General features: G+C 41.7%; 9 protein-coding genes and 1 long non-coding RNA gene across 12 annotated transcripts in view; 6 read left to right on the top strand and 4 right to left on the bottom strand.

The window, feature by feature from the left end:
* Positions 1 to 28,888: 28,888 nt before the first annotated feature.
* zmp:0000001088 (trypsin-3) lies at positions 28,889 to 44,456 on the bottom strand. The gene is made up of 5 exons (XM_063207691.1): positions 44,427 to 44,456; positions 38,770 to 38,929; positions 34,269 to 34,410; positions 31,242 to 31,508; positions 28,889 to 29,841 (listed from the first exon to the last, which is right to left on the bottom strand). The coding sequence occupies exons 2-5, from the start codon at positions 38,862 to 38,864 to the stop codon at positions 29,671 to 29,673; spliced, it is 675 nt and encodes a 224-aa protein (XP_063063761.1). The 5' UTR covers positions 38,865 to 38,929; positions 44,427 to 44,456; the 3' UTR covers positions 28,889 to 29,670.
* Positions 44,457 to 63,704: 19,248 nt separating this feature from the next.
* On the top strand, positions 63,705 to 70,239 carry LOC134457483 (trypsin-3). The gene is made up of 5 exons (XM_063209490.1): positions 63,705 to 63,756; positions 65,160 to 65,310; positions 65,899 to 66,040; positions 66,513 to 66,770; positions 69,143 to 70,239. Exons 1-5 carry the CDS (start codon positions 63,705 to 63,707, stop codon positions 69,293 to 69,295), a joined length of 756 nt encoding a protein of 251 aa, XP_063065560.1. The 3' UTR covers positions 69,296 to 70,239.
* Positions 70,240 to 70,734: 495 nt separating this feature from the next.
* cdaa (cytidine deaminase a) lies at positions 70,735 to 73,808 on the top strand. Its single transcript, XM_063207690.1, has 4 exons — positions 70,735 to 70,910; positions 72,295 to 72,406; positions 72,736 to 72,793; positions 73,544 to 73,808. The coding sequence occupies exons 1-4, from the start codon at positions 70,754 to 70,756 to the stop codon at positions 73,661 to 73,663; spliced, it is 447 nt and encodes a 148-aa protein (XP_063063760.1). The 5' UTR covers positions 70,735 to 70,753; the 3' UTR covers positions 73,664 to 73,808.
* Positions 73,809 to 78,605: 4,797 nt separating this feature from the next.
* Positions 78,606 to 84,805, top strand: pink1 (PTEN induced kinase 1). Its single transcript, XM_063209263.1, has 8 exons — positions 78,606 to 79,076; positions 79,257 to 79,526; positions 79,759 to 79,862; positions 80,136 to 80,318; positions 80,889 to 81,052; positions 81,360 to 81,487; positions 81,750 to 81,980; positions 83,912 to 84,805. Exons 1-8 carry the CDS (start codon positions 78,723 to 78,725, stop codon positions 84,197 to 84,199), a joined length of 1,722 nt encoding a protein of 573 aa, XP_063065333.1. The 5' UTR covers positions 78,606 to 78,722; the 3' UTR covers positions 84,200 to 84,805.
* A 183-nt stretch (positions 84,806 to 84,988) lies between these two features.
* agmat (agmatine ureohydrolase (agmatinase)) lies at positions 84,989 to 90,295 on the top strand. The gene is made up of 7 exons (XM_063209262.1): positions 84,989 to 85,489; positions 86,509 to 86,711; positions 88,222 to 88,270; positions 88,826 to 89,021; positions 89,513 to 89,692; positions 89,961 to 90,045; positions 90,155 to 90,295. Exons 1-7 carry the CDS (start codon positions 85,182 to 85,184, stop codon positions 90,229 to 90,231), a joined length of 1,098 nt encoding a protein of 365 aa, XP_063065332.1. The 5' UTR covers positions 84,989 to 85,181; the 3' UTR covers positions 90,232 to 90,295.
* Positions 90,296 to 91,543: 1,248 nt separating this feature from the next.
* Positions 91,544 to 105,076, bottom strand: dnajc16 (DnaJ (Hsp40) homolog, subfamily C, member 16). The gene is made up of 16 exons (XM_063209260.1): positions 104,887 to 105,076; positions 104,304 to 104,482; positions 104,152 to 104,218; positions 103,677 to 104,001; positions 102,911 to 103,095; positions 102,451 to 102,555; positions 101,879 to 102,037; positions 101,641 to 101,771; positions 101,253 to 101,430; positions 100,181 to 100,363; positions 99,709 to 99,785; positions 99,162 to 99,242; positions 98,227 to 98,316; positions 97,461 to 97,631; positions 94,968 to 95,138; positions 91,544 to 94,316 (listed from the first exon to the last, which is right to left on the bottom strand). Exons 2-16 carry the CDS (start codon positions 104,471 to 104,473, stop codon positions 93,983 to 93,985), a joined length of 2,427 nt encoding a protein of 808 aa, XP_063065330.1. The 5' UTR covers positions 104,474 to 104,482; positions 104,887 to 105,076; the 3' UTR covers positions 91,544 to 93,982.
* Positions 105,074 to 111,007, top strand: casp9 (caspase 9, apoptosis-related cysteine peptidase). The gene is made up of 11 exons (XM_063209261.1): positions 105,074 to 105,163; positions 105,479 to 105,611; positions 105,987 to 106,185; positions 106,277 to 106,399; positions 106,529 to 106,587; positions 106,804 to 106,980; positions 107,478 to 107,567; positions 108,001 to 108,148; positions 108,846 to 109,037; positions 109,496 to 109,605; positions 110,110 to 111,007. The coding sequence occupies exons 2-11, from the start codon at positions 105,480 to 105,482 to the stop codon at positions 110,209 to 110,211; spliced, it is 1,332 nt and encodes a 443-aa protein (XP_063065331.1). The 5' UTR covers positions 105,074 to 105,163; position 105,479; the 3' UTR covers positions 110,212 to 111,007.
* Positions 111,008 to 111,482: 475 nt separating this feature from the next.
* Positions 111,483 to 120,549, top strand: nemp1 (nuclear envelope integral membrane protein 1). Of its 2 annotated transcripts, none has more exons than XM_063209259.1 (9): positions 111,483 to 111,614; positions 111,953 to 112,068; positions 112,764 to 112,983; positions 114,563 to 114,635; positions 115,113 to 115,206; positions 116,983 to 117,097; positions 117,996 to 118,221; positions 118,892 to 119,004; positions 119,323 to 119,425. In XM_063209259.1, exons 1-9 carry the CDS (start codon positions 111,527 to 111,529, stop codon positions 119,328 to 119,330), a joined length of 1,053 nt encoding a protein of 350 aa, XP_063065329.1. In that variant the 5' UTR covers positions 111,483 to 111,526; the 3' UTR covers positions 119,331 to 119,425. The 2 variants fall into 2 exon arrangements, with proteins under 2 accessions (XP_063065329.1, XP_063065327.1); XM_063209257.1 differs by lacking the exon at positions 118,892 to 119,004 and adding an exon at positions 120,081 to 120,549 and having other exon boundaries at positions 111,488 to 111,614; positions 119,323 to 119,499.
* A 5,834-nt stretch (positions 120,550 to 126,383) lies between these two features.
* ormdl2 (ORMDL sphingolipid biosynthesis regulator 2) lies at positions 126,384 to 131,786 on the bottom strand. Of its 2 annotated transcripts, none has more exons than XM_063209256.1 (4): positions 131,732 to 131,786; positions 130,410 to 130,584; positions 128,681 to 128,832; positions 126,384 to 127,492 (listed from the first exon to the last, which is right to left on the bottom strand). In XM_063209256.1, the coding sequence occupies exons 2-4, from the start codon at positions 130,581 to 130,583 to the stop codon at positions 127,357 to 127,359; spliced, it is 462 nt and encodes a 153-aa protein (XP_063065326.1). In that variant the 5' UTR covers position 130,584; positions 131,732 to 131,786; the 3' UTR covers positions 126,384 to 127,356. The 2 variants fall into 2 exon arrangements, with proteins under 2 accessions (XP_063065326.1, XP_063065325.1); XM_063209255.1 differs by lacking the exon at positions 131,732 to 131,786 and adding an exon at positions 131,401 to 131,679.
* A 10,797-nt stretch (positions 131,787 to 142,583) lies between these two features.
* The window catches only part of LOC134456317 (uncharacterized), a 5,391-nt gene continuing 3,795 nt past the window's right edge, over positions 142,584 to 144,179 (bottom strand). The window contains exons 7-8 of the long non-coding RNA XR_010036311.1: positions 143,492 to 143,514; positions 142,584 to 142,982 (exon numbers count right to left, since the gene is read on the bottom strand). This is a non-coding gene — a long non-coding RNA (uncharacterized LOC134456317). The remainder of the gene's footprint in view (positions 142,983 to 143,491; positions 143,515 to 144,179) is intronic.

Below are 144,179 nucleotides of genomic sequence, written 5' to 3'. Positions count from 1 at the left end.
TTCTGCTGAACAACATTTTGGAGGGAAATCAGGTTGCTGGGATATATTCTTCAATCTGTTGTGTTGGCTGTTTGTTTGAGCAGCACAGTGGTGGTGTGGGTGGTGGTGGTGGTGTGTGGATGCAGACGCTGACATGAATACTAAAACAGCGAGATGGAGACTGAGACTGAGACTGGCGTTAATTCCTGAAGCGTACGCCCAGGGCTGCTGTCAGCTTTGGCTGGGCCCGGGACAAAGACATCTGAAAGGGCCCCAAACCCAATACATACAATGTAATGAGGATCCCATTCTGGGCCCCCTCTCTCCCTGGTCCCGGGACAAGTGACCCCTTTGTCCCCCAGGGGTCGGCTTCCCTGTGTACGCGGCTGCTCAGACAAGCAAAGAGAACGGCGGGAGCGGGGAGCCCAGCCGGCCGGCTGCAAGTCTGCAAGTCTGCATGTCCCCCACCCTGTCTGGCATCATCCGTTTGAGTGAGACCTGGGAGAGCAATTTACATTTCAATTTGGCACCCACCGAAGTGATCTAAGTGCACAGCACAGGGAATTTATACCTTTCCAATGCAAGGCCAGAGTTAATTAAAGATTAGAGTGAAACCTTTGTGTAAACTGTCTGAGGCCGAAAAACAGTTATTTCGTGAATACCAAAATTCAGGTCTAGCGCCTGGAAAGGATAGCACAGAATCACTTTCTACTGCCAGCCAACACACTGCAGGAAAGCACACTTTGCATACAGTAAATGACAGCGATATATATATTGTTTAATATGTATTTCTTTTCTACAAGCTCTAATAACAATAAAATAGTAGTATTTGTTAACTAATCCGACTTGCTTAGAAATTTTAGGCCTGACTTTTATTTTCCTACAAAATATCAACATCATCCACATACTGTGTACAGATAGCACATTTATTATTTATGTTTTCTATTTATTTATTTTGGGAGTTTTAAGGACAATTTTAATGTTGTGGATATCCCCCAGATATTCATTCAGTTTAGGCTACATAGATGAAGAGGAGCATTGAGGAGAAAGCCTTATATTGGTGGCTCAGGCGTAATCCATCGTGCTTCAGTGCTTTTCTGAGGGAGCTTTAGAGCGCAAGCAAAAATGAATCCCAGCTCTAGCACCATTCAGGCCTGTACAAAATGCCTATTTCCCCCCATCAAGCACATTTTGCGTAGGCTGGTATAAATGAACAGGTAAAAAGGTTTAAATCGAATTTCGCTGCCAGCATTACGGTACTTGTCTATGCTGCTGTGCTGAAACCTTCCAGCTCTACTCAGACACCACTTAAAATGGCCTAATGGATTCAATGCAATTGTCTGAAAAACAGGTGGATACCCCCAGCACTATAATGGAATGCTCACTCCAAAGAATTGTGGTCTGCGTCCCTTCTGCACTATAAGACAGGCACAGATTGGACGCTCACCGATGAACCGCATTTCTTTAAAAAATAATAAAAAAGCTCTCAAAATAATCTGACCTTTGACCTGACTGAGTGTAAAAGTGGTCCAGGAGGTCATGGGGCCATTGGTCCAAACCTTCACTGCGAGTCAGATCATGGGCCCATGAGAAGGTGCAATTATTGGGTCCCCCCAGGGAGGCAGACCGGTTGAGGGATAAAGGGGTCAGTTGTTACCGGCCCATGGGGTTAGAACCGGGTCTCCATTCAGATGACTTTCTCCTAGGCCCAGCCAAAGCTGTCAGTGGCCCTTGGTCCCCCTATATGGCTTTCAATTGACCTGAGCCGCGCCTGCCGACCGAGCCCCATAAAACCATTCATGTTTATTCCCCCTGGTTGAAACGACATTGGCCATTAAATATATCATCCAAAAAATGTAGGCCCACGTTTATTTTGTATTTTATGTAACTCTGGCTTTGTTTGTTGAGTCCATTGTGGGAGAGTAGCCGAAAAACAATTCCAACAGTGGAAACCAGTGACTCGGTGGCAGTTTGCTGTTCCCACCACAATATTGGATTTGTTGCAGCTGTTAGTTTCAGTAATTTGTTTGTTTAAATCGAAACGGTAATCCTACCTTAAAGTGACACAATATGGTGCCTCACACTCACACCCCACCTCTACTTATCCCAGTAGACATTCTTTCCATTAAGAACCAGCGGGTGGAAAATGAGCAGCCCAAGAGAGGGCTACCCATGAGAGACGCTGCAATCACGGCAAAGAATGGTCTTAGTAAAGCAAGCTCCACGTCTCACACGACACGCCATCACGCGGACCTATGCACTCTCTCACACTGAATGTCACGTTTTCATACATGCCTCGAAATCCAGAGAAATAGGGGACAAACAAATTAAATTAGCTGATAAATAGCCTCCGTAAAAAGTATGTCTTCGATTCATATATCAGTCTATAACAAATGTACCCTTTTCATAAGGTCTTTAGCAGCATGACTTAAACAAGATATCCAGACAATGTGCAAATATCCCTGTTTAGACCAAATACAATCTGTGTTGTTTTGTTTTTGTTTTTTTTTGTTTTTGTTTGTTTGTTTGTTTGTTTGTTTTGTGGGTGGGGGTGGGCGTGCATAGAGTTCCATATCCACAAGGCTTTCATTCTTTATCGTTGCAAGTGACATGAGTCACTCTGAGGTGAAGTTTTTTTTCCTTTATTTTTATCCAGGCCTACTTTTGGCCAAATAGACAGATCCAAGCCCATTAACATGTTGAACACCACGCAAAAAAACCCTCCAAGGGCGGCCGTCCCACTGCCATCCATTTACCATGCAGTAGATACTCTTCAAAGACATGGCATTGTGTTTGAAAGGAGTTAGTTCCTCGTGGAATAGACAGTTATTTTACCATGTGCACTTTAGCATACCACTGAACAGTTTTTGATGCTCTATTTGATATAATACATAAAAATAGTATTGATACAAAACAAGAGTGGAAAATGAAATATGTTTCAGTAAGAGTTTCACAATAATGTTCATGCATTATCATTGCTTTGACAGTACATTAATGTCATATTTGTATAGCGTACAAAACAATGCAATATGGGATTCTATGAAACATGATAGCTAAAAACTTGTCTACTGTGAAGCATGCAGGTCCGTTAAAAAATAAACAAACAGACATTCTATGGTTTTAAAAAAGTACACACTTTTACCAAATTCCACCCAATTACTGCACAATCGAATGAGTAAGACGTTGCCTATCTTTTTTTCTTTTTTTGTGAGGTTTATTGTTTTTGTTTGTTTGTGTGTCTGTTTGTGTATTTTCTTGGTGTTGAGTATCCAATTAACTTTAAGCTCAGGTGATTTATGATTTGAGCCCAGTGCTATAATGGAGAGTAGAGAGGGGATGAAGAGAGCCTATTGTTGCTTTATCTCTCTAAGGGTCATTTTTCTGCTTGTTGTAAAGAAAATGAAAGTCATAAAGCACCTCTGACTGGACTCGAGGTGTGTGTGTGTGTGTGTGTGTGTGTGTGCAATTGTGTGCTGTTCTCTCTCTCTCTCTCTCTCTCTCTCTCTCTCTCTCTCTCTCTCTCTCTCTCTCTCTCTCTCTCTCTCTCTCTGTGTGTGTGTGTGTGTGTGTGTGTGTGTGTTTGTGTGTGTGTGTGTGTGTGTGTGTGTGTGTGTGTGTGTGCAATTGTGTGCTGTTCTCTCTCTCTCTGTGTGTGTGTGTGTGTGTGCGTGCACGCGTGTGCATAAGCTTGTGTGTCTATTTGTGCATGTGCTGTGTGTGTGTGTGTTTGTGAGTGCCTGTTTGATGTGTGGGTGGGTGTGTTGGGAAAAACAAAACCCTACAGTAAGTAAATGAGGCTGGTGGGGGTGAACTTGAGGGAGATGCAATGAACTTGAGTTTACCTGCATGCGGAGGAGCTCTCTGCACACAGAGCCCAGCGGGATACAGAGGAGAAGACACTCTCTCATGGCCAGTCATCTACACTACAGTACAGTAGAATAAGCCTACAGACACTCTCTCATGGCCAGTCATCTACAGTATAGTACAGTAGAATAAGCCTACAGACTCTCTCATGGCCTGCCATGTACAGTACAGTATAGTACAGTAGAATAAGCCTACAGACACTCTCTCATGGCCAGTCATGTACAGTACAGTATAGTACAGTAGAATAAGCCTACAGACACTCTCTCATGGCCAGTCATGTACAGTGCAGTACAGTAGAATAAGCCCACAGACACTCTCTCATGGCCTGCCATCTACAGTACAGTGCAGTGCAGTACAGTAGAATAAGCCTACAGACTCTCTCATGGCCTGCCATGTACAGTACAGTATAGTACAGTAGAATAAGCCTACAGACACTCTCTCATGACCAGTCATCTACAGTACAGTATAGTAGAATAAGCCTACAGACACTCTCTCATGGCCAGCAGTGCATCCCAAACTTTTTCTGCTGGTACTCTCTTTGGAACTAAGTGTTTTCGGATTTTGGATTTGAAATATATTCCAAACTGCAAATATTCCAAACATTTGTTCCTTACTATGGTTTAACTGTTATCTGAAATTAAAAGGACAAGTAAAAACATATTAACTGTAACTATAAGTAAATTCTGTTACTACCCAACTTAAGGAGTGGTTGAAAACATATGGTATATTCAAGGTTTTATGCAAGCAGTCCATTCTCTCTGCGACCCACCAGCAGTACTTTGGTGCCTATCTAGGGAGTCCCAACCCCTGGTTTGGGAACTGTTAATCTACAGAAAGCCCCACACCACATATACATAAAACAAGCCGGAGCCTCATGCTCATGCTCGTTCTCATGAGGCGACAACAGTGGGCGCCTTTTGGAAATGTAGTGCTGTGTACTTCTCCATACACACAGATGTGTGAGTGCAGTGTACATTGTGTACTGTAGACTTAGATGTTTTTTTCTCTTTTTTTTCTCAAGAACACATTGGGCCCTTTGGAGATGCAGTGTAGTATCCACACACAAACAGACGTGTGAGTTCTATGTACATTGGGTACTGTAGGCTTACTTGTTTTCTCCTGTTTTCTCAAGTGCGCGTTGGGGCCTTTGAGTACAGCAGCTTCCAGAGTTGCAATTTATGTCTTCAAACAAACCATATAGCCTACAGCTACACGCTGGAAACATGCACACCACAATACCCCCAGTTGACTACCCAAGACATGGCAGGCGTTATAGAAAGTATTTCCAGCAAAGTTTGTCGCAGCAGTACGATCGCGGAAACCCCGGAGGAACCATGGCGATGATTGCAGGTGAATTACAGCTGTATACCCCTGGAAGCTTACATACTGTATGCCTCTATATTACTGCTCGCTTAGGATAAAAGTGTCTGCTAATGTGATGTAATGCACGGTAATGAATTTGGACCCTGTGGTGGTTCTGTGCAAACATTACGCATGCATGCACGCACACACCCACACGCACACACACACACTTGATGTACAAATGGCATGCAGCAATAAAATCTGTCAGGCAGGTCTCCAGGTGCCAAAAGGATGGCACAAATGTCATCACACACGGCACAAATGTCGTCACACACACACACACACACACACACACACACACACAGACACACACACGCACACACACACACACACACACACACACACACACACACACACACACACACACACACACACACACACACACAGAATCTGCATAGAAAAGTGTAGCAGAACTGAACTGTCTGTCTGTGGATTGGGAGACCTCAAAATGACTTGCCATATTTCATTACAGTGCTACTTCTGAAGAATATGAACCCCCAAACCACCAATTACAAATTATGCAACAAAAGTATTTTCAGAGTTCACATTGATCCCTATTGTGCCCCCTCTAATCGTGACATCGGATCTGATTCTGCACCAGGGCTGGACTGAGACAACAAATCAGCCCAGGCATTTTCAGCCAAGACCAGTCCGCCAGGCAATTGAATGAGACAATGAAACCTGTTGAGAGCATTTTTAGTCATCTATTATGAGCTATTTTGACCACAACAGCTAAACGATATTTAAATCTGACTCTGAGAGGTCAGCTGTAGCGGCATGAGGATTGATGCCACTATACTGACCAGGCCAAAATCATCAACAGTCCACCGGGCAAATGCCCTGTATGCCATATGGCCAATCCAACCATGATCTGCACTCCTTTCCACACTGGTGTCAGAGACGCATACTTATCTGCATTTTAGTAGCCTCGCGCACCATCCGTCGCTACATACTTCCGCCAAGAGACTTGGCTCCGCACTACGTCTGGTACCTGTTTTCTGTGGAGCGATGTTGAGCGGCAGTGTGTGATTTAGAATGGGGGCTCATCATTAGTATGGGGGTGGCGTTCATTTTAGGACCCAGTCAAATCCTTATGAGCTTCTGCTGCTACTGCTGATGAGATGAGATGAGATGAGATGAGGCCAGATGAGATGGGCTGCCAGTTAAAAAAACGACACAAGTCAGGGATCACATCTGGCCCATCCCGCTTCATGGAAGTCTTCAAACACTGACATTTCAAACACTGATCTCTTTTAAAACCATCTGCGTATGCCTGTTAGGTCACCGGCTAATGTGTACACTGTGCACATCAAGTAATACAAATTAATTTCAGAGGCCATATGCAGAAGTGGTAAAGGACATATGCTCCTTTATACATAAAACAGCTCAAATGGGTACTAGATAATAGGGCTGCACGATTATGAAAAAAAAAATCATAATCACGATTATTTTGGTCAAAATCATAATCACGATTATTAATCACGATTATTGATTTTTTTGAAGATTTTTTTGAAAATTATAACAAGATGAAATATAACCAAGAATTAATTATTTATTATACGGGATGAGCAAATTTATATACGGGATGAGCAAAATAAAATGAATTGTAATAATTATGTAAAGGCAATAGCATGAAACTTCCTGAAAATTTCTGGCCAGAAACACCAGCCTGTCAGTATGTTTTGGCTTCAAGGACGCTCTCAAAGGTAGGTCACTATTGCCACGATTAAATCACGATTGAAATCACGACTTCGATTTCACTATTTTATCACAATTTTCGATTATTTTCCATTAATTGTGCAGCCCAACTAGATATACACAAGACTTGGCACACGGTGCCAGCGTTATGTAACAAGACTAGGATCAAGTTTCTGGCAAGGACAGGAGCAGTTTATTTCCCTCTATACTCTGGTGGCATGGGTTGACAGACATCGTCAATGTGTCATGGATAGGCCTTTACAGGCAAAAAAAGCTTTTTGTGTACAGTGTGTGTCCGTGTCCTCACTTACGGTACAGCAGGCTCTGCGAATTTATCTTTTACCTGTTTTGGGGGATTCGATGTGAAAAGCTGCTCTTCCCTGGCTTTTATCCAAAAGAATATCCTTTCAGTGTACTAAAGAGGGAGAACCACCAATAGCCAGAGAGGGGGAGGGGGATGAGGGTTGGGGGTGAGGAACGGGGATGGGGATGGGAAGGACAGAGAAGGCAGAACATGAGCCAAGAGAATGCAAGAGAGTGCAGAGAAAGAGGGCAACAGAGAAACAAAGAAAGAGAGGATGGAGACAAGATTACTAAAGGTAACGAAGGGGTAAAACAGAGGATTAAAGAGAAGAAAGAATGTGGATGGAGGAGGAGGAGAAAAGCAAAAATTGAGACAGTGAGATGGAGAGGAAAAAAGAGAAGGGGAGCAGACAAAAGGTTTTGATTGCTTCAGTCTTTTCTGTGTTGAAATCAGCTCAGTGGGAGCCCCAGGCGTGCTCAAAGAGCCTGTCTCATGCTGAAGCCAACAAGACAAAAAGTGGCACGTTCTTTTTCTTCTTCTTCTTCTTCTTCTTCTTCATCTTCTTCTTCTTCTTCTTCTTCTTCTTCTTCTTCTTCTTCTTCTTCTTCTTCTTCTTCTTCTTCTTCTTCTTCTTCTTCTTCTTCTTCTTCTTCTTCTTCTTCTTCTTCTTCTTCTCCTTCTCCTGAGTGCTGTAATGAAATATGGCAAGTCATTTTGAAGTCTCCCAATCCACAGACAGACAGTTCTGTTCTGTGACTACTGCACTTCTCTATGGGGATTCGATTCCGTGTGTGTGTGTGTGTGTGTGTGTGTGTGTGTGTGTGTGTGTGTGTGTGTGTGTGTGTGTGTGTCTGTGTGTGTCTGTGTGTGTGCGCGCGTTCGTGCGTGGGTGTATGTGTGTGTGCGCGCCCAGTGTGGGTGGGTGTTTTTGTATGTGTGTGCTTGTTTGTGTGTAACACCTGCTCTTTGATAGATTATAGGACAGACATAAAACATACTTTATCTGATGGAGCAGACCAGATTTGGTCGTATCGCTTTATAATTATAGATATGGCCAGTAAAAAAATGATAATTCAACACTTAACATGAGAGTCAATTTAACATCCTTTAGAGTGTATGTGATCCCGGAGTACTCTCTAAGTGCTGAATTAACACAGCATTTTACTGTGTACCACAGCAGTATAGGCTATACCTACTGAGGGAAGCAGTAGTGTATGTTAGAGCAGTGTACTGTACAGTGGCTAGTTTGTTATGAGCGTCATGTGTTTTGTACAGTGCAAGGGAATCTGCAGGGACAACAGCTGGGGAGCCCCACCCAGATCATATGTTCACTGTACTCCACCAAAACAACAACAACATACTGGCATGTGATCAGGCAAGCTTACAGGGGGGGGACAAAGGGGTCAGTTGTAACGGGCCCAGGGAGAGGTGGGGCCCAGAATTGGGTTCTCATTATAGGATGAGGGGCCCATTCAGATGAATTTGTCCTGGGCCTGGCAAAAGCTGTCAGCGGCCCTGCATGTGATGCTCCCATACAAACAAGGGGATATACCAAGAACCTGGCTGGATAGTAACCCAGGTGAAATTGACCTCGAGGTAGTGGTAAATCATCTAATAGAAGAGCCTGGAGTCCTCATTTTCTTAGCTAAATGACACATGTGGTCTTTTAGCAGGTTTACCAGTTCCTATAGGTTAACTTAGCCACTTATCACTTAACCTTCCTCTTGGAATAGCACCAAAGACGTAGCCTATTGCATTCAGATTACAGCTGAATTTCTAATTAGCACTGTATTGCATTGGCACTGTAGGGCAGTCATGGGTAAGCGTTAAGGGCGTCAGACTTGTATCCCAAAGGTTGCCGGTTCGACTCCCGACCTGCCAGGTTGGTGTCGGGAGTAATTGACCAGTGCTCTCCTCCATCCTCCTCCATGACTGAGGTATCCTGAGCATGGTACCGTGCCGCCGCACTGCTCCCTTGGGGTGCCATTGAGGGCTGCCCCCTTGCACGGGTGAGGCATGAATGCAATTTCGCTGTGGAGTGCTGTGTCACAATGACAATGGGAGTTGGAGTTTCCCAGTTGTGCTTCAGCTTTTCACGTCAGTTCAGATGTTTGGGAAACATTGATATGCTGTTAGGCTGTTGACTTGAAATATGACACCCCCCCCCCAAAAAAAATAAATAAATAAAAGTTTAATTCATTAAAAAATATTACGATTTTGTATATAGCAACCTTTCTGCAACCACAACAAACAAAATAATAATAAATGCACAAGACGAGCCATTTTAAAACGCTGCTGCTCATTCATGTGGACACAATAGGCAGCTTTGTTTGGATTTGAAACTTTGCACCCTCCACCTAGTCCATCGTCTAATGGCAGGAGCATCCGTCGCCAGGTAGTCTGGGTGCTATTTGGACACCAACCCCTCGGGTCCTGTCTGCTAGGAAGGCTGTAGACACTGCAACACTGCGCAGCAATGTTTGTCCAACTTTTTCTGGCTGATGACCACATCGTCACGTTTTTTTTTTGTTCAGGGACCACCTTTCAAATGAGTTGACAGGCCTGCTCACACAACACAACATGCCGGCGCTGCAAATTCAAGCACAAATGGCTCATTATTTTTAGATGGAGTGCGGGCCTGTCATATTGTAGTGAAAGAGCAACTTTACAGACAATGTTGAGACGTATAATGTTACAAATACAGCCAAAGACTTTTCTTGGACACGTGCACCACCACTGGTCCCTGGACCACATTTTAAGAACCTACTGAACAGGGCTGGCACCCGGCCCCCCTTCCGCATATAGAAGTGTTTGCCAACCAGGGGTATGTATACCACTTTTTTTAGGAAAAGCACAAAAGCACAACAAATACCTCTTAATGTATGTCCTCTACAAGTCTTCTGTTGTCCAGTCTTGCACTTTAAATGTCTGTATGAGCACTGTCTATGTCCATACTGTCTTAAGTCCATGTATAAGTACTGTCTATGTCTATACTGTCTATGTCCTTACCTTAATTAGTCTATGTCTGTATGGGAAAGCAAGAAATGTAATTTCAAATTCTTTGTATGACCAGTGCATGTAAAGAAATTGACAATAAAACCTACTTGACTTGACTTGACTTGACTTGACTTGACATGAGCACACTGCAGGGGGTACAAAAATCAATGATAACAAATGTAGGGAGCATAGTCATATTGGGATAATGGAGGAATAGAGGGGCTCTCAGGGTATGACAAAAATGCCAAGAGGGTACGAGAAACAAAAAAGGTTGGGAAACACTAGCATAGAGTATATTTCCTCACTCCCTGACTCCCTGACTCACTCACTTGCTCACTCGCTTAAAAGCCAATGTGCTGTGTTTCCCCCAGGGTGCTTGTTAGCAGTAATTAGTGTTGGTCAGTAACAGTGTCGCACTGATTGCGGTTGCGGTGGGAGTTGCTGTGCACAGCTGGAGCTGAGGGCTTTTTTTTTCAGACACCCTCTTTACTGTGTTATGCCTCAGATGGTGTGTCCAGGGAAGCCAACAGGGGGGGGCACTTGTCCCGGGCCCAGGGAGAGAGGGGGCCCAGAATTGGATCCCCATTACATTGTATGTATTGGATTTGGGGCCCTTTCAGATGTCTTTGTCCTGGGCCCAGCCAAAGCTGACAACGGCCTTGGGTGTGTCCATTACATCTCATTAAGAAGTGGTGTATCACCTTAGACATAAAACAAAATGGTACACGCAACATTGCACCGTGGCGGGCTCCCATAGCAATTGTTTTAGTGTGTGTAGCATGTTGCATTATTAATGTTAACACTGTGTACTGTAAAAGAAAAATGGTGGTAGGAGTAACTCAGATCAAAATGGGAGGAGTAACTCAGAACAAAACACAGTTGTATTTGCTTAGCAATTCCTTAAAATGGCAGCTATTTTCCTCATATTGCAGTATGGTTATGTACAGGTATATTTTCCTCATATTTCAATATAAGGTGATGCCACCTTGAGGTGTTACACCATGAGGAAAATCAATTTTACGCTAAAATAAATACCCCGAAAACACCATTGGAACAGATGCCTCCTCTTGTATTAAATCAATACAATATAATAAATCTAATATCAATATAATATTTCATCTGGATGAAAGTAAAGTGATGTGTTCTTGGCCAAACGGGTGTGCAGGATGGTTCTTGGATCCGGTCTGCCCATGTTTGTTTGTTGTGGTGTAGAGTGGGATGTGTGCTCCTGGTGTCCTGTTGATAATGTCTGTACCTGTCAAGATGAGCTACAAAGTCATTACAAAGCACTGCAGCAGCCCCTCTGGGCATTAGGGGTAGGGTTAAGGTCCAGGTATGCTTGCTGCAAGATACGCGAGCGCGTGCACGATTCGTTCATGAACGCGTTAAGGTCAGATTAGACTTCTGCAACTGCGCTCGTCAAAAGTCCTGTGGGAGTGGCCACAAACCAACATTGTATTCATGCATCTGCGAGTTCTGCGAGGTCCGAGGTCTCGTCGCGAGCCACATTTGAAATTGCGCGATTACTTTCACTACATTGTAAGCACTGCGGTCATTATTAAGCAATGTTGCTTTCTAGCCCGGTTAGGCAAAGGCAATGCACTGGTATTATTATTAGACATACCCAGTCTTTTTTCACGAGCAGAAAATGCAAGCATGTAAAGAGAATTGATTCTGCCGTATGTTTACATTCGGTGGAGGAAGCTACAGTAGTAAAACCGCAGGCATTGTGCCACGAGTGTTCAACTGATGCATTGTTTGTTACTTAGCTTGTAGCTTCGTGCATTTACACACATTTACACACAAGGCATTAATATAGTTTTTAACAGAATACAGCTCTGCTCTCGCAAACTACTGGCATTGCGCTGCCACAAGAACAGAACAAGGAAGTAGCGAGACGACCAATCATAGCGCCTTTTTGTCTGCGTCCTCCGCGTCCGTCCGACGGATAGTTAGAATTTTTTCGAGGCACTCGACGACAGGCGCAGAGCCTCTGCATGGGGGGCGTGGACTCGCACAGACACAAGACGGACGGACGCAGAGGCTATTCGTCTGAAGCAGAAATCTAGCTTTAACATGCGTATTTAATGTCGATTTCGCGCGCATTGGACACGGCAGCCAAATGCGTGCGTCAGGTGCAATATCTTCAAACTCGCTGGGGCGATCTAAGATAGACCGCGCAGTTCCACGCGTGTGCTTGATATGAAAACGACAATGGCAGCAACTTTTAAGCGCGTCTAGAGTTTGTCCGAAATTTCAAACATTTGTGATCATACTTGCAAGCAAGCATGTGCTGTCGGTTGCTCGCGGTGACGCGCGTAATTTACAGCTCGCAGCAAGCATACCGGCACCTTTAGGGTTAAAGAGATGGTTTGGTGTAAAACTAAAATTTTACCATCTAATGGTCATAGCACAACATGAATATGGTGAGGAGAGATTTTGGGATAGACCATACTGTCATACTGGCATTTCAAAGCTCACTAAACTAAAATCTAAACTTCAAGGTTTAGATTTGGGCTGTTGAGGAGGCTGCCATATCAATATGAGCTACAAAGCCATTACAAAATGCTACAGCAGCCCCTCTGGTGGTTAGGGTTTTGGGTAATGCAGGACGTTTGGCAAGGCTGAACTGGGAGAAAAATCTGGTGCATTTTTGTTTGACCTCTGAATTGTTGGCCAATCTTTAAGAATATACAAAAAAGATCGCCCCTGAGGACTGGTGGCCCACCAAGAAATACCCTGTCTGCCAGATTACGCGTCTAGCCCCTGCTTTTTTTAAACATATCGGCAGCGGCAAATGAGACCCACGCCAGAATCAAATCCGTGTTGCCAGCGTAGTAACCCAGTGCCCTACCGTTAGGCCATGGCAGGGCCCCAGCCCCTGCTTTCAGTACAGTAGCTCATTTCGACGAAACGCTAGGACCTGCTGCTGCTGGAGAATCGGCCTAGTCAGTTGGGCCGTCTGCTGCGTACTGATTAATCTATAAGGTGCAACACAAACACGGATGGATAAAAGATGCATGCGTATTGGCCGACAACAGATCTGTCCATATATTCCGCAAGTTGGTCTATAAAACAAGCGATTGCGTGATTGATCTTTGCCGCAGGCTGTGAGGCGAAAGTGCAAGTTTATTAACTGTTGTAGTGCCGTTTGCAGTACAGTCATGTACAATATGCTTTTAAAAAAATAAATATTGTATGAATGAACAGGATCAGATATTGCCAAGAAATAAAAGCAGAAATTGTTTTCATTTTCACTCTGAAAGGGCTACAACAATTCCAGTAGCCTACAGTTAACCAAATATTATGAATGTGATTATGGATATGCAGTAAAGAAAGACAGTACATCTGACCAAAATCTTACTAGTGTTGTGGAGTTGTATTTGCTATTATGTTGGTATATGTGGAGTAGTACAGTATATTTGCCATTGTGTTAGTGTGCTGTTTACCGCTCGGTGGACTCAGGTTAATTTGCTGGTGCGGGGCCTGAGTGGTTTTGTGTTAGGAGGTCTCTGGCAGTCAGGATTGGGGGCAGGACCTCAAAGACAATCACGCTGAACACAAGACTCCCGGGGCTACATGCTCAGCCTGCTGTTGCTCATGTTCCACACCCATGACTGTGTGGCACAGCCTGACATCATTGTCTGATGACACAACTAGGAGGGGTTTGATCAGCAAGGGAACGAGACCCTATACTGTATGTACCTGTACAGTGATTTGCTAATCCAATTTATAATGTGCTTCGTATATGGAATAAACGACGATAAAAAACCCACAGTACTTCACTTCAGTTGCCTACTATGACGCAATGCATGCACAGTATCCCCCCCCACACACACACACACACTCACATCTTCATCAATAAATCTATCTCTTGCACATTTGATGGCTAAGGGTGCACGACCTGACTCAAGGGCACAGTCAAGGTTCAGGAGAGGAGCCTTCAGTTATGTAACACGCCCCTCACACTCACAGGCAGGGCCGGCCATAGGCAGAGGCAGACAAGGTGGTTACCTAGGGCACCAAATGTCTTTGAGCGCCATATAACGCCTGAAAATCCCACAGAATTAGAAAGTGAAATGAAATAAAACATTAAACTTACACATTAAATTGACACTGATTATTCATGGGTACTCTGTATGTAGGCATTAGATCAGCTGAGCTCAAGCATCAGCTATGTTTACAGATTTCAATTTCTAAATACACTAAAAGGAAAGGGGGTGCTTGCCTATAGCGCAGTGGTCTTCAAAGTGGGGGCCGGGGACCCCTGCAGGGCTGTGTGGCAGCGTTAGGGGGCAGTGGCAGGTTGGCAGGAATAGATATTTGTACAAAACGTCCATTATTTAATATAAATTCCATTAATATTTCCACAAATTAAGAACTGCATTGTAATCTACTGCATCTCTGTATTGCATCAATTGCATTGCATTGTTATTTGTTTTATACATCCCTGTGGGGCACTGAGTAACAGGCTTAGACTACATATGGTTGTGAGAGGGGGTATACAGAAAAAATAGCATGTCACAACCTATGGAAAGTTGTCCCTGCCTGCAATCTACTGCTTTACTGGGGGCCTTGTCATGGTAAAGTTCCGAAACCCCTGGCCTAGGGCACCAGATTGATTAGCACCAGCCCTGCTCAGCAGTTCTCCAACACACACTCAGCGTCTCTCTCTCTTTACGGACTGCCATTGACATTGACATACTGTACTTACAGTAGGGCTCCCGGGTGTGACATGAGATGATTAGGTACCATAAAGGGTCAAAGGGGAAAGATGAAATTCAGGCCAGGATATTAAGCCAGACGATAGCCCTTGCCTTGGAGCCCTTATATTGGGAGGCATGCAGCATAGGCTGTACACTGTAAACCACAATCCTGCATCAGGAAAACAACAATTGACAGCTAATCAGCATTATTATTGATATTCCACTTGAATGAAGTATAAACGTCACCTGCAATGCATCTGACTAAATGAAACGTTCACCACTCCAGCAACAAGCAGGATGTGAAACAGCCATCGATTCATTCAGAGGAAGGATGATGCAGGCCTCATTCTTTGCTCTTTTCTCTACCCTGGGAAATAACTTTCAATCCTTGAGAAGTACAAACAGATATGATTATAACTTTAGGAGGACTTTCGAGTTCTGTCTATGATGTCTCAAAAAGATGTTTCATAAAGTGTTCTATGGCTATCAGTTTCAGAATGTTTGAGTGCAATTTTAGAAGGACTGGGAAAACATCCTTAGTCCTCAAAGGGGGGTCCCTCTAGCCCGAAATGATGTGCAGTGTAGGGCCGGGACAAAGACATTTTGGCTGGGCCCGGGACAAAGACATATGAAAGGGCCCCAAAACCAATACATACAATGGAATGAGGATCCAATTCTTGGCTCCCTTTCTCCCTGGGCCCGGGACAACTGTCCCCTTTTGTTCCCCCTTGTCTGCTTCCCTGGTGCAGTGTGAGGTTTGTTGGGTGCAGGTTATGTGGCGGTCGGAACTGCTGAAATAAAATGTCAACGCAGTGCGTCTGTCACAGCCTAGGCTGGGCAGAGCATACTGTACTTGACAGGTCTTAGGAGGGCCGCTGGGTGATGGGGAGAGATCCTTCAGTACATATGTCTAAAATGTGTCAACACTGCAAGGAACAGGCATTAGAACATTATTTATAAGGTAGTTTTGCTGTCTTGAGTATTCAGGGATTTTTTTTTACCCTATCAAAATAAAATCTTAAGTAGCCTGCGTCTTAAATAATTTCTTAAATGGAAGATTTGAATAATGTATTTTGCTCTTGCATTTTCTGAAAATAAATCATTTTTTTAAAAAGTTATTTTTCACAACGCCAATAATCAATGCACACTGTTTTTAAAATATATATATATATCTTTTGTATTATATCACATACTATACAATAAAAACATTTCCTCTCGTACTCATTTCCAGAAATGCTCTACACAAGCCGGGGCTGGTGACGTGCCCAACTGGACCAAGGCCCAGGTGCCAGAGGTCAAAGTATGTGAGTGTTGATTTTCAAAGCACAGCCATGTTTATCCTGAGTTATGGTCTCAGTGGATGCCTGTAAGACCAATTACTGAAACACTGAGCTTGGGCACACTGCACAGACATAACTTTTAAGTGTCAAATATATACATACACAACCGCAAGGGCACAGGCACAGGCACAGGCACTGGCACAGACACAAGCACAGACACAGGCACAGGCACGTATATGCACACGCACACACACACACACACACGCACAGGCACAGGCACGCACATGCACACGCACACACGGTCTAATCTACCCAAGAGGTTTTCGAGAGGTGTTTGTTGTCGATGTCAAGCGTTCAGCAGCACAACAGCAACAGAGCCCGTCTGATTCACTGGAATCAATCAAACAACTTGACTGGTTTATGTTCCTGCAGCAGGAATCGAGACCGCAGTCAGAGGCCATTTCCATGCCTGAGTCCCCACACATACACACACACGCAAATGCATACGCACGCACGCACGCACGCGCACACACACACACACACACACACGCACCCATGCACCCATGCACACACACACACACACACACACACACACACACACACACACACACACACACACACACACACACACACACACACACACACACACACACACACACACACACATCACGCACACACACACACAATTGTGAGACAGTGTAAATGGGAGTAGATTCAGTTACGGACTCATAGCATGTCAGCGAAGCCTGCTGCAAAAAGATTGAAAAGAAAACGAGAAAGTGTGGGAGGGAGTTGCGAGAAAAATTGTTTCGGGACAATTGGTGCTCGCTGGGGATGACAAAAAAAGATGAATGCTGTGATCTTCAGATGTTCAAAATGTCTTCAGATGGCGAAGATATCCTATATTGCTGGTGCGTTACACAAGAAACTGGCATCATGGGCTCTACATTTTTTATTTCTCCTGACTGCGCGAAACTAGCTGTGCACAACTCAACCTCTGATTGTTGGAAACCGCTGTCAGTCAAACAATGATCTCACATGGTTGATTGCCAGTGTCTTGCCACTCCTCACAACACTGTGTTGATAAACAAACAAAAAAACATCTATACTGCATGACAAATGGTGCTTTATGTTGCGGGCACTGTGGCGCAGCGTGCTAAGCCCCCCACATTTGGGCTTGGATGCCCATGGGAATGGGTAATTTCCTTGCCCTATCCTCTCTCCCACTCCTTTCCCATCATCTCTTCACTTTCAATATCCAGTAAAAAAGGTGCTTCATGTTATGCAATAAGTAAGCATCCAGACTTTATTTTTGATGTATCTGGTGATATTGTTTTTACAGCATTGGAAGGCATACTTAAGATTTATTTTCCAGTGGAGAAATGTGTTGTTATCACTATGAACGTGGTGTGATGTGTTGCAGAAAAGAAGTCATACCCGGCCTTACACCTGCTGATATCAAGTGTCACATCGGATGAAAGCTGTTGTTTGACTCATGTCAAATATAAATACCTAACAAAAACACTCAATCCCCTGGTAAATAGGTGAAAACAAAAAAAGAAGTTGCAATGTGGTTCTTTACGCCCTTTCAGTCTGTAAGTTGTTACAGTTAGCTGTAAAAGTGTCTGTATGTGTGTGTCTGGGTCCTGTGTTGGCCCCGTGGGAGTTGTGCAGAAAGCCTGACGCGCTTGTCAAAGCGAATGTTGATATTCTGTCTGTAAGTTGAATGAGTGAGTGACTGAGTGAGTCATCCTTCAAAAGAGCCTTTTTTCAAAACTGAGAATCTCTGCACATACAGTGCATTTGCACCCACCCACCCACTAGTGTCAGGGCCCATCAAGACGCCCTTGATGTGACATCTATCGCCATCGTCGCCTCCCTCCCACCTTCCTTTCAGACTGGAGATGGTATCACGGAAAGGCTATTTTGAGGGGCCATGTTACTGCATAGCATCATAAGGGACTATGTTGTTGACGCATAGCCTCGTAATGATCACGGTTCCACCGGTGGAACACCTTACTATTATTCTACTACTATGGTATTAGACAGTTCCTTTAGTAATATATTGCGACTTAGTCATTGCCGTTCTGATAACAACAAACGTGTCACAGGGGCTGTGTCCTAATGCATTAAATGTATCAGCAATGCTTGAAAAAGAGCTGCATGGAAGTAAAAAAATAAATAAGTTGTCACGATTTTGACGTTGATCAAAGTTAACACTTGCATGTCCATTACTTGCATTGCAGGATTATGTGAAACCGACATCAGCGGATCCATCCACCATGACTTAAAATAAATGCTCTTTTTCAAACATTGCTGATAAGATTTAAATTTGTTAAGACACAGCTCCTGTTATAAGAAAGGCATGGATGGAACTTTTGACATTGATGTAACCGAACACTTGCATGTCCCTGACTTGCATTGCAGTGTTAAGTGAAACTGACGTCAAAGGATCCGTGAAACAGCAGGATGTACAGGTAGCAGCAGGATGCTTTTTTGTCATGCGGACAACGTATAGATGTCTGAGTCATCTTGGTCAGAGCAGATAGAGTTTCCTCAGCAGAACAGACCAATCAGGGGTGTTAATGAGTTGAAGGGGAGACGAGTCGAAATAAGGAGCGGTCTCTCTCTCTCTCTCTCTCTCTCTCTCTCTCTCTCTCTCTCTCTCTCTCTCTCTCTCTCTCTCTCTCCTTCACTGTTTGTCTTTCTCTCTGCTCAAATAACTTCTCCTCGTCTTGCTCTTCATTTTCTGTCAGTCCTGATATCACGTGTAACTTCCTGAACATGTGCTCAATAGTTGAAGACTAAAGAATAATGAATTTAAAAGAAAAAGAAGAAAAGTATGAAAATGAAAATGCACAGCATTATATATGCACACAATGGTTGAACAACGCACCAGTAGCATTTCAACTTCTTGTCTGAAGTAAAAAAGGTAAAAAGGGCCGTCAAACAGAGGGGTCTGCTTTCTAGTCCCTTTGTGACAGAATGGTGTCAGAGCCTTAACTTTGGGCAACAATGCAAATGCTTGGACATGCTTTCAACTATTCACTAAGACGGAGTGTGGTCACAATGACGTCTGCTATGTGAACCTGTTTATGTGCTAGCAGAAAGATTTCCCCCATGTTAAAATGGCAGTGTGCAATGTCACATGAAAAGTGTAAATAAAGTAGGAAAAATATTTGAGTTTAATAGTGCTTCACCTCACCACTACAAATAGCAAGAGACAAGTAGAATGTTTCCAATTTTTGTATCTTTTCAACGGAGCCTCCTCTGAGCGGAATGCTGACACTCACACGAAAATTCCCAGATGTCCGACTTAGTGAATGGGGTAGACAAACTATGTCAGTCCACAGACGTCATGACGTGACTTGCTGGGAAATGTACGCCTTTAATTTCATTTCATCACCAAGAAAGGGCGATAGAAAGAAAGCACGGTTGCCAAGGGAGCTACGGTTCTGTGGTCACTCTACGACTGGTGAGGTGAAACTGTGATGCATTTTCTACTTTACTGCCCAAAATATGAGAAAATAAGACAAGGATATTTTGGCACATTCTCAAATAAAACACAGAATTTCAAACCCCATAATGAAAATGAGAAATTGACCTACATGTGTGTGTGACCTACATGCCTTTAATATTGTTATATTAAGTTTCAGTGTAAGGCACAGACAGGCATGCCTATAAAACAAACTTGAATTGAATTGAAAGAGTGAGAGAGAGAGAGAGAGAGAGAGAGAGAGAGAGAGAGAGAGAGAGAGAGAGAGAGAGAGAGAGAGAGAGAGAGAGAGAGAGAGACTAAAAGCATTGGAAGTTAAACATACCACATAAAAAATAGGGTTACAACCGATCATATAGGCCCTACAGTTTCATGCAATGAAAATTCTGGGGAAGCTATATAAGATGTTAGGTAACAATTTACAGTATGTTTCCATGTAAGGGTTAGGGTTTGGTAGGGTTTAGGTAAGGTAAACGGCAAGGCAAACAGTACTTTACATGATCGTTTACTACTTATGTTTGGAGTAATATAGAACATGTACAGTCTGACTGTAACAGTCGTGTTGTATTACCAATTCTGAATCCTTGCTATAGTAGTGTAAGCTTGGGAGTATCCCCCTGCCATCTCATACCTCACGAAAAACAAGTCATGACCTAGACTGTAGCAAAAGGAGACACTACCTATGACTATTTAGAGACACGAGGCAGTTTAAAATTACAGCATTCGAGATTTGATACGGAGATGTCTGTTACAATTTTGAGGGAGACTCAAATATTCACACACTGCTGCACAAGGTGAACACTGTGAGCTGTGTGTGTGTGTGTGTGTGTGTGTGTGTGTGTGTGTGTGTGTGTGTGTGTGTGTGTGTGTGTGTGTGTGTGTGTGTGTGTGTGTGTGTGTGTGTGTGTGTGTGTGAGAGAGAGAGAGCGAGAGAGAGAGAGCGCAAGAGAGAGAGAGAGAGAGCGCAAGAGGGAGAGAGAGAGAGAGAGAGAGAGAGAGAGAGAGAGAGAGAGAGAGAGAGAGAGAGAGAGAGAGAGAGAAAGAGAGAGCGAGAGAGAGCTGTGTTCAGTCTGTCCCACTCTAATGCGATCTTTGCCAAGAGACGGCTGTAATCAGCTGGTTCTGCACCAGTCAGACATGAGTGTCTGTGGTGTCTGCCGTGTCTGTCTTTTGATGGTCTGAAGCCGGAGCTATGGAGCATGATTAAAGTGCCCCACTTTCTGCCCGTCCCTCAGAGAGTACTCAGGCTAATAAGCATCAAAACCACTGAGACAAAGTGGAGTGGCGGAGTGGACCACAGAACCGCTGAAATGAAACAGACCGGTGAACTGCAGGTCTTATACCGGTACATGGATGATGCTTGATTACTGGTATATCGCAAATAGTAATTACTCTGTAACAATGTCCTATAGGGCAACCTAAGGTCGCATAGCCTCGTAATATGCAATAGGAACGCTTGACTATTCATTGGAAATACTTAACCATAGTCCACTGCAACAACATTACAGAGTTTTATTACAGCATTATGACTCTATGGTCATTGCCATTCTGGTAACAACAAATGTTTAACAATGGCCCTGTCTTAACACACCAAGTTATATGACGCTTCTATTTAAGGTTAATCCACGTTGATACCGTTTTACCATCAAACGGAATGCAGAACATTCTAATGTCGTTGCCATGGCGTGATCATCCCATCTGGAATCTCAACCTGTCTAAAGCAAGTGGGGTTCAGTTGGAACCACTGCTGCTGCATAGCACATCAGCACAGATGCAACGCCTTCCAAAAGCCTCATAAAGGGTATGCGAGCATTGCAAGTATTACACAAGTGCTTTCCCCCCTCCTCAGCTCTGACAATGCATGCGTGAACAGCTTGTAAATTGTTCACACCCTGCTTGCTGTACAGTACCCCCTCCACCACCATCAGCAGTACTGCCACCCCACTCACCCCGTCTGTCCTCCTACTGACTGCAGAGCTGTTGGGGGTATTTTTTACTGGGAGTCCATTACATTAGAGGGAGTGCATATGTCTTTTATCATCAGTGCCATTGCTTGTCTCCACGTTCCTGTAAAAAGCTATGCAATCCTCTAATGCTCAATCCACCTCCCCCTCCTTGGAGCCCTGAGATGGAGGAGCACTTTAAAGTTTTTTTGTGTGTGATATAAATGTCTCTTTGGGTTAAATGGACAAGCAGTGCAGCACTCGCAGGTAAAAGACTTTTGACTGCTGGGTCTTTAACCGTGCAGCTATTTGTCTCAATTTGGCATCGTTCGCTGTGCGCTGCCAATGAGGGTTGAAATACGTGTGGCCCATTGCGAGGGGTAATGACTTTGATAGGCTGAGTGACTACTACACGCACATGTTTGAAGTGTCACGGAGATGTCCAATGTTATTTAGGTGAACCGGTTAGCGCATCAGAGGCTATTGCTTTAAACTGGCCGCATAAGACAGAGATCTCTTTTGATTTATTGGTCAGAGAGATGAGGTAAAATAAATGCAAATGGATGGTTGCACTTAATGCCCACCTACAGAAATGGGCATGTGTACTGGGCCCTGTGAACGCGTTAAAACATTAAACGCATCAAGTTAACACGCAACTGTCAAGTATCACGGCAAGCTAATAGGCGCATTATAACTCAATCAGTCCAATTGGACAGAGAGCAGTCCCATAGCGAGGGAACAGGAAGAGAACAGCTGGAAATAAGGGATGAGTCAGAACAGGGGTCCGGGTTCGTTACAGCGAGAGGCTCTGACTCAAGCATCCGTCCTTCTCCCATATGCCATGTCTCCGAATCACCTGGGTCAGAGCGCACAGCACAGGTCAGTGCTTTCTGACTCAGAATAAACCCCAACAAAATAAAATGTTAAAAAAGCAACAACAACAACTAAAAAAAATCCTTCAGGCTGACAGCAGTACAGCAGTGCATCACGCACAAGCTACCATGTGGTGGTAAGGGCCCTTTTGTTGTTATTTCCACTTGAGCCTGGCCCGGCTTGGCGATATAAGGTTTTGTGGGCTCGCCAGGTTGAACATATGTCACGGTGAGGCATCAGATGGCGTGGCAATAGAGCCAGAGAAAACACAGCCAGGTCCCTGGGTCACAACACGACGGGGGCACGAACCCCCCCACGCTGAAACAAGGATGGAGCTGTCAGCACGGAACACTGAGCTGTAATGAGACGGTCCAGTTACTTATTTAGGGAGGGGAAGGGGAAGACATGGTATTAGAAGAAAGGGCCTTCCCATTTCGTTTCCAATCATTAGTTAGCGTTTTTGAAGTATATAGTGTGAAAATGTCTAACAAACTATCTGCATAAACACCAAAGAGAAACAAAATGGAGCTGTTGGGACGTAACAGAGAACTGCAATGAGATGGTTCATTACAAAGGCAGGCCGTCCCATTCACCTCATTATACGGGTGCAGAAAAACCCTTTTTCAAGAAAATGTGTAATATTCATGTGCTAGGAAATTACTTTGGGCTCCTGTTAGATACTGACAGATCCATGCATTATCATTGTAACTTAATGACCTCTTAACAATGTTTTAGAAAAAAATATTTAGGAAAAATGTTACTAAATTAGTGTAATAAATTAGCTGTTACCAGAGTGACAATGTCCAAGTCGTAATATACAGTATGACTGAAGTCCCTGTGTGCTGTCATAGTGGTGTAGTACTAGGGTAGTAAAGTTTTTTCACAGCACTCCACTGGTGGGACTGCACGTAGGGGCAATGAACTGAATAAGACCTGGTCTATTTTTTTGCAATTAAACTCTTAAGAAATTATGAATTAATTCTAGTTTATCTCACAACTAAATTCAATTTATATATCATATAGCAGTCTTATAATCTTCCTTTTGTTCTAGTGGGGTTTTTAAGATAATCAAGCTAAAATGTAATACATTTTCTCTTATATGTGTCTCAGCAATAAAAATAAAGACAATCTTGAAAAATGAATGATCTTCTATGGACATCTTTCGTGTTTATTCATCGTACTTTGTTTCTATGACCAGTCGCAAACACACACACAACGCCGTAAGTAAATAAATACCCATAGTTGCAGACACTTAATTTGCACCGCCTCTTATCTAAAAAAGAATCTCTTGAACGTAACAATCCATTAATTCTGTTCCCATTATAAATATTTTTCTCTTGTTAATGGCCATGATTACGGCTCTGTTGCTACCGAAGCAGAAAATCCATTTCCATCTTAATGATATGTGACATACTTTGTCTGAGCGGCCACAAAAGCCAGTTCCCCAGAGAGATGCAACCCTGGGAATGCTTGTTTTTGTGTGTCAGAATTGATAATGAGGGCTGCTAACACGGGGGAGAAAAACATACAGAGCTCACACAGAGGCACACCCATACAGCTCATGACCTTCTGAGAATATGAGCGATATGATATGCCTCAACGGTACCGCGTGATGAGCTGCGGTGATGATCACTCTCCCAGCACTTTTATAGCCCATCTTGTTTTTAAAGAGAATAATGCACCTAATCCCGCAGAGGAGGAAGAAGGAGCCGAAGAGGAGAAGGAGGAGGAGGAAGAAGAGGAGATCCTCTAAAATAAACACACATTGATCCATTCTGGGCACACACACACACCTGCCCATCCTAAAGTTATTGTCTAGGCTCCGCTGGAACATGATAGTCTTCTAAAGTGGGCCATCAACTATTCATGTGTGCATGCTGATACACCTACAGAAATGCTCTCAGGTGTGCTGCGGGCTGCTGAGATTTCCTCCTCACCTCACCACAGGATGCCGTGCCATGGTGGGAGAGAGGAGTGGGAAACCAAACCAACCACCAACCAGGGCAATGCCAATCAACCAAAGCCTAGGCTGGGCTGGGCTGCAACGGGAACATGGGCAGATGGATTACTGATGGGAACCGTGTTACTGATAGGGTCACTGGGGTGATGCCGTGTTGGTGTTGAGTTTTGTGTAGCAACTGATTTATCCCATGCATGGGCGTAGGTTTGTTTAGGGATGGTAGCGACATGTTATAAAACCTATATTTTTAAGAAGAAATCATCACAATGACAAATATTAAAGGGGCACAATGTAGGATTACGTAGTTTGTGCGGTGCCCGTGGTATGCATGTCTCAAAATCTACATTGTAATGAAAAAATGATTAATTAAACTGAATCCTACTGTACATATTGCCCCTTTAAGCATGTTTAATTATTTTCATCAAATTAGAGCATGTAGTATCTAATTTCAGTTGTTCAAAGGAATATGGACCTCCAGGACAGATTTTTTTTTTAAGCCCAATTGAGAAACTCCAACTCCCATTGTCATTGTGACACAGCACTCCACAACACACAAGTGTTCACTGCATACTGCACACAACGATGAGCTAAAAGGTGTATGTACTTAATTCAATACTACAGTACGTACAGTGGAAGTAAATAATGTTATATGTTGATTCTTGTGGTTACACTAAAAAGACATCATGAAAAATAAAGTGTTGCCAAACCATAGTTTTGCATCGACTACATTGGTGTACGATATCCACTCCTTTGATTGATGGATTCCTAGTTTTGGAACAAATGCACCCGTCAGGTATGGAGTTACTGGCGTGACACCTGCTCTTCATTATACTGATTAAATAAAGGCCACATCACTCAATCCACACCGTGCAACAATACGTATGAACGGCCATCCGTGTACTTTGCTCGTGAATGTGCATTACGCCCCTTTTTGAGGAAAACAAACCGAATGTCTCCGTAACTTACAAGCAACATCAGCTAGCCTAAATGAACACAGTCTATGCTTCAGCCACGGTTGTTTGGCTATATTATTTGAACAGCCGGCAACACAACACATTTTCGGCCTGTGAGCGTGAACATGTCCTTGTCTTTCGTTTATTCTTTCCGAACAGCACCAATTGACTTGCATTGGCTTTCCCCCCAGTGTTTTCCCCCCAAAAAGGGCATAATGCACATGGCACACATCACGCCACATAGCTCTCAGAACGCAGTCTTGACAAGTGGACCTATCTTATGAAATACCGTCATGAACCTATTGATGCTGAGTGTATTCAAAGTAGCAGACAAATATCCCACAGATCATCCATTACACTCACAAAGCGTGAGCAATAAAAATGTGTAGAAGTGTAATGGACAGTGTGACGATATTTGTGACTACTTTGAACTACTGGATACATCCAACACACCGTTCAAATTGAGGTGTGCAAAAGTGTCTTATGGTGAATCGATGCTCAGTGTATTGAAGTCTGAGACCAAGCAAACAAAACGTATAATTACAAGCCCAAATTTTTATCTGTTGTGAAATAGGAACCAAATGAAACGTTAGGGAGGAAGAGGTCCAGGCTATCTGATCAAGGCTTTGGTGCCTCAACTCCTCTGTTGAACAGGTGCAGAGTGCAGAGCAGCCCATGTTAGCTAACCGTAGGCTATGTATTTTAGCAGTAAGTCTTCAGCTGCTTTGGAACAGTCCCATAGCCAGATGGAGGTGCAAGGTAGACCCGCAGAGGGGGGTGGCTGGGCTTGGAGACAAACGGGTATGCTGTCCCGGGCTCAAGGAGATAGGGGGCTACGAATTGGGTCGCCATTGCATTGTAAATATTGGGGTAGCAGCAGCCACCAAAGCATGCTTTCCATGGAATTAATAAGCACGGGTGAAGCTCAACAACTCCCAAATGATGTGAAGTAGAGTTGATTAGTTCTACGCACCTCAAAGGCTGTTATGGTGCCATACAGTCACTCAAAAATGTATGAAAAAATTATCCTTATTAATTTTTGTGGAATTGGGAGGTTGTCTTGTATTGCTTAATGGAAAGTGTGGATGAAAACTAGAGCAGAAAAGCTGCTGTTAACTCAACCTCTGTTTTAGTTTTCATTGGCAATAGACAGGTAACTGTGGATAACCTTTATACCAACATTTTAGAACTGATGTTGGATAATTGGAATTAATCCATATCCCATCAGCCAATCAAAAAATTGTGAGGATAGTATGCAGAGTGCAGGCTACCCAGCAACACATTAGCAACAAACTTTTGTTAATGGATATTTGTATAATTTATAATGTTGAATAATTGTATTGTTAAGCACTTTAACTTCCTCTACAACAAAATCTGACATTACAATTGATACAATTAACTTCTGAAGTGTAAGGTGCGAAGTAGAGTTTGTTTGTATTCATGCCACTTTCACTATTTTCAGGGTGCAAAAGACAGACTGAGGTCTGAGCACTGGGTGCACAGTCTAAAAGTGCTCTGCTGTTATTAGCTGATCTAATCACAAGAGTATTTTTGGACATCATGTGCAAGAAACAAAGCAAAGGGTGCCAGCTCCTGTTCCCTTTATGAGCCAGGTGGCAGATTGCTCGTGCAGTATGAGGCCGGATTTCCCAGGACACGGGACAGGACCAGGGCCGTAACCAGACATTTTCAAATACCGAGGTCAAATACTGCGTGCTGTACTGCATACTGTACATTTAGAATGCTTCAAACACTTCAGTCAAACTCTTACGTTTGTTTTCATTAATCACTGTCTTGAGGAGAAATGGGGGTGGCGTATATAAACTGAATTTATCATTGTTGATCATATATCGTTTTTTATCAATAGGTAAATTACTGATTGCTGAAAAAAAAACTGAGGACATGACCTCTGTGTCCTCAATTGTAGTTACGGCCATGGACAGGACATCAGTTTTTCTCTGCAGAGAGAGAGAGGGCTGATCTGCTTGTGTGCACTACAGAGCCCAAGTTGCAAGTGCAGGTACAATCGGTTATTTTAAGGTCCCTTTTACAAACCTATAGGCGCAGTTTCGCAAAGTATGTAACAGCATGAACCATTATGTACTTGCACTGAATGTTAGTAATGGTTATATAGGACAGCTTTTGCCGGGCCTGGGACAAAGTAATCTGAAAGCCAAGGGCTCCCCACCCAATACTTATAATGTAATGAACACTGCATAGAAATACTGGTGCCGATTTTTATTGTCACGTATTTAATATTAAAATGTAAGTGCGGTACATGATGGCAATGTTTCATTTGCATTGCACACATTTTCAATACTATGGAAGTTTGTGTTTGTGCTGTTTCTACAGAGACCTACCTATGTGTGTGCAGGACCCTGCATTGCACACAGCCAAAGAGCAGCTAGAGACAGACCTAAGATGTCTGTCGTCACTACCTAAGTTGTAAGTGCAGTGCGAACACAGCTTTTTTTTGCATTACTTTTTATGCCCGCGGCATGTATGAAACAAGACCCCATTCATAAAGCCCAGATGGCATGCACATTGTACCTATAGCACACCTGAGAGACACCTGAGACACACCTTAGATAGCAAAGAGCCAGCATGAAGATGCCCAAAATCCATTAAACACTAAATCCCTTTAACACCGTGACCTAATACGCCCAAAAGGCATTAAACGCTAAATCCCTTTAACACCTAACACGCCCAAAATCCATTAAACCGAACATCGAAATGAAACTCAATGAACTCAGAAATGTGACACAGTTGACATGTTTACATTATGGCACGTGTGACACGTGCACTAACTCACCAACTGTAACCAAATGCAAACACTCATAGCCTCGTTACAAGGTCATCCACCCACAAAGCTCAAGTGGTGCACTTTTGCAAGTTTGAGATCTGACAGGGGGGTTAAGCTCTGAATGGGCCCTATCAAACAGTGTGACCTCACTGTTGGATTGGCCATAGAGGGCATACAGGCCAATTGCCCAGTGGACTGTTGATCATTTTGGCCTGGCCATTTGACACTTCGAAATCGTCAGATATACACAGTAAATACATTTTTTTGGGCTGTTGCCCTTTTGTGTTACAAAATCCTGACACCAACAATTCCTGACACGACAAGTAGGTGGATGGGCATATAAAAGGAACTGTAAGACATCCATCCATCACAATGACTGAGATACCCTTAACATGATACATCCACCTGGTTATATGCGATGAGCTTAATAAAAGCTGAGAAGCTTGTTGCGTGTGGTGGTGTGCACTGTAAGCACAGTGATAAATGGGCAATGGGACTTTTACAATGCAGCCTTGGCCTGATTCACAATGCGTGCATTGCATTCAAATAATAGCTAGGCATACAATGCCTCACCTGTGTGATTGAGACATAGCCTTCAGAAAAATGTGAAATGAGCTTCTCTGCATGCTTATTGATTGAATTTGAAATCCCAGTTAGACAAATCCTTTTTTATTATTAAATAAAACATCAATAAACACTCCGTCCACTGCATTGTTGTACAGCAACATTATTTTGTTGTTTTTACACCTGGAATGAATTCAAAAAAACTTTCAGACAGCCAAAGGTTGTGTTTTTTTTCTTTGCTCAGAACATCAATGCCCAAGTGCGTAAATACTTTTAAGACACTAAAATCTCTTTGTTGGCATCATTTCATTATTTTATACATCTCTACTATTGCTTGGTTGAGTTCCCGAATCTCCATCTACATGCCTTATGTGAACCAGATGGAGGTTGTCAAGTCTTAATATGGCACCTTGTTAAAATGAGAATGAGAGGCACTCTCTCATCGATAATGTTGACAGCTGAGAAAGTCAGTAAGGCTTACAAAAAAGAGAAAAGACAGTTGGAGAACACACCCTTCAAAGCCACAAAAAGCACTGAGGGGCAATGTGTTACAGTGGGTTTCTTTAACAGAAGTTGTAGATCACTATGTGGGATATGGCTTTAGAGCAGTGATGATGGGCAACCTGGATTCAAACGCTACATTCCAGGAGCACATATTCCAAATGACCTGTGCAATTACCTGTGCAATTAGGGCAATTGGACAGATAAAACCTATGGCTATGGCACCGTGCCAAAAATCCGGGGAGACGGATTCGATTCTGAAACAAGGTAGATTCCCATTCCTGCCCCTGTTATTCTGGAATATGTGGCACTGGATTTTAGCTCCTGAATCCAAGTAACCCATCGCTGCTGTGGAGGGGGTCGTAGTTGTACGGTACCGCTGGTCCACTAGTAGGTGATACACCTGCTGTAGTAGCTGAAGATGATGCGGTCTATCCACCGGCGGTATCGTGAGACGGCCGTGTAGACTCCCGGGTACCTGGGGTCCGCACAGCCCTCGCCCCAGGACACGATGCCATAGACGCGGCCCTCGCACACCAGCGCACCTCCAGAATCACCCTGTCATGCAAAACAACACCAACAAGTGGCAACACTGCTCATCTGTTTTCATCTCAATTGTGACAAGCACACACTAACGCATATACTGTAGTAGATGCACACGTGCACACGCACGCACACACACGTCTGTTTTGCTACTCTTTAGTTTTTCAACACTGGCGTCAGGACCCTGTGTGGGATTGCCTGGAATTCAAATGGGGTGGCCTGAAATGTCTAGGTGTGAAAAAAAGAATACTGATATTTCATTATATGAATATTCATTATTAATGTAACATAACTATTCAATATTCTGTTTAAATACCATTTACAATCTTAACAATCTTCAGTCATGTTTACATTGTTGTTGTGAAAAAAAAATGTGTATCGGGTCGCCGGAAATTTGGGATATCAAAATGGGTTCTCGTACCAAACAAGGTTGGGAACAACCTCTCATTGACTTCCATTATAATAAAATTATTATATATTATAATAAGGCTAAACTCTGCCCACACCAAACATATCCTTAGATGCAATGTTTTTGTCATAAACAATGACCATGAAAACACTGTTAATCGTTGTGAGGACAAACATAATGTCCTCACAAGAATACAATACCAAAACACACGCATGCACACATCCACACACGCACGCACACAGAACACAGAAGTCCCCTTCTAACTAAAAGGTCAGCACATGCACACGCACCCTGACGCACAAAAAAACATACACAATATCACACTCAACTTTTGACAAACACTAACACATCACTAAACACACATTCACTATCTCTCTCTCTTTCTCTCTCTCTCTCACACACACACACACACACACACACACACACACACACACACACACACACACACACACACACACACACACACACACACACACACATTTGTTGGCTCTTTGCTACGACTTCATTTGATAGTACGTAGGTCCTCCATTAGCCTCCGCCCTCTGGCCTCCCTCACCTTGCAGGCGTCCTTGCCGCACACAGACACAGACACAGACACACGCACACACACACCCACATATACACCCACACCCACACCCACACACACACACACACACACACACACAGACACATATACAAACACAAACACACTCACACACGCACTCACTCACGTACAAACACACTCACGTACAAACACACACAAACACACACACACACACACACACACACACACACACACACACACACACACACACACACACACACACACACACACACACACACACACACACACACACACACACACACACACACCTCTGGCCTCCCTCACCTTGCCGCATGCTCACACACACACACACACTCACACTAACATACACACGCACGCACGCACGCACGCACGCACGCACGCACGCACGCACACAAACACACACAGACACACACACACACACACCCTGCTGGCCTCTCTCACCTTGCATGCGTCTTTGCCCCCTGCGCTGTACCCAGCACAGATCATGTTGGCGGTGATCCTGCCGTTGAAGGAGTCGCTGGCGTTGCAGCGTTCGCTGGAGACGATGGGCAGCTTGACGGTGCGCAGGGTGGAGGGGATGCCGCCCCCGTCGGGGCTCGTCCTGCCCCAGCCCGATACGCGGCACACGCGGCCCTCCGCCACCGACGAGTTGTGACGGGGGAGAGAGGCGATGGACACGTAGCTGTTCAGCGACACAGGACCTCGAAGCTGTATGGTGAGAGGAGAGGAGAGGAGAGGAGAGGAGAGAACATACATAGTGTCAAGTAAAGGAGTGTCAAGCAAAGTAGACTTTATGAACACGCACAGTAGTTGTTCAGTATTACCAGATCACGAATATGAATGGAGAGAGGAGAGGGGAGAACATAGTGTCAACTAAAGTAGAGTCAAGTAAAGTAGGTCTGATATTGTCATTTTAGTGTCGGAGAGAAAGGATGCAAGAGCGTAGAGTTCAAGTTAAGTAGGCATTATGTCATTTCAGCGAGGAGATGGACACATACATGTAGCTGTTGAGCACCACCGGACCTCAAAGCTGCAAGCAGAGAGAGGAGAGAGAAGAGAGGGTGAAAATCAAAATCAAAATCAGAACTGGGGGACTTTCGCCCATTCAACATCCAGATTGTAAATGAGAAATTGCGCTTTTGCGAGATATTGAATTGCGAGATTTTGAAACTGCTGTTGTCAATGACGTCTTGCAACATCATCGAGGCCACAAGCACAAATCAGGACAGGAGTTAGTAAATTGGGAAGACCCCACAGAGTCAAGTAAAGTAAGATTTATGTTGTCATTTATGCCTCAAGTTGCCATAGTACATATTAGTGAAACACACTACAAGACCCAGAAGCTACAGAAGAGAGAGGAGAAAGGGCAAGGGAGCACAGAGTCAAGTCAAGTAGACTTAGTTTTTATGGAGGGGACACTACCCAACCCAGAAGCTGCGATGAGGATTGAGGAGAGCGGAGGAGAGAGCATGCCGCATACAGTAGTGAGAGGCACTACCAAACCCGATGTTGGGACCAGAGAGAGGAGAGAGGGTGAGTAAATATAGTGTCAAGTAAAGTTAGATTTAATGCAGCCATTTTAGTTTCAGGTTATCATAGTAGATTCCTGTAACTGTACAGTAGTGAGAAGCATTACCAGAGACCAAAGCTTTATGGAGAGAGAGGAGAAGGGAAGGAGTAAGAGTAACGATGTGGGTTGTCATTTCAGCTTTATGTTGTCATAGTGAGAAGGTGAGAACCAATGCAGAGATGGGTCAGACAGTGCAAGTCAAGTGAAACACTGTAGGTTTTAAAGGTTTTATATTGGAGAGTACATAGTGAGACAAAACCAACGTTTCATAGAGAGCAATCACTGTGCAATACTTACATACTGTATGATACGCACGCACGCACGCACACAAACACACACACACACACACACACACACACACACACACACACACACACACACACGCACACACACACACAAAGGAGCATGACTAGCAAAAGGGCTCTGACAGCACTAAGAACATTAGAAGCACAGAAAAGTAAAGAAGTAGAACGAAGTTCTCGCCTATTCTGGAATGCAATAGCTGTGCAAAGTTACTGCAGCAGACCCATGTTTACCAATGAGGACTTGTACCAAAGAATACAGATGTCTTTTCAAGGCTACTGGCAGTTTTGTGGGGAAAAAATAAACGTTTCGCTCACATTTTCACACCCAAGCCCTATCAGATTTAAGTGTTCTACGTCAGGACTGCATCTCAGATGACTGCAGGGTGTCTAACTTCAAGAAGGAAATGAGATATGAGATGTTTTCATGATTTATTAGAACCAGTCACATTTTCCTTGAGATGAATACTCCACAGAAAAAAAATGCCTATGTATGAGTCAAAGATGTCTTCAGGCTAGTTTTCCAGAGTCTGAGAAGCCTGACGAGTACCATGTCTTGTGGTTGGTTAAAGTAAAGTAAGCCAGTAATAATCTGTGTCGAATATCAACTTTGCAGTGGTCTGCACACAAAGTCTTGAGGTTGGATGAAACAGACATTTGGAGAAAAAGCACTACTGATGCACAGTATTTGTTATCCTATTAAGCACACTGCAATATCCATATGTCAATCTAACAGTTAAGTATTTTGCGCTAGCCAGCTGTGACACCGGGTCATCAATATGTCATGAACATGCCAACCATGATCGCCCAACACAATTAATGATTGATGATTTATAAAAGGGCAAAACTTAAGGGGACAGCTTTTAACAGCCATTATGCTCTGGACACTGAAGTGATGATTACACAGATGAGTAATCGCAAGACACATTTAGCAGATCAAACAGAGGAATATTTAATGAATGAAATCATCTTGTATTTGCTTTTGATGTTGGCTTGATTATGTCCTCTTTTGAAAGTCACTTTGGTTATAAAGCGTCTGCCAAATGCATTGTAATGTAATGTAATGTAATGAATGACACAATTGCTGCTCCATAACATGCACTCTGTATGCATCACATTTGTAGCCCTATCATGCAGATGGGATTGTGATCGCCAGCGATCTCATTCACTAGACTAATGGTTGAGCTGGCCTATCCCCAGGCCAGACTCTTGACATGATCTGTATGTGTGTGTGTGTGTGTGTGTGTGTGTGCTCTGAAATAAAAAAAAAAAACCTAACTAACCATTCTTTGCATCTGCACTGTATATGTAGTGATATTGGCTATGATTATGTCCTCTTTTGAAAGTCGCTTTGGTTATAAAGCGTCTGCCAAATGCAATGTAATGTAATGTAATGTCATGTAATATTTGCTGGAAAAGCGTAACTATATCATAACAACATTGCTTTGACATTGCCAAGGGTCTTCAGTAAACGATCGAAACATGGTCATTATCATTTTGGTGGCAATAAGTTCAAAACATAGGCTGTGGATTAAAGGGTTAATCCATCGTCTATGTATAAAAAAAAAAAACATATGAAGCAATTGAACATCTTACTTTAATGAGCATGATGTCGTTGTTGTGTGTGCTCTTGTTGTAGTCTGGGTGAGGAATGACGATGTGCGGTCTGTAGAACTGCTCGGTGCCCTCGTACATGCTGAGGGAGTAGTCTCCAGCTATGATGTACATGTACTCCGCCCTGGAAGAGGCAAAACACCAGAAGGAAATGAGACCGCTTTAAAAAAAAAAAATACACGAAAAACACGAATAATAATGTAGATGCACCTTTGAGAACACTGAAGGACATCATTCTAAACAAAGGTAACAAATAAACCAAATGCAATACGTAATAAAACAACAATAAATCAGAAGTCAGGACACAGTGAAATACAGAGAAAAAGTAAACACAAGAAAGGAACAAGAAACACAGTACAGTCATGGTGACTATGCTAACTGGAACAGGTATTGAGTATTGAGCCTGGATTTCAAGAGGGCAAGAGAGTCAATGTCACGGATGTCTGGCGGAGTGACTTCCAGAGTTGTGGAGCAGAGTGAACAGTGAAAGGCTCTATTCTCCACAGTACTAAACAGGGAATCCGACAGACGGGACAAAGGGGCCAGTCATCCCAGGCCCAGGGAGAGGGAGGCCCAGAATTAGGTGCCCATTACATTGTATGTATTGACTGGGGGTGGGGGACTTTCAGATTAACTTTGTCCCGGGCCCGTATAAAGCTGTCAGCAGCCCTGGTACCAAGGCAAGCGGCGGGGATGGTGAGGGAGATCAGAGGGAGTAGGAGTAGGTTGCAATGGGAAGAAGATTGGATATGGATGGGCAAGGTTGCAGATGCCCTTGAAAGTGTGGAGGAGGATTTTAAAGCAGCCGACTGTTTGTCTCCACATACAGTGCATAAATAATTCATGTTGTAGGTAAATAGCATTGATCTGTTTTCTGATCTGTTTCTTTAAACACCTCCTCAGAAACAATGAAAAAAAACCATTATGATGTTTCATCTTAAAAAAAGCAATTTAGTTTTTTTTGCATCTCCATTATTATGGGACCGCAAATATGTGACAGGAAAGTAGCGAGGACAGGGAGATGGACAGGACTGGGAAATGACCCAGGCCAGAACCAAACCCAGGTACATGGCGCAGGTGTACCACATAGTATGGTCATCACCTGTCAACCTGGTTGCTAATGGTCTGTCCCGGAAAAATAAATTCCTTGACGCTGAATGAAGGACACCAGGGGCGTTGTACAGGGGGGTAAAGTGTGACTGAGTTACCAGGGGGCCCATGTACTGTAGGGGGCCCACACAGTGTCTGATTTATGTAGATATATCGCTGGGGGGGTCCATTGGAGCGGACTGTACACAGGGCCCACAATTTGCTGCTACGCCCCTGAAGGACACCATTGCGTACAAAGGTCGATTGAGTTTGAAATGTCCAGGTGTTTTGTCAGACAGAGGTAGCAACCCCATCTCCTCACGGTATGCCACATTGTTGAGTTGGATGCAAATTTGAGTTATATTAGACTACACTTGACTTGGCTTAAAACAATACCAAGTAATATTAATTTTCTGCCTGTAGGTTAGAAACGGACTTGACTCCCATAAAGAATCACAGAGAGATATTCCAGTCCTCTACACTTGTGTGGTTACATACATCTCATGGAAACAGGCAAATCAAATTAAACCAGTTAAACTGGCAATGTGTCCAAATCTATCAAAATTACTTATTGTGGCCCTATATTCAAAGGTGAGGTTGTAAAACCTGCAAGAGGAGAAATATGATACACCTAAACGTTTCAAAGTCTAAATCATACTACATACAACTGTTAACATAGGGCCACTGGAATGGCCGATTGGAATTCGCCCTTTGGAATGGATTTATTTGATTCAAACTTGTCAGTCATTTAGCCATTTGGCCATTTTGATACTTAAACAGTGAATATGAACTTCAAAAACAGTTGTGTAGTCACAGTATCTTGGCTGATAACATCTCCATCCATCTCCACTCCTTCCAACATCTCCATCCATTTTGCTCCAAAGTATATAATGTATCCACAATCAATCCAGAAACCATCCTGCATGGTAGACCCTTACCAGACACCGTCCAACCACTGAGACGTCGTAATAGTCACTGAAAAAAACCTTCACTACCATAGTACTACACCACTGTGACAGTGCACAGGACCTTTAGTAATATGTTACGACTTGGTCATTACCATTTTGGTAACAGTTAATTTATAACAGGGCAAGGTCTAGCTAAAACTAGATCTCACACATTTCAGACTTTCTCCTTTCAGATAAGGTCATAATTGAGGAAGACCAGGTATGCAGGCATTCCACAGTGGAGTCCATGTTGCATTCCTCTGAGATGTGTTTGACTGGCCCTGGAACAGCATTTGGTCCTGAGGCCATTTAGGCCTAGCCTGGCCACGCCATCCTGTGTACTCCACCCAAAGATTTGGTTCCGCACCTTGTCTGGCAAAAGCCTCCCAGCTCGGTTTGCTCACTGTTTAGCCAAGCAGCAAACAGTTGAGAGTGGTGATGCAGAACTCACCTGCAAAGTCCATTACCGATTGGTTAAGGTAACTATATTCAGACTTTTGTTTTGTTATTTGTACGCTTTTGCGACGCTATATCGTAACAGTCACGCTAATAAAGCACAATATGGGTTTTAATTTGAATTCGGAACACCAATGAATTTAAATGGCAGAGTAAGATCAGACCATCTCCCAGCCTCCATAGAGACGGATTCCTCTTGGCTTTTGCCAGACGGTATTTGATTGAGGGTGGTTATTATTGCCTATTTCCTTAATTTCCTCATTGTTTATCCCTGTGTCTAACAGTTTGGTCATTCACTTGCTTTGCTTATTTGAAGATAAGAAAAAACTTTGCTTTCATTTATCTTGAGGGAGGAATGTTGAATTTGAGTGGTATATCCTGCTGCATTTTGCAGCTGACCAACAACTGATTGACCATACTGTTGTTAACTTTTGCCTATTCCTGTGTTCCAATCAATTGGGCCCTGGAATGTGGCATGTTTACGGTTACTTTGCTGATATCTGGAGAGCTCAGAGTGAGAGCCTCTGCTGTTGAAGGCCATTGTGCCAGGGCACAGTGTGCTCGCGCCTAACTTTCCAGATAGCAGACACATCTAGGCTGTGTGTTATCCTTAGTGATAGGTGTTTTTATGATTCGTCACCCCTGGAGACATGGAGACGACATCTTCCCTAACTAAGATCATACTTGCATACGTGTAACCTGCTGACATGAGGAAGACGGTATAAAAACCGTTGCCACCATTTTGTCAGCTGTCGGTCGATTTGCCTGTCATTCGCCAGAGATAAGATGCTGCCTAGATAGTGAGACACAGTGAGACTTTGTCTCATTTTTATTTCTTGTTGTTAACCTTTATTTTTCTTCACTTTAACTTCTTTTCTTTCCTTCTTATTCTTTTTGTAATCTCACTTTTTCTATAATGAATTGTATCCTGATCGATCCTTTTAACTACGAAGTCAGGACTTGTTTTATTTTTGCAAGTGAGTCAACTAAAACACAACGCAGAGCATTCATCCTTCAATTTTTATTGGAGAAGAGAATTTTGGAAACGTCCAAAATCTAACAGACGGAGTCAACAGTGGCTTTCGCCTAGGCTAATTCAGGCCAGACAGTCACATTTAGGTCCATGAATCCAAAAGGCACAAAGGACAGTCTTTTGCTGGGACTGAAAAACAGCCTGGACATTTCTGGAATAGACCAGCCCCTCGCTTTTGTACGATATTATTATTTTTTTAAACTATGATTAGCTTGGTCCACTGTCTATATTAAAGATGGACCAATAGGTTGGTCTCTCAGGAAAAAAACAAAGAGAAGAAAACAAGCTAAAAAAAACAGCCTCAGCCCCTGAGGACTCTTTGCCCACCGGGAAAATGTCCTGTATGCCAGACTACTAGTCCAACCTTGGTCTTTTGTGATATTACAGGAATGAAGTCATCAGTTTCATGCCCTTTCCCAGACGTTGATCATCTGATACCTCCAATCCAAACAGTGGCTCGTCCAAAATCACCATCCAAGTTTCGTACCAAGGTTCCCTCAAAAGGGTGGCCTATTTCAACTGCCATCTCCTCTGTTATAATACCCAGTTCCACTTGAGGAATAAAGAATCTGAACCGTGCTATTGAGGATGATCCCACATAACAATTACACAATAATTCATGCACAAGGAAATGGTTGATTATGATTGTGCCAGGGAGAATGTGGTTATAAAACAGGGCCGTTCAATGGATGGGTGTAACAGTCCTGTGGAAATGAGTCCTCCAAGGTGTCTCCAAGTGTGCGACCCCCACCAACAGAACATGGAGCCTCCATGACCCCTTTTCCTGGAATTCTGGAATTTCCTGGATTTTTTTTTCTCTTCTCTTCACATAGTATTCCTTTACATCCAGAGGAGCATTGTGACGTGAAGAAAGCAGTTTTAAAGAAAATCTTGCGGTGCCTAAGGACACATATAGGGCTGGCTGAATAGAGGGAAGGAGGTCAACACGTCATCTTACCCTACATCACAGTGTGCGGCTGTTAGGACCCAATACTTGTTGATTAACGTGCCGCCACAGAAGTGCTGCCCTGAGGTGCTCTGTATGGACACCATGTACTTGATGGAGTTGGGTGGGGGAGCGTAGCCGCCGATGATGCGACTCTGGATGAAGTCTTGGCCTGTGTGTGGAATTGACAAACAAAAAAGTGCTCTTAAATTGGCTGAAGCATGTACTGTATGTACTTGATGGAGTTTGGCGGGGGAGCACAGGCTCCCATGATGTGACTCTGAATTAAGTTTTGGCCTGTGTATGGGAGTGCCAAATAAAAAAAGTGAGAGGTTACGGTACAGTTAAAACTAAATGTAAAGTCTTGGCCTGTATGTGGGATTGACAAAGAAAAAACTCACTAATTTACAAATGTTCAGTCATATTTGTGTCCCTGTGTCCCTACTGTCCCTGGGTGTGATGCAGTCCTGAGAAATGTAATGTTTAAATTCATGTGCCGACTGGACTGCTCCCAAAATGGTATAATTGACTCTCTAGTAAATCCAGCCAAGAGCTCTGTTAGGTTCTTTTCTAAGCTTAGGTTCTTTTAAACTCAGTTTTACAGAGGTTTTGTGTGTGTGTGTTTTTTATGTCAGATCTTACTGTTTAGTGCTGGTTGGTCTGTCTTACTTGTTAGTCTTGTCCAGTGTCTTTTATTTATTTTATTTTTTTGCCCCTATGTCTGATATGTCTTATATCCTTACGTGTGTGTTTTTTTTTTTTTTTTCTGTTTTTATGTCATAATATGCATGTGCCTCCACTGTCTTAATGCCGTCTTGGCCAGGACTCCCTGGAAGAAGAGGTTTCTACCTCAATGGGACCTTCCTGGTTAAATAAAGGTCCAAAAAAAAAAAAAAAAATAAAGCTTAGGCAACACTGGAGAAAGTGTTTATATGTCTGATGGTTTAAGTCTTTTCATTTCTTCCATCTTTGTATGTGTTTTATTTCACTTTTGTATTTTTTTATTTCTATGGCCCATCCACTTGAGTCTGTTACAAACAAAGAATTGAATTTTTGACTATATTTTAGCCTGTGAGTAGGACTGACAGAGAAAATATGTTCTTATGAATAGGTTGAAGCAGCACGTAAACATGACTAAAAACATTAACTCAAATTCATAAATGTTCAATCTCAAACAGTCTTCATTACTAGCCTGATTATCATCAACGTTCAAATCTCTTCGAGACTTGGTCTGACCAAGAGCATAACAATTAACATTTCCCAAACGGCATGGTTGACCCACCTCCCTTGGTTTACTTATGGTTGTTTGCTTACTGGCAAAGTGGGAGGAGTTCCCGTATTTTCTAGAATTCTACTTGCATTGCTCTTGACCTGACTAGTTGCAACGCTGCAAGCAGAGATTCTTTAAGTATAGAGATATGCCAACATAATAGGTTTCTATGGGCACCTAATGTGACCAGGTTCCGGTCTGCCTAAAGGGGCGTGTCATAATGCTCCTAGCATTGAATAGAACAGTCCTCAGGTCTGCCTAGGTCTGCCTAAAGGGGCATTTCCCCCCCAATAATAGAACCAGGAAACAATGGGCCAATGGAACCTCTCTCTCTCTACTCTCTCTGCTGCAAGTGTTGTGCCACTGGGAAGGCACAGCCTGGCTAGTTCATTACAACATTACTTGTGCACCATTACTGCACACTGTGATTAAGAAGAGTATATATTTCAATTAGACTTTTATTTTATCGTTTCAGCTTTTAATTCATCTACATACATCAACATGTAATATTATGTTCTGGCACTGTGGTACAGCTAAGATGCAGTGCAAGTACACAATGTGATATACTATGCTATTACCTACTTTTTTAAACTGTAGCTTCAGTATTTGAAAAACGTGTAATCTAAATCTTAATTTCTGGTGAATCAGGGACCAATGTGATGATATAAAAGGACTAGGGCTGTAACGATATACCCAACTCACGATTCGGTTCGTATCAGAACTTTTGACCTACAGTATGGTTCGATACCCCATGATTTTTAATATGTATCTTTTTGATGATAATTTATAGGTAGAATAGATTACAAGGGGTTCCCAATAATGTACAAAAAGTTTAAAAATAATAATGACATTGATTTGAAGTTTGGAAGCACAACCACGTCATATCATGTGATTGTTTTCTGGACTGAAGGGTAACAGAACTTTTAAGGGGCATACTGTATGGCGATACTGCCTTGTTGCATCACGATTAGGGCTGTAACGATACACTCAACACATGATTCGGTTCGCATCAAGAGCTTTTACCTACAGTTCGATACACCCCACGATTTCACATTTGCCAACATAACAAAATAAAATTATGAATAAAAACTATGATAGTTTGCAGGTAGAATAGGTTACAAGAGGTAACTGATCATTTTATGGGATTTGAAGCTTAGAAGCACTATCACTTCATATCATATGGTTGTTTTCTGCACTGATAGATAAGAAAACTTTGAAAGGGTGTATCACGATACTGCCTCCTTGTATCGCAATACAATATCGTGACTCTGTGTATCACGATTTCTCGATACAATATCGTTACAGTCCTAATCACGATACAGTATCATGACTGTGTATCACGATTTCTCGATCCGATACAATATCGTTACAGCCCTAAAAAGTAGATATTGATGGTAAGTAAGAACATTTTATGTGGAATCTGCATATAGTACTAACCTTTGATCCAAAGCAATGGTTAGATTATTATTGTATTTTACGGATCAATTTCTGTATAATCTGTCTAATTTGGTCATCATTTGTATTATATCCTGTACAGAATTAGCACAGGATACATTGGATTAGCATCATGGTCAATTATTCAATTGTCCATCACATTATGTCCACAATCGTAAAGATCCAGGAAAATGTTCAAAAAGGGATGGAACCCTTTTAATGAGAAAACATGTTGCATAAAACCTGTACATGTATGTTCATGGTGTAAAATGATCCATGCAGCACACAATGCCTTATTCTTTTCTTTAAATCAAATCCTTCAATTGTTTTTATTGTTTGGTTGTTCAATTGATCTTTCACTTTTTTCCCAGTGCATTCACTGCACATCGGTCTAATCTGTGTTGTTGAATGTACTGCATTGTCTGCTTAAATACTCATGTCTATAGAGTGTCCCTCCCTATCTCCTACTCCATCTGGGAGAGATGTCTGGCAAAGATGTCCTCTGAGGTTTCGAAAGCATCAATGACAACGCCAGTCTCTGCCCCCCTTCAACAATAAGGCTCAAAGGTGATCGTTTTTGTTCATTCGTGATGGCGGGGGTAAATGAAGAGGGAAGTGTTGACTGGAAAAAGAGGGGGTGCCCCTATCAATGACATCCCCGCCTGGCCTGTCCACAAGGACACTGATGCTCTCGTGACAGCCTCATCTCCTCTTATTTATGCCCTCACCGCAGGTAATCCTATACAATATGACTTTGCAGTCAGTGGACGTACATGATTTAAGCAACATTACGCAACAAGTGCATCACATTGCCTCCTGAGGATCAACTTTGTGATGGAAAATTGAGCGGCTGCTGGGGATGTTTTTTGGGAAACTTTCTCAGAAAATGTGAGAATGGCCGTCACTGAAACTTGCTGAGGCTCTCATTATACATGCCATGGATGAAAAAAGTTCATTTTCTGTGTATCAACAAGTTATCAACCTGCATGGCAGGTGTGCGTGCAGAAACTCTCATTTTACAGAGTGCCGAAAGCTTCTTATACAACATTTGTTCAAGATGAAGATGCTACTGACTTAAGTGCCTATTGTGCTCTTCCTCTTCTGGGTCATTTAACCAATAAACCGTTTGTTTAACATTAAATACTTCATACTACCACACACAGAACAGATATTAACTACTAACTCAAAGCAACACAGCATAATAGTGTAACAGACACATTAATAACAAAATGGACAACAAGTTTTTAGTAAAAGTTGTGATGCAGAAGAAAAATAATAAAGGGCAAGGTACTCTTACACAGCTGTACATGACGTGTTCCAAAATAACAGTTATATTATTCATTTTTTTGTGTTCTACAGTGTTCTATAATCAGGATGAACTTTAAGATCTGTTCTCTATGATTTAAACCAAGTTTAAGAGAAGAGTTATCCATTCAGATACATACATCCAACAACTCACACTCTGAACGGAGTGTCAAAAAGTATGCCAAAACACGCCAACACAGCTGGCCAACAACACTAGAATAACCCATATGGAAAGTAAATGCCAAAAACTCATATACTTTTTCTTCAACAAAAGACTACAACACAACGTCCATCCTCCACAATAACACAACTGCGTTATCCCTTGAAGACCAGTTCTAAACGGTTCCAAACTATACACACTCAAAACAAATGACCATCAATAGGGGTGTATAAAGCAGACAAATTGAACTCTTTTAACACAACATAAAAATTGTAAAAAGGACTTACATTTCACAGCAAGCAGTTCCAACAGCAGACATTGTAACAGAGTGAGAAGAATCATAGTGCGAGACAATGCGGACCTACAGGGATCAGGCTATACTGAAAGCAAATACGTCTCTGCTGCTACCTTGATTCCTTCTGATGGGAAGAGAGCGCGCCTGAACTCTCAGGTTTCTAAGTTCCGATTTCCGTTGCCATGGACACCAGCACTGTCCCAGCGGGAGAACAATATATAATTGACGCCGAGGATGAGACCTCCACGCTTAACCCCACCCGTGACCTTATGATCTTCGCCCGCCTTCAAAGTCGCCTCTCCGGTGTCGCTCACACTACACCAAGGTGTGCCTATTGTGAGGCTAATTATGGCTCCTTTGGGAGGTTGGAACAGTCGCATATCAAGTACATTTATCCCAAACAGATTAGAGAGAAATGGAGAGCAGTGAAACTTTCACATCTGTTTTACATGGGCTCCAACAGTCTGGTGTCATCAGATAGATTGCGTACACAGGATTATCACTGACTGGATCGCCAATTTTTATATTTAGATACCAAAGACCACACTGTCACTGTGATTGTACGTGATCTGTAGCTTTATATGTGACCTCATTAAAGACTTCAGTTATATTGTGTGATTGGGGTAATCGGCCATTGTAGGCTACTCACAGATACAAGCACAAATCCTTGTAACATCTGAAGGGACAAGCAAAACAATCACACACACAGACACACACAGACACACACAGACACACACAGACACAGACACACACACAGACACACACACAGACACACACACACACACACACACACACACACACACACACACACACACACACACACACACACACACACACAGAAGCCGACGACAGGGGGGGGCAAAGGGGTCACTTGTCCTGGGCCTCGGGAGAGAGGGGGCCCAGAATTGAATCCTCATTACAAGGAGAAAATTGTATTTGCTAACTTGAACACATGGACATGTACAATGATGTATTTTCTCAATTAATATATTTAACTTTTAAGACATGGTCCCTGCTATGTGCTGTTACCAGAATGACAATGACCAAGTTATAATATTTTGTGTATATAATAATATAATATTCTGTGTAATATTGTAGTACTGCAGTAGTATGATGATAAAGTGCATGTAATAAAGGAACAGTTGACATTATTAGGCCAGCAATGCATAGTCATATCTATGGTTTCACAGCCCTTAGTAACACACCTTCAATGCCAGTAATGTGTGAGGGAATCCATGATTTACATGATCTCTCAGAATTCCGTGGAAGGGACACAGACCTTTAGGGCATAAATCTGTGTCAGTTTCACAGATTTTTTTATATATATATATTTAGGGGCTTTTATGCCTTTATTTGACAGGACAGTTGAAGATGGTGACAGGAAGCGAATGGGGCAGAGAGACAGGGGAGGATCGGGAAATTACCCCGGCCGGACTCAAACCGAGGTCCCCGAGGGTGGGCATGCAAGCCCAAATGTGGGGGGCTTAGCGCGCTGCGCCACAGTGCCCCCCAGTTTCACGTTTTTTTGCCAAAATTCTGTGTCCCTGATGACGGAATTGTTTCCATATTCCCACAGCTCTATGTTTACACAGTCTTGTGTTTTCTCAGGATTTTTCTAATTTGAAAGATTCTTACTGACAGGTTAGGGTTAAGATTGTTTTGGTCTGGGCACAGCTAGTATTCCTTTATTTATTACATGAATTTGATAGCCTATCAATCAACTGGAAAATGTATTTCTCAAAAGCATGTCTTTACTGACAGGTTAAGGTTAGGGATTGTTTTGGTCAGGGCACAATTTAAATTCCTATGGCATTTTTTTGTTTAGTATTAGAATTTGGTATATATTTTCTAATGATAGACTTAACACAGTGCTGTGGGAATATAGAAAGCACTTCCATGAGTCCATAATGGAAAACACTTCCGTGACTAGGGGTACAGAATTTTGGCAAAATCCGTGAAACTGACACAGATTTCGTGTCCCAAAGATCTGTGTCCATTCCACGGAATTCTGAGAGATCAGGTTGGTTTGAAGGACTGTTAATGGAAAGAGATTCTGAGACCTGACGAGAATGACAGACATGGCCAACAACTACTGTAATAATAAATGACAAAATCAGTCTTTCAAGACCATCCCTCGCCATTCATCTTCCCCCATAGGCACACGCTGGCATTCCTCTGGTGAGGGACCCGATGAGGAAGTTTGTGTTCGTATAGACTGTGTGGATGAGTCTATTCATCACTGTCTCCCTCAAAGCTACTGTACACCCCCCGAGCTACATTAGTATAGAGAGAAAATCGAAAGACACAATACGATTAGATGATTGCAATAATGACTGTGATGGTGGGGGGGGGAGGGGGGAGGGGGGGGGGGGGGTTGGGGGGCTGTGGCTAAGCCGCTGTGGCTAAGCCGCCACATTTGGGCTTACATTGCCCACGGGGACCCCCGTTCGAGTCCGGCCGTGGTCATTTCCCGGCCCTGCCCCGTCTCTCTTTCTCCCAATCATTTCCTGTCTACTCTAACACTGTCCTGTAATAATAAAGGCCAAAAAGCTCCCAAAAATACTTTTACAAAATAAATAATAATGACTGTGACACCATAACTGGATAATAGTAATAAAAAAAACAATAAGGAAAAAAAACATATTAGTGTCAAAAAAATACCTGGTGACTTCAAGCACTTTTCTAGGACAATAACCCTCACTGACCATGACGTTAAATGGTTTACTTTGTATTCTGCCCGACAAAGGCAAAATGCAGCAACAATGTTGGATATTGTAGTTAATGCAAGTTTGACAAAGCAATATCTCTAAAACGAGAATTGCCTTGTCACAATATAAAGAAAGGAGGTGGTATGAAGACCAGTTGCAGTCTAAACTCAATTTTTACAAAATATGTAGTAACAGCACTTCGCCTTTATATGGCAGTATTGTTCTCTGCATTTGCATTGCTGCCTCTTTCTCAGACCTTTTCTTCCCCATCTCCCTCTTGCAATCCTCTCCGCTGCTCATTGATCGACACCTGTGTTACTGTATGCTCTAGCACTTTCTTGCAGTGTCCTGTACGGTACATAGTCCCATTACACTATAAAACGTGAAGCACAGAAAAACCAGTTCTTGTTTGTGTAACATGCTGTATGTAACTTCTTTTTTTTTACTTGGCCTAACAATCTGTTATAACATGACCACTGTTATAAATTTGCTGTTACCAGAATGGATATGGATATTGTGATGTGTTACATGCTCCGTGTAATTACGTAGTAGCGTAGTACAAAGTCCTTTCCATGATTGTTGCAGTGTTCCACTGGTACATCTTATATGTAATATTAAGAGTAACAGCTCTGTCAAGCTGGGCGACACTGGGTGTGCTATGCTATGTTGACTCAAGTTGTATCAGACATCAGGGGTGCATTTCTCCAAAGCATAGTTGCTAGCCAGTTAGCAACATGGGCCAATGGGAAATTGCATTGCAAACAGCAAAGTAGCTAACATAGTTAGCAACTATAGTTTCGAGAAATGCACCCCAGAGTTGTATAAAGTAGAAGCAGAAGTACCGTACTCTAGGAGCAGAAGAGGGGTATGATATTACATGGTTTCAATGTTGTAATCACATACTACAAGTATGTACCTGTAAAAGTACTTCTACCTCTACTTTATATACTACTCTGTCAGAAATACATAGGAAAGAATGGACTATTTTTAAAAATGCTTGCTGCGCTGCCATGTCCGGTGTAGCCAGTTCCATAGTGCAAGCTAATTGGTATGGTAGATACGTCTTTGACCTAACTCAAACAGCTTCATCACGAATCCACAATGCAGCTGCAAGGGTTCTTACAAGAACACATTACACCGATTTTAAGGTCCCTGCATTGGATCATCCAAGTAAGCCATAGAATTGACTTTAAGACATTGCTACTTGTGTTCAAGTCATTAAATGGGTTGGGGCCCAGGTACATACGGATATGTTTCAGCTGTAGTCAAGTCAAGTCAAGTCAAGTCAATTTATTTATAAAGCACTTTAAAATACAACAGAGGTAGCTGTCCAAAGTGCTGGACAAGTAGGAGGACTTGAAAGGAAACTTTCAACCTTAGAACACATAGACATACTTGAGGACATAGGACAAGATAAAGAAGAAAAATCACAATCAATAAGATCTAAAAACTGAGCATCATGTAGAACAAAAAAGGGGGTGGGGGATACGTTATGCTAAAGGGCAAACCATAAAAAGACAGTTTCATAACGACACATATTTAAAAATAAGAATACATATAAGAGCTAAGGGGATGATCAACATTTAAGAACAAAGAAATAAAAAGAATAAAAGTATAAATAGATAGATAAATAACTAGGTGCAAACACAGAGGTCATACAGTGTTAAAAGCTAATGCATAAAAGTGAGTTTTAAGGTGAGTTTTAAAAGCAGCTAGGGAGGGGGACAGGCGGATATAGAGTGGCAGGTCATTCCACAGTTTGGGGCCCATTACAGCAAAAGCTCTGTCTCCTCTGGTTTTCAACCTGGAGCGTGGTACAATGAGGAGCGCTTGTTCTACTGACCTGAGGGATCTAGAGGGGGCGTTTACGTTTAGTAGGTCAGATAAATAAGATGGTGCCAGGTCATGAAGAGCTTTAAAAACAAATAAAAGAATCTTAAAATCTACTCTGTAGCGTATAGGGAGCCAGTGAAGAGCAGCAAGCACAGGCGTGATATGCTCCCGCCTTCGAGTTTTAGTAAGGAGGCGGGCAGCGGCGTTTTGCACAAGTTGCAGGCGGGAGAGGGAGGAAGCACTGAGGCCAGCATACAAGGCATTGCAGTAATCAAGGCGTGATGAGATAAAAGCATGGATGACTCTTTCAAAGTTTTTAAAAGATAAAAAGGGTTTGGCCTTGGATACTACTCGTAACTGATAAAAACTAGACTTAACAACCATATTGACCTGTTTCTCCATACTAAAAAATGAATCTAAAAACACCCCAAGGTTTTTTGCCGAGTCTTTTACATATGGTTTGAGGGGACCTAAGTCCTTTGGGGGGGCAGAGGTAGTACTAGGCCGAAAGACAAGGACCTCGGTTTTACTTTCATTAAAACTTAAAAAATTTAGGGCCATCCATGCTTTAATGTCCTCAAGGCAGTCAATTAGTTGATTAAAAGCATTTGTATTACAGTGTTTAAGGGGCATATAAATCTGTGTGTCATCAGCTGTAGGCATCAACTAGGCATCTAAGGTCTATGAATCTGGTCTTGCTGGATTTGGACCTACTGTCAAAACAAAGAGCGTGTTCCATTCTCCAAACTCTGCACTGTGTACTGTGATACGGTGCACTTTCCACCCTCAACTTAACGGCTTAATTTGAGGGTGAAGTGCAGGTCCAATTCACGTTCTGTCTGATACACTTCACGGAAATGACGGTTATCGCGTGTCATCAGAGTTTACCAACCGCCAATATACAATTCATCACGGAAGACACTGTTCCTTATGTTGACAATTTTTAAAAGTTTTACCCCTTTCTCTTATATACATGGCTATTGTCTTTGGAATCAAAGCTATGCTGTCATCACAGAGATTCGGCAGTTTGACCAATCTGACACTCAACCAGAGAGGAAACTACTTAACAAACATGGCGGCCGTTGAGTGCGAAAAGTGTACATAACTCCACACTTCAAAAAATGGCCGGTTTGAGGGCGTTATCCGGGTAATTTACAGTACACTTCACCGTCGTGATTAGAAATGGAACCGCTCTGCGTACCCAAACACAGTGCGGGAAGGGCGGAAAGTACGAAGATTGGAACAGCCTCAAAGTGTGGTGAGGCAGCCTTTAGCTACTATGCAGCAAAGCTTTGGAATCAGGTTCCAAAAGAAGTAAGAAAAATGTCCCTACTGTCGATAGTTTTAAGACCAAAGCTTTTCTCAGATGCCTTCCCTTAGAGATCAAAATGTTTTTGATATGTTTATTTGTCTTTTCTCCTTATATCTTGTTTTTATCTTTACTGCTTTTTATTTTATTTTCACCTGCCATGCCTTGTGCTTTTACTTTTATTTCATTTCATTTTATTTTACTTTATTTTAACTTACTTTTCTGTAAAGCACATTGAATTGCATTTATGTAGGAAATGCGCTTATGCGCTAAACAAATAAAATGGCCTTGCCTGGCTTTGCCTAACTCACCCGGTGTAGCCCCAGCGTTAAGGTTCGGCCCAGTTCAACCAGCCGTTTGCCTTCATTTTTCAGCTGATTCAGAACAGCATTTCCAACCGTGTATAAAAGGGATGTCATCCACCACTGGCGCCCTGATATAGAACATGTGCATGTTTCAAACATTATACATACACACAAACACAGATAAAAATATATACAAAAAACAGCTGACTCTTACAGTGTTGTTATGTGCAGTAAACTGTGTGAACATTTTTCCTATCTGTGTCACAGATTTGTAAACACATTTTCATGCACACATGCACAGGTACTGTATGTATTTTTTGCACTCATGCTGGTATTAACTAAAGAATACGGTGCAAAGAAGAACAGATGAGAACATACTATAGCATGATTGCAGCAAGACAGAACAGACCATGTAGTGCTGATCAGACCTCTTCATAGTAGTGAAGTATCATTACTTATCGTAGGCTCTTCGTGCCGATAGACCCAGGTGAGCCCGTTCAACTTCGGCTGCAAAAGCTCTACTACTGTACATCAAAACAAAGCTGCTATGCCATTACAGAGAGTCTTCAGTAGCAGGTTAAGAAATGGTCATTACCATTTTCGTCACAAAGTTATAAATCAGGCTCTGCGTAAAGGGGTTAAAGTTAAATAATATTTTAACCCGTTACGATACGACATTATAAATTTGCTGTTACCAGAATGGCAATGACCAAGTCATAGTGCATTACTAAAGGCCCTGTGCACTGTCATAGTAGTGTAGTACTATGGTAGTTTTCAATGACTATTACAGAGTGCCACAGGAGGAACGGGTAATATAAGGGGCTACAGTTGGAGAAGAAGTATGATAACTGAGATTAGCAGTTTGGAATGTAAAATGTATGAAATCACTGCCATACTCCCTAGTGGCTGGAAAAGGCACAGGCTCATCTAATATTTCTGTCACAGACCCATTTACTTATGTAAATATATAAAATAACCACATAAAGGGCTATCTACAGCCTCAGAAGGGAACACCTGACACAATTATCTGACACCCTATCCATATGTAATTAGTAGAAACGATGAAACGTACAGTATAATAACAATGCATGGATGATGGGCAGAATGTGTGAATGACTGATGCGGTCGAGGTCTGAATGACGGTGTTGTACTGACACCTTCAGTCAGAAAGTCGGAGCAGCTGTGAGCCAGCCACCAGTTTAGATGCGCTTGCAACCTGTCACCGTGAAGCCGGTCCTTCAAGCAAAAGCAATTCAACGTACAAGTATAAAAATAAAAATAAACGTATTGACATGTCTGTTTACAATGTGTCCATTAATACTCTGTTAATTTTATTTTATATATATGGATTTCATAGCAATATATTGCAAATTTTCCTTTGGAGATTCGCATACATACGGTGCATCTAGGTCAGGGTAATGGAATGGGTTAAAGGTGTTGGCCACTGGGCTTGTTTATAATGAACTGTAGCTGGAAGAAGTGAAATGTAACACGTATTCAAGCTCCAAAAAGTAGTCCAGTTGCTTACAACTTGAACTTGCACTTACACTTGCTTCTATTACAGATTGTGTTTCAACAGCCTCTGTTGCTGGTATTGTTTATACATAAGTACATCTTTTTACTGGCATGTTAATAATAGTTCCTTATGATATATGAAATATGTCATGTAGTACCAGGAATTAAGGAATGAAGTAACCCCAAGGCAAAAATTGTTTTGGCCTGCGAAGTTTCTTCTGAACCTATACACATATAGCAACCGGGAAGCCATATAATAGCCATATACTGTAGATAGCAGTCATGGGTGAGCGGTTAGGGCGTCAGACTCGCATCCCAGAGGTTGCCGGTTCAACTCCCGACCCGCCAGGTTGGTGGGGGGAGTAATCAACCAGTGCTCTCCCCCATCCTCCTCCATGACTGAGGTACCCTGAGCATGGTACCGTCCCACTGCACTGCTCCCCATGGGGCGCCACTGAGGGCTGCCCCCTTGCACGGGTGAGGCATAAATGCAATTTCGTTGTGTGCAGTGTGCAGTGTTCACTTGTGTGCTGTGGAGTGCTGTGTCACAATGACAATGGGAGTTGGAGTTTCCCAATGGGCTTTCAAGCTTTCACTTAATAGAGGATTAGGAAAATAATTGTGAGTATATTCATGTCTCCTCTCTGAATGTGACTGATCAGTGGCTGGACAGATTGGACACTTGGCTTGTCCGTACACCTACGTACTGTACAGGCCAAAAGTGTGGACTCACCTTCTCATTTATGCATTCTCTTTATTTTTGTGGTATTTCACTGTGTATTTTCATGCAGAGCATCAAAACTGTGCTTGAACACATGGAGAATTACGTGCTTACCAAAAAATATAATTCTAGCTGTTGTCCAACAGCAATGTCAACTGTCTATCCACCTGACGTCAACATGGCACAACTGATGGCCCCACATTTCAGTAAGCTTATTTTTGTCCATTTTCAAATAAAAATGCAGAGTCAGTCATGTCAATCCTAATCGAAAATTAAAATTCTCCAATATCTCACTAAAATTGTAGAACTAGAATTTTGAGACCTAAAACCTAGTTTTAAACACTTGCCAATACAAGCATTTTACAGGCATTTTCTTGATCTGATATTGAGTCATAGCCAGTTACTTGGAGAGGTCAAACCTGTGTTGGAGGGAATCTGTGGCAGGGTTTTTCACTATTACTTTTACTTTTTGTATCACTGTTTCACCTAGATAACCAGCTATGCTGACCAAGTGACCCATTATAAGATCAAGAAAATCTCTCTTGTATTGCTTGTATCAGTTAAAATTGACTTGACTGACTGGGTATTTTTACTTGAAAATAGAAAAATAAGATAGTTGAAACATGTGGGTCCCTCAGTTTTGCTGTGTTGACGTCACTGTTTGGCATTTTTTAAAATATTTTTTGAATTATTGTTTTTATTCTTTATATATATATTTTTTTTTTACATTTTTTTGTTATGCACATAATTATACATGTGTTCATTCACAGTTTTGATGCCCTCCCTGAAAATGTACTAAGTTCTGTAAATAGCCACAAAAATATAGAATTAATTAGATGAGAAGGTGAGTCCAAACTTTTGGCCTGTACTGTATGTGCTCTCGACCCAGGCATTTTTGCGCAGCCCTCTCTACATACAAAAAAAAACAGCCACTGGCATACACAGACATTTTGGGGGGGCAGGTGCTCGAGGAGGGCGGGGGGCATGTGGAACATCTGGCTGCCTTAGGCTATGGAGGCTATATATTGTATCGGGGCATTATTGTCACTTTTGATCAAGCATTTGTAGATGATCATGTCGACAGACCACATTGCATTGTGACAAAAAAAACAATGTTAAAAAAGGACATTTTTGTGCACAGATAGGTATGAGGTGGTGCTAAAGCAAGCACCTGCCCCTTTGCCCTACTGAACAAAAAAATGTCCTTTTTTAACATTCAGCCTGGACTGTACTGGCAATGTGGCATACAGGGCTGTCACCGGTGGGCTGATTGTTCTAGGGGGCCGATGCTTTTTAAAATTCTATTGTTCCCCAACTATTGGCTGCTCACTTTTCGCCATACTCATGAACGGCCATCCAGGTACTTTGCTCGTAAATGTGCGTTACCCCCCTTTATGGGTGAAAGCCAGGCGCTGAGTGGCCATCTGGAGATCGGGGACTTGTCCCGGTGGGCCGCGGCCGTGAACTATAGCGTTGCGGCCCTTTGATGTTCTTGCGAGGCCTTAAAGACTCACACTTCAGCATAATAGAATTGATTATCACTTCCTACTTCTGTTTAGGCTGAATAATGGAGGTTGACTTGCCAGTATATATACCGTGTACCAGACGGCAATACCTCAGTGACGGTGTGAAACAGTAAATTGGCCACACCCCTTCTCCACTGATCATTTTCATACACTGTAGATCGCGGAAGTTTACTAGATCTTACTAACATTGTTTCGTTTTCAGTATTTGAAGAACCTGTGATATTTAGATTGGCTACCAAAGGATGGAAATATTAATAAGTTATGATTTATTTTCCGATTTCCACATGACTGTTACAGTTTACAGTCTGCCAGTCCAGATTCACTTGTTCTGTGGTTATTGACTTGGGTTACGAACAGACTCCACCAAGTGGTAAGGAAGTGACCTGCAGCTAAGTAGGAATACACAGAAGCAGTGGGTTTTGTTTTGATGGTACAGTATTGATTTGTTAGAACTACCGGAATATCTCCTTACAGTCGAAATAACATTATTATCATACATATATTTATATGTGGCACATTTAGGATGTAGCCTATGTAATGTCTGAAGAAATGGAACAAAATAATTACCACACAAGATTCTGATGTGAGCAGTGCTGGGTGTGTAAACTGTGGATTAAAGTGGAGTAGGCCTAATTGCAAGAAACAAAGACATTTGTTGCGACGAAGACAGCGTTTTTAAGGTAGGCCTACACCGTTTGGTTATTCATTTTGTTGACTTATGGTTGTGCTTTGAAGTAGCCTAGGTTTGGCTTATTTGCTGCATGGTGGGTTTATTGCACAATGTAGACTTCTAAAAATCCCTACACTCAAAACTTTGTGCCCGTGCTCATCCTATCTTCTTTAAACGATATTTCAATAGGCCTACAAACTGTCAAAATGACGAGTGCACATTTTCATGGAACTAGCGTGATGTAGCCTAACCTGCAATAGTTCTATGGTGAATGCTTTGGACTGTGATGATGGCTGTGTATTTTATCAAGGTGTAGGCTACAATTCTCCACTTCAGGTTGATATTTTGACAATACTAATGTAGTATGACTGCAGATTTCGTGTTTTTTGTCTTTTTGGTCAGGGAACCATGTTGTTCACGTTGGTTTTTTTTGTTTTTGTTTTTTAAAAAGGGCCGCCAAGGGGAAAATTGTCCCGGTGGGAAAAGTCCTCCCACTCCGCCCCTGGTGAAAGCAAACTGAATGTCTCATCAACTTACATGCTACATCGGCTTGTCTACATGAACACAGTCCATGCTTCAGCCACGGCTGTTTGGCTCTATTATTTGAACAGCCGGCAACACAACACGTTTTCGGCATGTTGCACGTGAACAACGCTAGTCTACAGGTCCGTATCTTTCGTTTATTAAACCCCAACATCACCAATTGACTTGCATGGGTTGTTTTCCCCCACAAATGGGCGTAACGCACATGGAAAACGTCACGCAGTTCATGAGTATCCACCACCTCCCCAGCTCCACCTTGTTGTGCATGGCATGAAATAGGCTACTCTTTGTCATGTTTCTGCTCTGTTCATGGGGAAATTGTTTGCTCTCCAAATCTCAAATTGGGTAGGCATTCCCTATGCTGCTGCTGTCCCCTAAATCTCTGCTTTCCTTGGTGTTCAAGGAAAACCAGGTGACTCCTCTAAACAAAGCCATAGGCCTACCACCAAATCTAATTCATAACTATTCAATAAAGAAATTGTATTCAGAATTTCTTGTCTTGTGTTTCTCGACAGGAATTGACCCAATAACTTACTTATGACCACTCATAAATCCAGCATCAATAAAGTATATCTACCTTGGATGTATTGAAAATATATGAAAAGATTCATTGCAAAATGACAAATATCCATATCGGAACATTTTGGGAAATTAACATTTCTGTATAGGGAATTGCATTGCATCACATGGGAAAATGCATTTTAAAATGTAAAAAGTAAGTTCTCAGAATATTTGAATGGCAAGAACTCACACATAGATGATAGGATGTCTGAACAGTAATTTCCAATACTAAAATGCAAAAGAAAAAAATGGCACTTACATGATTTTGCAACGAAACTATTGATACAGTGCCGCCAGGTACTATTGGCACCCTTGAAGTTTAAGTACATTATGGGACATATCTCCAGAAAACAAATAATATGGTCAACCATGATTTTTCTATAGATAGCTTGTGGTTGAAACTAAATATAAAAAATATCAACAGCATTAAATACTAAACTATGAGAGGGAAATAATTGAAGATGGTAAAGTTCCCGGGATCACTGGTATTGGCACCCTTTACTGGATACCATTTTGGAAACCTAATTTGACTCAATTATGGTAAATCGCAAATGGGAATCACCTTTGACTAATTGCTTTTGCCCATAGAACATGAATTAGGCAAGGAATTATGATATTTGTGTTTAAATAGCCACCTGTTACATCTTGTGTGTCTTTCACCAATCTGAAGACAGAGGAGCTGCCCGAGGACACCACAAATACTGTTATTTACAAAAACAAGACCTCCAAATAATAAAAGGTCCTTGGTAAGACCTTGGTAAACCATTTTCAACACTGTGTTGTGTTATTCAGAAATCTGCCAAACATGGAGCTGTAAAGAACATCCTTGGATGTGGGGGGTAGAGGAAGATATTATGATAAAAGTCTTTGGAAGTCGGTGCAAATAATGAAAAAACACAGGGACTAACATCTACAGACCTGACGGTCAACTTTGAACTGTTCTGGGTAGTTTTTTTCAATAAGCACCCCGTGTTAAACACTACACAAAGTAGTGCCTTTTGGTTGGAGAGCAAGGCAGACCACATTGCTTAATAAAAGTCATAACAGGGAACACCTGACGGCTGTATGAAAAAATACAGGCTTAGCACAGCCCTTTTAAGAATGTTTTAAGGTCAGATGAAGCAATAGCACAGTTTTTCAGTGACTCACACAAACAGCATGTTTGCATACTCTGCAAGAAAGTCTTTAAGGAAAAGGACACCCTACCAAAAAGCAAGCATGGTGTCCGATCCATAATATTATGTCACCCCATTGTTGCATCAGGTATTGGAGGATTTGACCGTATCACAGGTATCATGACAGGCATCATGACATGACAGGTATCATCATTTACAGTAAAATGTGTAACCATGGCAAGAACACTTGGTTTGAGTTGAACATCATGTGCACTCCAGAAAGACAAAAACCCAAAGAACACAACCAAATGCACAGTGGATTGGTTGTAAAAATGAAAGAACACAGTCATTGATGAAAACCAAAACCTTCAGAGGCTGCCATTGCTGTCTAATAGTGTGCAATTAACCCTTGAAGGAGGGGTGCCAATATTCCTGGACATGCCCTTTTAAAAGTTTTTGCTTGAAATTACAAAATGCACTTGGAAATAAATACTTGGCAATTCCAAATATCTTATAATGTTCAATTAAAAGATCCTGGTGGTAAAAGTTGTGTATATTTCCATTTATTTCTGGATATATTGCACAATTTGTAAATAAAATTAAGGGGTGCCAATACTAGCTGGCAGCGCTGTACGTATGTACATAATAGCATGTTAGATTATGTACTTGCACAGTACTTTAGGTTTAGGGTTAGGTTTCAGTACGCACAGTGTAACTACATAATATGATATGTTGATACATGTACACACTAGGGGTGGGTATTGGCAAGGGGTTCACGATTCTATGCGCATCACGATACACATGCCACGATGCGATACTATCATGATGCATTGCGATACATGTATTATTGCAATGCATTGCGATATTTACTTCATTAATTTAATTCTTTCACATTTGCCAACATTAAACAATAAAATATAAATAACAAATATGATAGTTTATTAGTAGAATAGGCCAATAATAAAGTTTCAAAATAATAATGATGATGATTTGAAGCTTGGGAGCACTATCACATCATATCATGTGGTTGTTTTCTGGACTAAAGGGTAACAGAACTTTGAAAGGACACATCACGATACTGCGCCCTTGCATCGCAATACAGTATCATGACTGTGTATCACGATTAATCACGATTCGATGCAATATCGCCACAGCCCTAGCACACACACACACACACACACACACACACACACACACACACACACACACACACACACACACACACACACACACACACACACACACACACACACACACACACACACACACACACAAAAGAAAAATGCAAAAGGTATCTCTTACATTAATTAGGTACAACTTGAGAAAGTATGTAAGACTTTAAACATTTTGTATTTGCACTGTACTCACAGGGCTAAGGTTAGGTATGTACAGTGATAACATGTACTTGCACTGCACCTTAGTAGGGAAAGGGGTGAGGGTTAGGGATAGGTAGGCCTATGCACAGTATAAATACACAATATTACATCTTGATACATGCTCTGTGGATAGATACACTAAAGACGAATATGTACACTGTAAAACATTGCAGTCAGTAAACGAAAAAAAAAAGTAAGTTGCCCTGCTGCCTTAAGTTTGTAAGTTAACTCAACTTGAGAAGGCCTTGAGTTGTGTTCAATTTGAGTTAAATTGCAAAATTACGGCAGCAGGACAACTTACTTTTTTGGCTTTTACTGGCTTGCAATGTTTTACAGTGTAAACCCCTGGTGGTTCACCCTTGGCGTCTGCTCACATCACAGGAAGGCCAGTATACATTAGCTTTGTCAACGTGTCAATGGGTGCAGTGAAAGCAGGTCATTCCTCGCCCCTGCCATATCTGGTTCAATATTAGGTCACTCACAAGCCTTTCGATTCCGACATACAGACACAGTGTCCTGATTTTATCCAGGTCAAAAGGGAAACCTAAGCAGGCTTTTGACAAAAAGAAACTGAACAGTCCAGGCATAGTAACACAGTGTGTACAACAAGTGTATAGAAAGTATGAGTCCCTGATATAGGTCATGATTGACAAATGACACAGCAAGCAGAGCAGCAAAACAGAACGGAATCAGAAAGAAAAGAACGCACAACTGGCTTTAGAATTCATGATATGCAATATGTTTCAAACAATTTAAGAGTTCAATTGACGTGAAATAATAATAAAAAAAAAACAATCAAGATTTTTCTGTTTACGATAGCAAAGTGGCAAGTGGTCACTATCTGAAGCATCATCTTTTTGTTATTATGCATTATGTAATAGTCAGTATGAGGTCCATCCATTGTCCTCCTGGTGCCCTAATATTGAAGATGTGCAGCACATGGTTTAAGCATACTGTTCTGTGTACAAAGGCACGATACAGTAACAGATAAATTACATTCTGCAGCTCTGCCACGTAGACTCTCGTGTGTAAGCAGTGGTGCATGCAATGTTAATGCACACAATCTGTTGGTTAATGAATCAGTCAGTACTGTTCGTTTAGTTTGCACCCCAAACAACCCTCAAGTAAAAGGATTTTCGTTTTTTATTTTTTTTACTTTTCATATCATGGAACGAGTTAGTAAGGTGCTTGGACGAGAGAGAAACAAGGCAGGTGGGTGAAATATGTGAAATGTTGCAGATTGTTAATCAATAAGTAATCATTTCTAAAAGATGAACTATTAAACTCCATCGCCAGCCAATATTTTAGCATGCATGCGGGAGGCTCTGCCAGATCCAGAATTAGGTCAGGGCTGATAAATAATGAACCGACTGGAGAATTGGCTTCGGAATCAGAAATTATGCTGCAAGATGTTTGGAGTGAACAGGGAGTTTAATTGGTGCGGTGCATGAGGCCATAACAACAAGGATGATAACCCTTTCGCTTCGAGGTGGCACAGATACACTATAGTGTATATCTGCCCTTTTTATTAATGTGCTACAATAAATTAAATTTGCACAACCTACTTGTTTGTGAAACAAGCCCAAGTGCATTAGTAGAATTCTGTATTGCTCTCTAATACAAAGTTCTAGATACAGAGTTTACCTCTTAATGTATTTTAGATGTTAGAATTACTTGTAGAATTACTTGGCTGATGCTTTTATCCAAAGCGATTTACAGTACACTTAGTTAGGTACAGGGAGTCCCAGGGTAAAAAGTGCAGAGTGAATTCAACACTTAGAGACCAGATACCATCTAGAACAGGCATGGGCAACTTTGATGATAAGGAGGGCCACCACCATCGGAGGGCCGTATGATCACGGATCTGCAGCTCACAGAGTTCGAGGTGCATCTGTTAACTCACTGCCTATATTGTTTGGATGGAATAGGAGTGTTTCCTATCAGCCAACAGTACAATTAAAACGGATAGATTCACTAGTGTTGTTTTTTTTTTAATCTGGTCATTATACACGTGACCTGAAGAAGGCCGACAGGCCGAAACGTTGTCACATTAAAAACTGTTTATTTAACTTGTGAGTGTGCGGCACCTCTCTCCTTCTATAATCTGGTCATTATTATCATCATTTTAATTATGCTTTATCTGTGGGCCGCATTGAGTGAGAAGGCGGCCCGCATGTGGCCCCCGGACCTCCAGTTGCCCATCCCTGATCTAGAATATGTTAAATGGACTCTCTAAATGTTGAATTAACACAGCATTTTACCGTGTAGTTACAGTTGTAGTGTGTGGGGCAATGTCCATTGTGTATGTGGGGTCCATTCTTGCACACAGTCTTGTCACCTCCCGCATTATCCTTACTGCAATTCTCTCCTCTTTGGTCTCCCTGAAAAACCTCTCCACAAGCTCCAACTGGTCCAGAACTCAGCTGCCCGCATCATTACTAAAACCCCTTCCTGTCACCATATTACCCCTGCACTGCAACATCTCCACTGGCTCCCTATGAAATATAGAATTCATTTTAAAATACTTCTCCACACCTTCAAGGCTATCCACAATCTTGCCCCCCCCTTATCTATCTAATCTTATTCACATTGCTGCCCCCCCCCCCCACCCCCCCCCCCCGCCCCCTCCGTTCCTCTTCCTCCATTCTCCTCTCTGTCCCCTCTGCCCGTCTTAATACCATGGGGAATAGAGCTTTTAGCTCCTGACATCCGCAATATTGACTCTGTGCCCCTGTTCAAATCCAGGCTAAAAACCCATCTGTTTCAGATAGCCAATTCTTTTTAAAATTCTGTTTATGTGTCTTGTTTTATTTTTGTTTCTCTCTGTACAGTGTCCTTGATTGTTTTGAAAGGCGCTTTTAAATAAAATGCATTATTATTATTATTATTATTATTATTATTATTATTATTATTATAATAATTATTATTATTATTATTATTATTATTATTATTATTATTATTATTATTATTAATGTAGGGATTGATGCCTTGTGAAAGGGCACTCCAACCATGGTAAAGGAGAGAACTGAAGAGAACCCATATTCTTGCTATTTTTTATGGGACCTATAACCATCCCGTTATGGTATGTTGACCAAAGCGTACATACATAAAATGACCTATATAAATAACGTGTCCTAGAGCAGTGTTTCCCAACCTTTTTTATCTTGTGTACCCCCAAAGCATTTTTGCTGTGCCATGAGTACCCCCCAGTCAAGTCCTATATCGTTTTCTCCATCCCAGTGAAAGTAAGCTCCATACATTTGTTATAATAATAACATTTTTCCAAGTACCCCCTGCAGTGTGCTCGCGTACCCCTAGTGGTACACATACCCATGGTTGGGAAACACTGTCCTAGAGGTACATAAAATTACCTATTGGTAACTTTTGTCATTGCATAGAACTAGCTACTGTACTTTTGTTGGTGAGGCTGAGACTGTGTAGAGCAGTGGTGTCAAACTCAAATTGACTGAGGGCAAAAATCTAAATCTGGAACTAAGTCAGTAGTGTAGTCTACGTAGAACGCAGTGTTTGACATTCGTCATGATTAGGGGTATTTGATTGAGGGTGGTTATTATTGCCTATTTTCTTAATTCCTTATTGTTTATCCCTGTGTCCAACAGTTTGGTCATTCACTTGCTTTGTTAATTTGAAGATAAGAAAAAACGTTGTTTTTATTTATCTTGAGGGAGGAATGTTGAATTTGAGTGGTATATCCTGCTGCATTTTGCAGCTGACCAACAACTGATTGACCACACTGTTTATAACTTTTGCCTATTCCTTTGTTCCAATCAATTGGGCCCTGGAATGTGGCATGTTTACTGTTACTTTGCTGATATCTGGAGAGCTCAGAGTGAGAGCCTCTGCTGTTGAAGGCCATTGTGCCAGGGCACAGTGTGCTCGCGCCTAACTTTCCAGATAGCAGACACATCTAGGCTGTGTGTTATCCTTAGCGATAGGTGTTTTTATGCTTCGTCACTACTGGAGACATGGAGACGACATCTTCCTTAACCAAGATCATACTTGCATACGTGTAACCTGCTGACATGAGGAAGACCATTTTGCCACCATTTTGTCAGTTGTCGATCGATTTGCCTGTCATTCGCCAGAGATAGGATGCTGCCTAGATAGTGAGACGCTGTGAGACTTTGTCTCATTTTTATTTCTTTTTACTTTTTATTCTTCTTTTACTTTTACTTCTTTTATTTTTCTTCTTATTCTTTCTGTAATCTCACTTTTTATATAATAAATTGTATCCTGATCGATCCTTTTAATTACGAAGTCAAGACTTATTTTTATTATTGCAAGTGAGTCAACTAAAACACAACGCAGAGCATTCATCCTTTAATTTTTATTGGAGAAGAGTATTCAGCCTTCAATTTTTGTTGGAGAAGAGAATTTTGGAACACCTCCAAAATCTAACAGCAGGTATACCCACTTCAAAATTTGAGCATACCCACTTCAAAATCTCAGGGATTTAGTAGAGCTGTAGTAGAGGAAAGATCGTGCCTATACTAATTTAATAGACAATAACGTAAACAAGGATTGACCCAAAGGTTGACGACAGGTAAATAAACAAAAATGCAGCAGGTGTTTGCCACTGACACATAAAGTGAAGTGCGTGTGACACGTATTCTTCACAGAAACCCCATCCCGTGATAGTGCCATTGTAGTGCTTCAAAGAGGCTGCAACTATCAAATATGATACTTCGCACCCCAACCAATGCACCTCCTCTCATGGAATAACATTCAACACCACCCATATTTTCTGTCAAAACAATATTCCTCCCGCCCAGGACCCTGTTATCATCATCTCAGGTTTTTAACAGAGGAGAGGTGTTTGGTTTCCATTCTGCTGTTTCCCCGAGAGGGTATGGCAAGAAAGGGCCCGAAGAATTGGCAATATAATCCTGCAGGATACGTCGCATTGTCATGTACTAGGTCAGTCCCAGGGATGCATTGTGGGATGGATGGAAAGATGGATGGGTGAGAGGGCTCATTGGCTGCTCCCAGATGAGATACAGCATACGGCATTCCTTATAAAAACGACCCAGGAGTGTGCAGGACCATTTCAGGACAACCTGCAGTGTGACTCTGAAAATATCTCCCAAACATCTCCTTGTAAGTACAACCAATATGGACCTATCTGTACAACTTCTGGCCTTCACTGCTGTAGATGCACAGACAGTGTGCAATAATCTGCGATTATTATTGTTTTTGTTATTGATCAGTAATGCTTTGGTATTGTATCAGTATTGAATTGGTGTTATTATTATGGTGTTCATTATGATGTTTATTTAATTCTGATGATTTAGCAATTGTGGTTTTAATTATTACTGTTCTATATTCACATGTATACCATTACACAGTTATTGATTATTTATTGCAGGGGTGTCAAACTCATTTTGGTCCGGGGGCCGCATACAACCCATGTGGACCTCAAGCGGGCCGCATTAGTAACATCATCGCCAAAAAAAAAAAAAACGTAAAGCAGAGGATTAGTGTTCAGTACTATCACGTTTTAAGTGTGTTGAATAAGTAGAAAGCAATGCAATACTGATAATCCTATGCAAAATTTCCTTGACTTCATTCATACATTTGCAACCGTCAACAAGTTTGGCAGGGGGTCTTGGGGTTTTCCCCCAGAAAATTTTGTATTTCTTATATGTAATTTCCTGCATTTTTACGCATTCTAACATCCCGTTTCCAGATTGAGCTTATAACCAATACAAATCCAATTATATGTAGGCCTATTATTTAATTACAACCAATACCAATACAATACGAATAAGAAATATTAACATTTTATCTCTATATATGAGGTCTATAATATATGAGCTTTATCAAATGCCTGTTACAGTACAAATTCACTATTTATAATAGAAGTGTGATGTGCACTTTACTACATATACAGTGTAACAGAGGGACCATTGGGTTAATGTCATGCAGGTCTCGATTTTGCCCCGAGGGCCGTAATTGCGCATTTCGGTTATTTCATTAAACAAAACAAAAACAAAACAAACAAAACAAAAAAAAGTTAAAAAAAAAAAAACATTTTTTTTTTTTTTTTACATCCGGGCCGGATGGAACCCTCTGGCGGGCCGTATGTTTGACACCCCTGATTTATTGGATAGATGCTATCATTAGCCCGTTAAAACTTTGCAAGACTGCCAAGACACATGCCTTTGTTGTTTTTTTAATTGAAGATAATGATATAATAGAGATGTGTGTACATGTGAGTCCTTCTACACTTTATGCAGCATGATGTGAGTATAGTCCTATCTCTGTTGCAGGAGACGATAAGATGGTCTGCCACCAAGCATCTTCTCTCTTGCTGCTCCTGTTGACCATCACAGGTATGTAGCCAGCCACCCCCACAATATGCAACTGGCCCACACAGCAGTACACCACATCGCTTGATCCAATATAACTCTATCAAAAGATTTATAGTATAGCCGAAGCCAAAATGCAGCTCTGACTGACTATCTGTCAATTCAGTGATTTAGGACTCAGCTCCTCTCTCTCTCTCTCTCTCTCTCTCTCTCTCTCTCTCTCTCTCTCTCTCTCTCTCTCTCTGCATTTCTTCAACTGTGACCAACTTTAGAGAAGGTCTTGCAGTCCTGCATAGGCCCAGCTGACCCGAGTCAACTCATGAAAATGCTTTTCTCAGGCAGGGGAGTTAAATCAAGATGTTCAGGAATGCATAATCAATGACTCGCAATATAGCACAGACAGTAAACTAACTTGACAGCCACCAGTTCTGACGAGAGTGCGCTTTTAAAAAAAAAATCACATTTGAGGGATGTTTGTGAAAATGGGCAAGGAGGTCTCTCTTTATTAATTCATTCAACAAGCTGAATTCATGCTGATGCTAAGATTGGATGCAGGATGAAATAACATAAATGGCAAACAGGGAATATACCAGCTTCAGAATAGTAAAGGGGTAAGATTGAGAAATGACCCAGGACAGCCTCGAACGAACCAGGGTCCCCATGGGCGAATAGCTGCACCACAGCACCCCCAGAAAATAAATATCCTGCTGTATGTTTTTTTTCCAACCAGTTCACGTAAGCCAGCTGCTCTGAATTGACACAAATCTTGAATAAACAACAGCACAAGTAGACAAAATACAGGATATGAGAGATGATTTCTCCATCTCTGGTGAGAAAGAATGTGCTCTTTTTTTGTCATGGGCGAGATAAAGAAAACTTGCTCTTTGGTTTATTGTGAACCGCCTGAAAAGAAAACTGGAAAAAAGGCTTAATGTCTCAACTTCCATTGCTATTCCCCACAGCAAAAACGCTTGGCCAACACAAAAGCAAATGTACCAGACACACCTGCCTGAGATGGACTGTAGGATATGATTTCGGACCATGGGGACATACTTTACTAGACACATTTGAAATAGTTGGAAAGTTTTTCTTCCCACAAGGATGTAGCTGCAATATGATATGATATGATATGATATGATATGATATGATATGATATGATATGATAACAAACACATTTTGATCATGTCTGTCATTAGCAGGCCATAGAGGAGGTTTTACAGGTCATCTTAGTCAAAACAGTTCAGTTATAAGCAATTACACTCCTCTTTGGAGCATCAAAAAGTCCATTCCAGTTGCCTTCAACTACCTATTGCCTACTACCTATTTTGAATACCAAGCTATCCTTTTTTTTCATTTTGACTTTTGTCAGTAAAAAGCAATGTGCATCTGATCTCATCTTGTAACCATCTGATCTCCCTGAAACAAAGGAACGCTAGGTCAAAGGATCATCGGAGGACAAGAGGTCGAGCCTTACTCCATCAAATACCAGGTCTCAATCCAGCACGAGCGCAACCACTACTGCGGAGGAACCCTGGTCGCAGCCCAGTGGGTGGTCTCTGCTGCCCACTGCTGGAGGCCGTGAGTAATTACACCAGTGCCCAACATGTATACACCAGAGTTGTGTTGCAAAATGCAATGCAAAACAGCAAATTACAGACAAACTCTCAGACTTAAATTTTGGACTTCCACATGTTTCAGAGGCTTATTATTCATGTACACTATGACAAAAAAATATGGATTTGTAAACGCTTGGTCATTGGAAATGAACTATACTAGTACATACTGTAAAATAAAGATACGGTATTTACAGGGGAAAGGGCCATAATACAAACCCCAAAACAATATACACATAGCTGATGACGCTAAACACTTTGGTGGCGAAACACACTGCCTTTTGTGTTCTGTCCATTTGTCAGGCGCTAAGGAAGGTGCTTTAGCTGTGAGTGCACTCAAATTTCCACACTCAAATTGCCAAGCAATGATACATTTGTATGCATTGCATATGTTTTAACAATCAATACCTAATCATTACAATAATTATAATTATAATATAACCATTTGGCAGGAATCAATCACCGATTATTATTGATGATCGATTCATTATTATTATCACTATTATTTATATCATATTGACCAATTACACTGTGTGTTTTCTTGTGTCCTCAGGAGTTCCCTAATTCAGATAGTGTTGAGCGAGCACAGCCTTGCGGAGGTGGAGGGCGTCGAGCAGGTCTTCAACGTCTCCAGGATCTATGTGCACTATCAGTACAACTACAGGACCTTCAACAACGACATCATGCTCATCAAGGTAGGAGACTACCACAGGACTACAGAAACTACTACTACTCCTGCTACTGCAACTATACTACTACTACTACTACTACTACTACTACTGCAACTACTACTGCAACTATACTACTACTACTACTACTACTGCAACTACTACTGCAACTATACTACTACTACTACTACTACTACTCCTGCTACTGCAACTATACTACTAGTACTGCTATTATACTTCTACTAACTACTAACGTCTACAAATACTACTGCTACTACTGCAGCTCCTATTACTGCTACTATAACAACAACAACAACTACTACTACTACTACTACAACAGTCCATTTCACTTTTCAATAGTAAGTAGTAGTAATAGTAGTAATTGGCAGGCTTATGATGAGGTCAAGGGTTTTTTGTTGTTGTTTTTTTTAAAAGTTGAGAATGTGTGATCTAGCAGCACATCGTGCCTCAACCGCCTTGTCCTCCCATGTCTTTGCAGCTGAGCAGGCCGGCCATCCTGAACGCCTACGTGCAGCCGGCGTACGTGCCCAGCGAGAGTGACCCCGAGGTGACGGGCGGCTCCACGTGCACGGTGAGCGGCTGGGGGGTGACGCGCATCTACAGCTACTACCTGTCGCCCGTACTGCGCGCCGTGGACGTCAGCATCATCCCCGCCTGCTACTACTACTACTACTGGAGGATCACCGACAACATGATCTGCGCCGGCTCACCCTTCGGGGGCAAGGACTCATGCCAGGTGGGAATGCAATCAATAATCAATAAGTCATAATAATGATCATTATAACGCTAATACATGACAACAGATAATTATTACAAGGACTCCTATCAGATGCATTAAAATCTAATAATGATAATATGATATAACTAGAAGCACTCAGAGAGCGCAGACCTCCGCCAAGGAAGCTGCTTGATAGAACATTTGACTATGTTACACCCCAAGTCTTTCTGCCTTCTTTTTGTGGAGTTCCAGCAATTCAATTTCTGGTCACTAGGGTTATCTAGATATATAGGTCAGCAATGGTGAAGCATCTTTTAAAAAGTCCTGGGGTTCTAGGAGTTTTTTTTTTAAAGTCCTGGTTCCGATTCGTGATCTGGATCACCGCCAGAATTTAATCACTTGTTCCTTGGGTCATTATCAACAACTCCACAAAGTTTTGTCCAAATCTGTGGATTAGTATTTGACTTATGCTGCTGACAAACAAACAGACAGACAAACAAACAAACAAACAAACAAACAAACAAACAAACAGACAAGGCAAGGCAAGGCAAGTTTATTTATATAGCGCATTTCATACACAGGTGCAACTCAATGTGCTTCACAAAGTTAACAAATGTAAATGAAAGGAAAACAGGGAAATGAATTAGAGTCAAAAAAACATTTAAAACATTAAGATAAAACATAAGGTAAAAATAATAATAAAATAAAACATAAATAAACATAAAACCTTGAAAAACAATTCTTATTTTACTAATTTACTTCTCTTATTTTACCGTCTTTTCATTCAATAATTTAAGAAAGCATCTGAGAACAGCTTTGTCTTGAGTCTAGATTTAAAGCTATCAATAGTGGGTGCATTTTTTACGTCATCTGGAAGCTGGTTCCAAAGCTTTGAAGCATAGAAGCTAAAGGCTGCCTCTCCACATTTTGTTTTGACTTTTGGAATCACCAGCAAATTCTTCTCCGTTGACCTTAGTGACCTGGCCGGTGCATACAGCTGACAGACAGACAGACAGACAGACAGACAGACAGACAGACAGACAGACAGACAGACAGACAGACAGACAGACAGTCCAACGCAACCGAAAACATTATCTCCTTGGCGTAGGAATTAATGATGAGGTAGTAATGATCATTATGACTGACAATCAGTCATAGTCAGGGATTGATTCCTGCCAGGTGGGTAAAAACGGTAAAATGATCTGTATTGTGTAATGCAATATGATAAAATAATAGCGATAATAATAATGGAGGTCATATGATCGATAATCAATAATATAATCGGTAATTGATTCCTGCCAGATAGGTAAGAGCTTTCTAATGATTATCTATTGATTATTAAAACATATGCAATGCATACAAATGTATCATTGCTTGGCAAACCACACAGCAGTCTTCCTACACTGATGCTATAGACACTGGCTTCTCTCTCTTAGAGCACTCGGGTGTGCTGGGACAGGTGTACAGTCAATGTAGCGATAGAGTACAGAGGCTAGTCACTTGCACTGAAAAGGAAATGCACAACTACTTATTGAGGTGTCCACAATCTACAAGCCACTCACTGAACCAAGAGAATAACAAGCGTTGTGGCACATTCATAACTCTTGCTCCGTGCTCTTTAGCTACAGTTTCAGCCATGGCCTTCACTGGGGTCATCCAACAAACTGAAAAAAGTCAGCAAAAAGTTTCACGCCACTAGATGAAAGTCACACACACAAAAATATCTCAGGGACATGAACCCCAAAACGGGGTTAAGTGGTCCCAAGACTCCCTGAAAGAGCCTTTGTGCTGGAGCTTTTGGAACTTTTACCCTCTTCAGTGGGTACAGTAAATGTTTTTCTTTGAAGGGGAAACCAGTGCAGTCCAGGTGTTCTTTAGAGGTGTCGGTCACAGAATATGCACTTGTCACCAAATACCGGGAGAAAGAGAGGCCACACAGTCTTCCTCTGATGCCAATGTTTTTAAAAGAACAATGTGTCAGCATATAATAAGGCCTTTTTCAAGTTTTGAACTTCAAAAGGGCCCTCAAGGCTAAAATGTTGTTTCATTAAGTACAGTACATGTTTTTTTGGTTGTGCTCCTCACAAAGCTCAGTGGGGTGAACCCCAAAACTGGGGTTAAATGGTCCCAGGACTCCCTGAAAGAGCCCTTTTGTAGGAACTTTTATACTTTACACTTTCAAAGGGTAATATTTACCTTTATCGTTGCTTTCTGGGCAAGAGGTGCCCTGGTTTGCTCGCCTCTTTGAGGGCATTGTGTTGAAAGGAACAACCCTGAAATTTGAAACTTAAAACGGGCCTTATTACTGAAACATTGTTTCATTCAGTAAATGTTCCTCTTCATTGCTAATTGCTGTTGTTATACATTTTATCTGTTTCTTTCCCCCACAGGGTGACTCGGGAGGTCCCCTGGTCTGCTCGGGGCGGTTCGAGGGCATCGTCTCCTGGGGTATCAGCTGTGCTAACCCCTATTTCCCCGGCGTCTACACCAAAGTCAGGAACTTCTCCAGGTGGATCGACTGGATCATCACCAACAATTCATGAAAGAAGTATTGGGATGAGTTACAAAAGAAACGCAAAGCATCCGATGCAAATCGAAATGTTTGACGCAATGAGTCTCGATTATTTTCACGGGATGACTCATGTTATTAAACTAATATTTGCAGATCTGGCAAAAGGAGGTGTGAGATTGTAACGATGATAAATATTTAGTGAATCATTCTGATTGCCTAGTATTTTCTGCTCAATATATGGATTCGTGTGAGGATGCTAGTAAGTGTTAGTCTCAGAGCTTTGTAAATGAAAAGAGGATGGTCTCACATTTGAGGCCACGAGCGTTTTGAAGCATGTGCTTGAGGGAAGCGTGCAGTAACTCATTGTCTTATTAACTCCGAGCCGCCGCTCATCAGAGAAGAACAGCCAGCTGCTATTGGTTTTACTCTGAAGAAATTGTGTATAAGTTCCTTTCCCCCTCCATCTGACCAGCACTAATAACCACTGATTTAGTTTTGTCATTTATTTAATTTTAACCCATGAAATATTATGGAGAGTGACTGAAGACTAACTGTATCTGGAGAATCTGGTCACTGTCAACTTCTTCTATCTGATAATGTCAAATTCCTGTTTTGTTGCATTGTTTAGTTAGGATACCTGTGCGCTTTCAACAAGTATGCAGTGATTTTTTGTATATGCCTGTCTGCTTTAAAGTTTCATTTGATACTATTCTATTCAACTTGGAGGAGTAATCATTCACCAAGTGGACAAAGTACAGAAACCTTACAATCAACACACGCGCGCGCGCGCGCACACACACACACACACACACACACACACACACACACACACACACACACACACACACACACACACACACACACACACACACACACACACACACACACACACCTCATTCGCATCACATATCTGCTACAGTAGTCTTCACAGCCTGCGCAGTCACATGGATAATAACTAAGCTGTAATGACTGTGTCATGAGAAACATTAAAATATCTTCAATAAATACAAAAAGTCTTCTTTGTGGATTTTTTTTGCACTTGGTGCTTGCAAAATACTTAGGCTAGAAACACGATGAGCATTTCACAGTTCTGAGGTAATGCATCACTGCCCATTTACTCATCTCCAGCAAGATCCGCCCCCTATTATGCTGATGCAAGTGACTCATGACCTGTCCACCCTGCAAGACAGCGGCTTGGTGACCAGTGTTGCCAGATTGGGCGGTTACCCGCTCAATTGGGCTACTTGGGATGGTCGTCTGCGGGTAAAAACTGAAAAAATTGGCCATTTGGTGTTTTTTCCCGCAGTTTTGTGCCCATAGAAATCAATGCAATTTGTTGAAACAGGCTGGAATTTAGCGCATTTTGAGAACCTTTTGGGCGGGATTTGATCACACACATCTGGCAACACTGCTGGTGACAATAATAAGAAACCGGCTGCTGAATTCACCAGTCATTAGAGCTGACATGGACAACGACAAGCACCACCAGATGACCAATGGCACAAAGTCAAGGGCTGATGTGGACGACAACATTGTTAGGGAGCTTATCAGCAGGTCCCAGGAGGCTAAGGAGTTTGCCTACTGCCCCTACAGCAAGTTCAGAGTGGGAGCGGCACTCTTGACACCTGATGGGACCATCTTTACAGGTGAGCTGAAGCATTTTAGGTTTTTTTTGACAAAAAACAATCATACAAACAAACAAACAAAAAGCAAACCAAATGGAATAACGAGGAGAATAGCTGGATATGAGATTAACTCTTTTTCTCAAAAACTACAATTAGTAAATAGTAATGCAGAAGGTGATCCAAGGACATCCAAAATCAATTCCTCTGTCTTCATCCACAGCTACTGTTGTCCTTTTTAAATTGCAATAGCAATAAGATTTGTGTAGTATATTATCCTACTGGACATAACTGTCATTCAATGTGCTTGAGAGGAAATAAAGAGAAGAAAGAAGAAATAACTATTGTAGAAAGTACTACAGAGAGTAGATAACTAACCTTAACTTAAGGCAGATGAAAAAAAGCTGTTTTTTTGACACTGTTGGGGCAGTTATATAGGAACAGAAATCTGGTTCCAGCATTTATCAGCATAGCTATCCACTTTAGAGCATATAACATATTGAATATTTAAATAGCCGGTTTTCACAACCTATAACTCAGGGAAATGATCAATCAATCCAAACTGATAACTTATGATGATGACATTCATGTTGCATATGTTTTAAATAACAATCCTGGGGTGCACTTCTCGAAAGTGTAGTTGCTAACTATGTTAGCTACTTTGTTGATTGCAATGCAATTTCCCATTGGCACTTACCCAAGTTGCTAACTGGCTAACAACTACGCTTTCAAGAAATGCACCCCTGGAAAGGGCTGGGTATGCGCTGTTACCTATTCTCATTTTGTGATACAATTCAATTGTTCTATAAGTCTAAATTTATCAGCGCTAAGCCATTTGACGTCTTTTGAATTGAGACTCCCAGAGGGTGTGGAGAATTTCCACATGAAAACCCACTGAGTCACTCTGCCTGGCTACAGCAGGGAGTCGAGAACACCTCTATTCATAAACAAATAGCTGATGAATAAACACCACACTCATCTTCTCTCCAGTCTAGGGGTTAGACTACTCTCTGCTATTTTGTGGGAGATTATGAGGACAACATTTTTGATTGACACTTGTTTTGCCATTCTAAATGATGATATTCTGTATTTTAAAGAATATAGCCTACTTGGTACATAAAGTATAAACAATCAGTCAAATCTCGTGAAATGCTACATTGGCGACAGATACACATACAGACATACACAGACACACAAAGACACACAAAGACACACACACACACACACACACACACACACACACACACACACACACACACACACACACACACACACACACACACACACACACACACACACACACACACACACACACACAGTAGTATGATATACAGTATGTACGGTATGTGTCTTACACACCATTTACAACTCAATTTCTACTGAAATGCCTCAAACTCAATCTCCCCAGGCTGCAATGTGGAGAATGCATGCTACAACCTCGGGATGTGTGCTGAAAGAGTGGCCATATCCAAAGCTGTCTCGGAGGGACACAGAAGTTTCAGGGCCATCGCAATCGCAAGGTGACGACAATTTGAACTTCCCAAACTTTTAACACATCTGACTAATCATACTGTGTTAACACATGACAATATAGTAAGTCATTCATGGACATTGTGTCATGCTATCTCTGACGAAACAAAAGCATGTTTGTAAAATGCTAGCCTGAACTTGCCATCTTGTGTGTGTGTGTGTGTGTGTGTGTGTGTGTGTGTGTGTGTGTGTGTGTGTGTGTGTGTGTGTGTGTGTGTGTGTGTGTGTGTGTGTGTGTGTGTGTGTGTGTGTGTGATAGATTGATTGATGATGGTACAGTAAGACCAGTAAAATAATTCTTGTTTTTTCTTATTTTCAGTGACCTAAATGAACAAGTCATTTCACCATGTGGAGGTTGCAGGCAATTCATGAGAGAGGTGAAAGCTGCCACTTCACTTCTGGCTTCAGAAATGATCATATCCCACCACACATACAGCTATTTCACATTAGGTCAGGGATTGGATTCAGAGTATTGACCTAAGGTCTGTATGTCACAGGAAACTTGCCGGTGTTAATAATGAGAAATAATTTACACTGGCATGACTTGTTGACTATTAAACACATTATATTGAAATGTATTGATATGAATACAGTAGTCTTGGTTAATATCAAACCTGAAAAGACTCCGGTCTTAGTCATTTCAAGAATGTTGAGTGAGTGTACCCCTTTGGATTTAAAAGCTGTCTTTCTTGTAAAGGCTCTGCAGGGATATAAAATGTCTGAGCGGGCGAGGGCCACATGTGGCCCTAAGGCCTGAGTTTGCTTAGGTCTGCATACACACTACACACAAGGTAACTAGGGCTGTAACGATATTGTGTCGAAACAAGAGACAATACGCAGAGTCACAATACTGCATCGCGATGCAAGGAGGCAGAGACGTGATACACACTTTCAAGGCTCTGTTACCCTAGAGTCCAGAAAACAACCACCTGATATGATGTGACAGTGACTCAAAGCATTATTATTTTAAAACTTTTAAACATAATTAGTAGCCTCTTGTAACCGATTCTACCTTGTAAGCTGCTTCTTTCTCCTGTTCTTTCTGCCCTTGCTTCATGCTCTCTCTTCTTGTTATGCAATCATTAGCTAAACGTAATCCCTTACTATGCTATTCTTTTGTCTTTCAGTTTGGCACTCACTGGCACGTGTACATGACAAAGCCTGATGGATCTTACCTTCACATGAATGTTGACGAGCTTCTTCCTGAATCATTTGGGCCGGATGACCTGAAAGGGAGAAAAGTGTGAAACTTTAGAAATGGTGCTTAAGATTTGCCTGTAAAATGAACACTTGTGGTGACCAAGTAGGGCTATTTCAGTTGAAAAGTACACAGCCCCCATGATAAACATGACAGGACTAATGTTTTTGATTGTGTGTTTGTTTATTTTGTGATCAAATACCATTGTAATGCTTTAAGAACTGGTCTGAATGTAATGATAGGCCTATATTCCCACATGTAGGCCTACAAAGTATGTTCTTATTATAAACACTGATGTGTTGATTTTTTTTGTATCATACTCAGGGTACTGTGCTGGGCTACAAATGGACCAGCCGGCTACTGGTATGCCTGGAGAAAAAAAATGTAAACTGCAGTAGCCTATTGTAGTACGGTAATAAACTATATTTTCATATACAAAATGTAACTAGGCCCTACTGTTTTTTTCTTATAGGCTACAGTCGCTGCTGGCTATTGTACTGAAATATGTGCAGTATTCTTGGTTTGTGTTAAAATGAATCCTTTATGAGGAAATAAATTGAACTGTGGCCTGTGTTACCTCTCTTATCATTGGACATAATTATTTTGCTGATTAGATGGATGTGTGTTAGCAGGGCTCTCAAGTTTTGAAGATTGTTTGGAGTGAGATTTGAAAATATAAATAAATAAATAAATAAATAAATAAATAAATAAGGGCGGGGGGGTGGGACAGACATCGACCCGTCACCCATCGACCCATTGACATTCCCTTCAATCCAGCTAGTTAAAAAGTTTGATTAGACCAAAATACACTATTTATTCAATGCTTAGCCCTAACCAGTGCCCAAGTTGTAAAATAAAAGTAGCTGGGGATGGTCAGAGATTGATTCAAATTATTGGTGGTTCGGGGGTTTCTCTCCCGAGAAAATTTTGAAAATGTGCAATGATAATGTGCAAATGTGCAATGATAATTTTAGCAAGCTGTCACATCACAGCATTTGGGGGAAACACTTCAACATTTAGATTGAGCAATTCTTGGCTGACAATCCCTGCTCTTATGTTAGGCTGGTTTATGCCAGGTGGGTTCGTAATGGATGCAGAGTGGCACCGTGTAGTTGAAATATCTAGTCCTCTAATGTGAATCAGAGCAAGGGGAAACAGTTTCCATTTAGCAAGAAACCAACAGGTAACAAGTCCTGCTTCATTCTGTTGCAAAAGTCATGGACTAGGCCTACTAGTGTCTGTTTTCACATTGATCCAAGCAGGGCCGGCCCTAACCAACTTGCATCGCAAAAAAATACACTGCTAGAGTACATATACTCAAGATGTCAAATAGCTTTGTTTTGTTATTGCTTTAGTTAAGAATTTGTGGAAAATGTGGAATAGCAATAGGCCCACTTGATGCTGCTGTGTCACCAGGTTGGGTTGCAGGGGTGGAGGTACCTGTAAGTGGAGGCCCACTTGATGCTGCTGTGTCACCAGGCTGGGTTGCAAGGGTGCACAGGCGCGGAGTGGCCATCGGAAGATCGGGGACTTGTCCCGGTGGGCCGCGGCTGTGAAATGTAATGACGCAGCCGCTATGCATTCTCAACCAGCCTTAAAATCTACTATCTGTGCCGACAAGTGCTGTTTTCCTACTTTCCGCAATACCTTTTTCAAATCACCTTGACTAGCCCGTATTTATACGGTGTACCAGACGGCAATACCTCAATGACGGTGTCAAACAGTAAATTGGCCACACCCCTTCTCTACTGATAATTTCCATACACCGTAGATCGCGGAAGTTTACTAGATCTTAGTGACACAGTTTCGTTTTCAGTATTTGAAGAACCTGTGCTATTTAAATTGGTTACCAAAGGATGGATATATTAATACGTTCTGATTTATTTTCCGATTTCCACATGACTGTTACAGTTTACAGTCTGTCAGCCCAGATTCACTTGCTCTGTGGTTATTGACTTGGGTTACGAACAGACTCCACCAAGTGGTAAGGAAGAGAACTGCAGCTAACAGACGCAGTTTTGTTTTGATGGCATTGATTTGTTAGAACTACTGGTCCGGTATCTCTCCTTATGCTCGAAATAATATTATTATCATACATATATTTATATGTGGCACATTTAGGATGTAGCCAATGTAATGTCTGAAGAAATGGAACAAAATAATTACCACACAAGATTCTGATGTGACCAGTGCTGGGTGTGTAGACTAAACTGTGGATTAAAGTGGAGTGATTGCAAGAAACAAAGACATTTGCTGCAACGAAGACAGCGTTTAAAGGTAGGCCTACACCGTTTAATACATTTTGTTGACTTATGGTTGTGCTTTGAAGTAGCTAGGTTTGGCTTATTTGCTGTATGGTGGGTTTAAATCCCCACACTCAAAACCTTGTGCCCGTGCTCATCCTGTCTTCCTTAAACGATAATTCAATAGGCCTACAAACTGTCAAAATGACAGTGGAGTGCACATTTGCATGGAACAGTAGCATGATGTATCCTAACCTGCAACTAGTTCTATTGCTTTGGACTGTGATGATGGCTGCAGTGGTGTAGTCTACTTTTTGAAGTGGGTATACTGTATATTTGAGCATTTTTTGATGTGGGTATACTGTATATATTTGTGCTATTCTAAATAATGGATCAATCAATTTTGAGTGGGTATACTGTAATCCCTGAAATTTTGAAATGGCTGCGTATAGGCCTACCTGCGTTTTACGTAGGGCCTAGACTACACCACTGGCTGTGCATTTCATCAAGGTGTAGGCTACAATCCTCCACTTCAGGTTGATATTTTGACAACACTACTTGTAATGTCCACATGTAGTACGACTGCAGATTTCGTGGTTTTTGTGTTTTTGGTTAGGAAACCATGTTGTTCGCTTTGTTTTTTTTTTGTTTTTTTTAAAGGGCCGCCAAGGGGAAAATTCTCCTGGTAGGAAAAGTCCCCCCACTCCGCCCCTGGGGGTGGAGGTACCTGTAAGTGGAGGCCCACTTGATGCTGCTGTGTCACCAGGCTGGGTTGCAAGGGTGGAGGTAGCTGGAGGCCCACTTGATGCTGCTGTGTCACCAGGCTGGGTTGCAAGGGTGGAGGTAGCTGGAGGCCCACTTGATGCTGCTGTGTCACCAGGCTGGGTTGCAGGGGTGGAGGTAGCTGGGGAGCTTGATGCTGCTGCATCACTGGTGCTGGTAGAAGAGGTGGAAGAGGTGGATGCAGCAGGAGGATTGTCAAGGGTAGGATGGAGGAATCTAAGCATAACATCTGAAAAAACGAGAAGTAAACACTCAAGCAAATGATGTGAAACAACAAATAAAATGATAACACAAAAAGAACATGAAATGACATTTAAAGGGACACTGTGTGAGATTTTTAGTTGTTTATTTCCAGAATTCATGCTGCCCATTCGCTAATGTTACCTTTTTCATGAATACTTACCACCAGCATCAAATTCTAAGTATTCATTATGACTGGAAAAATTGCACTTTTCATACATGAAAAGAGGGATCTTCTCCATGGTCCACCATTTTAAATTCCCAAAAATAGCCATTTTAGCTGCAAAAATGACTGTACTTGGACCATACTAGAAAATATTTGTTTATTACTTAGTAAACTTTCATGTAAAGTTCAAATTTGACAATAGGCAGCCCAGTTTCAATGATTGAATGCATAGTTGCAGTACCTTTTTTGACCATTTCCTGCACAGTGTCCCTTTAAAAAAAAGGAAAAAAAACGTTTTTTTTTAAACTGTTGTCCAGCATATTAACAATAGCAATGCTTGTTATACTGGTAATTGTATATTGGTAGGCCTACTGTATATTAGTAGGCCTGGCCTTATGATAACTTATCAATGTTTTTGTAATTACAGTTGAAGTATTATTATGATAACTTGTATCATTATGGCATATAGGAATGTACAATTCAGATATGGCGAAATGACGTGCCACCAAACCAGTCGAGTTGTGCTGAGGACGAGCAGCTCTGGGACGAGTTCGTTCAGTGTATCCAATGGAAAAGGATGGGGAATGGGGAATGAATGAATGAATGAATGAATGAATGGGGAAACTGAGTAGGCTATAGGACGAGAGGGAACCCAGCGGTTGTGAAAACCATATGGTGAAACCACCGTGAAAAATTGATAAATCTAGACTAGGCCTACTTGTTTGTGTCATACGAGTCAAAATAAAGCTTTTTAAGCCACTTTTCTCAGCAGGCGCAGTAGTTCCATAACGGCACGAGAGCAACGGCTTTTCACAACTGAGCATGCGTATCAATTAACGACTCTGACATCCCTTCCTAAAAAATCTCTGCTAGAACTGCCGAACAAACATGTGATATGATAGCTCTGCCACATGCTGTTTGTAATACCAGAATGATAATTAAAACTGGCACGGGCAGGAATAGGCCTTATCTGACATAAAGGTTTACAACAACATGGCTCCCTTAAAATTCAATTGAAGAATGTGCGCTAGCATGGTAAACATTGCCCTACAGCATAGGCCCTAGGCTACTTCAATTAACGAGGGAAAATAATTTGTGTCCAGTATAGAATGTGCTTGCACAAATTTCACTTTTGTCTAACCTTTTGTCTAACTTTCACGTGTTCTTTTACTGCTTGGAATCAATAGAAATTTGCAAAAAATGCCAAACCACACATTTTCTCACTCAGTCTAGCAGCTAAATTGCAAGTCATGCCAAAATTATAACAAAACAGCATTTGAAACGTGGAAAAAAACAACTCTGAATTAGGTTGAATATTGTGCAGGGAATCACCTTTTCATCCGTCAGCCAAACGACTACCGGCATAGGCTACAATGATTTTATATTATAATGCAAACATTTGATCATGCAAAGGCTGAATAAATGTATTGTAGCCCTACTATTTATCGGAGTCAATCTCGACCTATCTCGGAACACAATTCAGGATGTTCAGACAAGGCTTTTATTTTGACAAGGATGATGACAAGTTGGGTTTTACGTGTCATCACGTGACTACCTGTCATTTACGTAAACATTGCCCTTGTCTGGAATTTCATGGAGGCCCATTAATGACATGTAGAGCGTTAACATAGATACCTAGGCAATTCTTCTCGAATATTTTACTTGTTGTGGTGAATATGTCGGTTAAACATGCTATTAGCCGGGGTGTGGAACTGGGGAGGTCGGCGTTCCAGCTGGGGATACTGAAACCAGCTGGCCGACTTGCTGCGAAGTTCCGAGGTGAGCGTCTGCGGGTCGGCCAGCCGTCGCGCACCGTTCAGCCTCAGAGTTTCCTGCCAGCTCGGTACCAATACTATCGCATGTCTCTCAGTGGTTTGGCGGCGCAGATGCAGTCCGGGGGTTTCAGAAGGTTGATTGGAGGTTCGCCCAGAAATAGAGTTGTGTTCTTAGCTTTTGGTGTTGGTCTTGGATTGATCGAACAACAGTTTGAGGATGACAGGAAGAGTGTTGCAGCATGTCAACAAATACAGGTGGGTGGGTGTGCCAAGTTGTGGTGGTTAGGCTTCTGCAGCTTATTCAGTGTCAAGGCTATGATTTGCTATTTTGTTCACACCTGTGGTAAAGAGTTGGCCTGTGTAAGATGTATTCCGTTTCTGAAACAAATGTCTTGGACCAATTATAATGTTGTTGAATGTCATTGTCTTATATAGGCCCTGTTCCAGAAGAAGAAGTTTGAGAGCCCTATTAAGTCTTTTATGTCAGGTTATAAGCTCGAGGACTACGTTATCGGAAAGCAGATTGGGAAAGGGTGCAATGCCGCGGTATATGAGGCCGCAGCTCCATTCGCGCCAGTTCCCCCCAGACGCAGCGAGAGGGCCTCCTTGGTGGAACTCAACACACAGCCCAGTGAACGCACATCTCCTCGCTTGGCCTGCCCAACACGTTACCCCTTGGCTGTCAAAATGATGTGGAACATGGGGGTAGATCTGCCATATTCTTTTTGTTATCCTTTCCATTGGTTGGCAATTTAAAAATAGTTGTCAGAACTTTTCATAATAACCAAAAGAGTGTTGTAAGCAATTATCCAAAAAAAGAAGTACATTCCAGCCGCCTATAACCGGTCTTCTGACTGACATAACTTCAATGAACCTTATTATGCTTTAACAACTAGACTAAGTCCTTGGTTCAATTACAAATGTGTACACTTTGCAGGCTGGATCCTCCAGTGAGGCAATCCTAAATTCCATGTCCCAAGAGCTGGTGCCTGCAACACCAAATGCTCTCAGGCAGGATGAAGAAGGAGTCAGTCTGGACGGGTTTGTATTGGCAAAATAGTATTAATCTCTTTGGACAGAGTTATGAAATTGCAGATGTTTTCTCCATGGTGACATATTAAATATGCCACTTTCAAAGCAAAGAATAAAAAACATCAACAATTAATTCACGCTTCAACAAACTGAATCGATGTAACATGAATAAATTAGAACAGAAACATCTAATTTTACTGCATTTTACTTTTAAAATGATGCAATTTATCACCCACTTCCAAACTAAGGACTCTTTGATTATTATTTTTTTCTTTCACCCAGGCAATTTGGGTGGGTTCCCAAGACCGTGGCCGCACACCCCAATGTCATCAAGGTCCACAGAGCGTTCACTGCGGACGTGCCCCTGCTGCCTGGCGCTGAGGAAGAGTACCCAGCCGTGCTGCCCACCCGACTCAACCCACTGGGCATGGGCAACAACCGCACCCTCTTCCTGGTCATGAAAAAGTAATCAGCCCTCCTACTCCCGTGACAAGTAGCAGTAACAGAGATGGTTTATGAATTCTGTATCATCTTTGATGGTTCTTTGTGTGACATTCGTGTTGTAACCTCTGCTCAGAGTGACAACACAAGGGAGACCACACCGACTGTACCGTTTACAAAAAAAAGTCTTTATTGAAAACAATACAGCTATTTTGGAATAACATGCCAGCTGTGTTTCACAGGTGGCTGGTACACACTGGTGGTGATGGTCACACTGAGATAACTTACCTATTCACTTGCAAAGCACTATAGTTTCATGCTTTATATCGATATACAGAACAGCAACATCTATTTTTCTTTTACAAAAGTGTTTCTGCATATCTGGATTTCACTGCTAATGCCACTATTGTATGGATTAAATGTTTTTTTTGTTTTCAGTGGATTATCTAAAAATCATATTCATTGCAGTATATTATTTACCAATCACTAGTTCATTTATGGGCATTAGCTGTCGTTAAGCCACCTGACGACGGTCTGAGGCCAAATGCCATTGACCCACCATTACAAACCTTACATGGGCATGACTGTGTGCAGCTACCCGTACACCCTGCGTCAGTATCTGGAGAGTGGCACCCCAGGCAGGAAGACGGGCACACTGATGGCCCTGCAGCTACTGGAGGGGGTGGATCATCTGTGCAGACAGGGCATCGCACACCGAGACCTCAAGTCAGACAACATCCTCATGGAGTTTGACTTTGGTAAGTGGGGTCAGAGAGAATTGAACAAGAGGGCAGAAATGTTTAATATGGCCATGTGGTGTGTGTCTTTTAGGGTTCGTGCAATTAACATTACTGTAAGTGGATATGTTGTGTATTTTTTGCGATTTATTTATCATTATTAGTACTTGTATAACAATTTAGATCAATAATTTCACGATTAATGTGTGAAATAAATCCATTGCCTTGACTGAAACTGTACAAGCTGAAGTATTTCTAGTTATGTATGTTTGACTTTCTATGTGTGTGTGTGTGTTTACTACCTTCCGGTGTTCTGTCACTGGTGTAGGTGGTTGTCCTCGTCTGGTGATCACAGACTTTGGCTGCTGCTTGGCAGATCAGAGCTGTGGTCTTCAGCTGCCCTACAATAGCCGCTGGGTGAGCAGAGGAGGCAACGCGTGTCTCATGGCACCAGAGGTACACGTTTTATACTGTTATTATGTGTATAGTTAATTTTTTTGTACAGTTACATTACTGACATTGGTGTGAACGTTTTTTTCTTTCTCAATAATAATTCAATAATGAATTTTGTAGTTGTCCTGTCTTAGACTGATATTTTACATGCTATTCTTGTTTTATCATGTTGGACATAAGACATCATACACACACCACAGTGAATGAATTTGTTTGTCATAGAAAACTAAGATTTTACTTTGAAAATCAACATTATTTGTTTCAGGTGGCCACTGCCGTCCCTGGGCCTGGCGTCACCATAGACTACAGCAAGGCGGACGCGTGGGCGGTGGGCACCATCTGCTACGAGATCTTCGGCCAGAGGAACCCCTTCTACTGCCCCCAGGGCCTGGAGGGCCGCAGCTACGAGGAGAGGCAGCTGCCGGAGCTACCGTCTAACACGCCCGCAGACACCAAGCTGGTGGTCCGACTCCTGCTGCGCAGGAACCCTAAAAAGGTAGGCATCTCAGCAAAGCTGCTTACAGTTTGCATACAGTAGGTAGCAGAGAAATGAGGGAGGTGTCTGAGCATAGCTACAAACCCCAACTCCATAGAAGTTGGGACGCAAGGTTAATTGTGAATAATAACAAAATACTGCTATTTTCAGAAGTCTGGTTCTGACATTAGTTGGAGAACAACAACAAGAAAACATATCAGCCATCAAAACTGACCAAAATTATTGTTTTGGGGGATATTCATGAATATGTAAATCCAACGTGTCTCAAAAGAGTTGGGACGGGGACAATAAAAGGCAGCAAATGTCGAGGAAGACTAAAAACAAAACAAAAGACAACACTTAACAGTTAATAGCATTAACCGATGAGATGATTTTATATAAAACAGTGTTGATTCCTATCTTGGACATGATTTCAACAGCTTAAATGGCAGGTGTATTCCTTGTCATGTTTTGCAATGTTTTCCTTTCTGTAGTGCTTACAGTGTGACAGGTCTTGACCAAAAGCCTGCCATTTTATGTCCTGCTGGTCCTTATGTTGGAGTTAAACCGTTAAAACATAGTTGAGAATACAATTTTTCCTACTATGTGGCAGTAATCGAAGATCTCCCATCAAAATATATTGCAAGAGTGGCTTTTCATGCTGTTTAAAACCCATTTGTTTCATTCAGCACTGTATTGAATTCTACATGTGAGTTAGAACAGCTTAACCAATGTACTACTGCACCCCCATGCTATCATGGAGGCTGACTTTTGAAGTTAGCACTAACACAAGTTGCATGGTCAATTTTCACTGTAGCATAGGATGTGCAAGACTGTATTATTTTCAAAAAGAATTGACTTCTGCAACTGCTGCTGACTTCTGTAAGCAAAGGACAGTTCCCCATGTCTTCTGGGTCTATTTCAAGTGAGCTCGGGTGGATAAGGGAATGTTAAACCCCTCTATCATTTGCACACATGAAGCGTCCTTAATATGGTGAAGTTTTCACTAGCTGTAATTATCGGAGTGCTAGAGTGAGACTACAGCCAATATATATTTCATGATGTCATGAACCTATACAATGATTTTAATGACAAAAATATGTCTTATATACACTCAATCATGGTAAATCAAGGGAATTCAAAACTTTATGTAATAACTATGGTAATTGTTCCCTCTGCATCTTTAATTCTGAGTGACTCAGCCTCTCTGTGATTGTCTTATACCTGTACATTCAAATTGTTTATCAGTACAATTCATTTTGAAATGTTCTTCCTTGTTGTTTTATCTTATTTGGATGTTTATAACATTTCACTGATCCCCGTCCCAACTTATTTGAGACGTGTTGCAGTTATCAAATTAGAAATGAGTACATATGTCCCCTAAAACAATATATTTTCTCGGTTTTAACACTTGATATGTTGTCTTTTCACTATTCTCCATCTAAGGAATGTATTGAATGTTTTGAAAATGATAGCATTTTGATTTTATTCTCAGTTTACCAAACGTGTGTAGTAAAGAAATGAGGGTGATGTCTTTGGATACAGCAGCCAGTAGAGAAATGAGACGGGTGTACAAACACAGCTAATTGTTGAGGATGGCTTCATGGGGTGCAGAATACTAAAGCCAGTATGAAATGGAGAGGCACTTAACCCCCTACATACACATTTCTAACGCATTTTTTTTATTTACAAAAAAAACTTCTAAAATAAGCAGGTGAGTGAGGGGGCTACACAGGGATATTTATAAATGATGAAGCAGTCAACCTTTTGCCTGTGTGTGTGAGAACTTTGTCATGTGAACGACAATTGGCACCTTCTTGGCAGCCTCCATAGCTGGTGTGGGAATGTATGAAAGCACTCCGAATCAACTCTTATAGTTGTGATATTGTGCTATATAAATACATATTTATTGATTGATCTTTGTTTCATGTTATGTGTTTGTGTGTGTCCAGCGCCCCAGTGCCCGAGTGGCGGCCAACATGCTCCACCTGAGCCTGTGGGGCCGGCAGGCGCTCACCTCCCTAGACAGGGCGAGCCTCAGCAAGCTGTCCGATTGGCTGCTGTGCCAGTCGGCCTACGTGCTGCTGAGGGGCCGCGGTCCCAGCGGGAGCTCCGTGGAGGCCGAGCTGCAGAGGGGCTTCCTGGCCAGCCTGGACCTGGAGGAGCTCCGCACCGCCCTGGCCTTCCTCACCTACGGACGCCAGCTCCACCATGACCGCTATGCTCCCCTCACACTGTGACACCTCTGTCCGCACCGACCAGGGTTATGTACGGCACGGACGGACGGACGAATGGACAGGAGCTCCGATTCGCACCCTCTCACCCTGTAACACCCAAACCACCACAACCAGTGACCTTGTCACCCACCCCGTCTGAGCTGACGACGAATCCCTCAGTTTGGTAGAAATAGGCACATACAATAAGCTGAGCTACATTATTATACCATATGTGATATACCATAGGTATAAATAAAGTGTTTATATATCATGTACGGCAGAGAGCTCCACTTTGGAGCTGCACTTTATAGACACCTTGCACTTTTGTTCCCCCTGTGCCAAACTTTGGGTAGTTTGTGCATGTCTCTGGCTCTAAGCCACATTATAGGTTAGGTATCACTCTGAAATGGCGAAAATATTATTTATGAATTTAATTCATGAAATTACAGTTAGACTTTTGTCATCATTGATATTGTCATCAGCAGTACAACTCACATCCGTTTGATGATTTTTAGATATCTAGGACTATATCATGAGTCATGTGTGTATGAGTGTCCTTTCTGACATGGTCTCCTGGGAAACCTATAGTGTTTTTGCTCATGTAAATAAAAAACAATGATGTTTTAATGATTCCCTCGTTTTTATTTTGACATAGGCCTATGTAATTGTGTCAGTAGAGCTCTTAGTGTCCATTCAATTCCTGAAACTGCAGACTAGTCAAAACAAAAGTAGGCCTATCTATTTTTAGCACCAGTTTTTACTGTGGCCTCAGAATACAACTCCCATGAACACATTGTTTTTGAAACGCCCATTTCAGTTCGCTGCGACCATAACTTTAAATACGCGCTTTGATAAGACTTCTTCTCCAACCTTTGGCATAGTGATTTAGAGCCACCAGTTTAGTAAGAGAGTGGGGAACTCTGCGTTAAATTCTGCATTAATCCCGTAATTTAGGAGAAGCGCCTCTTGCAGTCGCGTCAGAGTTTTCTGTGGTCATTTTTCCACGATGCGACCGTTCAATAAATTATTGCAAAACTTCAGCTCTTCGTTTTGCGTCAAAGCAAAATGTTTTGGTCCTTCTGCATTGCCGCGAACGACACATTTGCTTCGGCGAGATGACACGACACAGGCAACCTTCGCGAGAGAAATGTCAGGGAAAAGCTTCAACGTGCCACCAAGTGCTGAGTTTGTTGCAAGAGTTTCGGGGATCGCCACGATGGGTAAACTGCCCTACCGAGAGACTGCAGAGGGACTGGACGCAGCCTTCGTCGGGGTTCCAATTGACACTGGCACATCAAACCGTCCAGGGGCAAGGTGCAAATAACACATAACTATTGGACACATCTAGAATACATTCGCTACCATCTCTTTTTGAGCGATTGTAGATATGTGATAGTATGCCAAACCTTGTGTTTTTAATTAAATTTTCTGCTAAAAAAGAACACAGTTTGGGGAAGTAATGATAATGGGCATGGGCCCTGACCCCAAAACATGACAGGACTAAAGTATGCCCTACAAAGTAACAAAGTATACACCTGTCAAAACATGGTGTATGCGCAATGCACTATGATTACTGTTATGTCTCATTTTAATGCATTATTGTCTTCAGGAGTCAGTCACAAATAGAGACAGGTCTACAGTCAAATTCCAGCCCAAGTCCAATCAATTCAACTCCAGTGTAAACATTAGTTATACCTGACCTACTACCTTTTTTACTTTGTGCAGGACCGTATTGCTTAGGTGGTGTCGCTGGGCACTACCTCAGAGGTGTCCCTTTATGAATTATATTTGAATAATGACACTTTATGAATAATAGGCTTGTGCTGTGTGGTGCCCCTTCACTGGTCAAAAAATGGTTGGTGCCCCTGGGCACTGTGCCTGTGGACCTATATTGTGAATAATCCGGCCATGCTTTGTGGGACCCCTTTTTGGATTCCCTCGGGTTATCAATGTGTCTTCTGGAGGTCTACTGTAGTATATTGCACAGTGTACGTGGTGCAACCTGTACCTGGTGCAGCCTGTAGCCCATCAACAGAAGTGTCCAAAGTAAAAGTATAAAAAACCCGACACAGTTTCCTTTCAACACAAATAATTTCACTGAGCACCTATTCCACAGTTGCTGAAGACCAATCTACCTGATTGTGCGCTGGTTGGATCAAATTTGTTGTTTTTTACCCCCAGAAAAATCAAAGTCTAGTCACCTCATTACGTACAATGGAATAACTGGTGCAACCGCTATGTAATATCATGTGCTAGTGTTGTACTGGCACCATAAATGTACTTTTACTTTGACACTTGTTGCCCAGCATTGAACAAATCTGTCCCCCCTTCAGGTTTGGTCCCCGCCACATCAGAGCAGAGTCTGCCCTGCTGCGGGCGTACAACAGTGGCACGCGGGCCGCTCCCTACGAGTCCCTGGTGGTGGCAGACATAGGGGACGTCAACGTCAACGTCTACGACCTGAAGGACACCTGCAAGAGGATCCGAGAAGCGTACCACAAAATCCTGGCCACTGGTTGCATTCCTTTGACCATGGGTGAGAAAAAAACCTTGCAAAATACTGACGTTATAGTGCAGTGATTGCAGCTTTTTGGACACAAAAACACTGCAAACAGCAAAAAAACCCTGCAGAAAATGCTGCAATTAATGCAGTATCCACCTTGCCTACACCGCATTTCACATTATTACGCAAATGACATTTTTTGCCGTTTTCCTAAATAATCAATAGAAATGACAGTCGTCATAATTTTCAAGTAATTGGCCATTAGAGTACAATTCAAAAGTTTTTGAATGAACCTTCCAATGATAACGGTATTTTTTTAAATAACAAAAAACTTAAAATGCCCAAAATGCTCTGTTCCAAATTATTACGCAAAACAGTTTTGTAGTGTTGTAATACAAATGTCTTTCTTTTTTCCCATTTACATCAAAACAGTTGGCATTTGGTACCTTCTAAATTACATTTCGATGTTCAAAACTTGGTCATAAGCTGTAACTGGAATGCTGCGTTTAACATTGAAGTCAATGGCAGGGCATTGCATGGGAGTTATGGAAGCCTAGATATCCTTGATGCTTTGCTCTCAGCTGTTTTTGTTTGTTTGGTCTGGTGACCCACACTTCACTCTTCAATATACCCGTAGATTTCCATGCCACGTGTAGGTGCTTTGGAGGTGATGACATTCTAACTCACCAGACATAGCATCCCATTCATTTTCAATGGGGTTTTATGTCTGGTGCGTTAGAATGTCATCACCTCCAAAGCACCTAAACGTGGCATGGAAATCTATGTGTATATGGAAGAGTGAAAACAAAAACAGCTGAGAGCAAAGCATCAAGGATATCTGGGCTTCCATAACTCCCATGCAATGCCCTACCATTGACTTCAATGTTAATCGCAGCATTCCAGTTACTAAGACAAAGAGCTTATCACCAAGTATTGAACATTGAAATGTAATTTAGAAGGTACCAAATTCCAACTGTTTTGAGGTAAATGGGAAAAAAAGAAAGAAATTTGGATTACAACACTACAAAACTATTTTGCGTAATAATGTGGAACAGAGCATTTAAAGTTTTTTATTATTTAAAAAAATACCGTTATCATTGGAAGGTTCATTCAAAAACTTTTAAATTGTACTCTAATGGCTGATGACTTGAAAATTATGACGACTGTCATTTGTATTGATTATTTGGGGAAACAGCGAAAAATGTCATTTGCATAATAATGTGGAATGCGGTGTATTGGGGGGCGGAGGGACTAGTTGCCAGGGAATGACAACATAGACCAACATGTAAAACCATCAGAAGACAAGAATAAAGAATGCAAAAAATAAGACCAGGCCTATTGTAGGTTGATTACAGACAAAATGAAAGTGTTCACACTTTGCCCTGTGCACAGCACAAAGTGCACCGTCATTATCACCTCAAATCACCTTTGGCCAATGTTTACCTTTCAGGTTTACGTATTAATTGAAAGCGTCTGAATCCTTCTATTTAGCTTTTCATGAGACGTACTGTAAGTAAATATGTGACATTCTCTTGTACTCTAGGGGGGGACCACACTATTGCATATCCCATTCTCCAAGCTGTGGCTGCCAAGTGAGTCTGGTATTTTGTACCGTACACTACACTACATACAGTGGTGGACCAATTGCACACAGGACCCCAGGGCAAAACACTGATAGGGCCCCATACTGTCATATGTCATAATAATAGGGTCCCTACCACCAATACGGGAGGGCCCTATGTCTGAGGAAGGCCTTTGACCGAAAGCTTGGGAAGTAAATGATTGAAGTGTGCAGTGAGTTTTGGTGAGTTCGGTGTAAGGTCTCCGCACACCAGCTCCGACAAGGTGCAGAACACTGCTCCGCAAAAGTTTGATTCTGTTGTTTTCAATAGAACCCCGCACACTGGCGCAGATGTCCGCAGACATCGGCTAGCGATTAGAGGCGAGTTCTATTTTGTCTGAGCCGCCCATTGACTATCCATGCTTTGTTCGTGTAAAATTGGGATTGGGGGTCCGAATTGTGTCGGAAGCGAAAGTGCTCCGCAGTGCTGTCGGAAGCGATGTGCGGAGGCCCTAATCGTGAGTGCGGTGTAATCCATCTAAATAACCATTCCCGCTTAACAACTCTGAAAAACTCAACCTCTCAGGCACGGGCCAGTGGGCCTGATCCACGTGGATGCCCACGCGGACACCAGTGATGTGGTGCTGGGGGAGAAGATTGGCCATGGGACCCCCTTCCGGCGCTGCGTGGAGGAGGGCCTTCTGGACTGCAAGAGGGTGGCCCAGATTGGACTGCGGGGAACAGGCTACTCCCCAGACGCATACGAGTGGAGCCGTGCTCAGGTAAAACAAAAACAAAACAAAAAGGCACTACTAACCCTTCTTTCCATTTGCACTTGTTGTTCTGTATATCTCCTGTGCTCTTTGTATCGTCATGTGATGTTGGCTATGATTATGTCCTCGTTTGAAAGTTGCTTTGGTTATAAAGCAACCAAAAGGCAAATGTAATGTAAAGCCAAATGCAATGTAATGTACTGTAATGTAAGGTAAAACCCTCATCATCAACTAACACACCGCAAGAACTGTTGTTTATCTGGTGATACTACATCAGGAAGACCTTATAATCATTAGTCCAGCTTACTGAATTCTATCCAGCAAATATTCAATATCAATAATACAAATGACTGCCAATTCAGCTTAAAAAGACGTCAATTGGTGGCTGTTTTAGACAGCAAAAACGCATGCACTGTTATGCACATGTATACATTTGTGTGTGTGGAAATTAAATGTTTCTGGAGATCATTTGTGTACATTTTTGTGCCTGACGACTGCAGGGCTTCCGTGTGGTCCAAGCAGAGCAGTGTTGGCACAAGTCGCTAGTGCCCCTGATGGCGGAGGTGCGTGCCCAGATGGGAGACGGCCCCGTGTACCTCAGCTTTGACATCGATGCTCTCGACCCAGCCTACGCCCCTGGCACGGGCACGCCAGAGATTGCTGGACTCACCCCCATACAGGTAGTACTTGACCAAATGAACTTCATTATCCCTAATGGCAGGCTTAACCCCTTAACGCACCGCATAGCCTATGTTATAACCCCACTGTCACCAAACAAAGTCTTAATGGCTATGTCTAAATATTTTACTTAACGCTCCCTGTTATGTCATAGCAATGTTGTTATGATGTAGTTGAATATTTTCAGCAGTCACTAAACCTGCCGGCGACCCCTTCTGCACAGAGGCTACACACCCGTTACATTTTGGCATTTCATATTTTTGCTTTCAGGGGCTGGAAATCATCCGCGGTTGCCGTAGGTTAAACCTTGTCGGATGTGATTTGGTGGAGGTTTCTCCACAGTATGACACAACAGGTACTGAAAAGCTTATAATTGCAGTATTACGACGTCGGTAATGTATTACTACTTGCAGAGGAAATTAAATCAATATGGAAATAATGTTGTTTTTTTCTTTCCCTCATAGGTAATACAGCACTGACAGCAGCCAACCTCCTCTTTGAAATGATGTGCGTGCTCCCCAACATCAAATATTATGACTGAATAGAACAGCTGTTTTTTAATGACTATTGCCATTTACGATTAAAATCTAAATGAATAACTTGGATACTGGGCAGCTTAAAATGTTGAATTTTGATTAAATGTTTCCACTTGTTGAATGGGGGATTTGTACAATGTTGATTTTACTGATCAAATGATTTTACAGACCCAATTTCTTATCTGTTAATGAAATCATGACAAAAACAGATTATTTTGTGTTTTTACATAAACTATATTTTACACTCAACATCTATGTTGTACATCCACATAGAAAGAAAAAATGTGTTAGTCGAAGGCAGACAACATGGTGTTTGTCATAAATTTACAAACATGATAATGCATTAAAAAAAATGACCATCACACTTAACCATGATATTGGTCATGACATAAATCATTTCTAGTGTATTTTAGTACCAACATTGCCAGGATGCACATTTTTCAGGAAACCAGCCTGTCCAATATTTTCCTGTTTCCCCATCACTGTCCCCATGGGGAAAAAAACTCATTGGCCTGTCACAGCAGCAGTTGACACAGTATCAGTATCCATGCCCCTACATGCCTGTTGTACATCCTCAAGACAGCTGGGGGCGTATTACAGAAACATCCTAACTTGAGAATCTCATTTGATCTGTCTAGTTACCACGGCAATACGCCCCCTGGTGCATACAGGAACATACAGTAGGACAGTATGGCAGTGGACACAGCCAATACCATATTTAACGACAGGAAATTTGACACAGTCAAGCAGAGTAACATCATCTCTGTTCTCTTAGGCCTTGCTTACATGTATGTGGATATTTGTAAAAACAGATGTTTTGTTATCCATTCATATATTTTGATCCTGTTTATATGGCATGTAGATTACGAAAAAAATCACTATTGTGACAGGTGTGTTTTAGACAAACAACATTAAGGTACAAAAAGTGTCATTATGGGGACATGGGGGTCGTGGCAATATATGGAACATGATCTAAATGGAGGTCCCATCGTAAAAAGTTTAGGAACCACCGTCTTAACCGAAACAAATGACCTCAGTTATGACAATCTAAACACATCATACAGCAAGACTGAATGACCTTCATAAATATGATACGATCTCATTACATTGTAACAGCGGATCAGACTTTTTTTTTGCTGACAATTGTAGAAAGCAGGTTTGAGGCCTGTTGGACAGGACTTCATTCACATATTCATGTATCATTTAAATACATGTTTAACCAGTAAACTTCTCATAATCTACCCAAGCCTATGCTTTTTTCATGGACTATGTCATAACAAACCAAATTTGACTAAATTTCAAATCATTATTTTGAAAAAATGATATATGCAATGCATGTATGCACAGTTCACCATCATGAACAATTAACCTTTTCGCAGCATTAGCGAACTGCTGGTAGACAGAGATTTTCTTAAAACACCAAAGCACAGAAAAAGATGGAAAAATTGGGCCTTAGGCCTAATTTCTTAAAGCAATAGAAGGGCACACATAGATTAATGAAACTATTCAATGAATAGACTTGTAAATTAACAGTCTCCTTGGTGTACACCTATAAAACTGCTTGTTCAGGTATTGTTTTGGTCCACTGTCAACTTGAATTCACAGTGCACACATTAACAGTTAAACCCATTGATACCCAAAGCATCAGCAAAAAACACCCCCTGAATGCCTAAGCCATTTTTGGGAAAAGGTACTATCTGTCTATAAAAAACCTTAATATCTCAGCATGTTCTTACGTATAGCTCTAACATACTAACATTTTTGATACCCAAAATTTCAAATGTCATGAGCCTAAAGCTGTGTCATGCAGCTCACGGCACTAGGGTCAACGTTGCCCTACACAGCCTCTGTCATCAATGGGTTAAAGCATTTAGGTAAAAGGCCAAAGTGGATTTTTATCTGTTGTCAAAACATGAATTGGCCCTTGAAACACAGATATATCCAGAGCATAGACATGCCCTTGCTACACGTGTAGTCTACTAGGAACATCAAAGTATGAAAGTACATTTGAATAATTTGACTATTTTCTTAATGAACATATCTTTTGAGTTAGCCTTTTGTACTTGATGGTCACAATTCGTCTGTGGAGTGATTTGGTTCATGTTGTGACTGAACCTTGAAATTCAAATCAGTCATCTTTGAGTTCAGGTAAGGATGACGCCTAAATTAAATTAGGAATGCTTAAAAAGTTGAAAATGTTATGTTCACATATGCCTGGGGTCACAGTGATATTTGATTCATTAAATGTAACAAAATAATGTTTTGCTAAGTACATGTTCAGATCAAATAGGGAATAAAAAACCTTTCTACATAACGTACCACTGAAATCTGTTACTTATTGTGTTGAAATAAAAAACGAATTACAAAAAAATAAAGGCATCAAGCCAAGGCTATCGCTGGCAGTAACTTTCCATATAATCAAAGTCAAATACTAACTCAGGCACGCACCTAAATACTTATGAATGCAGTTCCTGTGCCTAAGACTACAGCCTAGAAAGGATACTGCCCTTGATATCAGTTCACCACCAATAATAAGCTACATCAAATGATATAAATATAAGCAATGAAATAAATAAGATATGTGGTTGAATAAATGTGGAGTGGTGTACCACTCAAGCCCGGACTGGGAATCTAGCATTCAGGGCATTTCCCGGGGGGTGGTCTCAGTCCGGCTCTGGTACCACTCCACTTGCATCCACAGTGATTTCACTTGTTTAGATATAAACATCAAAAGAGCAGCACATACAACAAAGCATGCTAGGACAAGATGGCATGACTTATTCGGTACCATTTTACGTTAGGGTGTCTACATGAGGGTGGCATGGGCTCTTTATAAACACATTACGACACATCATCTGCATATATGCATTGGCACTGTATTATTATAATAACTGTTGTCACTAAGTGCTATTGGGTTTTTGCAATGGTCGCTTACTCATGAACAATGAAGTCATTCATGTTTGTGATATCACAATGTGTCATGCCACGGTCATAACATGCTTATGTCACTCTAATGTAGACACCTTCAAATAAAATGACCTCTTATTTCAACTGCATAAGTTGTACTGAAGTCTAGAAGACCATAACATCTTTTTTTTTCACAGAACAAACAGCTCTGTAAAACTCTAGCACGGTAAGTGTTAATCTACCAAATCAGGCAGTGTAAATCACAAACATAGACCCATTTTGGCCCATGTATCAGTTTCATGACAAGCCCTCTGCCATTACCTAGAGGAAAACATCAACTTAGTCCTTATTCATAGTATCAGTGTCTCAGAAGTACATAAGAGGTTAGCATTTTTTCCCCTTGTAAAAACCTGTCAGGCAGAAAAACAACAGTACGGCCATTGTCAATTTTAAACTCCTTATTAAATTTAGGTAGGTCCTTTTCACAGGGCAGTGTTGGTTATGAGGCTAGCGTGGAAAGTGTTAGAAGAATGTCTACTGTACTCTATGTGGATGCTTCAAAGACATCTTAACAGAAGAGCTTTTGTAATACTTCTGTTTTAAAAAATAAGAAGCAATATTTTTCCTCTAGGTAAACACTACCGGCATATATCTTTTCATTCCAACACCTAGGCCACAGCTGAGACGCAAAGGACATCCTCAAACACTAGTATAGCTCACACAACCATTTTTCTAGCATTAATTCAAAACTTGTCGAAATTAACACCCATAGTGTTGACCCCACTTTTTAAGTATTGAATGAACACTTCAAAATGTACAGTGCTGCATTGTGGCTCAGACTACTAGGGTTTACTTGGTGACTGTGATCTTGTCCAGGCCAGGCCAGGCGGGTATGTAGTAGCGGGGCAGCGTTCCCTCGATCAGCCTCTCCATCCACAGCCCCAGCCGGTCCAGCTTGTGGTGGGTCTGCAGGGTGGTGGAGCGCATGGAGCGGGCCGCCCCCTTCCGCGACTGGTGCTGGTGGTGGTGGTCTTCACGTGAGCTGGACCTAGACCTGGATCTGGATCTGGACCGAGAGCGACGCCCTGAGAAGGCAGAAGAACCTCCCCCCGCCACCGCCTCCTCCTTGTCGGACCTGTCGTGGTCCTCGCCGGTGTAGACGGGCTTGAAGAGACACATGTACCTACACCGTAAAAAATGCAGTGTTCATTCAACACTAAGAGAGTACTCTGGGACAGAATACATTCTAAAACAATAGTCCTCAACCTTTTTTTGGCCAAACACCCCCCCCTGACCTCATACAGTCATGTAAAAGTTTGTTCATCAGAGGGTCACATAGATGTTGATGTGTGACGTGCTTTAAATGCTCTGAAGCACATCACACATCAACATCCATGCGATTTAATTTAGCTTAATTTAATAGTATAGACGTAATGAGTAATACGTACATTGGCAAATACATCTACTACATCTAGAGTAGAGTAGAGTAGGGTAGAGTAGAGTTGAGTGCTCTATTGTCACTTTATAGATACAGTGAGATGACACACACACACACCAATTGCACCAGATTCTGTGGCAATAGAATATGCATCTCACAGTATAGAGAGTCCTGAAGTATTGAGGGGGGCAGGTGACATATTGAGTTCAAAAGTCTGATGGCAGTAGGATAGAAACTGTAGTGCGGGAGCGCAGAGTCCTAAAGCGCCTGCCAGATGGTAGCATGGTGAAGAGTCTGTGACCAGGGTGTGTGTGATCTTTAAGGATGTTAAATGCTCTGTTTGTGCAGCGTGTATGGTGGATCTCCTCAAGTGTGGGTAGTTGGCAATCTAGGTACCTCTTGTGTCCGTTGAGGGCTAGGACGTAGCCGGTGTAGTCCACCCGGCGGTTGCCACTCTCGTCCTCGTCCGTGTCCATCTGCACAGCGTCCTGGGCGAACTCTAGCAGCGTGCCCATCCACTGGCCGTGCTTGTCCACGTTCAGGAAGGAGAAGTGCAGGGTCAGGCTCCTGTGGGGCCGATAAGACACACGCAATGCAGTAAATGAAAGTAATAATAATAATAATACACGTAATCATAGTGATAATAAGAATAATAATAACAATACCGTTAAAAGTACACTGTGCAGGAAATGGCCAAAAAAGGTACTGCAACTATGGGTTGCCTATTGCCAAATTTGATCTTTTCATGAAAGTTTACTAAGTAATAAACTATGGCTAAATGGCTAATTCTGGAAATTCAAAATGGCAGACCATGGAGAAGATCCCCCTTTTCATGTATGAAAAGAGCATTTTTTCCAGTCATAATGAATACTTAGAATTTGATGGTGGTGGTAAGTATTCATGAAAAAGGTAACATTAGTGAATGGGTGACATGAATTCTGGAAATAAACAACTACAAATCTTACACACTGTACCTTTAATAATAAAAATTACGGTTTATATAGTGCCTTTGAACACCCAAAGTTGCTTAACATAGCATCTGTGTGGTGTGCACAGGTGTGTGTGCAGGTGTGTGTGCTTGTGGGATCTTAGCAGCCGAAGGCCTCTGAGAAGATTTGTTTTGAGGTGCTTTTTTTTTTAACATGGCCAGTAAAGGAGCATTTTGAATGTGGTTGTGTAAGTCGCTTTGAACAAAGGCATCTGCTAAATACTAATGTAATGGTTAGGTAGTTTATTGTGCACGCTGGGAGCAGCTACATGGAAGGCTCTGCCAGTGGTAGCCCTGAGTCTACTGTGGAGATGGCCACCTGACCCTTGGAAGAGGACTGCAGGGGGTATAGAGGTGGAGGAGGTCTGTGAGGTAGTGGGGCCCGGGCACCAGACCATGTGAGGCACTTGAAAGTGAGGAGAACTACTTTGTACCCATAGCTGTCACACCGGCAGTACCTTTTTGCGAAGCAATCCTGTACCTTTAAAGGCACAATGGTATAATTTTGAAGGTATAATTTTGCACCTCACAGACATATAAGAGTGAGATGTTCTCCATAATAGTAATCTAATAAACTAAACGAACGCGCCTAGCAGCAGCGATCACAAATATTTTTGCCTAGCAAGTTGGTCTTGCACTGCTCTGTTGAAATCAGCACAACAGGTCGCAAACCCATCCCACCAATCACAACACGTTTTTCCCTCTTGTCATATCACGGTTGCACAATGGTGGAGACAGCAGCATAGGTGTGATGTGGCCAACAAAAAGCGGACGTTTGATTTGTCATAGTGTTGGCCAAGGCAGTCCCGAGGCAATTTGAAGCCTAATGACAATGGTTTTGTCCCACCCACAGCCCTCAGCTATCTGAAACATGCAATTCTAGACAATTTATTATGAACTTTTTATACTTTGGTCTGACTCGCCAGGCTACTATCACAGCACTGGGTTGGAAAGATGCCACACTATACATTGCTATGACTTTGCAAAGACTGCTGTTCTAAAGCAAAGAGTCGTCTCTTTCATGACAAGGGGGATGGAGGGACTTCCTTATGTGCTCTTACATAAGATGGCAGGTTGTCACAACATACAGAACATTTTACTCACATACTTTTTTGTCATGATGCTTTCCACTAGACACTTCATGGAATAGTTCCATAATTTATAAAGCAGTCTTCCTCCTCCCTCATATCAGTTCACTTGGCCAGCACTCGACAGCACTTGTTTTTCTACCCTCACGTAACTTTTATCAGTCTTTTATTGAGAGTCTCTTAACTTTCTCTTTTTTATGCTGGTTCAATAGCCTTTCAGTCAAAGACAAGAACAGTCTCAGCAGTATTGTTAACACGTCATCAAAGATTATTGGAACACAGCTAAATAGTCTGAGTGCTCTGTTTAACAAACAGGCAGTCCAAAAGGCTATAAGTATCACTAGTCAACCTGACCATGTTTTAAGTGGTGAATTTTCATTAATGCCCTCTGGGAGGCGCTATTATTCTGTCGGGACAAAAACAAAGCGTTACTCTGGATCTTTAATCCCTACAACCATTAGATTATTAAACAAGGTTGTAGGGATAGAGTTCATTACTGACCATTTAATTTACTGAGGGCTGCTCATCACTGACAGGACAGGGTGTTTGAATGTATGTGTTAAAATGTGTATGTTTTTGTTTTCCTATTTATTTTTTGTTTCCTTTAGGTTTTGTATTTCATTTTCTACTCTTTTTATTTATACTATCTATTCATTGACTGATGGAGACTGGGACCGCAAACTGAATTGCCCTTCATGGGACTAATAAAGTAATCTGAATCTGAATCTGAATCTGAATCTGAATCTATGGAGATGTCTTTCAAACTTTAATTAGGCCATGGGACTACATAGTATACGTAAGAACGAGACTTACCCTGTGAAGGAATAGACTTCCTTGGCAAACTTGCTAAGAAGGATGTTTTTTGTGGCATCCGTCAGCACCAGGACTACGTTGGTGTGTCCTGGCCTGAGCTTCACCAGGTTGCTCATGTAGGTGATGTCTGTCAGCTCTGTCACCTCCACGAAATTCTTCTTTGGTGGCCGACTATAAGGAAATGGAAATGTAGTTCAACGAAACATTGGTTTTAGGAGTGCTGCCTAGACTGAAAAGTACATTTGTTTGAGGTGCTCTTTGGATGGGAAAACACTTTTGACACTTTTATCCAAACCGACTTACAGTACGGTTATTTTGAGTACAGGGTATTGGTTACATTGTCTGGAGCAGTGTGGGGTTAGGTGCCTTGCTCAAGGGCACTTAAGTTATGGAGTGAGATAGGGAATGTAACCCTCTAATCTAAAGCCGATCTCCTTGACCAGTAGGCCACGGCTGCCCAAAGATGAAAGGATGAAAAGATTTCCAAGGTACTGTTTATGACCAAAATGCAAGAAGCCTTTTATTGCATTAACTTGGGTTTGACTCCCTGATAAAGGCAAGAATAACGAAGTACATTGGAGTTTTTTTAAAGGGTTAATGTAACCAGGGCAGTGCAAAAAAGGCCTTTAAATTTTGGTTAAACAAAATGGCGCCTTGGGATTCTTTTTCTTTCATTTTGTGTTTCAATACTGATTGTGTAAAATGTCTCTAGGGGTACAGGTCTGTTGCAATCACAATCCAAAACATGTATTTGCCCGTTTTCTACCTTGAAACCCCGCCGCTGTTTGGTGACCCATTTTCTGTCTTTGATCCCTCTTTCGGTTTGGGCTTTGCTGGCTGTTCTTCACTGGAGTCACTGATATCCAACACAGCAATTACATTAAGTCACAACAGTGTTTATAAATAGCATTTGGCTTCAGATCATATCAGATAAGGCTATCTGAGAGCATAGAAAACGTTACAAATCCAACTAACATACAAACTCCTTTCCCCTTTAGTCTCAGTCAGGGGTGTCTAAAAGGGGATTAATAAATGGACATACTGGGCCCACGGCCAGGGAGCTACATGTCCGAAGGGGACAGGACAAACTACTGTATTAGTAATATGTTAGGGGGACCACATTTTTAAAGGGCTCTACGGTCCAGGTTAAGTTCATAGCCCCATAATGTGCACCGTTCTGCCTGTGGAACATTGTAATAGTCATTGAAACACCTTACTACCGTAGTACTATACTACCACAACATTACACTGAGTCTTTAGGAATACATTATGACTCGGTCATTGCCATTCTGGTAACAGGTAATTTATAATAGGGGCCCTGACTTAATGGCCCTATAGTTCCCTTTTTGTGAAGGAATGGGTCCCAAACTGTATTTGCCTAAGAGCGCTTTATTCCTTAATCCTCCCCTGAGCTGAGCATTCCTCTTAGTTTGATGTGATAGCTAATATTGCCTGGGCCAAGAAAAATAGCCATCTAATTCTATAAAGTCATGGCCCCTGCTATAAATCAAATTAAGAATGGCGCTGACCAAGTCATAATATATTACTAAAGGGTAGTAGTGTAGTACTATGATGGTTAAGTCTTTTCAATGACTATTAAAGCATTTCACTTCAAAATTCAATTCAATTCAATTCAATTCAAAAATAATACTTGAACTTTTGTCCTTTTGTTTTAGTCAAGAACATATCAAAGTGTTGAACCTGAAGGCCTGGATGACAACAGTGCCAAATAAGATGAATAATGCTGAGAACATCAGGGACAGCAGAGGCATCATCTCACGCCTGCAATGATAATAAAAAAAACACAAAGCATTTTTTATAAGCGATGCCAGATAAAAATACATTTATATTTAGCTCAGAACATGAAGTGACTCTTGGGAAATCAGAAAACAAACCGGACAACTATACTGCCAGCTATCACAGCAAGAGTTGTCTTTTGAAACCTGTCGGCACCATTTTTACAGAGACTAAATTGCTTTTTGTGAGAGTGCTTCTTGCTTCTTGAACCTCTTTGCAACATTAAGATTGTGTTATACATTTAAGACACAAAGTCAGTTGTAGAAGATCAACCTTTATACAGTTTTTGATTTGTATGTTTCCCTCAATGTTCCGTTAACAAAATTAGACAGCATCTGAGAAATGCATGAAATTGGTGGCTAATAACACATGATCAAACTTGACATGGTCATCATGGCTACCACAAAGCTTATGATTCCAAATGAGTCACATCACGAGAACTAGAACTCACCAGTTGTTGTGAAGGAGGTCATCAATGATTTCGGTCAAGTAATCATATGCTGCGAAAACCCATCGAATCAGAAACATCTAGAAAAAAAAAAACCAAAAAACAAAAACCGTTACAAGAGCAGAGAAACATTTGCATATCTACACAGACATGGTTCATCTATCATGACATCCAAAGTGTTCAGACAGCAAAATTATCTAGGCCACTGCTAATTTCTCATTTAATTGTGATCCATTTCCCTCAGACAAGGGGGATTCCCCTGGGTTACTAGTTCAGGGAGGGTAATCAGCACTCACAGAGGCAAACTCAGTGTTGAGTTCAGGAAGAATGGAATAGAATACACTCTGAAAATGTTACACTGACTAAAGACTAAACTTAACACTTTTTAGGGTGGGCACCATTTGATTTGAAGGGAGATAATTTAAACTCTCTACCAGTTATATCAACACTGGTAGTTTTACAGTGCAGTACTCACAGAGGCGAACTCGTTGTTGAGTTCAGGCAGGATGGCGTCGTGGTTGAGGACTGAGGGGTCTTTCTGGAGCTGCTGGAGCTCTTCGCGTAAGCGGTGCTTGTCATTCTCACTGCCGTTCCACACGCTCAGGAGGGGCTTGTACAAGACCTTGCCAGCCGCATTCCGCCGCTCCAGAATCACCACCTCGGGTCACATCGCACACACACACACACACGCACGCACGCGTGCGCGCACAGACATTGGATGGACGCACACAAATACAACAGACATCACACACACACATTAACATGGCCATTGAGGTGCTAGGCCATTACATAATGTATAAGGTACTTTGACACAGTACAGAAAGGATTCAGTGTTTCCTCTATGTATTTCAACAACACAGGCTATCCCTAGCTTACTGTAATTTTCCCTATCTACGGGCATATTGAAGAGTGAAGTGTGGGTCACCCGATCGAACAGACAAAAACAGCTGACAGCAAAGCATCAAGATTATCTGGGCTGCCATAACTCCCATGCAATGCCCTGCCATTGACTTCAATGTTAAAAGCAGCATTCCAGTGACTAAGGCAAAGAGGTTAGTAACCAAGTATAGAACATTGAAATATAATTTAGAAAGTACCAAATTTCAACTGTTTTGATGTAATCCTAATTTCTTTCTTTTTTCACATTTTCAGTTCTTTACAACACTACAAAACTGCTTTGCGTAATAATTTGGAACAGAGCATTTGAAGTTTTTCACTTTTTAAAAAATACCGTTATCATTGGAAGGTTCATTCAAAAACATTTGAACTGTACTCTAATGGCTGATGACTTGAAAATTATGATGACTATCATTTTCATTGATTATTTAGGAAAATCAGTGAAAATGTCATTTGCATAATAACGTGGAATGCGGTGTAAATGTTATATACATTTCAGTGTAATTCAGTATTGTTTTTACAAACCTAGACATTTCAGGTGACCCCATTTGAATTCCAGGCGACCCCTATGGGGTCCCGACCCCAAGGTTGGAAACCGCTGGCCTAACTCTTTCTTCTATGATGGTGTTTCCAGTGAGTGTGCTCCTTACCTGGGGGAGGCCGCTGTCCCTGTTCCTCAGCAAGGCGTCACAGAGGGGCTGCTGCTGGCGCTGGTAGACGTAGGCGAACCTCAGGGCATCGTTGGTGTTAGCGGAGGCCATCGAGAGGAAGGCCTTATTACCAACGTCAAACGACTCCTCTTCACTCGTGATTAACAACACACAGTATCTGGGGAAACGCATTGGGCAATCATCATTACTTTACTATATTACTTCATAACCAGACTGTTAAGTATGTGAGTTACATGTCTGTGTATCTGAGAGTTTTTGTTACAGACACAGTATGGTTTGTATTGTTTTGCATGTGTATTTTACTGTAGTTAACAACACACTGTATTATCAATTGCAATGAACTTGAACAATGTGGCACATAACTCACTTTCTGCGCCGGTGAAACTGTTTTACAGGGCACAGTTCATCAAACACCTTTTGATTGGCTAGTCGAGGAGCGAGTAAAAACTTGTTGTTCGATATGAATTCATCAATTATCGCTTTTTTCATCCCTTTAGCCTGGGAAAACAATGGTGAAGGACAGAAAAGGAGTTCACAACACATTCACAACACATCTGCACAGTATAAAATCAATACCTTAATGGAAATCAAAGCAACAGGCAAACCTGAATGATGTCTGCAGGCTTGTCTGTGTTCTCCTTGAAGACGAGCATTGTGGGAGCGTAGGTGTTGATGTTGAACCGTCTCAGCAGGTTGGCGGTTTCTGTGAGACCCTGATCAACGTATCCAAATTGCACATAGTCCTTATAGGCAAATGCAGTCAGCTGAAATCAAAAGAAGCAATAAAATGAACCTGTTAAATCATGGCCCCTGCTATACATGTGCTGTTAACAGAATGACAATGACCAAGTTATTATGTATTACTATAAAGGGTCTGTGTAATGTCATAGCCATGTAGTACTCAAATTTAATTTATAATTTAACCTTTATTTAACCAGGAAAATAAAACCCGCTGAGATTAAAAATCAAAGTCAAGTCAAGTCAAGTGTCAAGTGTACTTTATTGTCAAAAATCTATGTAAAATCTAGTACTAAATCTATGTAGTACTATGGAAGTATGGCGTTTTCAAGGACTATTACAGCGTTCCACAGGCGGAATGCTGCACATTATGGGGCACCTTTAAACAGTGTTGGCTATTATGAAGGAGATGACTTGGAGCATTTCAGGTCACTAATACCTTGTACAGCAGTGGAACAATGGACACTTGGTCGAAGAGAAGGACATGGGGTTTGTTGATTTCATGCCAGCTGCTTAGAAACGGCTGGTTATTCCGATCGGTCACCTGCAATGTACAGTAAGTGTGCATCATTCTGATATTTGAATGCAAAATTATCATAGCACAATACCAAATGGAGTTTTCATTCAGCGTATTCAGAGTATATCCTAAAAGCATGCACAAGGAATGGCATGAAAGGCCTGCACAAGGACACCGGTGTTTCCCACACATAGACCATTTTGTGGCGAAGCACCACAGAATGAAAAACCCAGCACCACAAATAAATCAACAGCCACACACATACATGTCATGGAGATACACACATACTGTATAGTTAACATTTGCACTGGCCCAATGTTATTCTGCCAGTAGCACCGGACAATGCTGCTTGGTCTGTGGAAAAAACTGGGCGCGCACTTACCCTTTCCACTAGTCTTTGAGGGAGTAGGTCCTCTACAAACTGCCGGAGATGTTGTCTGTGTACAGCGTAGTGGAAGATGGTCACCTTGCCGTTGATAACGCCCAGTATGGACGGAGTACGATGGGCACCGAGGTGGTTAGCCAACCGCCTCTCATAACCAACATCCACCACACCTATGCCCACACCTAGTGATGAAGCACAATGCATTAGTCCCATTACTACTGTACATATTTAAAGGAGAACTTTGGTGTAAACCAGAGCAGAGCCCCTCTGTTTGAGGCTACAGAATGTTGTTTGTACTAAAGGGTGCAACAACATTTTAATGCAATTGAGGCAAAGAAAATAAACAGAAAGACAAACATTATAATGGGGCACAAGAAAATGAAATTGGAACTAGTATGTTCCTATGCCATACTGTATCACTGCCACACTAGTGCTCAGTATTAGGCTCTGTGTTGCATTAAGTTTTCTTTTACGTTTCTTCTAACCAATATCACTTGACCTGGCGCTACGCACTGACTCAAACCAAACTCCTCTGTAGACTCTATGTGCGGATGGGCCAATCAGCGGGCCTGTTCCTTCTTTGCTGAAAAGACTCAACTATATAATAACAACATTGCTATGGCACTGTAAGTAGGTAACAGATTAAGACTTGGTCATTGCAACTTTGGTGACAATAAGGTTGTAACAGAGGCTCTGCATAAGGGGGCAAAATATTGTATGAACAACAAAGAGACTGAAGCAGAAAATAGTGTATAATACATACCCAGCGGTTCCAGCTCTTGCACACTCTCTTTCCACACTGGTTCCATGTGGATGCAGCTAAAGCACCAGTCTGATGTGATCTTGATGAGGTACGGCCGCCTAAAACTGTCCGGCACTACGTCACTGACGTACCGATTGAAGTGCAGCATGTATTTGCCATCAGCAAAGTCTTTGCCATCCTTGCTGTTGAAGGGGAAGTGGAAGAAGGACTCGTCGAAGTAGAAGTGATGGTGAAAGGGGTGTTGGCCGTGGTGCATGTGGGGCTGGGTGTCATCTGTCTGTCCGTACCGGTCGTAGTTGGACCGCTTCTCCTCATTGGACAGGATCTGGTGGGGCGAACACACATCAGAAACTGACAACAAATAGGTCCACTGTTGTACATCTGTACTAACTAAATAGAGGCGATGGTTTACCCAGCTCGTCTCACTGTGTTGAGGTAAATCCATTAAGAGTAACATGTTTGCACTTTTTCGTACCTCATATGACTTGGTTATCTTGATGAACATATCCTCAGCCTCTGGGTTTTTGTTCTTGTCTGGATGCCTATCAGATGACAGTATCACTGTTAATACCAGGTTTTAAACAACATTCATAGTCATCATGCTAACTTCTAAAGATAAAGTGTTACCATTCTTTTGCCAGGCGCTTGTAGACTTTCTTGATTTCAGCCTGACTGGCATGTTTGGTGACCCCCAGCACTTTGTAGGGGTCCAGAGGAGGAACTGCTTCCACCAGCTCAATCAGGACGGCACAGAGGATGGCAGCAGGCAGGGTCAGGGTTGTCCCCAAAGCCACCATAGCTTAAGGCTGTTATGGGGTCATGTAAACGTAATAGTCAAATGAAAGGAATGCATTGCAAGCATGCAAGTAGGCTAGCTGTCCATGAAGAGGCATGTCGTTGTTTATTAAGCAAGCTATGTTGGTCTGCACACCGCTGAAATGTTAATGTAAGAGCATGCAATAGTGCCAGGAGGCACATCCCCTCCAAAACTGCGCAGTAATCACTTGCCAATTGTCCGTGGCACGCATGCATTCCAGTGACAAGTTAAGACACTCAGACCAGGCAAGTGGGGCTTACGTTTTCCTGCTATTTCTAAGAATTTGCGTCGTGCAAAACATTGTGTTTTCTGCACAATCTTGATGAAGGGTTCATAATTTCATTTCATGCAGTTTCATTTTACCAGCATGCCTCACAGTTTAGACTCACTCACCTGAGAGTAAAAGCAGGCTAACGTTCTGCAAAACCCATGGTGAAGTCGTGACCTTGACATCAGAAACTGTCTCTGTTGTCAGTCTGTAACGATATGGTTTCACTGGTTTCAATGTTCACAACATCCCGCTCCACAATCCTGCTATGCCCGATGCAACCCTTCCGTGGCTGTTAACCAGATGCGGCTGCGTGAATCACACATGACGTCAGAGTCGTGTGTCTGATGAAAACAAGGAAACGCGGCGTGCAAGTAGATCATATGGACAATTCTGACTGAGGTAGGTGTCGAAACTGTTCTTTTAACGCTCATATAGTACAGTTTCGTCAATTATTGAACTGTTCACCCAAATGGTGTGATGAAAGTGTATTAATCATTTCGCCGTGTTGTGAGGTTTTCGCGGCAATTTCGATGTAATCCAACAATGACCATGTTGTTTACATCTTGGCAGCAAATAACACTGCGTTCATTCAACCGCGAGATTTCACTCTTGAATAGTAGTCCTCGCAAATATTGTAAGTGTCAGTGGTTTCTTTTGCGTCTACATCTTGTTCTATGGTGAAGTTTATGTTTTCATTTGATGTTTTCCCCCCAGAATGGACCCAAGACATAAAACCATCCTTCAGCGCAACAGAACAAACCTTGTTCAGGACTTGAACCCTTCAAACCTTTACGATGGGCTTCTAAGCAGGGGAGTCTTCACCCAAGATATGATAGATGAGATAAAGGTAAGACCATAGGAATACAGCCTATTTCTATGTAACACATAATGTTTTAAGCACCAAATATGTGGACAGGGGAGTCTGAAAGATAAGGGGAGGTTGTACAGCCTACAACTCAACCTTGTCTTGTGTGTCTGTCCCATACAGAGATGTAGCCTATGGCGTGAAGTGGAAGTAAAAGAATAGCCTAGTAGGCCTACTGAAAGCCTCACTCATTAGGTACAGTGGTATAGCTGACAGTGGTATGACATTACATATTAACTATGTAATGTCATTCTAGTGTTGTACCTACATCTTGAATGTACTTCTACTTTACACTTCCGGTAGGCCTACCGTGTGCGTATTTCATGACAAAAAGCAACCCTATTGTTAATGTTCCAGAGTTCAGGGACAAGGAGGGACCAGGCCAGGCAGCTAGTCCGGGACCTGGAGACGCGTGGGAGCAGCGCATTCCCAGCCTTCCTGGACTGTCTCCGTGAGGGTGGCTACGACAGTTTAGCACTTGTACTCAACAGTGGAGAGCCAGTTCGCCAGCCCATGCCAACCCCACTGACCCCAACCATCAGACCGCTGCCAGTGTGTAAGGATCCCATCTGACATGTCTTTGAATTCACTTTCCAAATGTTGCTTTTTACTGTCTTTTTCCTCATTGTATTATTTTCATGCTACAGGTCCAATTGATGTCAGAAAGCCAGGTACCACTGATGTCAGAACGCCAGAACCAGTTCCTTGTACCCCTCCTAAAGAAGTGCCTTTCTATCCTAGACCCACTGAAATAGACCTTCGCAGCCCATGTAAGTCTGCACATTACCTCTGATGTACATCTGTCTGATTTCCAGTGTGGCGAACCAATACGGTGAATGAATGACATAATATATACCCAGGAAACGTACTAACTTGAGTTTCTCCTATTTTCTCTTCAGCTCCAGATAAGGAGGGCTTCAAACCAAGGCAGGGCAGAACGAGACGAGATAGCATTCAGGTAACCTGGTGATACAGCTGGTTACATATTTCAACCTAAACAATTTTTACAAGCCGAGAAACGCCCTTCCTGGTGGGCCTCTGAACCTCATAATTTGTGTAATTTGCGTCATTTGACCCCACAAAAGTGACCATGATGACCCCCAGTTGGTCATTAAAATGCAATTTCACTACAATTTGTTTTCTTTATTTTTTCATTTATTTAACTGCACCTCAGAACTACAAGATGGATGCGACCCCCTGTGGACTCTGTCTCATCATAAACAATGTGGAGTTTGAACAGTACTCAGAGCTGAAGAACCGCAAAGGGTCAGACGTGGACTGTGAAAAGCTGGAGAGGCGATTCAAGTCCCTCAACTTCAGTGTTGATGTCAAACGAAACTTGAAGTATAAGGTAAACATTAGCAATGTTGTGGGGGATTCCAAGAAGCTGGTTCAGCCAGCTGTAATCCAGGTGAAATGAACCTTGAGGGAGTAGTAAATCATCTAAAAGAAGAACCTGGAATCCTAATTTTCATTACTAAAACATGTAGGCTATCAGCAAGTTAATTCCTGGCCCTATTGTGGCGCAAATGTTAGGGCACTCGTTTGCTATGCGGCTGACCTCGGTTCGACTCCCGGACCGGGTCCTTTGCCAACCCAGCCCTGTCTCTCTCTCCCCACTCACTTCCTGTCATCACCTTCACCGTCCTGTCAAAAAAGGCAAAAAAGCCCAAAAAATTGGAAAAAAAATAAGAAGAAAAAGTTAACCACTTCCTGTAGGTTAACTTAGGCAGGGCTATCACTTATCCATGTTCTTGGAATACCCCATGTTCTTTGTCACTGAAGTAGGAAAGCAAACATTTCTGAGCATTGCTGTTCATTTATACTGCACTATCTCTTACTCCACAGCAAATAAGGCAGGAGTTGTCAGCATTGTCAAAGAAGGACCATTCTGCCTATGACTGCTGTGTGGTCGTCATTCTCTCACATGGCACAGAGGTATGTTGAGTAAGTTCTAAAGTGGATATGCGCATTCTACTGAGAATTGGTCCATGGATTAGAGGGTTGCGGGTATAGTGCTACCCGTACCTCTCCCTATTTCTATCCCTTTATCTCTATCTCTATCTATGCCCTTGAGCAAGGCACCTAACCCACATTGCTCCAGGGACTGTAACCAATAACCTACAGTTAAATAACTGTGAGTCACCTTGGAAAAGTGTCAGCAGTGTGACATGATGTAATGCTTCCCTCTGGATCTGCGGTTCAGGTGGATGGGGTAGGGGTGTAGAAACGGCAGAAACCGCAAACTGTATCAGCTGCAAATTGTTACTTGCTCACTGTGTACCTATGGCGATGTCTCCAAACCCACTCATTTAGCACTGGCTGTTTTTATTGTACAGTGTTTTATAAAAGTCTCTTGTGTTATCCCCAGGCCACTCACAGCCGATTTCCTGGTGCGGTGTACGGTGTGGACGGCACCGCGGTGTCTGTTCAGATCATGACCAACTACCTGAACGGGCAGCACTGCCCCTCGCTGCAGGGCAAGCCCAAGCTCTTCTTCCTTCAGGCATGCGGAGGAGGTCAGATCATACTCATGTGTTTTTTGTTTGTTTTTCTCATGTTTATTTGCACCTTGATTTGGCAGGATATGGTTATGAGAGAGATGGGTAAGGGTTGGGAAATGTTCTTGTGTGTGCGTAACTAGTAGGTGGGAACTAGAGACAACACATTATGTGGAAAACTTAGTCGGCCTCAAACTTTGTTGATGCTCAAAGGAAAAAGAATCTGGTGCCACACGAATCTCCTAGGACTCTGATGAAGACGCATGGCGAAACGTTAGACATCCGTGTGACACCAGATTATTTTTCCTTTGTACTTATACAGTAATTTAGTCCTGCTCTGGTTGCATCGGATTGTTAATTTCGAAGCGCGGAGTGCATATCTCCTTTGTTTTTTGTTTGATGCTCCTGTGACCCAGCGCCTGATGACCTGAACGTGTGTGTGCACACCCAACACTACTTTAGGATATGGGGATACATTAAACTTGTTAATTTTTTGCACACCTCAGCTGGCAGGTGCGTCGGAGATGGCCCATGGGTCACTCGGCAAACAATTTGAAAAAACTCCCACACACTGACCATTTAGCTGTTTTCTTTAATACACAATGTTTCGATCCTCAATGTTTCGAGGCATTCGTCAGGCAACCTTTTCGAGGATATGAGGATACGTCATAGTTTGCCCTTGGCTGATAGCATGATTGTCCGTTTTGAATGACAGGTGAGAAGGACACTGGATTTGAGGTGTCACCTGACGAGGCGCAGCCTTCCGTGGGCGGAGCAGAGGACGAGATGGACGCCATCCCCACCTCCTCCAGCAGTGACTCGCTCAGCCAGATGTCCGATGAAACAGACGCCAGGGCCACTCTGCCCACACCCAGCGACATCCTAGTGTCCTACTCAACTTTCCCAGGTATGCACCAATAGGGTTGTCTTTGAAGCGAGTGGAGGTTTAGTAAATCAATGGTCGTCTTAAGCTACATACACGGATCTCTTCTATGAAGCAGAAGATATTTCATGTGTCAAAAGGTCTTTTCAGAAAATGTGAAATGTTGATGTATCTTCAGAAAATGTCTCGTTTTCCTTATACTAAGTGTTGAAGAACCAATCAAGTGTCTTTGCAAAAGAAGATACACTTGAGTCAATTATGTTTTTCTGGGCTCAGACGTCCGGTGGTACAACCAGAGCTAATGCCCATAACTTAATCAGTAATTGATGTACTGCAATGAATATGCTTCCTAGATAATCCACTAAAATAATAATAATAGTTCATGCAATAGTGCCATTAACAGAGGTTACACCATCCTGACGTGTGCTACTACTAAAACGTCATTGACTCACTTGCTTATGTCTGTGTTGGATCTTGCGCAGGCTATGTGTCTTGGAGGGACACCCAGGCTGGCTCCTGGTATGTGGAGACTCTGGATCGAGTTCTGGAGCAGAATGCTACCACTGATGATCTTGTGACTATGCTGATGATGGTGGGTGCATAGATATAGTACCTACTATACTACTATACCTTACTATACTATACTATACTTAAGTAAGTAAGTACAATTTATTTGTACAGCGCCTTTCTCAGACAAAACAGTCACAAAGTGCTTTACAATCAGTACAAAACGCATACAAACACATGTAGGCATGCACATACAGCATATAAAGCAATGAGCATGGATGCTGACATGCAGCACAGGCACAAAGACATACAAAAAATCATAAACTACCGGTATACTGTACTATACTATCACTCTATACTATGTACATGTCTATTGGTAATTAGAATGGTATGTTGGTGTTTCATACAAACAGAACACATCTGTATGTTTCGAGATGAAGTGTTACTCTAGAGCCAAATAAATATACCAAGTAACACATTTTTTAGATTTCAATAGATATATTCAAATTATGACATTATGATCACCCATCATTTCTAATGATTGTTTTATCTTTTCTTCTTACTTTCCCCCTTCATTTGTCACTCCTAGGTCAACAATGAAGTCTCGCAGATTTCAGCTAAAGGCTTGTATAAGCAGATGCCGGGGTCTTTTAACTTCCTGCGAAAGCTTCTTTATTTCAAAACTGCATAGTCACACCATGGCACGATCCATAAGACCAGCATGTTCTTCTCAGGACATATAAAATCAAAAATCTTGAACACTTCAGGGAGTATGTAAGTTTGTTGATGAAACCTTTTATGCTCTGTGTTTTTACTACTGTGGGACTCTGACAATCAGTTGTGCTGTTGTTTACTGAATGTGTACTGTATAATGTGTACTTTTATGAGATTTATAGTAATAGCCTATTGATACATTTTTATGTCAAGGTTTTTACCTGTTAAAGGTAATTGTAAAATGTGAGGATATGTGTTTTTTTTCCCCCAAGATGCACTGTCACTGTTTTTTAACTATCACAATAAATTAATTGTCACATGGAGGTCCAGTTTATTGTCTTCTTTTAAGGTTAGGCCACCTTCCTAGCCTTCTGGTTAACACTGAAGTAGCAAACTCATATGGCCTGACAGTGGTTACAAAAATTGTGTTTCAAAAATACAGTGTACGGATTACGGTAGCCTTGTTAGTTATCCTCTGAACATTTTTACATTTTCAAAGTTGTTCGAAACACCCTGATATTTTGATTTTATTTGCAGACCACCTTGTGTGCTACTGTGATGAATTAGGTATTATTCTGGTTTTGTTTGATTGTTGTTGTACCCCCTGATTCAACCCAATGTGATTCCATACCATACAGTAGGTGGCGATACATCCCCATGTATTGAGTATTTCCCCTCCAAAAAAGGGGAAAAAGATGGTGAAGCTGGAAACAATGGGGTGCAAAATGGTTACAGAAACGACCAAAATTAAAGAAGCCTACTGCTTTGACGTACATGTTTGCTTTTGTCCATCTATGCATCTCTGTCGCTTAGGGTCATTTTACAGTTTTAGTGGACTCTGAGGATAAGCCATGACTTTAATTGAACTAATTAAATTTCCATTGGAACATTTAGGTCTGTTGTAATTTCCATGATCAATCTTAGATCTGGAGTAAGTGTGAAACTACCTAATACATTTTGATAATGTGGCTCCTCAGAGCACATTGAAGAAGACACAAAAGTCTAGTGTGTAGGGGGTACCATTCTGCTTAAAAGGGGGTACCATTCTGCTTAAATTTCTCTCTTTTTCTCTAACATTTGATATTTGGACATTTGACATTGAGTATCCCTTAATATCAATGTGACTTCGTGGATAGGCTAAGAAATATACAGTCAATATGCCGCCTACTCATTTTGAGCTTGTTGGAGAGAAAAAGACAAACCTAGAACTAAACTTTTATTTTGAAAACGTAGCAACTGTCAGCCATGTCGAACTCGTTGATACTGTCGTTAGATTCACGCAGCTATGCATCATGGCGGGCTGCACGAACATTTTGAAAGGCATAAAAGTGATAGTTTTAGTTTTATTATTTTTCCTTTTGCAAACATACATCACCGAAGGTAATTTGGTATTCCAATTGTAACATGTAATTGACCCAACAATAGTGCTGACATGGCTTGCCAGGCTACAGCTTATTTGTCGTTAAACATGCTATCACTAACGTAAACTTCTTGAAGTTTCAGATACTGCATACTTTATTTTGCCCTAGAAGCAATGAGTCATTACATTGAACAATTACGTTGTTAGATGAATGGCAAGTGCAATACACGAGTCACGGTGGCTTACTTGCATTTAGAAGGACTAACATTATGGATTAGTTTAACGCTAATGCAAATGTAAAACGTATAACACCAGCTAGCTAGCACTAATCATTTTAGCATGCTTTTCTTGTACACAGGTATTGAAATTACCGAGCTCAAAGATGACCGACAAATAACTAAACAAGGAGCTCGGCACTTTTGCTACCTTAATAATATCAAGCCGAGTTGGAGGGAGTCATGGACAAGAATTCAGGTAGGATCTAATATTGAAACTGGTTTGTTCAGTTCGTCACAATTTGATTATTGAAGCCAAGTTGCATCATACAGATAGAGCTCTAACGCTATGTTAGTCACCAAAGCCTCTAGTTCACGAACACCTGTCATTAGCAACAACTGTGCTTGTGCTGTCACTGGCTGTGACAGCTGTAGAGCTCTAGGCCTAATTGACTGCTGTGTGAGACATGGTTCATGATGAATAGTTGTTGATGGCTAACATAAACTTGGGGGTTTCTGCAGTCCTATCCTACCTTTAGTTAGGGGATGTTAAACGAATTATTCCCAACCTGTTGGCATTACCTAAACTCCCTCCTATCTCAACACATTTTATCCTAAGGCACCTGCAAAAAATCTTGCTGAATGCCTAAGCCCTTCTTTGTAAAGAATATATCTCAGCCTCCGAAGCACATACATACATGAAATAAGTTGCATGTACAGTCTAAGACCTTCACCTTGCATTAGAATGTGTTCATTCAGCTGTAACATACCCACTCAAATCTCAAGAGCCAAGGAGCTCCAGGTACCTCGGTCAAACAGCGTATATGCAGCATCAGGCTAAAATGGGTTAAGATGGGGTAGGATTGCCGGGCTGGGAAGTTTTCGTAACCCTTGGTGTGTAGCAGAGATGTATTAATTTTAAACTCATCATGACCAACTTCTTTACTGTGAAAGGTGCAAGTGTGGAGCTCTAAAGACCTGAAGGTGACCGTGGTGGAGGATGAGGAGGAACTGGAGAAGTTGGAGAGCTTCAGCTTTTGGACATTTGTCCAGTACTTCATCAAGGAGCAGACCAATGAAACACATGTTCCCATCAACCTCTTTGCACCCAAAACCTGTTTTAAGGTTGACCCATCAGATTCCAAGACAAGCTACACTGTAAAGCCCAGTCGAAGTAAGTTTGCCCCTCACATTATGTCTTCGGGGCTATTACAGCTTTTGGTCTTTGGTTTTATTCTATGTATTTGGGTGGTTGACGTTTAAGGCCGTAACACACTTAAAGGAGGAAACATTTCAATTCCTGAAAAAATGGGTGGAACAATTGGGAAAAAATATAGAAAAAAATGGCGATGTCAGTGGTCCGTGGAATTTCACCTAATTTTTGCCATTTTTGGGAAAATGTGTCCTGTGGTGTGACATCATTGGTGTGACATTTCTGTAAGATACAATAGAATGATGAATATTCTGCACAAACATATCCACAATGCTCTTTCTGCTATTGTTCCTTCAACCCCACCCCACACACACACTACTACTACCCACCCGCACCCACAACCCCACCCACACACGCATATGCATTGTACAGGCAGATGACTGTGATTTCACTGCATGGTTTCACTGTATTACTTGTAATAATTGTGTGAATGTGACAAATAAATCTCCTGGTATCCTCATATACTTGCATGATGCATGAAAAATAAGTAAAGATTGAGTAACACAATGCCTAAGCATGTCACACCACAGGACATGAAGTCACACCACAGGAAATTCACTGCATTGTGGCCATTTTAATCCTTTTGTATTCGTGACTGACCTCCGAGATCATGCTAACTAGATAATGATATTGGGTTTAACCTTAAAGGGGTATGCCACTATTTTGGGGCTTAATACAGTTAAAATCATTGGCTGGGGTTTATAAAGGTGGTCAAGTGTCTTATTTTTCATGTGAAGCGTTGTCTTGCTTTAAGACAAGTTAAAAGAGGTTGTATGTCGCTAGGCTAGTGAAAGTAAATGCATCCATGTAGCATTGCTACATGCTACACAGATCCATTGACTTTCACTAGCTTAGCGACATGCTCCCTCTTTTCACTTGTCTTAAAACAAGACAGCGGCTTACATGAAAAATAAGACACTTGACCACCTTTATAAACCCCAGCCAACGATTTTAACTGTATTAAGCCCCAAAATAGTGGCATACCCCTTTAATATGTGTTTTTTCACTGTTTTCAAAAAAAAAAAAATTTTTCCTTCCATAAGAGCAGTCACACCACGGGACACCATACATTAACATAAGCATTGTGTGACAGAAACATTGCAATATGTAGACATATTAAGAGGTTAATAGTCACCTTAAACTTCCACACCACTCCAGTACCTGAGGTATAACTAGTTAGGAGCCTGTCTTTAAGACCCTTGTAGTTGGCCTTGCAGCTGCCCGTCCACAAACCTGGCTTACATGTCACCCCACAGTACCGTACGCAATTTGTGTTACGAAATTGAACTTGTAGTTACTATTACTGTATTGAGTTTTTTTTTTCACATTCATATTTTTTAATATAAGGTTAATATTTCTGCAACCATGCCAAATGCTTTATAAATGATTCAAAATGTTGTTGGTTTATTTTATAGCTGTATATATTCCGAGTTCTATTAATGTTACATTCACACCACAGGACATTTGACATATAAACCTTTCCATAAATCTGAGCGTCATGTCAACCACCCATTTACAATTCTTTTCTCCTCCTACACAGAATGGGACGTGTTCCTGTTTGCTGTCTTTCTTACTGGAGTTGTTCTTTTCTTCTTTGCCGACATTCTGAGCAAGTAAGGATTTGTTTTATGTCCTGGACTGCTTCATTTTAGGAACTGAAATTACTAGGGGTGCACCGATACCACTTTTTTGAAAACCAATACAAATACGAGTACATTAATGTGTGTACTTGCCGATACTGAGTACCGATACCGATACCTTTTACCACCAAAATACACTAAAATTAAATGCATGGCCTTGTTTTTTTCCACCTGTGATATTTTTATTGTCCATTTCCATGTAGATTTAAATGTTAGTAAATGTATAAGGTGGCACTTTGTTCCCATGCTGCTTTCAAGTCCACAGAACGTGACAAGATTTAGCATTTTTTGTATAATAGCAGTATCGTTCCTGGTATCGGCAAGTGCTTGACGAGTACGAGTATAATGAGCAGTATCGGGTGCCGATACCGATACCAGAAATTACTGTTGATATTGGGAACTGTACTTGTTCTTATTCTGTGTAACTCTTATGTCTGGGCTTTTGTATAGGAGTCAGATGTTCTATTACTCTGGTGGAATCAGCGTAGGAATGATTGCTTCCCTCCTCATCCTCATCTATATCATGGCTCGCTTCTTGCCAAAGGTAAGCCTTACGTATACGTGTATGCATTCATACATGAATACGTACAGTGAGTCCAATATGTATTTGATCCCTTGCTGATTTTGCCCGTTTGCCCACTAATAAAGACATGATCAGTCTATAAATTTATGATAATATGTATTCAAACATGGAGAGACAGAATATCAAAAAGAAATTCCAGAAAATAACTTAAAATAATATATTTTAATTTATTTGTATTTAATTTAGGGTAATAAGTATTTGACCCCTCTAGCTAAAGAAGATAAAGTGCTTTGTGGCAAAGCCCTAGTTTTCTAGCATTGAGGTTAGATGCTTCTTTTAGTTAATGACAATGTTTGTGCATATAGTAGAAACTATTTTTGCCCATTTCTCTTTGCACATTATCTCTAAAACATTAATAGTTTGTGGCTGTAGCTTGGCAAATGGGAGGTTCAGTTCTCTCCATAGAATTACTATAGGGTTAATATTTGGAGACTGTCTAGGCCACTTCACGACTTTAATATGCTTCTTATTGAGCCACTCCTTCGTTGCTTTGACTGTATGGTGTGTATTATTGTCATGTTGGGAGATCCAACAATGGCCCACCCATCAGTGTAATGGTGGAGGGAAGGACGTTTGCACTCAGGACTGCACATTACATGTCTCCCTCCATCCATTCATTGACGATGTGAAGTTGTCCTGTGCCTTGGCCAGACAAACACCCTCAAACCATAATGATACCACTCTCATGCATGATGGTGAGGAGGGTGTTCTTGGGATCATAGACAGCAGTACTCTTTCTCAAAACACATTGAATTGTGATAAGGCCAAACAGCTTGATTTTGGTTTCATCTGACTACAGCACCTCCTTATCATATCCTAAACCAGTCTGATGTCCGTTGGCAAACCTCAAGTGGGACTGCGCAGGTTCCTTCTGAAGTAGAGGTACCATGTGTGCACTACAGGATTTTAAACCTCTGTGGCATTAAGTGCTACCAGTAGTTTTCTCAGTGATTTTGGTCCCAGTAGCTTTGATATCATTGCCTAGTTCATCCCGTATAGCTCTAGGGTGATTTATTTCTGTTCTCATGATTATCAAATCCCTACAAAAGGTCAAATCTTGTATAGAACCCCAGACAGGCTGATGGATAGTCATTTTGTATTCCTCACATTTTGGAAGAAATGCATCAACAGCTGGGTCATTAATACCCAGTCTCTTTCTTGTGGTTTTGCAGCCCATTTAATCTTTGTTTAGGTCTAAAATCGTGTCCCTGATATCATTTGACCACTCTTTGGTCTTTCCCATGCTGGTGAGGTTGGAGTGTGACTGATTCACTCATACTATGGACTGATTCTGCTGATTCAATGTGTCTTTTATGCATGTTAGTATGTACAGGTGTCTTTAATTCAGATGACAAGTTGATCGGAAGTGCCCATCTGGTCTGTGGGCCCGGAACTGTAATCAGTTGGCAGGGGATCAAATACTTATTTTGCTCGATGAAATGGAAATAAATTAATATATATTCTCTTCAGTTCATTTCTGGATTTTCTTTTTGATATTCTGTCTCTCCATATTAGAATACATATTATCATAACATTTATTGACTGATCATGTCTTTGTTAGTAGGCAAACCAACAAAATCAGCAAGGGATCAAATACATATTGGACTCACTGTACAAACATGCTCTCCCCGGGTGCCTGCCTTTGCAATGTCTGCCTCCTGCGTGTCTCTAAATGATGTCTTGATTGCCTCACTATCGCCCGAATCATAAACTACTTCACCATCTTGCGTTCTGCAGAAAAGCCCCTTCTATGTACTGCTGGCAGGAGGCTGGTCCCTCTCTTTCTACGTCATTCAGCTGGCATTCAAGAACATGAAGATCATCCTGAGAGAACACTGGCACCTGGCTGTTGGTAAGAATACAGTTGCAAAGTCGGTATATACGTACATGGCTGCCTTTGTGTGTACTATGCACTCGATGTTTGAGTAGAGTTTGAAGGAGGTGAGAGTGATTTAAAGATGTTTTATGTGCTGTTGCGGGAGGGACCTGGGTTCGATCCCGGCCTGAGGTCATTTCCCGGTCCTCCCCCAACTCTCTCTCTCTCCCCACTTGCTTCCTGTCACCATCTCACACTGTCCTGTCTAGATGAAGGTATACAAGTCCCTGAAAATGTTTAGAAGAAGAAGAAATGGAACTTGGAAGTTTCACTGCATATGTATACCATGCTTCACTTTCCTGATAGCTTGTTCTACTGCTGCATTTTCATATTTCCATCTGAATTGTGTTGCATGATGTTCTGTGTGTGCTTTTTAAAAAATGTATTATCATAGTTTTGCATTGTGAACCACACCACATTTAATTCAATTAATGCACTGCTGGTGTGTGGTGGAATACCAATGAAAGATTTGTAAGTCTAAGGGAGATGCTGGTGATGACTTCTGTTTCAGGGCATGCGTAATCCTGATTATAACTAACCCTCATTAGGACTGTTTTGTTTTGCTCTTAATGGACACTGAGCACATAAAACAAGAAGTGACCATGGTGGTGGTGTGCCTCATTAGCTTTGTGGTGTGCATAGTAAAGCCACGGATTATTCCTTAGCAGGAGATTTTCGTCAGGATTAATTGCAGAACCGTAGAAGTCCTCACATGGTGTGTTTTGTCTCTCGGCAGGTCATACAGTCGTGGTTGTGGGCTTTGTGAGCTTCGTGGTGTGCTTTCTCTAGCTGAAGACCCTATTTTAATTGGGATGAATTGCAGAATCACAGGTCCACCTCGCTAAGTCAGTGGTTTTGTTATCCCCCCCGGCAGGTTACACGGTGTTGGTGGGCTTTGTGAGCTTTGCCGTGTGCTACCGGCACGGCCCCCTGGTGAACCAGCGCAGCATTGACATCCTGTCCTGGTCGCTGCAGCTGATTGGCCTGCTACTGATGTACGCTGGCATCCAGGTCCAGCAGGTGGCGCTGGCCATCATGGTGGCGGCCTTCTGCGCCAAGTACATGGACTACCCCATCAACCTCGCCATCGCCGTCTACAAGTGAGTCAACTTCAATCTTGTGAAGTAATGTTTTGGGGCATTGTAAAGTAGCGCTTTGTAACGTACCCCATCAACCTGGCCATCACTGTCTTACAAGTAAGGGTTAAACCTCACCTGTCTTGCGAAGTAAGGTAACAAAATGTTATTACTTTGTAAAGTAACATTACAAAGTAATAATAACATTTTGTAACATTGAAATATCATCTGGCCATCACTGTCTACAAGTCAGCACTACTCTTGAAAAACTTCATAATATAATAGAAGAAATATGGTATGATACCACCTGGAGTACCCCATGAAACTGGCCATCGCTGTCTACATCACTCTTGTGAAGTAAAGACATTTAGTTGAGAAATGTTTTGTTTGTCATACAATGTGAAGCCATCAACCCCCTGAACAGAACACCTCCATATAATGTGGAACCTGGAGTACCTCATCAAACTGTCCACAAGTAGGTCACTGTCAGCACCTTGAAAGGCAGTGGAAATGGATGTGATGAATATGAAGAACTAGGAAGGGCTGTTTGTTTTAGTTTTGTAGTGCTCTCTTCATTCCACTTCATTTCGTCTTTTTTATGTCACATAAGGCAGAAGTGTGTGTGTGTGGGTGCGTGTGCACTTTTTCCCCCCAAGAGTGTGTGTTTGATTTGGTGTGTGTTTCGTTCCCCCAGCAGGCGACACGCACACAAGCCGTGGGCGGACAAATGGCCAGACAGGCAGGCAGACAGTCAGACAGACAGACAGGGTCTTTGCGATAGCTGGCCAAACTCTTCCAGGGGGCCAGGTAAATATACTTTGCCCCAGCTATCTATCTATAAGTCCCTCAGCTGACCCAAAATATATGATATGTACCACTGTGGTCCATCTAAGAATGGGGGAGAGTCAGTACTAGGTATTTTAACCCTAGATTGATGATAATCCTTGGACTATTACATGGGTACATCGGTTATATAGAATTTGTGATGTTCATTTTTGGGCACAGTTCTATTTGTGTTTGTTTATTTTCATTTACACAGTTCAAATCAGTTGATTGAAGTTTGAAGTTTGCTCAGTTGAAGTTTTTGTGTGTGCCCGTGTCTGTGTGTGTGTGTGTCCGTTCCAGTAAACTGAACCGGCGTATGCGCTGGAAGCTGGAGCCTCGGCGGCTGCTAACAGAGGAGGAGTACCAGAAACAGGCCGAGATCGAGACCAGCCGCGCCCTGGATGAGCTGCGGCAGTACTGCAACAGCCCCGAGTTCAACACCTGGAAGACTGTCTCCAGACTCCAGTCCCCCAAGAGGTAAAGTTTGGGGACGGAGATGGAGGCCCATGTGGTGCTTTTGTTTTGTTTGTCTAGTGTGGCTCACACCAGACCTGTGTAGTTCCGCTCAGCTCCACCAGGGGGCTCCACAAGCTTCACACCACAGGTCTGGTCAACAGTGCCTTTAGGATGCTTCATAGTGGAACAGGCTGAGGCAATTATTGTTTTCATAAATGAGCCTTTTTTTTGGCATTATTCTCTAATGTGACGAGTGTTGGGTGACCTCTCTCCAGCAGTCACAACCTCATACTAGCTACATTATTTTCCCCAGTCATGTCATGCACCACATCATTATTCCTAATTGGCCTAAAAACAAAAGAAAATGATAGAAGCTTTTAAACAAACTTTGACGGATGATAAAATGCTCTTATTATTCTTTCTTTGCAAAAACAGTCCAAAAAAGCCAGTTTCGTTTTCTAACATTTTGAGTTGTCAGGCTGTCTCGTGTCATTGAAACGATGAACCGTTGCTCAAGAGTTTTGAAAATGAAGTAAAATTAATTCAAAATGAATCCAAAGCAGTGCTGCAAATGTTCCATACATCCTCCCTTGCTTTTCCAGGTTCGCAGACTTCGTGGAGGGTTCCCCACATCTTGTGTCCAACGAGGTATCAGTCCACGCCCATGAATATGGATTTGATGGCTCTTTCCTGGATGATGAAATGTTTTCTACTGACGAAGAGCAGACCGACGATGAGGAGGAGTTTGAAGGAGATTGGAAGAAAGACCTTAGAAATTCAATGTGATTCACACAATCAGTCTCACTCGCAGAAGAGGCTGCATCCGAGATGGAGGTAACGAGAGACTTTATGCTGGGTTCATTAATAAAGTGTTAAAGTGTATCTATCTATCTGTGGCAACAAGGACAAGCAAATGGGTTTACTGTGGTTCTCTTTTTCAGTTATTATTTTTTGGGACGTGTGCGTGTGCTAGGTCTGTTTTATGTTTTATGTTTTTCTCTGTACAGTTTTGCTATGGACATTGATAGCCATCTCAGATTTTGATGGGGAAAATAAAGATTTTTTAATTTATGACATTACTGTATTTTTTTAGCATGTGTTTTGAGATTATAAAGAGAAGTCTTTTTTTTGTTTTAACCAAACTGGCTTTTGTGGGATTGTGGGAAATGGTGACAAGAACAAAAAAATATTTCTGTGGGTAACTGACTTTCAAACCATGGGTATCCTGTCCATACTGACGTCCATAAGTCCTTCAGAGGAAAGTCACATGAAGCGAGCGATAACTTCCCAACAACATGAAGGAACAGAGTCTCTGCCCAGACGTATTTCCTTTCCCTGCACGAGATTCCTTCCCAGAGTGCATCCACAGAAGTGTGACCCAAACACAATTGTCGACTGAGTCAATAGATTGTCTCTGAATATTGCACCGTTTCACTTCCTCTATTTTTCAAACTTCTGCTCAATCGCACAATTTCAGCCGAATGTCTTGGTGGGGTAATTACAACAGCTTGAACTTTTGCAAGTAACTCCTGATCAAGATCAGTGCTGGGGTGCCTTTCTCGAAAGCGCAGTTGAACTTGGGTAATTGCTGATGGGTTATTGCATTGCAACCAAGAAAGTGGCTAATAAGAGTTAGCAACTTCAGAAATGCACCCCTGGATAGATAGATAAGAGATGTCCCCCGGTTATTTAAAACATTTGAGTACTGTGATGACACGGGGGGGCAGCAACTCGTGCCTTGACCGCTTTGGAGAACCGGAGGCATTTGTGGCAGTAGGTGGAGGGAGTTGCATTTCCTCACAGTCTTGACAATGTCATATCCTCAGATCAGTCATTGGACCTGGTCAGGTTTAACGGCTATCATGACACCAATTATCAGTGAAATTGCTCATGTGTGATTGTACACACTGTGATTTACAATTGTCATTCTAATCAAATAAAGTGTTTCCACGTGCATAGTGGAATAACTGTCTCCTTGCTCAATCTCTCATGAGTAAGACTATGGCTCTTAGGAAAAGATTTACTTTATTATTATAAGCTATCGTTCATAACCCAACTGATGCAATATCTGCGATATCTGATACAATATATAATTAAAGCCACAAGCGGCGATGTCGGGCCCTCGCACCTACGTTGCAGGGCCGGGGCATACTGCCAGCGCCCCATCATTTTTTGTTTGACCAAGCCAGATACACACAACTTACTTTCATGCAACATGCACTAAAAAGGAAAGTAAATGCACAAGTCATATTTATGTTGTGCGCCACATGAAGCGCTCCGTAATTCTTCATTATCAATGACTTGAGCTCATGTACAAAAAATATGAAGCACATTGGATGTATAGTGAAGGACAAGTACATCACATTCCATTGTATGCACATTTCAAAAAAGTCAAATTATCTCACTTTCTTTTGGGCATGGACATGTCATCGTATGACCTTTTTTGTTCATCTTAGTGAGATACACGACTCCACCCGAGTCTTTAGCTTGTACTGTGTACTGGTCATGACCCTTAATGCATAAATACCTAATTTCTAACAATTATTTCATCTACCATGTGGTGGCGCTATGTCAGAATGGCAATTCAGTCATGTAGAAATGTTTGTAATCATCCTGTGAAGGGACAGCATTGGAAAATGCTACATAATGAATTTGTGACATTTTTTCAATTTTTTATGATATAATAAAGCCATAATTTTGTTATATTACAAAATATCACTTCCTGTTTGGCGTGGCTATGGCATTGTCTTGACTTTTTTTCGTTTGTCTTGGTGAGATACATAACCAAAAATGGGGTACTTACCATGTACTGCATACTGGCCCCACCCCTTAGTGCACAATTACCTCATTTCTAGCACTTTATTCATCTACCACATGGTGGCGCTATGTCAGATTGCCATTCCAGTCACATAGAAATTTTAATAGTCATTGTACAAACTAGCCTGTGAAGGGACAGCATTGATAAATGCTGCAAAATGAATTTATGCAGCATAAATTCATGCCCTAATAATAATAATAATAATAATCTTTCGAAAAACAATAGGGCTTCGCACCGAGAGGGCGAAGAGCCACAGCGTGGCCCTTGCACTTCGGTGCTCGGGCCCTAATAACTGTATCAGTATTTATGTGCTTTATCTAAAGTTCATTTAACTTTTTGCCTGACCTCTGCCGTGACTTGAACACCTGCAGGGTGTTGAATTGGGGCATCCATACCATACACATGATTACCTTTAAACTAAGTCCTTTCAGTCACCCACTGACTGCAATAGAACATAGAGACAGTACAATAGAATACAGAATAACTCGGTTTTACTGAATATTCACACCTTGGCACCAGAAGGGAATCGATTAAAATCATGAATTAGTTCATCTTAATTAATCACACAACAATATTAGTGTGTGTGTGTGCGAAAACCGCTGAAACAAACAATATAAACTTTATTCTGTTACATCTCATCTCGGCTACAAGCATAATGTTCTCATGAATGCAACTCAAATTTGGGGCTTTGCCATTTCGATGCTACCGGCTGAGGTGTTTCAGTGCTGTTCAAGTTCTTTTTTAGCACAATTTGCAGTATCTTCATGTGACTTGGAATGGAAACAGCGATTAATATGAGTTACGAAATAGAATATTTTTGAGTCAGTTAATTTTCCTTGTAATGAATCAATCATAATCAACCTAGTTAATCCCACCCCCAGTTGTAACCATTGTGCCAAAGCATCCCCCTCACCAGGAGATATTTTCCTCCCTTCCAGAGGATGTGTGCAGTCTGCACTGTCAACATTGCAGAGATGCAGTGAGCAAGACAACCTCTCTGGGATTGACGTAGCGGACTATGTTTCACACAGAAAAGCAATCATGCTGACACGTGATGAACAAACCAAGATGTGGCCAAGATTACCTTCGTTATTAATAAAGCGGGTGCTGTCAATGTTTTCTCAACTGCTACTTTCCACTCTCACCTCTAAGTTTATCATGGCGGGTGTTAAACTGGTGGTTCACTGATTGCATACTTGAAGCTATTTCATATTTCAACCACATCCTGTCCAAAGTATTAAGGAGGTGGTTCACTGAATTTCTTTGACGAAATTGGTGGTGGTGTTTCATACAATTCCGATGGTTAATTGAAACAGTCACGTTATTGGTCTTTGGCTTACATTTCCACTCCCTCAGACTATCGCTCTCTCTGCCTGCAGTTGTAATTTTGTGCAGTTGGTTGCCTTTTTTGGCCTCGTAAATCATAACTCCTTTTTCTGTGACTGACCTTCAGTTGACTTGTGATACTCAGGCAAGAGACACAGGCAGGGAAGCTGACAATGGGGTCAGTTGTCCCAGGCCCATGGAGAGGGGGTGCAGAATTGGGTCCCCATTAGTTGTGTGTAATGGTTGGGGGGCCCTCAGATGACTTTGTCTAGAGCCTGGCCAAAATTGTCAAATGTCATGAAAGATCAGTAAATGTTTGAATGTAGTGAAACTTACATTCAAAAGTTTCAGATGTAATGAAACTTATGAATGTCAGATATATCAGAAGGAAGCAGCATCAGTTCCAGTGTAAACAGTTAGCCAGAAAGGCCCACTGCTTCCCACGGCATGGGTTTACATAAACATTGGCAAGGATATCCTCAAACGCTGTGTCACCCGCTGTGGTTGAGGGCAATATCTACTCAAATACTGGGGTCAGATAACCTTTATCAGTCAGTTAGACATGCCTCGTCAGCTTGTCATAGGAGGAAAACGAAAGGAGGAAACCCCTTTTGGCTGAAACCTCCTACGTGCTACAACAAAGGCTAAAGGCTGGCAGTGCCGGCGGCAGCCCTTTACTGCCGACCAACACAAACTTGCATTACTCAGCCCATCGAGAGAGAGAGAGAGAGAAAGAGAGAAAAAAGGAAAACAAATAATTTGCATGTGATTCCCTAGTACACAACGCAACGTGTTTTACAGCGTAGGCAAATTCAGTTGCAAGTGCAACCCCCGGACATGATGAGGCAGGCTGAATGTATCCTACTTCCGCCACACACATGGGTTTGAACACACACCTCCACACTCAGACGACTGGCCCAGGTGCGGTGCCCCAGCCATGAGTTGGTGGACACCCGCCCACACACACCATGGCGCGGTGACCTCTGGGAGGGAGTGTGGGCGGACGTCAGGAGGGGACATTTCCCTGTAGTCTGCCAGCAGCACATGCAGGTGCTTGGATGGGGGAAGACCTGCTTGGAAGCGACCATGTAAAGTGCCTGGATTTCCCCACGGTGGGCTTTCACAGACAGGCACGCACATTAATCGTGTAGCATCAGGCCAAGCACGATGGATAAAGTATGGGGCCCACCAACATAAACAATCAGATTCTTTTTTCCTCCTCCCCCAACATGTTACAGTACAGTGTGCTGTCTCTTCATCACAAGGAATGCCACATCACGGTCATAGGGGAGGCCCACTGGTTGCGTCACCCCATGTATAAAATGACGTGTCATTTATGGTGAGTTTATGCAAGCAAATTAGTATAGGGTGCTGTCCCTGAGAGTGTATTGACATCCCAAATCATGAAAGCGAGCTTAAATAAATACATGACTCAATAAATAAATACAATAAAGCAACTCCCTCATCTGCAATTCACACAAGTGATTTCACTAATTCACCGGTCTACCTGCCAGATTGTTGATGTGATCATTAAAATCACATTCAGAAAGTCAATGCATGGACAGGCTTTTCCGCCACAAGTGTATACCCCTTTTTTGAGACAGGAGATAGAAGACAGAAAATGATCGGTAGAGAGAGATGGGGTAGGGTTGGGAAACGACCTTGGCAGACTTAAACCTGGGTACCCATGGGCATGTGAGCCCGTACTGTATCTGTGTGGGTACCCCAAAATGCTGCACAACGGCATCCAAAAGCATAGCGTGCACAGATAGGGACGAAGTTGGGGGAAAAATTGAGGCCCTGCCGTGGCCAACTGGTAGGGCACTCGTCTGCCATGCGTCCGATCCGGGTCCGATTCCTGGCCCGGGTCATTTGCCGACCCCACCCCATCTCTCTCCCCATTCGCTTCATGTCCACCTCGTACTATCCTGTCATCAATATCCTGTCATCAAAGAATCTTTAAAAAATAATCTTTTTTGAAAGTCTTTTGTGACAATGTACTGTGGTCCATGTTGACATGATAATCAAATCATACAAATGCTTCATGATCACATACATGTTACAATAATGCCTCTAAAAGCTCAGTAAGGCAATTGGAAATACCACCTGCCCCCCAAAATGTCTGTGCACGCCACTGTCCATAAGCAATCTCCTTTCATAGAACTGTGCACTTAAATCTAAGCAGGCCTTTCTGTGTGGTCTCTTGAACAGTGTGTGTGTGTTAAAGTCATCAAATGTACAGAATACAGAAATGTAAAGAAGTGCAGATTCAGTCACAAGAGTAAACTTGTGGACTAAAATACCCCAAATACGACACTGTAAGGTCCAGTATGTAAGATTTCTCACAGCACACATCAGTGACACAGGTGCTGGACCAGACCGAAGATGACGTAAATGAAATAATAAATGTCTGCAACATTGTTTTATGCTCCTAAATATTTAATGGCACCATAAAACAGTTGCAGACATTTGTCAACTGATCTTAAAACTTCCCAGGGCCATGAGATGACATTAAAATACCCCTGGCTGTAGTGAGTTAATCATGTCATTGCATACACACAAAAAAAGAGATATTCTGACCTACATAAACATGTAAAACTGCTAAAGCCAAGTGAACGGGCCGCACAAATTTGGTGAACCCCTACAAATACATTTCACACACTCAAGCTTAACTGGGTGTGGCCAGAATGCAAACCAAGATTGTTAAATATATACGTATATATATATATTTAATTAAGTTTAAAAACGCCATTAAGAGAACTTGTACTGCAAATTACTTTTATTTAGCGATTGTGCTGTTGGTGGGAGGGTAGGTGGGAGACAGTCAAAATAAAATCAGAATCAGTGAAACGTCGCAGACATATGGTGAGATGCCATCAACTGAGGAATTCCAGAAATTATTCTTTAGATATGACCTATTTCAAATACTTTAACACAAACAAAATCACAGCACTGAGTAAAACTAAAGAATTTTCGTTCACTTTTTATCACAACTGCAATGTTCTCTCTACGCTTCTCAGCGTGGCTTTTTCTTAGGCATTTGGTCTTGTCCCCTTTATGGGACACCAACAGTCTAAACTAAGTTTTTTTTTGTCAGCCCTCTATATACCCACTCTACAAAACAAACAGTAAAAAAGTGTTAGTATGATGGCAACCATCACATACAAGAATGTAAGGCAATCAATGACTTTTAATAAATAAATAATGCAATAGCACACATTCAGTAGTGAAAAGTGGCCAGTGAGAAGCACTTATCTATAGTCTATGCATTGGTCATTGCATCTCCTGCTTTCAAGGCATGGGGCATGTTTCATACCACTTTTCATTAAAAGGAATCTTGAAATATAACATCAGTAACCGCAGGCCATGTCTTTCACATAGTTCTCTAAAACAAGTCACCATTTTCCTGCATGGATAACCAAGGCATAGACAACCATGTTTTGTACATCATACATAACCGCTTAAATTTAGACAAAGAAATTATGAACAAAGAAGACAACCGTAACGTGTTCAGCACTTGACAGAGGACAACGAACAGTCCCTTGGATGAGGCGATAACTCAAAGATATTTCTCCGAGCCCTTGTTTCCTCCCATTCCCATCTTCTTCATCCATTCATTCATTCATTCAACCATCTTGGTCTCTTGTCAACATGAGGTGAGGTGAGGTGAGGTGAGGAGACGTATGGGTGGGTGTGTGTGTGTGTGTGACAGCTGAAATCTCCCAGCCCTGTAGTCAATATTTGTTAATTCCAAATATGCGTACCCCGTGAAACTGTGGCAGTTTTGGTAGAAGCACAGTTAGAAGGGAGCATGTGTTGACAAGGAAATGGGTGGCGTCATACTTTGTGTAGAAACTGGCCAAGAGGTACCTGAAAATGGAGGGGAAAAAAGCAATTACCAATAATCATTATCACCATTATCCTGATGACTAAGGATACTTTCACTGCCTCATGTTCATTTTCAAATCAAGTTGATCATTATTGGTCCATTACTGTAAAACTTATGTTATTTATGCAAAACTTAACTGATGCAACCTTATCTTAAAAGGTGCACTGTGTAGGATGGTGGTCAGAGTAGGTATTGCAACTATGCTGCTCATTGAAACTGCTGCTTATTTCCGATTTCCTTTTCATGAATATTTGCAAAGTAATAAACTAATATTCACAAGTATGACCAAAGTGCAGTACGTTTTGCAGCAAAAACATGTATTTCTGGAAATTCAAAATAGCGGACAATGGCAAAGATTCAATTTTTCATGTATGAAAAATGCAATTTTCCAATACTTGGACTTTATTGCTGGTGGTGAGTGTTTGTGGAAAATTTAACATTTATGAATGGGCAACATTCATTCTGGAAATAAACTACGTAGCTCTTTGAGTGCCATGGACTTGAAAGCGAGTCTTTTTAGAATGTATGGCACAGTGCCAAAGACATGATGTCAAGTCAATTGCTTTTTTCATGGGGGTGTGGCCTAACACGTTCATCTGGTATGTTTGTTGTTCACATGGACAAATAACTCATTTTTTTTTGGCTCTTAAAAAATCACTCAAATGTTGAAAAAAGCCTGCACCCCCCAGTCTGAATTTGAAAATGGCTGGCACTCAATGAGTTAAATAAAATATTACTCAGTGGCACCATTAAAAAGTACCATGCTTTTTAACGCCCCCATGTTTAGAATCATATTGTGCCGAATGTTATGTTTCTTCAAATATTGATCATGTTTAATAGTTCAGACGGCATATAAGACTGCTCAATCCACCGACTTTTTAAAAACTATGTGCTGCTACCACTGTAAATGATCAGGTTCCGTGTTTTTCAGTTTTAACTGACCATCTTTGAGATTGTTAATTCTTAGTCCAACTATTGTACCCACGTATTTCACATTGTTAGTCTCTCTTCTCTTTTCTCTCATCTCATGCCTGTGGTTGTAGTGATTTTTTTTGTGTTGTGTAGCTTAGTGTCTTTTGCCTTTCTTGGCCTTGAGACAGAGACTACTCTCTCAATGTAATTGACTACGCCAACAAAACATGGTTACACTACTCTGTGATTTCACTTACAGTACGATTGGAGATATTGTGAGAAACTTCCGCGACGACGTAAACTGGATGCCATAGTCCATCTGTTCCCAGTGCGTCAGGAGACGGGCCTTACCCTGGTCGGGGGTTTCAAATGGAGTGCCTTTCACCGTGTGCAAGAACAGGTACATTATCTGAAATGACAGACAGTAGTGATGATAAGTTTTGATGACATATCAGACGACTTCAAGTAAACAACTGCAATCATGTAATTTTAGATAGAAGGCACTGAAGCTGTGACTACTGTACAAACCCGATAACTAAACACAATTACAGAGTGTAAAGTGCAGATGAGTACAGGAACTGTTTCAACATGTAAGTTTTATCACATTGTAATTACTATTACTCTGAGTGCCACATGAAGTTGAGTTCCTGAGTCGTTTGAACTCAGGGTCTGCACCATATACAATATTATTATTCAATACCCTCAAATGCCAAACTGTGTGCAGGAACTGTGATGTAATGTTTAGAGAGTTCTGGTGTCCCAGGTGGGAAATCTTGGTAGAGGAGGACATGAGCCTTTTTTCAATGTGATGTCAAACAAGTTCCATTTTGAAGCAAAGACAGTATATGACTACAGGCTAGTGTTGCACCGATACCATTTTTTTGACCCCGATACCCGACTGCAATATCGGCCGATACCGATACTATACAGGTACTTTGTTTGAAATGTATATACAGTATATATGAAGAGCTGCATAGGCTACTACTTGGATGTAACATCATTGCTATCATGCTTTGTCAGGCTGCTGCCTACCTTTGTAAAACAGGAAAAAGACTAATACTGTTCAAAGTGAATCCAGTAGAAGTTTTTATTCTTTTTTTAAATACCTCTGATATAAAATAACTAAGTTCAAGGCTGCGTTGAAGTGTCACACAAGCATCTGTAAATGGTATCGGTGCCCTATTTGTTGAGTACTCGCCGATACCGATACCACCATTTTAGTGCAGTATCGGGGGCCCCCGGCCGATACTGGTGTCGTCATCGGTGCAACACTACTACAGGCCTCAGGAATAAAAACAGAGGTATATGTTGCGTCTATGTCACGAGATGCGAATTTACACTTCTTCCAATGCATTGAAATGTTTAGAGTTAAGATATGTGATGTGATGTCACATGGAAAAAGTCCCATAAGTAGCATTTTCCTGTTGTACCCTCCCCCATGACTGAGGTGCTCTCGACTTGGGGCCATCTGACAGCACATTACCATGCACATAATTCACAACAAGTCAGTGAAGTGCAGGTTAACAACATTTCCATTCATTGTGCCCAAACGAAAAAGTCTACAGATTCAAATAACAGCCTACGTATGTGTGTGTAAAGGCTATGAACCCTGCTAAGGTGTCAATCCCTCGTTTGGAAAGTAAACCCCCTCGATGCGTTTTCCTTCTAGCCCAGGTGTCTTCTCTGAGCAATTGATCTGTCTGCCTTCAGTGCTCATTACGCGTAACTGATTCAGAGGTGGTTGGATCAAATTTCTGGCAGGGTTTTTACTTTCTTCACCTGAGACTGACACTGCCATGAACACACACAGCTCTCTGTACTGTATGTTAGTAAAAATGCAAGAAATTTGACGTTTTTATCAACAGCATTCAGGATGCAGCTAAAAATCTAAGGGTCAGTTTGGAGATTAAATATGAGATATTTCTTTGAATGACAGGTCTAAAGGGGGAAAAATACATGAATCAAATGCCTAAAACTCTTACTAACCAGATTGTGTATGACATTGGTCAGGGTCCACACCACAGACACGCTGAAGAATGGAATGCTGAGTAAGACTATGTGCAGTACAGTGGTCAGTAGCAGGTATGCCAGCCAGATTCCACGGCTGTTCATTACCCGGGTGTTGGGGTTCACCTCACTGTGAGCTACGCCCACATTCATCCTATAAAGAACAGGGTACAGGGCACAGGTGAGTGTGTAATGCTGACACAGCAAGCCAACAAACATTAGACAGGGGAAAGAAAATATACATCAATATGGAAATTGTTAACTGGGTAGAGTACTGCTTCTATTGAGAACTATTCAACACAGTGTCCTTTCCAGCTGACTATTTCCCAGCCACCATTGAATGGTTATTTATTTAACATTGAATTCAATATTTATGTAACATGATAGTCAAATTATATTATATACAAGTTCAGATAAGAACACATACAGCCTTCAAGGTGTGGGCAAATGCACATCTACGGCCAGGGGCGCTGCCAGAAATGTTGGGCCCCATGAAAGATTTGAATTTTGGGCCCCCTTAAGGGCCCCTCACAGTGCTTGGGCCCCCTTAAGGGCCCCTATCAGTGCTTGGGCCCTTAGAATCTGTACCACTTTCCCCCCCCTAGCGGCCCCCATGTCTACGGCCCATCACATAGCCACCACCACCAGTTTTGGTTAATATGTCCCATTGGGCACAGGCCTACTTCTGACCTCTGAGCCAAAGTAATAAAACATGCATTGCAATTCACACACATATAGCTATGATGAACAAAACGATTTCTCCATCAGGGGAAAGTCAAGCCAAATTTACACATATTTCGGGTATGGTCTGACTAAAAACCATACTCTGGTGAATCTTTTCATAAGATAACTGCAGCCAGCTTATGAAAAGCTTATACACCTCAGGCAAAACCAGACTTTTTAGACAACAATGACAGTATGTCAGAGGTTGACAAGGAGCATTTATTTACTTAGTAATACAAATTCCAACATTTGTGAGAGCTCTTTATGTCTTGTAATGATGTGCTGAACTTCATTCATTCGCCAAAGTCTTTTAGAACTATAAACATTGCTGTTATCAGCTGAGAACCCTGCTGGCTACGTTTTCTATCGACGTCAAGCTAGTCACTTGGAAGTTGATGCTAGCTTGCTAATCATTTTCATTAGTCGCAAACATGGTAATTGATCGCCACGGTGACATCTGTAGGGGAACAAACAGCAGTTCTTATAACTACGAGCTTTCTGGTGCTATCTTTTAAACAGCTCCACATATGGATTTCACGTATAGCTACTATTGACAAGGAAGCCTTCGGATACCTTACCTTGTGGTTGCAACCAGGAAATCCCGGTTGAAGTTAATTAAACCCCGCCCCTTAACTTTTAAAGAGGCTGCATGATAAAAAGTAAAGGGTTCTAGAAGCAACCAGAGAGCCAGCCCCATAATCATGCTGCTATTTTGATTGTTTGTCTCAATTAGCGGGGACACATTAATAATAATAATAAAAATAGAAGAAGACAATACTCATCATCTTCATTCATATTCATACTCATAATTTCACAACAACAACAGCAATAATAATAATAATAATAATAATAATAATACAAATAATACTACTACTAATAATAATAGTTTAGCATAAAAGTTTAAGAAAACATATGCATGCAAAGCAAAAGTTGAAAATGTTATTGTGTAAGACAATAATTAAAGGAACAATAAGTAGGCTAGTGCCTTAAGCTCATAAAAAGATGAGTAGACCTAGGCCCTATGTAGGCTATATGTATGACTTGGCTGACACAAAGTCATACAGGATGAGATGCAGCAGCATGCTGCATAGGCTAAGTTAGGTGAAGCAAGCTGTCTCTCTCCTCTTCCAACCTGTAGAGTGACCAAAGAAGGAAACTGCAAAGTTTTGTGAATTTAGTGTGAATTATATGCATTGCACAGATCTCATTATCTGTGTAATATGCTCTTGTGTAAGTAACCAAGGTCATCATTCTGCACAATCTGCCACTCTTGGCTCGAACTCGCAACCTCAGAGCAAACTAAGCCCTAAGGTGTGGGAGGCAGATGCGCTAACCAGTGAGCTAGATAGTCTGGGCCAGGCCGCTACCTCAATCATTTCATCGCTTGTGCATCTCTATGAGGCTTCGGGAGGGAGGTTTACTAGCACTACGGCCGAACTCTGAGTCCCACTTGCACAAAATACAGCAGGTGACATGGCCAGTGAAGCTTCACTTCCTACACAGTCGCCCTCGGCCAGACAGCCAAAAGTGGCCTATATCCCCACAATCCGGGGGGTGGGGGGTGGGGGGATTTCCATTATTATGAGTCTGTGTAATGTCATAGTAGTGTAGTACTGCAGTAGTAACTATTATTTTCAATGTAGGCCTATTGCGTTTCAACGGTGAAACAGTGCACATTATGAGGCAGCCCTTAAAATAAAGTGTTACAAGATTTTGCAATTGGTTGGTACTTCATGGTAACCACCAGGTGAATGACCTTGGAGGATTTGGTGAACTTTCACTTTCAATTTGTTTGAAAAGCACAGGACTTCACAAGATATAACATTATGCAAACAAGGCTTTCATGATTGGATGCAATCTCTAGTCGTAGTTCATAATGTTTATTTTATAATTACCTGAACTGTAGAACTAGAGTAACATTGCTTGGTTTGGGGGAAAAAAACATAAATGAAATGTTGAGGCAAAGAACATCTCAGGCCATGCTATGGCACGTCGTTATTGTAGTTTGAAGAGTAAAAGCCAGCTATCCAATTAATCCATTTGCATTGTATTCAGCGGCTTACCACATTCTCAATACTTTTATTGTGGTTGCACTTATGTTATGTAACATGGTAACCTGGTTGGCGGACCTGCACCAATCATCATTAGGGTCACGAAGGTCAGTATGTAATAGGCAGCAATGGATGATCTTTGAGTCCGAGTGATATGATTAGCAGTATTCTTTTCTTGCCACTAATTTCAGGCGACAGCATGTGAATTTCAGGTGACCCCATATGGGCTCAATCATTCAGCTATATTACATTATGCCTGTGTACATGTATGTGTGTGCTGACAGGGTCAGTTGTCCTGCGCCCAAGGAGAGGGGCCCTTGGAATTGCGGCCTCATTACATACAATGTGCGTGTCCCTTTCAGATGATTTTGTCCGAGGCCCTGTCAAAGCTATTAACAGACTTGTGTGTCTATGTGTGTGTGCATGTGTAGTATTTTTTATCACATCATGACTTCTTCCAGGCGCAGGCATTCCCCTGTTGGCAGGCCGCAAAGGCTTCTCTCACTGCTTGCTTCTGACTCTGTAACCCACCCTTTCTCTCTCTCTCTCTCTCCCTCTCACTTAGTCCATTCTACTGTAATGCAATTCTTCAACAACATCAGATTTGTGTATTAACTCGATTAGTAACATATCCTCTGTGCTCATTTCCTTCTTCTCAATGTATCAGATAATCTCCACAGGTGTAACAAACTTTGTTCACCAGGACCGGTTAGGCCAGAGGTGGGCAACCCAAGGCCTGGGTACTTCTTGTCTGGTGAGCCATTTCATGTGGTCCGCAGAGTCCTTTTAAACGCAAAGAGATGCGGTCATTACCTGACTCTTGCCCTCTGGTTATACTTCGTAAAGCGGGAAGGGAATGCCCCGCGTGTATTTGTTGAACGCAGCCAGAGGATGTAAATCAGGTTTATGCGGTTACCCAGCATTCTTACAATGATCTGCCCGGGGGGCGCCGTGGCGCAACACGCTAAGCCCCTCACATTTGGGCTTGCATGCCCAGGTTTGCGGCCGGCTTGGGTCATGTACCCTGCCCCATCTCTCTCTCCTCACTCACTTCCTGCCACTTTCCAATCAATAAAGGCAAAAAAGCCACTACATTTTGGGCAGCACTAAATGGCTGAAGACGTGGAGGATCTTGCAGGTTTGAGATTAACCATATGCATAGATTGTATAAATCCAAACACATTTCATTACAATGTGCAGGAATGAAACAGCCAGCAAATTATGTCAGCTGACATTATTTCATATTATTAACATAGGCCTATAGGTTTCCTGTGACATCTGGCTCCTCTCTTAATATCCTAAACCCAGTGTGGCCCTTGGGGGGGGTGGGGGTGAGGGGGGGGGGGGGGGGGGATGCATATCCATGAAAATACAATGAATGATGATTGTTCAGAGCAGTGGCATGAGAGGATGTTGGTGAACCATTGAGAATAATTGTAAACACAGTGCTGTTACTGGCAAACTCAATTCCTATTTTGTAAGGAAGTAAGTGGATGTACCTGAAGTGCGGTAATACATATTTCCCAAGCCATTTACATACAGTGTGACCTCATGCATGATTTCATGTAGTCTGTACAATGCAAGTCCTTAAGTTCCTTGTTTGAAGCATTGTGATTAACATTGGGCGACTTCCTCTTTTAAGCATGACATCATTCAGAAAAAGAAACCACATAACATTGCCTTGTTTTTACACACCCATCTTGGATTAAGTTATCACTGAGTGTAAATAAAACATGAGGCAGCATGCCAGGAGAGAGCGAGGCTGAGTCATCATAATTTTGATGATTATAAGCAAGGTGCGATTTGTTGGAAAACCAGAAGGGAGGATGTGTTTTCAGATTTTAAACAGTATCAATGGGAGTACATCAAACTGTTATTAAAATCATGAAGAAAAAGTGACGATATCAAAACCAGAAGAGGGGACAATCCCCCCCACCCCACTTAAAAATCGCACCCTGATTATAAGATGAACAACACAGGCTATATCATGGGAATGTTTAAGGAAAATCCTGTTTCCCTCTCCTGTGTGGGGTGCTGTCTTTTGGGAAATTTGCAGGCAGTGAGGGCAACTTCCTCATTCATTTTAAATGTTTTTAGACTTACTTCTGTGGTCAAATATGTTTGCATGATTCTTTTCAAAACACTGAGAAGAAAAATACTCAAATCTCTTTTTTTCTTCAGAAATCGCCAGTCAGACGAGTAACATTTTATTTGTCAACAGGGAATGGAACATACAAAATGCAATTTTCATTGACATAAAAAGGCATAGGCCAACAGAATAAATAAAGTTCTCTTATAAATAGACTTTCTTAAATATTGTAATAAATAAGTCAATAAATAAAATACTTAAATAAATATAAACGCGCCTCCAGCCATGCACTGAGTACTGCACATACAGTATTTGTACTTTTTTGACCAATATGATCGACAGTTAGTCCATATATGTCTTGCCTATCGTCTAGTTACCAGATGGCCTAATGTAGACCCAGTCTGTATTACATTAGTGGGCAAGTTTTAAAGGACTCTAGGCCAGGCACAGGGCCAGACGTAAGGCCAGAGACAAAAGACACAAAAGAGAAGACACGTGCTGCTGGAATGGAGAATGAGTGCAGACGCTCCATTGCACGACACTGCAGGACCGCCACTTTCCAATCTTCGTGTTTGTGGTCGTCTCCCTTTTCCTGCAAAAAAGCACCTTCCTGTAAAAAAACAGCACCCCAGACATCAAGAACACACATTTAGCCAACATAACAGCAAGGGATCCCAAGTTTCTGTTTGAGACTTCTTATCTGATGGACAGCAAAAGTAGGCCTATAGTGAACACAGACTATATAATATTTTACTTAGTAAAGTAGTAGACTAGAGTAACTTTATTAATCCCCAGGGGGAAATTCAGGATAGCATAGACTATACAAGGGTGTGCGTACACATTTTTGACCAGATGAGAATGTCTTAGTTTTTTATCAACAGTGAGGTAGAAGCAAACAAAAAAGGCCTATTTTAATGTTGATGATGATCATGGCGTTATTATTATCAGGCCTATTATTATTATGCCTATTGTTATTGTCATTATTATTATTATTATTATTATTATTATTATTATTATCACACTTACCCCAAGTGCACTCAGTAGATCTCCGATTTCAGTGCTTATTTCTGTTGCCAAAAGACTCACAGCACCATTTGTCTGAAAAATCCCATCTTTCCCAAAGAGTGTCATAAACTGTTTCAGAACACCTGTGATGGTCTGGAAACATTCCTGAGACAGAAAACAAACGTTGATGTTTAGGAAGCATGGTCAGACAACTAGCAGTGTATTCCTTTAAAGCAGATAGCATTGTTCTCCTCGCCGTTTATCAAAGTTATGACAGCGGTAACATTTAAATTCTAGGCTACTTACCGATTTCGTCAGCTCCAGTCCTTTCACGGCTTTATGGATGCTTGCAGGATCACACTTGTCACCGGATTCAATCATCCTGTCGTCCTTGTACGTGGCAGACATGTTACAAGTTATATTCATTTCAGAGGCTAAATTGTGCGCAAGCAGATTGAGATTAATCGCCTTGTTCTTGCACTTGTCCCAATTAATAGACGTTTCTACAGAGCGTCGTTGGACCGGACTTCCATTGACACATGTCCGGAGCGACATCATCAAAACACAAAATAGGGTCAGGCGCAGGTCCATAATTATGATAAGATAGCGTTGGTTGTTGGCTTGCTTTATTGTAAGGCTCACCGATTTGAGATAGCCTACTGAAGGTCCGTCCAGGTTTTTTATACTTTTTGAGCAGCGCGCTGCGGTGAGTCACGGGAGGGTTTTCCAGGTGAAAGGGCTGCATCATCAACATTGGCTGGAGTTCTCATAGTGGGCATGGCTGATGAATAATCTTTGGAATAGTGATGCAAAGGCTCCTAATGACCCTACATGAGACATGGGATATAGTAGGTCTACATTAGCAATACACATAATAATAATAATAATAATAATAATAATAATAATAATAATAGGGCCTACTAATAATAGGCTACTTCTACTACTACTACTACTACTACTACTAATACATTTCATTTGAAGCACCTTTCAAGATAACCAAGGTCACTGTAGACTGCATTAAAGAGTAGTTAAATAAGTAGGCCTAGTAAGTAGTTAGGCTAGTAGTTAGGACCATCATGATGTTAATAAGTTAATGGATGTTAAAAGGCACAGTAGCATGGAACAACTCAGCTGTGCTGCACCTTAAAGACAAGTAGAAGCCAGTGTATTGTTGGTAATGGACAGGTGTGTGTGATGGGCACAGACCTTTTTGACACCCCAAAGGTTAAGATGGAAATGGTGAACTGGACTTCATTTTATATAGTGCCTTTCCGCTCCTTCGAGTACTCAAAGTGACTGCCATGCAGGGTAGCCTATCACCAGGAGCAAGTTAGGGTTAAGCTCAAGGACACACCGATGGGGTCAGGCAGAGCTGGGCTCGAACCTGCAACCCTCTGGTTGCCGAACGGCTCCTCTACCTGTGCCAAAAACAATACCCCAATAATAATGAAAATGTCAATAGTTGTCTTCTATCTGCCTGTGCACACACTTCAGTCATTAATGATGTATTTCAATGATGACGCAGGTCTTTCACTTCAGAGGAGGTGGTGGTAAAGTAGCCTGGGATGGAGAACTGTGTTCTGTCTTGTCATGGTTAAGGTTGAGAACTCTCGATTACCAAAAAAAAAAAAATAGAACTTCATCATTTTAATTTAGATTGTAAAATAGGTTAATGATTATTCCTGCATGTTCTGACTCCTAGTTCACCTGGACAATGAGTGTGCCAGCCAGGTATGCATGTGCCGCTCAAATGAGAAGTTCAGTTAAAGTTGAACGGATGTGTCTGTGCACTCCCCCCCCCACACACACACACATACACACATACCAGATTATGTCCATCAGATGAAAGTGAAATGGGAAGTGGGGCAGGCCTGCTATGCAAGGAGGGTTAAAAGCATAGAGAAGGGCGCTTGTTAAAAGGATAGAGAAGGATTGCCTGTTAGCCTAAATAAATAAAACCTTAAAAAATGATAATAATAATAACAATAACAATAATAATAATAATAATAACAATATCAACAACAATGATAATAATTTTCATAGTGTCTTTCAAAACGCTCAAGGTCACTGCATCTGGGCAGGTGTATATGCATGCAATTAATAATATATTCCTATGGAGATATGAGCCGCCATGGTATGAAATGTGCTCTATAAATACATTTATCTGCCTTGCTTTGTTTGTTTTAGACATTACATTTGTGAGAGTGAGTGAGTAAGTGTGTGTGTTTTCGTTATTTGAATGTTAGGAGTTGCCCCTTTTGGCTGTAGACTAGCCCAATGGCTTTGAAAAGAGACCCTACACCATTCTATGTAACCTCAAGTGTGTCACTAGAATTTATCAATGAACAAATCACTTGCAAAATTTCCATCTCATTCTTGTGCAGCGCAAAATTAGCTTGTATTGAGAGATTCACTGCAATTTCCTCTTCTGAAAGTTGGAGAAATGTTTTCGGCTGTGATGTTTGCCTTTGACTGCAGAGGAAGTGAGAACACTCACTAGCCATAAACACTTATTCACTCACGTTACTAAGTGGTGACAAATTGACAGCGCGGCCTGAGGTGGGGGGAGGGGGGTCTGAATTTCCTCTCCGAATTCCCTTTCTAAGAACGCGGTGACATGAGAGGCTTACTGGCCGTCTGCTCCTCCATTGAGAAAGTACAGTGGCAAGCACCTTCATTTTTTTGTCATTTTTTTGTCTTTTTTTTACGTTATTTGCGATAGTACAGTGAAGATGGTGACAGGAAGCGAGTGGGGAGAGAGAGATGGGGAAGGGCTGGCAAAGGACCCGGACCGGGAATCCACGGGGCCAAGCACCTTCATTAACAGTCACAGTGTATTTTTCAATGTATTTCGACTGATCATGGTGAGCGACATCCCACGCTGCCAACCTTGGGCCTTGTAAGGGAGGCCTATAGGTGGCCTACCTGTACATCACCCTTTAAGCCCACTCCAAATAGTTTATATTTTCAGCACCTAAAGTGTCCTCAAGGTCTTTTGACATCTAAGCAAGATATAGCTGATACATTTACAGAGACATTTGAAAAAAACTCCTCAGTGGAAAACGGTCATCCTGAATTTCAAGCCTTGCGTAGAAAAGAGGAAGCGAAGGCCCTGAACTTCTTATCAGATAACTTGAAACCCTACAACCAGCCTTTTTCAATGGATGAACAGCTCTGTGCTATTAGAAACTCCCACGATACTGCAGTGGGCCCTGACATGATCCACTATCAATTCCTAAAACACCTACCATCCAGTGTGCTGTCTCATCTCCTGACGCTATTTAATATGATTTGGAAATCAGGAAAAGTACCTATCCTGGAAAAAAGCATTTATCATTCCCATCCCTAAGACTGGTAAAGATCATACTGATCCCACCAACTATCGTCCAATCGCCTTAACCAGCTGCCTGTGCAAAACAATGGAAAGAATGGTGAATAAAAAACTTGTGTAGATGCTTGAATCAGAAGGACATTTAAGTACATACCAATGTGGCTTCAGGCAAGGACTGAGCACAATGGACCATCTCATTAGACTGGAGGCCTATATAAGAGATGGATTCGTAAGAAAAGAACATGTAATAGCAGTGTTTTTTGATCTGGAAAAGGCGTATGATACCACCTGGAAATATGGCATTTTAAAGGATTTGTACTACATGGGGTTCAGAGGACATCTGCCCATTTTTATCTCCAATTTTCTGTCCAATAGACTTTTTCAAGTTCAACTGGGCACAAGGTTTTCAACACCGCACTTGCAAGAACAAGGAGTGCCTCAAGTATCCTCTCAGTGACCCTATTCAGTGTCAAAATCAACAGCATTGCAAAGGAAATCAACCCAAACCTTTTTTGCAGCCTTTATGTTGATGACATCTGTATTTGTTATAGAGGGACATATATGAGCACAATTGAAAGACAACTCCAGCTATGCATAAATAGGATCTGCACTTGATCCGTTGAAAATGGCTTCAAGTTTTCCAAGTCCAAAACTGTTTGCGCTCATTTTTGCCAACTGCGAACTTTACATCATGAGCCACTGCTGTACATGGATGGCGCAGCAATTCAAGTTGTGAAAGAGTTTAAATTCCTTGGTCTTACCCAATAAACTGTCTTTTATCTCACACATGAAGAATCTTAAGAAGCGATGCTTTAGAACATTGGACATTTTAAAAGTACTGGCAAAGACCAAGTGGGGGACAGAGCCTGTACAGAGCACTTGTGAGATCCCGTCTGGACTATGGCTGTATTGTCTATGGATCAGCTAGAAAATCTTATATTCAGATGTTGGATACTGTTCATCACCAAGGTCTAAGACTGGTCCTAGGAGCCTTTAGAACCTCACCAGTGCAGAGTCTCTATGTGGAAGCAAGAGAACCATCCCTTCAACTACGACGCTTGAAACTTGCTTTGTTTGCAATATGCAGTCAAAATCAGAGGGAATAGTCGTTACCCTGCATACTCCACTGTCTTCCAACTACGATATTTGAACTTTTATGAGGCCAGACCCAGGTCTATCAGACCTTTTGGGCTAAGAATTAAACCTTTTTTTGAGGATTTGAATTTTGATCTTCATGGACTAACATCTACCCACTTCTGTACTATTCCCCCTTGGACCTTGAAAAAACCTGTAATTGTACAGGACCTGAGCCCTCCCTGCAGGACATTTACACCGCACGCCTCACCCGAAAAGCACTGATGATCATCAAAGACACAAGCCACCCTGCACACAAACTGTTCAGCCTCCTGCCCTCTGGAAAGAGGTACAGGCGCCTCCGTTCCCGTACCACCAGGCTTGCAAGCAGCACGATGCATCAAGCAATCAAGATACTGAACACTCAACCCACTCTCCCTTCACTGTCAGCCTCTAGCCAGCCAGGCCACTGACAACGCCCCCCCCCCCCTCATCCCCACCACCATATCTGCGACTGAACATTCCACCTGCACTACTACATCTGTGACTGAACTTTCAACCTGCACTAACTCAAAACATACACATGCACACACACACACACACACACACACACACACACACACACAAGCACACTGCTCTTTCTGCACTAAACCCAAACATACACACACTGACACACAACTCATACTCACACACATACACACACACACACACACACATACACAGGTACACACACACAGACGCACACCGCACTTTCTACCTGCACTAAACACACACACACACACACACACACACACACACACACACACACACACACACACACACACACACACACACACAAAACACATACAAACACACACACACACACACACATACTGCTGCTGGTGTATTTAATAAAAACCTTTTTAATTATTTATTTCTTCAAATGCTACTATTACTATGTCAGAACGCTATAAAGGACTTTTAGAAAAAGAACAACAAAATACCTCCTCTTAATGTATGTTCTCTACAAGTCTTCTGTTGTCCAGTCTTGCACTTTAAATGTCTGTATGAGCAATGTCTACGTCCATACTGTCTACACACTAAAAAATACTGGGTTAAAAATAACCCAAATTGGGTATTGTAATACCCAGTCACTGAGTAACTATTGAACAGCACACATATTGGGTTATTTTTACCCAGTGGATTGGGTTAGTATTTTTAACCCAGCATTGGGTCAATACAACATGCCCAGTAATGGGTAAAATTAACCCAGCCATAGGGTCAGAAATACCCTGCACTGGGTTGCTGAGTTAACCCATTTCACTGGGTTAAAATACTAACCCAATCCAATGGGTAAAAATAACCCAGTATGTGTGCTGTGCAATAGTTACTCAGTAACTGGTTTAATACTGGGTTAAACATGGGTGGAAACTGGGTTATTTGGGAATTGCCTTTTACTTTTCTCCAATTCTTTCAGTTGTTTCCTTTGATTGGCAATCGTCGAGTTCCAAGCAAGCAACTATCATTGAATCTTATGGGACCAGCCAGCGACTAGTGAATGCCACTGGTCAATGATAATTGCCTGCTTGGAGGTAGAAGTTGCATTGCCAAACTCAGGAAATGGCTGAAAGAACAGGAGAAAAGTAAGGCTCAATAACTCAAGGGGATGTGTAAAAATCTGCCTATTTCCAGAAATGGTTACATATCACTTTAACAATATGCAACACATTTGACCATTTTAAATACTCACTGCTGACCATTGCTCAAATAGAACCAATCTGATCACTATTAATGTTTTAAATAATTTGTATACATTATTGTATACATGGTTAACATATGTGATAATTCAATGACATTATACGAAAACACATCAAAGCATAATGAATCAATGGAGAGAGAAATGATTTTCTGGTCAACCTTCCTTTATTACCAGGGATTCACGTTCTTCAATTTGCATCAATTCAAAGCAATATTTGAAATAAAAAAAAGTGTCCAGGCATGAAAAGAAAATCTGCAAAGATATTTTACAAAACAAATGACACTTGCTCAAAAATAAACATACAGTAAAAGTCACGAGACATTGCTTCTCTAAATGGTCTATGCAGCACTTTTTATATTGTATTGAGGAAAGGCAGATACAGTGTTGGCATAAGTCTTTGTAAGATAGGATAACTAAACACATACAGTGTGCAATTATGTGTAGGAATCACCATGTGAAAGAGTTCAAGATGAGGTACACAGCATACTGAAGCTGCCGAGGCTTCCACACTTCATCTTCTAAACATGTTGTTCCTATTTCTCTGAATGAAAAGAAAGACAGGCAACGTAGCATTCAGTTACACATTAAAAGCTATAATCTGAAGACATTGCAGGACACAGGTAGCTATAAAACTCAAAAGAGTTGTGAATCCAATATTCATGCAATGTGTAAAATACAAGCATGTAAATGATGTTTCCAGTTCAACCCAATCTGACAAAATATGTAGTAAAAACAAAGGAGATACGCACTCTGTGCTTCTAAATTAACACTCCGGTGCAACCAGAGCAGGACTAAATAATAAGTACAAAACAAACGTTAATAATAAGTACAAAACTAACGTTTCGACATGCGTCTTCATCCTCTGAAGACACATGGCGAGACGTTAGTCTTACTGCACTGAAAATATAAATAACAGAAAATAGACATCCGTGTGGCACCAGATTCTTTTTCCTTTGTACAAAATATATAGTAACTTGTAGACCTACTGTCTTTTGGCTTTTTAAGGAAACATGAATGGTACACATATTCAAAAGAGAAACAGAGGCTTACCATTTAGGTTTTCGTTCAGTCACCTACAACCATAGAAAAAAGTAAGAAAAACAAATTACTCATGTTGAAATACATTAGATGAATCTTTCATAAAAGATGCTTGTTGACATGCAAGTGTCCGTCACTGCTCAGACCTTTGTTATTTATGTTAATTTTGAAGTTTTTGATCCAGCACATGAACTTGAGATGTCCAAGCACACCCTCTTTTTTGGACCATGTTCGGGCAGGAGGCAGATGGAGGAGTATAGCTGTTATTCATCCCCCCCATTACTTACCCATGACTGCCAGAAACATGGAGATTATTGGTGTCCCTGAACTGTGTTTTCAATTCAAGTTAATGAACTAAAAATTAACCTTTCATGAACATATGTGGGAGATTATCACTGAACGAAATAAACCTTTTTCCCCGACCCTATACTTGTATGTTAAAAGAATATGACTAATTCATAGTCATGTAAGTAAATAGTATACACATATGTGGAAAAAAATCTGAGACCACTTGAAAATTATCAGTTTTTCTGATTTTACTATGTATATGTAAAGGAGGCCAACTATCAAAGTGTGAGGTGGAATGTGACGGAGGTCATCTTGCACCTGTTCACCCCTCGGGAATCGAACCTGCACCCTCGTCAACTACAACGGTTCGGCAGTGGGAGACACAGTACGATACCGCTGGGCCAAGAGACTA

This window comes from Engraulis encrasicolus, chromosome 10 (genome assembly GCF_034702125.1).
Source record: "Engraulis encrasicolus isolate BLACKSEA-1 chromosome 10, IST_EnEncr_1.0, whole genome shotgun sequence".
NCBI classification, from domain to species: Eukaryota; Metazoa; Chordata; class Actinopteri; order Clupeiformes; family Engraulidae; genus Engraulis; species Engraulis encrasicolus.
The sequence above is the reverse complement of the archived record's forward strand: the minus strand, read 5'-3'. Positions and strand labels throughout refer to the sequence as shown.

Excerpts from the sequence above, each read along its gene's own strand:
- zmp:0000001088 (XM_063207691.1), bottom strand. The coding sequence starts at position 38,864 with ATGGTGTCCATACAGAGCACCTCAGGGCAGCACTTCTGTGGCGGCACG. Across the intron at positions 34,411-38,769 it reads GCCGCACACTGTGATGTAGG|GGCGGAGTACATGTACATCA; the intron begins GTAAGATGACGT and ends TGCCTCTTCCAG. Across the intron at positions 31,509-34,268 it reads ACGACATCATGCTCATTAAA|CTTCGAGGTCCTGTGTCGCT; the intron begins GTAAGATGTTCA and ends CTCACCATACAG.
- LOC134457483 (XM_063209490.1), top strand. The coding sequence starts at position 63,705 with ATGGTCTGCCACCAAGCATCTTCTCTCTTGCTGCTCCTGTTGACCATC. Across the intron at positions 63,757-65,159 it reads GCTCCTGTTGACCATCACAG|GAACGCTAGGTCAAAGGATC; the intron begins GTATGTAGCCAG and ends CCTGAAACAAAG. Across the intron at positions 65,311-65,898 it reads GCTGCCCACTGCTGGAGGCC|GAGTTCCCTAATTCAGATAG; the intron begins GTGAGTAATTAC and ends TTGTGTCCTCAG.
- cdaa (XM_063207690.1), top strand. The coding sequence starts at position 70,754 with ATGACCAATGGCACAAAGTCAAGGGCTGATGTGGACGACAACATTGTT. Across the intron at positions 70,911-72,294 it reads TGATGGGACCATCTTTACAG|GCTGCAATGTGGAGAATGCA; the intron begins GTGAGCTGAAGC and ends CAATCTCCCCAG. Across the intron at positions 72,407-72,735 it reads AGGGCCATCGCAATCGCAAG|TGACCTAAATGAACAAGTCA; the intron begins GTGACGACAATT and ends TCTTATTTTCAG.
- pink1 (XM_063209263.1), top strand. The coding sequence starts at position 78,723 with ATGTCGGTTAAACATGCTATTAGCCGGGGTGTGGAACTGGGGAGGTCG. Across the intron at positions 80,319-80,888 it reads CTCTTCCTGGTCATGAAAAA|CTACCCGTACACCCTGCGTC; the intron begins GTAATCAGCCCT and ends GACTGTGTGCAG. Across the intron at positions 81,053-81,359 it reads CCTCATGGAGTTTGACTTTG|GTGGTTGTCCTCGTCTGGTG; the intron begins GTAAGTGGGGTC and ends TCACTGGTGTAG.
- agmat (XM_063209262.1), top strand. The coding sequence starts at position 85,182 with ATGCGACCGTTCAATAAATTATTGCAAAACTTCAGCTCTTCGTTTTGC. Across the intron at positions 86,712-88,221 it reads TTGCATTCCTTTGACCATGG|GGGGGGACCACACTATTGCA; the intron begins GTGAGAAAAAAA and ends CTTGTACTCTAG. Across the intron at positions 88,271-88,825 it reads CTCCAAGCTGTGGCTGCCAA|GCACGGGCCAGTGGGCCTGA; the intron begins GTGAGTCTGGTA and ends TCAACCTCTCAG.
- dnajc16 (XM_063209260.1), bottom strand. The coding sequence starts at position 104,473 with ATGGTGGCTTTGGGGACAACCCTGACCCTGCCTGCTGCCATCCTCTGT. Across the intron at positions 104,002-104,151 it reads AGATAACCAAGTCATATGAG|ATCCTGTCCAATGAGGAGAA; the intron begins GTACGAAAAAGT and ends TCGCCCCACCAG. Across the intron at positions 99,243-99,708 it reads GACCTCCTTCACAACAACTG|GCGTGAGATGATGCCTCTGC; the intron begins GTGAGTTCTAGT and ends TTATCATTGCAG.
- casp9 (XM_063209261.1), top strand. The coding sequence starts at position 105,480 with ATGGACCCAAGACATAAAACCATCCTTCAGCGCAACAGAACAAACCTT. Across the intron at positions 106,186-106,276 it reads CATCAGACCGCTGCCAGTGT|GTCCAATTGATGTCAGAAAG; the intron begins GTAAGGATCCCA and ends TTCATGCTACAG. Across the intron at positions 107,568-108,000 it reads TTCTCTCACATGGCACAGAG|GCCACTCACAGCCGATTTCC; the intron begins GTATGTTGAGTA and ends TGTTATCCCCAG.
- nemp1 (XM_063209257.1), top strand. The coding sequence starts at position 111,527 with ATGGCGGGCTGCACGAACATTTTGAAAGGCATAAAAGTGATAGTTTTA. Across the intron at positions 115,207-116,982 it reads TGGCTCGCTTCTTGCCAAAG|AAAAGCCCCTTCTATGTACT; the intron begins GTAAGCCTTACG and ends TGCGTTCTGCAG. Across the intron at positions 118,222-119,322 it reads CTCGCCATCGCCGTCTACAA|TAAACTGAACCGGCGTATGC; the intron begins GTGAGTCAACTT and ends TGTCCGTTCCAG.
- ormdl2 (XM_063209255.1), bottom strand. The coding sequence starts at position 131,450 with ATGAATGAAGTTCAGCACATCATTACAAGACATAAAGAGCTCTCACAA. Across the intron at positions 128,833-130,409 it reads CCAATGTCATACACAATCTG|ATAATGTACCTGTTCTTGCA; the intron begins GTTAGTAAGAGT and ends CTGTCATTTCAG. Across the intron at positions 127,493-128,680 it reads ACAATATCTCCAATCGTACT|GTACCTCTTGGCCAGTTTCT; the intron begins GTAAGTGAAATC and ends CTCCATTTTCAG.